Raw genomic sequence first — 139,654 nt, forward strand, 5'->3', positions numbered from 1 at the left:
CGGAGACACCGGACCTCAGCTCTCTGGACTTCCCGGGAACCTGGCTCCCCGCGCGTGGTCCCGGGATTTAGTCGGGCGCTCCCCACCTCTGGCAGCTGCGGCCCCGGACTCCGCCAGCGCTGTCTTCTCTCCCTCAGGTCCAGCCGCCGCAGGGAATGACGCCGGTGCTCCTACAGCCACGGCTCCGGGCGGGGAAGGCGAGCCCCACAGCCGGCCCTGCGACGCCCGCCTGGGCAGCACCGATAAGGAGCTGAAGGCAGGAGCCGCCGCCACGGGCAGCGCCCCCACAGCGCCAGGGACCCCCTGGCAGCGGGAGCCGCGGGTCGAGGTTATGGATCCAGGTTTGTGGGGTTCCTGCTGGGAAGGGCTGTAGGGGGATTCCTGTTCCTCGCCAGGAATGATGGAACGCCCAGCTGGACGAAAGGGGCTGTGGACGATCGGGAGAAACATTATCCCTCACGAGGCCAGAAGCCGGCCGAATCTGAGCCAAGGAAGGGGGTGGCAGGGGCGCCGCGTCCCCACCCCAGGTCTCCCAGCAAAGGCCGCTCTTCTGGCCAGGGTCAATTACCGGGGTGTTGCGGGCACCAAGTTCCCACACTAGTGCCCCATTGTTACCCGTGGCCCCCTAGTGGTCGGTTGCGGACGTGGCCTCTTTGGTTTTGTTTTCTCAGCGGGCGGCCCCCGGGGCGTGCTCCCGCGGCCCTGCCGCGTGCTGGTGCTGCTGAACCCGCGCGGCGGCAAGGGCAAGGCCTTGCAGCTCTTCCGGAGTCACGTGCAGCCCCTTTTGGCTGAGGCTGAAATCTCCTTCACGCTGATGCTCACTGGTGAGTACCTCTCGGAGGGGGTTTCGGGAGCATCCCCTGGCAGGGGACCCCCCAGTCCTGATAGCTGCCGGTCTCCCTGCAGAGCGGCGGAACCACGCGCGGGAGCTGGTGCGGTCGGAGGAGCTGGGCCGCTGGGACGCTCTGGTGGTCATGTCTGGAGACGGGCTGATGCACGAGGTGAGGACCGCACTGCGCGGCTAGGCCTGGGGCTTGGCGCGGTGCGTCCCAGGCTGAGGCCACGTGTGCTTCAACAGGTGGTGAACGGGCTCATGGAGCGGCCTGACTGGGAGACCGCCATCCAGAAGCCCCTGTGTAGCCTCCCAGCAGGCTCTGGCAACGCGCTGGCAGCTTCCTTGAACCATTATGCTGGGTGAGAGCCCAGGGCCAGAGTGGGCCTGTTTCCCGTCTGTGCTCCTCTACCGCGGGGGTTTTCTTGTCTAAGCTCCCACAGGCTGAGATCATTTCCATTTCCCCTTCTCCCTTAGTCCTGGGGCCCTCTCCTGGTGACCCCAGCTGACTGCTTCCATTTGCTCCATCTGCCACCTACCAGTCCTGCCAACTCCCCAGGGACCACATGGCGCTTTGCCAGCTCCCACTCCCCGGGAGGAGGAAGCGGGGGATACATGGGGGCTCCTGTCCTGCCTCATCTGACGGTTTCCCCCTGCAGTTATGAGCAGGTCACCAATGAAGACCTCCTGACCAACTGCACGCTATTGCTGTGCCGCCGGCTGCTGTCGCCCATGAACCTGCTGTCTCTGCACACGGCTTCGGGGCTGCGCCTCTTCTCTGTGCTCAGCCTGGCCTGGGGCTTCATTGCTGATGTGGACCTAGAGAGTGAGAAGTATCGGCGTCTGGGGGAGATGCGCTTCACTCTGGGCACCTTCCTGCGTCTGGCAGCCCTGCGCACCTACCGTGGCCGACTGGCCTACCTCCCTGTAGGAAGAGTCGGTTCCAAGACACCTGCCTCCCCCGTTGTGGTCCAGCAGGGCCCGGTAGATGCACACCTTGTGCCACTGGAGGAGCCAGTGCCCTCTCACTGGACAGTGGTGCCCGACGAGGACTTTGTGCTAGTCCTGGCACTGCTGCACTCGCACCTGGGCAGTGAGATGTTTGCTGCACCCATGGGCCGCTGTGCAGCTGGCGTCATGCATCTGTTCTACGTGCGGGCGGGAGTGTCTCGCGCCATGCTGCTGCGCCTCTTCCTGGCCATGGAGAAGGGCAGGCATATGGAGTATGAATGCCCCTACTTGGTATATGTGCCCGTGGTCGCCTTCCGCTTGGAGCCCAAGGATGGGAAAGGTGTGTTTGCAGTGGATGGGGAATTGATGGTTAGCGAGGCCGTGCAGGGCCAGGTGCACCCAAACTACTTCTGGATGGTCAGTGGTTGCGTGGAGCCCCCGCCCAGCTGGAAGCCCCAGCAGACGCCACCGCCAGAAGAGCCCTTATGACCCCTGGGCCGCGCTGTGCCTTAGTGTCTACTTGTAGGACGCTTCCTCCTTCCCTAGGGCTGCAGGGCCTGTCCACAGCTCCTGTGGGGGTGGAGGAGACTCCTCTGGAGAAGGGAGAGAAAGTGGAGGCTATGTTTTGGGGGGACAGGCCAGAATGAGGTCCTGGGTCAGGAGCCCAGCTGGCTGGGCCCAGCTGCCTATGTAAGGCCTTCTAGTTTGTTCTGAGACCCGCACCCCACGAACCAAATCCAAATAAAGTGACATTCCCAGCCTGCTCGTCCTGTCCTGGTGACTGGGGAGAGAATGGGTTCTTGCTCTGGCCAGGACTATAGAATTTAATGGTAATGATGGCCAATGGTGCCCCCTGGGATGGGCAATGGATTTTACTGGCCCCAGGCATAGTCATTCTGGTGGGGGACTCAGGACCAGAGCTGGTTCAGCCTAATGGTGGGGGGGCCTCTACCACCCTGATAATTATAGCACCTCCAACCTGAAGCAGCCTCAGAGCTCAGCCAGCTGCCTGACCACACACAGGATGCAGCTCAGAGCTGGCATGTCTCAGCTAGGGCCACACAACCAGCTAGTCCCAGCAAATCTCATCAGAGCCCCATGTGGATTTAGCAGGAAAGGGAAAATATCTGAGTTAAGGGCATTAGAAAACTGATGGGCCAGGCGTGGTGGCTCACACCTGTAATCCCAGCACTTTGGGAGGCTGAGGTGGGTGGATCACTTGAGCCCAGAAGTTTGAGACCAGCCTGGGCAACATGGTAAAATCTCATCTCTACAAAATGTGCAAACATTAGCAGGGTGTGGTGGCGGACACCTGTAGTCCCAGCTACTTGGGAGGCTGAGGCAGGAGAATCGCTTGAGCCTGGGAGGTTGAGGCTGCAGTGAGCCGAGATCGTGCCATTGCACCCCAGCCTGGCTGGGTGAGACAGAGTGAGAATGTCTCAAAAACAAAAACAATAAAAACACTGGCCCCCCCCGCCCCCCTCCCCCCAAAATTGGCAAGGAGCAGGAGACTTCAGAAGTAAAAAATGGCAATATCTTTTTTTTTTTTTTTTTTGCTCACTGCAACCTCTACCTCCCGGGTTCAAGTGATTCTTGTGCGCAGCCTCCTGAGTAGCTGGGATTACAGGTGCATGCCACCATGCCCAGCTAATTTTTGTAGTTTTAGTAGAGACGGGGTTTCACCATGTTGGCCAGGCTGATCCCAAACCCCTGACCTCAAGTGATCTGCCCGCCTCTGCCTCCCAAAGTTCTGGGATTACAGTCATGAGCCACCACACCTGGTATCTTACCTTTTTAAAAGGAGTCTGTCATCCCCCACAATGGTCTAGGGGTCTAGGTTCTCCCAACCTCCCTCAGCTGCCTGTCCTTGTGGAGGAGTGCCAGGCAGGAGTGGAAAGAATGTGGCAGGGAAGGATCCATGCAAGTCTAAACTGGGCAACCATTTTGGCTTAGCGTCCAGGAGTTGTGGCACCTGTCCACCGCCAGGTGCTATGACGTCGGCTCTCCCAGAACCTGGAAGGAGCTGAACTGGTCAGTTGTAGGTCTCTGGAGACTACAGCTGCTGGAAGGCTGCTCTAAGCTGGCTCCTGAGGAGCACACCACCGGCCAGGAAGAGGCCAGAGGACTGCTCCAGGACAAGAAGTACAAAAGGCATGCAAGCAGATCTGGCAGGCAGAGGGCAGTGTGGGCGGGTGGGGGGTGCTGTTCACAGCGGCCCCCACCTGGCCAGGAAAGCCAGGACCCACTGCCACATGCCTTCCCTGGCAACAAGGTCTTTCCTTCCCCAGGAAGGGTGTGTGTGAGGGACACAAAGGCAACGGAGCCCAGATGAATGGCAGAGGGAGGTTTAATGGTGTCACCTTGTCTTGTTAATGAGCCAAAAAAAAAAAAAAAAAAAAAAAAAAGCAAGTAAAAAAAAGTTTAATCACACAGCACTTTATACAGATATTGTAAGCAGTAGGCATTCACATCTCCACATGTACAATGCACTGGGAAGCACAGCCCCACCAGTCACTCCGGGTGTTTCTCAAACAAGATACCGACTCGGTTCCAAATGCCACGGTGTGTGGTCCGGCTCCGTCCTCCCGCAGCTCTGCTGGCTGGGCGGTCACAGCACAGCACAGGTGTGGAGCCCACTTAAGGCTGACAAGACGCATCATGCTTTGGCTTTTTTTTGTCTTTTTTTCTAATAAGAGTTAATATCTTTGCTTTTGAGTTTTTTTTCCAACCTTAAATATTACATACATACACCAAAAATTACATAGCTGCAATGTGCTCAACAGCATCCTCTCGGCCTGGAGCTTCACATTATCAAAAGCTTAGAAAACTTGTAAACCTCTGGGCCTGTCTCTGGGCACTAGGAGAGCCCCCGCCGGCCGTCCCCTTCGGATTGAGCCTGCAGTTTGTAAGCGAAGGGCTGACAGTAGGCCTTCTAGTCCAAGAGAGGGCTGGCTCGCTTGGAGTTCAGTGAGCTGCACGCCTGTCCCAGTGTGACCATGTGATGGGGGAGGGGCCCTAGCACTTGCCCTGGCCTTGTGCAGCTGCTCTTGCCCCCAGCAGCCTCCGACAGAAGAGCAAGGCACCTATAGCTGTTGCTTTCCCTGCAGCTCCCTGGTCCTCAACTCCATGTGCATGTGTGAAGGCCACCACCTCTCCTGGGCGTCACCCGGAACCTAGCCTGGTCCCAACCTCTCTTAGAGAGCAAGTTCAACAGGCCTGAGGGCTATAACGTGGTCGACAGGCCATGTATAGCCGGGAGTCAGTGACAGCAGCTACAACTCCCAAGGGATAGTGTTGACGCTGGAGGACTAGGGAGGACCTGGGTGGTGGTGGCAGCAGGAGGGTCTGGGACACAGGGAGGCTTGAGTTGAACTAAACAGGTTGAAAGGGACCAGGGGAATTGTTGGCGCAACTCACACTTCATGCAAGGCACATGTGCTCTCCTGCGGGTCTGCAGGGAACCGGCCCAGAGAGCCCCGCGGCAGGCCCTGGAACACCCGCCTCTGACCTGAGAAGGGACAGCAAGGGAGCAAGTGCCGGACATTCTGCTGGGGTGACAAATGGAAAATCGGCAACAGGGTTCCGATTTTCTTTGCCACAGGGGACCCGCCTGTTGAAAGCTCGCTTCAGAATAGAAACGGCGGCATCTCAACACACTTCTTGCACTTTAGCATCAAACTCACCTTGGGGAGAAGAGGGCAGTGGGTTTGCAGTGGGGACAGAGGGGCATGGGAAGAGGGGTGATTCCGGGGGGGAGTGAGCAGGCGGCGGCTGGCCTCTCCCACGGTGATGCTCTTTCCTCTGCGCCTGGCAGCTACTTGTCCTCTGTGCACTCCGGCATGCCTGCCTCTAGCAGGGCAGCCCGGAACTGCGTCAGGACACCCCGGATGCTCTTGATGAAACCCTTGGAAAGTGGGAAGAGGGGGAAGCCGATGTCAGGGTAGCCACTCTTCTCAGGTAAGAAGCTCCGGTAGCTCTTTCTCCGCTTCTTTGGTTTCACACTGGGTGGCACCGATGCGTCTGGTGCGGTCTCCGAAGTCTGGTCTGTGTGGTCCCTGCTAGCTGAGGCCGGGCCCTGGGCACCGCCCTCTGAGTCTGAGCCCTGGGAGGCCTCTCCTGGGGCTGGCCCTCCATCCTCAGGTTCTTGTTGGCCGGAGTCTGACAGTTCGGCTACAGCTGGGGGCTCTGGCGAGCTGCTGGCCTTGGGCACCCCGTTGGGCAGCGCCTGGGCCTTCTCCAGCAGGGCATGGGTTTCCAGCCAGGACTCGATACGCTTCACCAGCCGCCAGCCACCAGTGCTAAAGTGTTGCCTGATCTCCTGCTCAAAGACCTCGGGGGGCCGCCGCACCAGCTGGGTCATGGACTGCACCACGCGGATCAGCGCCATCTCATTGTAACAGCGACTGTTTTCATAGCCTTCCTGCAGGCCTCGGTCACTGTCGAAGCCGGCTTCGTTGTAGTATGGTTCATTTACCAGGATCAGACCTGTGTGGGCAGGACACCTTCCCTCAGTGGGTGAGAGAGGCCCACAACGCAGGCCTACCCTCCATCTGCCAGGGGGACTATCAGAGTCACTTTCCTCCACCGGCCCTCCCTTGTCCGCACCCCCGCTTCAGCCCAACTGTACCTTGGATGGAGATGAGCACCTGGAGAAGGCTGGACTTGCTTGTCCACCTCTCTGTCCCCTGAAACACACAGGGCACCATCAATTCTGTTCCCCAGGCCCCTATCCACCACTGGCTCTTCCTCCTTCTTGGCTGGGGGCCTGGCCCTATACTCACCTTTCCAATCCAGGTGCCCAGGAGGCTGACACACACCTTCCCATTGTCATACAGGTTGGGGTTCAGGCGGCCACTGCATTGGGAGAGGTAGCAGAAGTGGGGGGGCACGGCTGGGTAGATGTTGGGGAGCTGGATGTCAAACAAGTAGAGGCCATCCTCGTAGGGGGTTCGAGTGGGGCCCTTGATGAGAGCTGAGAAGAGGTCCTAGGTAGGGAGGAAGGGAGGGAGGCCAAGGTTGGCAGGGGTGGAAGGGGGTGTCCTACATGTGGCATCTGCATCTGCACCTGCTCTTTCCCAGGACACTGTGCAGATCACGCAGGAAGAGCAGCACCTGGGACTCCAGATGCCACCAGCAGTGGAGAAGCTAAGGACAAATCTCTCTCTGCAGAACAGCCTGGAATCTTTTTTTTTTGAGACAGGGTCTTGCTGTGTCCCCCAGGCTGGAGTACACTAGTGCAATAATGGCTCACTGCAGCCTCCCAAGTAGCCGGGACTACAGTGTGGGCCACCGTGCCCAGATGATTTTTTTATTTTGTGTAGAGACAGGGTTTCACTATGTTGCCTAGGTTGGTCTCGAACTCCTGGGCTCAAGTGATCCGCCTGCCTCGGCCTCCCAAAGTGCTGGGTTTACAGCCCTGAGCCATCACTGTGCCTGGCCCTTGCCTGGAATCATTGAACCCTGGCTAAGAGAAATACTCGAAGTGAGTTTTTATCTTATCAGGTGTTTTTCCTCATAAATCATTACTTTAAGACTGTATTCCAGCTGGGCGTGGTGGTTCGTGCCTGTAATCCCAGCACTTTGGGAGGCCGAGACGGGTGGATCACTTGAGGTCAGGAGTTCAAGAGCAGTCTGGCCAACGTGGTGAAACCCCGTCTCTACTAAAAATACAAAAATTAGCCAGGCGTGGTGGTGCATGCCTGCAGTCCCAGCTACTCAGGAGGCTGAGGTGGGAGAATTGCTTCAACCCGGAGGCGGAGGTTGCAGTGAGCCGAGATTGTGCCACTGAACTCTAGCCTGGGTGACAGTGAGACGCTATCTCAAAAAAAAAAAAAAAAAGATTGTATTCCTCAGCCAGACGTGATGGCTCACACCTGTAATCCCAGCACTTTTGGGAGGCCAAGGTGGGAGGACTGCTTGAGACCAGGAGGTCAAAACCAACCTGGGCAACATAGTGGGACCCTATCTCTACAAAAAATAAAAAATTAGCTGGGCATGGTGGTGCATACCTATAGTCCCAGCTACTCAAAAAGCTTAGATGGGAGGATCACTTGACTCCAGGAGATTGAGGCTGCAGTGAGCTATGATCACACCACTGCACTCCAGCCTGGGCGACAGAGTGAGACCCTGTCTTTTATTTTTTGGCTTATGTATTTTTTTGAGATGGAGTATAGCTCTGTCACCCAGGATGGAGTGCAATGGTGTGATCTTGGCTCACTGCAACCTCTGCCTCCCAGGTTCAAGCGATTCTCTGCTTCAGCCTCCTCACGCCCGGCTAATTTTTTGTATTTTAATAGAGACGGGGTTTCACCATGTTGCTCAGGCTGGTCTCGAACTCCTGACCTTGTGATCCGCCCACCTTGGCCTCCCAAAGTGCTGGGATTACAGGCGTGAGCCACCACGCCTGGCCAACCCTGTCTTTTAAAAACAAAACAAAACAATTCCTCTAAACACCTGCTCCAGCCCTTATCCCCAACAAGGCAAGTAGTACAAGCAGTTTCAAGCTGAAAGGCAGTTCCAGGCTGGTGAGGCCTGGGGACGGGGGGATGGTCTCACAACCAGAAGCTGACAGTGAGGGTTTGAACTCCACGGGGGAGGTTGGGAGACCACCGCTCCACAGACATCTGGAATCTGTGCATCTGTGCACACACGCGTGTGTGTGGGATCTCAACTGACAGGGCAATGGGCGAGGTCAGTGATGAGCTGAGAAGCAGGGAAGGCAGAGCGCTAGCTGGGGCAAGGGAACCTCTGCACATGCTCTTATCGGTGCCACCCTGGGAGCCTCCAGGGAATGCACTACTTTTCTTCTCCTGAGTGAGATGTGGGGAAAACAGAACAAAACAAAAAATACTGTTTCCATCTTCCCTCAGCAGAGCTGAGACAGGCTAGAATTTTCAAAAGGAATTTTCCTACAACTCAAGAAAAAACCAAAAGCGTTATTAAGAATCTCAAGCAGCACTGGGCCTTAGGACTCTGCCTAGCCCTGTTCCAGGGTTGTGGCTACTCCGGGCCCATCTCAACAGCACCCCACTTGGCTGCTCTCAGGATCGCTTGGCTGCTCTCAGGATCCCTGCTCTTTCTTTTCTTACTCCCTTCCTTCCAGGACAGGGCCAGAACTGGCGCCTCAGACTCAGATTCAGAGTCTAGCATAGTGCTTGGCTCGATGCACAGGCCCAGTAAGGGACTGCGGAGTAAACAAGGTGGCAGGCAAACGGGCTTGCCTGTTCCGGGAGGATGCACTCAGCGCTGCCTCAGTAAACATGACTCAGAGACACTAGGCCCCGTCCACGAACAGAGGAGTGGGAAAATGGAATGTGGTGTGGCCACATGCTGTCATCCTATTTTGCAGGTAAAAAGGAAGAAACTAGATTATGAATCAACACAGGTTGGTCTTAAGCAAATTAGAGATGATGTGTACGACGACATATTCTGTGTGTAAACAAATCATACAAAATACTATGTAATTATGGTGATATATGAAAATGTAAAAATTTTTTTTAGTGTATAAACAATGTAAAAGTATAAAAAAAAGGTCATCCGTTTGGAAGGAGACCCACTAAACTTCCAACAATCCTCTGGGTGTGGGAAGGGGCCTATGATTCGGGGAGAAAGGGAAGTGAGGTCTGGTCAAAGGCAACTTTAGCTCTTCCATTTCCACTCAAAGGATCTGTAATGTTCTCATTTTTCAAAAAGAAAAGTAGGCTTGAGGAGTAATCATAATATAATTAATTTCAAAGTAATTTTTTTTTTTTTGAGATGAAGTCTCGCTCTGTTGCCCAGGCTGGAGTGCAATGGTGCGATCTTGGCTCACTGCAACCTCTGCCTCCCGGGTTCAAGCGATTCTCCTGCCTCAGTCTCCCGAGTAGCTGGGATTACTGGCACCCGCCACCACATCCAGCTAATTTTTGTATTTTTAGTAGAGACAGGGTTTCACCGGGTTGGTCAGGCTGGTCTCAAACTTCTGACCTCAGGTGATCCACCTGCCTCGGCTTCCCGAAGTGCTGGGATTACAGTCGTGAGCCACCGCACCCGGCCTATTTCAAGGTAATTTTTTTTTTTGAGACGGAATCTCGCTCTGTCACCCAGGCTGGAGTGCAGTGGCGTGATCTCGACTCACTGCAAGCTCCACCTCCCAGGTTCACGCCATTCTCCTGCCTCAGCCTCCAGAGTAGCTGGGACTACAGGTGCCCGCCACCATGCCCGGAGAGTTTTTTGTATTTTTTTTTTTTTTTTTTTTAGTGGAGACGGGGTTTCACTGTGTTAGCCAGGATGGTCTCGATCTCCTGACCTCATGATCCACCCACCTCGGCCTCCCAAAGTGCTGGGATTACAGGTGTGAGCCACCGCGCCCAGCCGAGAAAGTAATTTTTTAAAGGAGGGAGGAAAGAAAGAACCATCTGGCCTGGACACACGGCTGAGTCAGCCCTCACCTGACTGAGCCTGTGACCGCCCCTGTAAAAGGTGGGTGGGTGAGTGTCCTCGCAGGTGCCAGTCAGCCCTGGAGGTTTGGGGACCCAAGGTTGGTGGCCTCTTGGGCACTGGGTGCCCACACAGCACATCTGCACCTGCCCATGCCAAGCCTACTTGCCATTCTATCTTCAAAAGTCTTGACCATGATGCCCTCAGGCAGTGAGGTAGCCAGCAGCGCCATCTCCTTCCGCACTGTGCTGAAGAACTTCTTGGCTTCTGGAGGCTGGAACTCAATTTTCTTAAAAGAATGATTTGCTAGAGGGGGGAAGAGAATAGTCAGTCCCTCATGGAGAGGCCCTGGAGCTCCATCTGCCAACCTGGCTGGACAGGTGAGCACACCCACAGACTTCCCACTCGCCGCTGCTGGCCTCAGCACTGTGACCACACAGGGAAATGGTTTGCCCTGGGGCAGTAGCTGGGGTCTGGCGAGGGGACTAACCACCCTGCACCCAGATCTGGTGACACAAACAGGAGCCCCGAGAAGGCGGGGGAAGGCGAAGACCAGGCAAGGGCTGACTCACAGGGTGCAAACTCCAGTACGGAGAAGACCTCGCCCTTGGCGCTGGTGAAGGTGACGCCAGGCTTGCCGCCACACTGCTGGCAGAGCACCGGGGTTTCGCTGGGCCACTCAACCTTCACAGGTGACTGCCCCTCGGGCTTGTCCTCCTTGCGCTCTACGTCGGGCACTGCTTCCATCTTCTCCTCCTCTACAATGGCCACATTGTCCAGGGTCTTCTTGAGGTTTTCCTGTAGCTTCTTGATGTCATCCAGAAACTTCTTCTCCCGAGTTGGCTTCTCAGGCTCCACAGTCGGAGAGGTGGGCGAGCCCGTCAGCAGCTGCTCCACAGTCATGTTCTTGAGGCTCTCCAGGATCTTGATGGCCTCTTTCAACTCCCGGAAGCTCTTGGGTGGCCCGTCCTTGCCAGCCTTCTCCATCAGCCCGGCCATGGGGGCAGCCATGGCCACAGCCCCCTGGACGGCAGCTGTGGCTGCCTCTTCACTGATCACCACTCCCTTGTCCTCCTCAGGGGCCACCGGCTGCTCCAGGGGTGGGATGGGGGGCTCCTCTATCTTGGGGTGTTCGTCCTCCACCAGCCCATTGTCCGTCTCCCAGCTGTCACTATCATCTTCCCATTCATCCGAGGATGCCCCGCTGGTGCTGCCTTCTACCGAATCATAGTCTGACTCCTCAATCTCAGACTCGATGTTGTACAAGTGCTGGGGGCAGAAGGGAAGTGCCAGGGTAAGCAGACAGGAAGTCACCTCCCCACCACTAAGGAGGAGCTCTGGGGATCCCTGATCCGCACAGCTGATGGCGACTGGGCTCATGAGGCCTTGGCAACCTCATTCCACCCTTTCCCTGACCTCTGCTCTGGCTTTTGCAGTCCCTAGGTCTCTGGGAGAGGCCCTTCACCTGTCCCACCCTCCAGCTGGACCCAAAGCCCCAGCCAGTGGTCTGTTCCAGCCTCCCCTCCTGCTCTGTGCACTTGGTCAGCATCTGTCCAAGGTGTTAGGGGACCTTGGCAGGCCCAGTCCCACACCTGAAAAGCGCAGGGTCAGCTAATGATACAGCCAAGGAGGCCTGTGTGGGGAGCTGGGAACATATGACAAGAGGGGACATGTAGAAGGGCCGACATATCCTGCTGCGTTCCCTGGAATGGCCGTTAAGGTGATGGGGCAAGCCATTCCCGCCCCCACTCCTGCCCCCTGTGTGGACCAGGAGAGGAGAGCTGGGCTGTGTGGCTCCAACCAGGAGGCGAGGGAAGGAGAGCCCGTGTAGCCCTTCTGCTCAGTACCCAGCAGGTGGGGCTAGAACTGGGTCAGCTCTCTCCTTTCTCTCCTTCTCTGTTAGAGCTTTCTAGAAAGGGTGGTAGGAAAGTCTCCGTCTCCTTTTAGGAGGGAACTTGCATTCTTCGTAGCATAGTGAGCTGACAATCCAGGAAAATCCTGGAGGTTTGTGAAAGTCTACATGCACCCAGAGATGGACGTGAAGAGACTGCTGGGAGAAGCAAGGCTGGTGGGCCAACTGCAGGCCTGCACCAAGGGCTGTGTGGAATGCCTGCCTTTCCCCTCACGCTTTCGCTGAGATCTCACCAGGAAGACCTGAGAGCCCATCTTCTGGCTACACGCCTGTGGCCCCCGGCCCAAGTTGCCATAGTCACAAGCTCAGCAGGGGGGTCTTGCCAGAGCCTCACCTGGGGCAGGATGATGGTCTTTGAGTTGTCAGCCCACACCACCTCCACCTTGCTGCTGACGTCCACACGGGCCACCTGGCCCACCGATGGCTGCTGGGCAAAGGGGACAAAGTCAGGGGGCCCAGCTCAAGCTCCAGCTCCCCAGCCCCTCCTGTGCTCTGCAGTGACTGACATCATGCCCACCTGGCTTGTGACAAGGAACTTAGCTCCTCTGGTAAATGTAACCAGCGGCAGCTCAAGAAGCCTGACCCCAGAAGGGAGGCAGGGAAACAAGTCCCTCTGCAGCTGCTAGTGCTGAGCGGCAGCTTGACTCTGGGGCAGCTGCCCTTCTGAGGACACTGAGCCCAGAGGACTTTCAGGTCTTGTCTCCTAGAGCCACCTGGTGGCAGCATCAGGGACTGCAGCTGGTGCACAGGGCAGTGAGCAGCCATCCAGAACTGGAATTTGAAGGCGTACCTCATCCTCCTTGTGAGGAGCCCCATCCTCAGTATTGCCGATGCGGATGACGATGTCAGTTGTACGGAACCTAAAGTCAGGGTGGTCAGCAATGTCGTAAACACTCACATCTTCCTCTTCTCCAATCAGCTGTGGCATAGGACAGGTTGTCATGAACTAGGGGTCCTACACCCAACCCCAGAGCCCACCTGAAGCAAGCAGTAGGGGCTGCACACACCTCCACGTCGTCCCCACTCGGCCTCAGCTTGAACCACTTCACCATGCAGGTACGGCCGATGTGGTCCCCAGACTGTACCACACCATAGACAGCAGGGTCTGGACAGCTCTGGACTAGGGAACCGGAGAAAGGGAAGTGACTAGCTAAGGGATCCCGGCTAAGGAGCCCACATCTCAAGCCAGTGCAGAGTGCAGAACCCTGACCTTCCCCCGTCTTGGAAGAGGTGAGACCCCTTCATGAGGGCAGTCCCCTTCTGGACCTCATTTTAGCTCTGACCCCAGATCCACTGCCCATTCTCCACAAGCCCCAACCCGGGCCCTCATTGGCGACCACCCTGCTGGCTGCCCTTCCAGAGCTGGCACTACCTCGTTTATCTACCACGAAGTCTCCGGGGCAGAACTCGTTGTTGTCCAGGTGGTGCACAGGGAAGAGGTCGTTGGAGCGGATGTTGCATTCCACGGAGCCATCCTGCCACATCACGTCGGCTGAGGTCATCGTGGTCACCACCTCCACTGCCACCCTGCGGGTGCAGGCCAGTCAGCAGGCCATGCAAACCCCACCCCCTCCGCGGAAAGGGCAGAGTCTTTCTGTCCCTTCCTGTCCCTGTGGGCTTGGTAACCTGAAACTCTGAATCCCAGGTTGGCAGGATGAGTCTCTGGTGCACGGGAAGCTCACCCAGGGTTCCAAGGCCACGCATTCTCTGAGAACAGGATCCACTTGGGAGAGCTCAGGCAAATGTGGTTCCAGAAGGCGAAGCTTAAGGCCACCACCATCCCACCCTCTGCACCACTCCTCAGTCTCTGCTTTCCACCAGGGCCTACCCCAGGCACCTACGTTGTCTCAGGTGGGCGCCCCTGAGCCACTACAAGGCACGCAGAGGTGTGTGTGCGAGCGCAGGCACGCACACCGAGGGGACACGCACTCTGCCTGGCTTCACGCTGACGCCGTTGGGGAGGGGCACAACTCTGAGTTTACCTGTCCCCTGGCTTGAAGTCTCGAGTGATTTTATTCTTCTTCCTCTTGTGTTTGCGCTTTAAGTTCTTGATGGACAAGGGGATGCTCTTTTTGCGACTCGTGCCGCTGCCACTCTGGGAGGAAGTGGTGGAGCTGGCAGAGGAGGTCACCGAACTGGTGTCGTCCGTGTCGTCAGCAGCCTCATCATCTGCGTCCTGCTCTGCCGAGTGCAGCCTGTCATCTCTGCCTTCTTTTAGCAGGAATGGGGGCAGCTGCTCTCCTGCCTCGTGGGGCTCCTCTGCACCCTCATCCTGCATCTCCACTGGACTGGCAGAGCCATCGGGCGTCTCCTCAGGGCTGGCGGACTCCGCTTCGCTCTTGGTTTTGGATTCCCCCTTCTTGTCTGGGTCTTCCATGGAATGGTCCCGGGAACACTGGGTGTCTGGGGAGCATGACATGATCCGCACAACCTGCTTCTTCAACAGGCGCTTCACCTGCAAGGGCGGAGCAGAGAGGACAGGGCTGTGAGCTGCACCTGGGCAGGCCTGGCCCTAGGCATCTCAGGCTGGGGGGATGACAGCTGTATACACCTGAGTAGCCGGCAAGGGTCATCAGGGCTGCCCCCCAAGGTCTAAAGCACAGACTGTCCTTCTTGGCCATGGAAATGGCTCAAGGCCAGTTCCTCAAATGCCCACCAATCCCCAACCCCAAGGACATACCTTCTTGGCCATAGAGCCCTCCCCCTGGGCGCAGTTTTTTTCTGGACATTCCCAGGCAATCTTGGCTGGCTCTACCTTGGCTGGGAAGACATACAGACAGCGCTCCCCAAGCTGCCGCTGAGCATGGTCAAAGCATCCGAGACGCTTCACCCTGGTTGGGGAAGAAGCGGGGGTGAGCTGGACTGGACTCCTGGGAGGTCAGCAGTGTTCTTAAGCCTCCCCAGGCATGTGACCAGGGCCCAGAGCCCTGTCCCACGGGTGCCCCTGGGTTGCTGGCAGTAAGGGCATGCTTACCTGCCTAGGTTTTCCTGGGTGATGACAGAGGGTGGGGGGCTGACGCTGTCTGTGCCCCCTGGACAGAAACTCTTGGTAATCCATGTAACTTTCAACTCTACAACCTGCACCTGGGGATGGCAGGTGGGACACGCCAGTCAGGGCAGGCTCTGACAGCACTCTCTTTAGCCAGCTGCCCAAAGCCCACTTGACCTCCAGAGCAGGAAACTGATCTTCCTAGTGCAGCACCAAGTACAGACACATCAGAGCAGGCCCCAACTGTAACCACGGCCCCCACCCAATGCCCAGGACCAGTGTTACTGCTCATACCAGCCAGGGGCCACTGGAACTGCCACTTGCCACCCTCCCACCTTGCTCAGCCTGTACAGGCTGGGCTGGGGCACATCTGTCTTTTGGTCACTATGACCAGAGCCTGGGTTCCCTTTATCCTCAAAGCCCTTTGAGATCAACAGGGTCCAGATGCCGAGGAGTGGGGCTCAACCCTCAGAGCAGGCAGGAAAGGGGCAGCAGCTTAGCTCCAGGGTGTGGAGGTCAAGGACTCCGTCTCCTACCCCTGGGCCCGGACCCACCTCTTCCACCACCACTCGGAACTTGCTCTTGGTGCTGAGCACGGGCTTGACACCTGACAGCCACTGGACGCTGGAGAAGATCTTGGCAGGGCCAATGAGCACCTGGCCTGGGTAGAAGCCATAGGAATCATCGAAGAAGAGACCCTGCGGGATGTGGGGCCAGAGGAAAGTCCCCGTGAGCGGTGTCTCCATGGGTGACCGTGCTCTCCACGCCTGTGCCCGCTGGCTGCCCACCTGCAGAAGCCCACTCACACACAGGCCCCACATGCCCTAAAACAAGTCCTGTGGCTCCACATCAGCACTCCCAAACCCTGGGTCCACAGAGGTCATCTGGCGCCCTTGTTCAAACATAGGTGATGCATTCCATGCTCCTTGGTCAAGGGCTCATACTCTGAGGAATAAGACTCCAGAGAGCAGTGGTCCTGAAACCTGTTTGCTCACACGCCCCCTGTATATCTACTTGTTTGCTGTGTGTGTCCATGTACTATTGTAACTAATACATCATCCTGTACTGAGAGAGACAAAGTGGAACCTTAAAGGATGAGAAAAAAAAGCTACCAAAAATGCAAATAAAAGTTCTAATACTGCCGGGGGTGGTGGCTCACGCCTGTAATCCCAGGACTTTGGGAGGCTGTGGGCAGATCACCCGAGGTCAAGAGTTCGAGACCAGCCTGGCCAACATGGTGAAACCTCATCTCCACTAAAAATACAAAAATTAGATGGGTGTGGTGGCACACGCCTGTAATCCCAGCTACTCGGGAGGCTGAGGCCAAAGAATCACTTGAACCCGGGAGGTGGAGGTTGCAGTGAGCCGAGATTGCACCGTTGCACTCCAGCCTGGGCGACAGAGTGAGACTCTGTCTCAAAAAAAAAAAAAAAAAAAAGTTCTAATACTTTCTGCCTATACCCAACCTTTCAGACCCTCTGGCGCACACCCGCCCCTTTTCTAGGAAACTGCTCTGTTTAGCTGGCTCCAGCTACAAGCTCTTTGCTACGAAGTCCTCCTTCCAGAGGACTGAGCAATCAGAGAAGGGTGCCGGCCTGGATGGAGCACACTACCGAGTCGCTGACGTGCGGGCAGACGTCGTAGAGCTTGGCGCCATCTTCCGTGTTCATGGAGCACCTAAAACAGAGAACAGAGGTTTGGTCTCCACCAGGGGACACAGTGAGTACCAAAAAGTTGCGATTCTGAGATGCCAATGCGCCCACGTGCCCTGAATAGCACAATTAGTCTTCTACCATCAACTCAGCCCAAGGTAGTACAAGAAACTCTCCCACAATGAGCAAGACCCCAAGTGCCATTGGAGTGCTTGCTCAGCACCATCACAGTGCCTCAAGTAAACCATCAGCCTCTAGCAGATATCCTCAATGAAAACGTTTCTCCCCATGCCAGGACAGATCAGAAACTGAGCAACAGAATTAGGCCATGGCAGATAAGGAGAACGGTACAGGGTTAGGCCCTGGATGCCTGCAACATCTGTCACTGCCCTTGATCAAACCTGTCATCACTGTCCCCAGGAGGAAACACCCTCCTCCTCCCCTCTTTCCAAGAGGCTGTCCTTCCCAAGCCGATGGCTCTCTGGTGGTGAGACTCTACCTGGCGCCGTTGGATAGCTTCAGGATGATCTGGTTCTTCAAGTCGTAGACCTTCCCCAGCCAGCAGTCATAGGCAATGTAGTCCCCATACATGAAGGGCTGCAGACCAAGGAGGCAGGGGCAGTGAGACACAGCAGACAACGTTCATGTCCAGGGCACAGATTCCTCTATGCCCCACCGAAGACAGGACGGGGGAGGATCTAGACAGCTCATTGACTGGACCGGTTGGCTACTAGCCCTAAACAGCTGCTGCAGCAGGCCCTCCCTACAAGTTCTAGGCTGCATCCCAGCTGCTCTTCCCAGTGAGGAGGAAGTGGTGGTGGTGGTGGGGCTGCCTGGAGGGAACGGGGTGGGTGATGCAGGGGCAGAGAGGCCTGATGGCATCCATGGACATGGGACATCCATGGACACAGGACACCTGGCAAGTAGGCTGCGGAGGTGGCAGGCAGAGGAGGCAGCCACACCATTGGGGGGTGGCTACATAGACAGTGCTCTGAGTGAATACGTTAACACATCAAGGATATCGAGAGCCAAGTCCCTCATTGTTGGAGAAGGTGCCCAGGTGTTTACTAACAGAAAGGGAGCAGGAAGGAGGAGAAGTCTGAGGAAGAGGAGTCTGAGGTGTTTAGGTGGAAGTGGATCTATCAGGATGAACTCATATATTTTATTTTACTTTATTATTATCTTTTTTAGAGACAGGGTCTTGCTCTATTGCCCAGGCTGGAGTGCAATGGTGTGATCTTGGCTTAATGCAACCTCCATCTTTGGGCTCAAGCGACTCTCCCACCTCAGTCTTCTGAGTAGCTGGGACTACAGGCATGCATCACCGTGCCTGGCCAATTTTTTCGTATATTTTGGTTGAGATGGGGTTTCGCCATGTTGCCCAAGCTGGTCTTAAACTCTTGAGCTCAAGTGATCCATCTGCCTCAGCCTCTCAAAGTGTTGGGATTACAGGGGTGAACCACTGCGCCCGTGAACTCTGCCTGAACTCATATATTTTAATATACACATAGAGCAGGTGGTGACATATTTAGATGTATGCATACATATAATACATGTGTATTTCCTAGTGTGTCCCAAAAGAGCCAAGTAGCAATTAGCACATCTTGGGTTTTAAAAATACCATTCTCTGAAAACAATGAGGCTTCTTGGAGAAATGGTTGATTCTGGGGCTGGATCACAAAAAGTACAAGATGAGCCTGGCACATCTCATGCCAGAAAGAAAGAAAGTTCTTAAAAAACCAACAGAAAGGGCCATGTGAGAAGGACATGAAAGCCAGCTTGAAGGGGTTCCCACTGGCTAAATCTGGGACCATCTAAGCAACAGAACAGATAATAGTAGTAATTAATTATAACCAATGAATAAAACAAATCTCTAAGTCCATACTGATAAAAAAAAGAATACATAAATAGGGCAGAAGATAAAGCTCTTCTACAGAGCAGAATGCCAGCTAAAAGAAATGAGGGGAACAAGGGAGTCATAGAACCACCATTTAGCAACATTGGAGCAATGGCTGGCGCAGGGGGAACTGTGAATGGAGGCCAAAGCTGGTGGATTTCAGTTTGACAAATGACAGGTTATAGACATAATCTGGGACTACGTTCCCACAAAATACAATCACTTAAAGGGGGTAAATGGTGAGTTTATGGTGGAGAGACCTGGTGGACACCAACATGACCAGGGGTAAAAGTGAACAACCCCAGCACTTTGGCTATGGGGTACCATGAACCAGGGCAGAGCTCTGCGGCGGGCCTGCCAAGAACACGTGGGCATGAGGCAACACCAGGAAGACCCAGGCTGAGGGTCAAATTACTGAATGTATCACTGTTCAGGGCATGGAAGACAAAGAAAGGCTGGGAAATGATTCCAGATTGGAGAGAAAATGAAGAGATGACAACTCAATGCAAGATGTGTTCCTGAACTGGGTCCTGGATCCGCAAAGAAGAAAAGAGTAGTGTTGGGACAACTGCATGTGGTCTGTGGACTGGACAGTAATTATCAACGTTGATTTCCCAATCTGGGGGTTATATGGTGGTTACACAGGAGGCTGTCCTCATTTTTGGAAAACACACAAGAGGTGTGTGTATTCCGGGGTGGGTGACAGGGCATCACATCTGTAGCTTGCTGTCAAATGTTTTGGGAAGAAAAAAGACTGGAGGGGGATGTCGGGGAGAAGGAGGGAGGGAAGGTGATGGAGCAAACGAAGTGAAATCTTAACAGCTGAGGAACCTGGATGAGAGGGACACAGGAATTTACAACTTTTGGTAAGTTTGAAATCATTAAAAAAATAAACTATTTCCAATAATTTATTTTTTTAAAGAAATATTAGAGGAGAAAGGAAAACACTTAAAGATAACCACACCGGCAGCCTATGCTGGGGTTGGGGAAGGGCACGTCCTGACCTCATGTCTAAATGGCTTACTTGAAAGCAGCGAAAACAAGGCTGCAGGAGCCAGCTGGCTGCTGTGCTCCGCCTTCTGACCCAGGAAGGCTGTGCTTGGCAAGAGCACGGAGGAGGCTGTAGCCCAGAGGTCGTGCCGCCGAGAGAACCAGAGGGCCCAGAAAGGATGATGAGAAGACAGGGCCGGCTCACCCAGATGTGCTGCAGGTCCTTGCTGTTGACGGGATAGATGATGCAGTTGGTGCCGATGAGCTTGACGGCACAGTCGATGTTGACGTCGATCACCGTGCCACACTGACTGTCCTGGGGGAGGGAGGAGACATGCAAGTCCCGTGGTGCAGCAGCCCTGGTCACCACGGGAGACCCAGCCCAGGCAACCCCAGCGCACCCCCTGCAGAGCTGGCCAGCTCTCCCACATGCAGAGTGAGAGGTGGGCAGGCTCAAGTCCCTAAGGTGGCTGCCCCCAGGCCCGGGGCTGGGGTGGGGACACAGGACTCACGGTGGATCGCATGTGCCGGACCACATCTCGGGGCACCACAGAACGGTCCTCTAGTTTCAGCTGTAAAAGAAAATACAGGTGTGAGAGAATGGGCTCTGAAGCCACCACAGAATACAGCTTTCTTCCAGCTTCTGAAGGAAAGCGTCACATCCACACTGCTAAGTGCACAAATCCTAAGCGTTTGGCTAGCAGTATCTTCACAGACCGCACACACCTCCGACCAGCACCCAGACCCACAGGCGGAGCGCGTCACGCCCACAGGCCTCCTGGGGCCCCTGTGGTCACTGTCTCGCCCACCAGAGGCACTTGGCTTGCCGGAGGTAGCCTTCCTCACACTGAACAGTGCGGCTCAATGACAGATCACATAAGGCTGCACTTTAACGAAGGATTTAACAGCCCATTCTACAGAGAGCAAAACATTTGCTTTGCGTTCAATCTTTTTTCTGCCCTCTGCAAGTGCCTGCCCTAGCTGATCAGTGCTGAGGGAGAGTGGGCTGGGGGAGAAGTAGGACACTGGGCTGCGGTGGGTCACCCTGAAGCCTGGCTATCACTGGACACCATGTTCTAATCTGGGTTATCCTCCTGACCAGCTGCGGCCTGCACCTTATCTGCTGCGCTTGGAGCCCTGCAGGCTGCTAAGTAACCCTCAGGATGGTTGGCTCTTGGAGCCCGGCCAACTGCACGAGCACCTGATTGTCCCTTTACACACAGCTGGCAGCGGCCACTGCCTCCTGCTGCTCCATCACCCAAAAGCCCAGGCAGGTGATGCTCCCACCAGGCCAGCCTGCGTCTTTTTTAGCTGGTTCCTCAAACCTGGGGCAGCTCCTCTATGGTTCTTCACTGGGTCATAATCATGGATGGGTCTCTGTGTGTGTCTACCTCCGAGACCCCAAACCACATGTCTGGAGAGCTGTTTCCTCAAATAGCCAACCAGACACTCCTCTGTGGTGGCCTCTCTTGACCTGGGGGCACTGAGAGGTCACCACCAAGAAAGGAGAACTGAGTCGCTGAAAAAGGAAGATACTGGCTCAAGGTCACTTAAATGCTGGCAATGACAACTAAAACAAAGTCTGCTAGTAGAAGAACGTGACTCACAAAAAAAAAGGAAAGAAAAGCAATGAACCCCACCACCAACCAGCAGTGCAGAGAGTCCCATGGGAACTCATGAGCCCAAGTTGTTTTTTTTTTTTTTTTTTTTGAGATGGAGTCTCGCTGTGTTGCCCAGACTGGAGTGCAATGGCGCAGTCTCGGCTCACTGCAACCTTCGCCTCCCAGGTTCAAGCAATTCTCCCGTCTCAGCCTCCAGAGTAGGTGGGACTGCAGGCACATGCCACCACGCCCGGCTAATTTTTGTATTTTTAGTAGAGATGGGGCTTCACCATGTTGGCCAGGCTCGTCTCGAACTCCTGACCTCGTGATCTGCCCACCTCAGCCTCCCAAAGTGCTGGGATTACAGGCGTGAGCCACTGCATCCAGGTATGAGCCCGTTTCAAATGACAACGAGCCCAGTCCTTAAACACAGGGTTCTTGAGTCAGACACAGAAACGTCAGGCAAACCACTCCTGCCGACATGTGGAAGGAGAGATGATGGCAGCCGTCTCAGCATGGCTGAGGTGGAGTCACCAAGGCAGCGGACCACAGGTGGCACATGGTGCACGGTACAGAGTAGGTGCTCAGCAAGGTCGGCAGCTGTGATCACTGGCCCTGTGAGCTGCAGGGTGAAGACCCCTGAAAGGTCAGGCTCTCCTTATCTCTGCTCCAAGACCCCAGGAGGCTGGAGAGGCATGCTGGCGTGACGGTGCCACTTTTCTAAATCAAAGAATATTCTGTGCCTGTAACCCTCTGTGCCCAAATCTCCACTCTGAGATACGGTATTTTTTTGTGCTGCTCCACCCTATCTTAATCCCCTGGTCCCATTTTAGACTTCAAAAAGCCACAATTGCTCCCAGAGAAGCCAGAAACTGCAGGACAGGAGAATCCAATGCAAGGGGGGCTGCACCATGTGTGGCGGGAGGGCTGCCTCCACCACTTGGGGGTCCCTGAGAGAGCAGCCAGGAAAGGAGGCGAGAAGAACGCAGACACAGACCTAAATCAGTGCCATCACTGATGAAACACCCTGTTCAGCCTAACAGCACCCTTGGGAGTGCAGGGGAAACTGAGGTGTCAACTCTGAGGCTGAAGCAGAAAAAAACAGCTGGGGAAAGCTGGCATCATGGCAAGGCCAGAGGCTGGCAGGGCAGGCAGTGCCCAGTGCTCCCAGGAGAGGGAGGCTGGCAGCAAATGCCATTCTTCCCGTGGGGTCTCCAGACAACAGCAGCTCCACCCCACCAGGACGCTGCCTCCAGGGGCTCTTCTGACCTTTCTATGACAAGGAGTTACATTTCTCCAAAGACCTGATGGTGCTGGGAGCAGAGTGGGAGCGACAAGGGGCTGGGGGATGGTAACATGGTGGCTACACTCCCTTCCACTGGGAATTAGAACCCAAGACAACGGCATGTGGAAGGACTTAGGATGACTTGGGAGGCTCTTGTGACTTTCCTTCCTAACTTCCTATACCCCACCCATACTGGGCACTGGCTTCTCCAAATAAGCCCATACCCTCCCATCTGTGAGCCACTCCACTGAACAGTTACTTCCAAATGTCCTCCTCTCCCTGCTCCCGTATGCACAACCTGCTTCACAAAGCCTTTCAGTGCCCCCGTCAGGAAGGAACCGCCGTGCTCCTGGCGAATGCAAGAGCTCTGGAGTTTTTCGCCTCATGCTAACCAGGTGCTTCCTACCTGGCAGACAGTTCTCCAAGCGCTTCACTGTCTTCGCCCATGAGGTGCTCCACAACCCATGAAGCACATCACTGCCATGCTCATTTTGCAGATACGCAAACTGAGACCAAGAGAAAATAAGCAACTCATTCAATGTCACAAGTAGTGGAGCTGGGACCTGAACGCAGGCAGTTTGGCTCCAGAGTCCATTCTCTTAACCAAATAAAAAGCTCATCTCTCCCCAGAGCTACAGAGACAGGGAAAGACTTCTGGCAGGTCTACACATTTAAAGACAGTGATTCTTCTGCTTATGAAAGAAAGAAAAACTCTCTTCATTTCTGAGGCAAGTGGAAGGCAGCAGTGGTGGCCACTGACTGCGGATGCCTGCTAGGCACAGTTTGCCCTCCACTTCCCCTTCTACCTCCAAAGAGCAAATGACAGGTGCCAGCCGGCCTGGCAGGTGAACACTAGAGGGCACTGTGCCCACTCTGGGAAAACACCAGATTTGTGAACAAAACTAAACCTTGGAATAAACCCAATCCCTACTGTTAAGGGGTGCCCTGCTTGTAGTTTAAAAAAAAATTGTTACTAGGAGGGGATCTAGGGTCGGGGGTGAAGAGATTTCAACTGTCCTCATGGGCTCTGAAATTCTAAACGACCTCAGAGTTGGTGAGCTATTTATTGTCTAACATTTCTTTTTTTTTTTTTTTGAGATGGAGTCTCACTCTCTGGCCCAGGCTGGAGTGCAGTGGTGCGATCTCGGCTCACTGCAAGCTCCGCCTCCCGGGTTCACGCCATCCTCCTGCCTCAGCCTCCTGAGTAGCTGGGACTACAGGCGCCCGCCACCACGCCCGGCTAATTTTTTGTATTTTCAGTAGAGATGGGGTTTCACCATATTAGCCACGATGCTCTCGATCTCCTGACCTCGTGATCTGCCAGCCTCAGCCTCCCAAAGTGCTGGGATTACAGGCGTGAGCCACCGCGCCCAGCCTATTGTCTATTTCTTAGAGAGTCATAACTATCAGAGGTTTCTGAACAGAAAAAGGACAAGACAAGATGCCAAAATGCTAACAGTGTCTCTAAGCCAGAAGGGGTGGTGGCTGGTTTAAAATGAACACACACTACTTTTTTTTTTTTGAGACAGAGTCTCGCTTTGTCGCCCAGGTTGGAGTGCAGTGGCACGACCTCGGCTCACTGCAACCTCCGCCTCTGGGGTTCAAGTGATTCTCCTGCCTCAGCCTCCTGAGTAGTGGGATTACAGGCATGCACAACCATGCCCGGCTAATTTTTGTATTTCTAGTAGAGATGGAGTTTCACCATGTTGGTCAGGCTGTTCTCCAACTCCTGACCCCATGACCTGCCCTCCTCAGCCTCCCAAAGTGCTGGGATTACAGGCGTGAGCCACCGCCCCTGGCAAACACACACCACTTTGCACACATGTGACACGACAGTGGGGCTGCCCAGTGGAACCCAGGACCGACATCCTCTGTGCCTCCTCTGGAAACAGGAGCAGCAAACAACACAGCTGCCCTCCGAGGAGAGGGATTCTGGCACATGCTAAGCGCCCATTCTCCTGCAGGGGGGACGCAGACAGACAGACACAGAGAAGGTGGTACCAAGTGCCATGAAGAAAAACTAGGCCACATGGGGGCCAGCAGAGGGAGAGCACAGTGAGGAATTTTAAATGTGTGGTCAGGAAAGGCCCCTCCGAGGTGATGCTGAACCAGAGATCGGGATGAGATGGGGAGTGAGCTTACCAAGCAGGGAGGAGTAGCTGTCAAGGTGCTGGGCGGGATGACCGGCACAGGCCAGCAAGGCTTCAAGAAGGCAGAAGGCATGGCGCTGTTATTCAGGCCTTAGAGAGCCACAGGGAGGGCTTGAGATTCTATCCTGAGCAAGATGGAAGCCCCTGAAGGCCTCCACTCAGAGCCCTGCCTGATGGTGATATCCAAAACATTACCTGATTTTTGGGTAGGGAACGTGCTGAGAGAGGGAGCACGGAGGCCAGTTAGCCCAGTGGTTCTCACCTAGGGGTAATTTTGCTCCTCAAAGGACATTTGGCAATGTCTGGAGACACTTTCGGTGGTCATAAAGGGTGGTGGGGGTTCTGGTATCTAATGGGCAGAGGCCAGAATGCTGAGCATCTAACAACGCACAGGACATCCCTCAGCGAAGAATGGCGTGGCCGACGCACCCGCAGTGCCACAGCTGAGAAGCCCTGAAGGTGCTCTGGAGACGCAGGTGCTGAGACCCGAACAATGGCAGAGAAGGTGGGTCTGCGGACCAGCCTCTGGATACATCAAGTAGGAAAGCACTCAAATGGTAAGTGAGAGGTGAGGGACAATGCCAGGGCAGAGGGCAATGTGGCAGGAGGCTGGGCACTTCTGTTGTGCCCCATTTGAGCTCCCCGAAGCTATGCTGGGGGCCACTCAGAGCAGGCATTCAGGAGCCGGGGAAGCTCACTGGGGACCTCTCCTGCCAGGAGCACTCTCCTCCACGGCTGCCTGACTCCCAAGGCACATGCTGCTTCTCTGAGCTGCAATCTTGAGGCTGACCCCCAATAACACAGCAAAAGCAACTAGCTCGTCCTGCAGCTCCTGGTCCAGACTCTCATTCATAACATTGACCTTGACTGACCAGGTGGAATCCAAATTCACTGTATAAAGTGATCCAGGAACAGAAAACACAAACTGAGGCTGATCAACATGTTGAAAATACAAAGAAGCTAAATAAAGAAGCTACTTTTTTTTGGTGTGGTGGGGGAGGGGGTGGGTGGGAAGGACAGAGTTTCACTCTGTCACCCAGGCTGGAGTGCAATCATGGCTCCATCTCCCAGGTAATACTCCCACCTGTCTCCTGAATAGCTGGGACTACAGGCTTACGCCACCATGCTTGGCTAATTTTTGTAATTTTTTGTAGAGAAAGGGTTTTGCCATGTTACCCAGGCTGGTCTCAAATTCCTGGGCTCAAGCAATCCTCCTGCCACCAAAGTGTTGGGATTACAGGTGTGAGCCGCTCCACCTGGCCAAGAAGCTACTTTCAAGTGATTTTGAATGTCATGTCCCTGTAGGAGCGGATGGCTCCTAAAGGCTGGGCTGCTCCTGGAGGCCATGCCCTTGCCCCAAGGGAAAAGGCGGCTTTGTGCCTGGCCACTAGCACCAGCATTTGAACACTAAAGGGGCTCCCAGTTCAAAAAGGGGAGCTGGAAGAAGTCCAAAAGCAGGGGCCTGCATGGAGCCTAAGCACTTACAGCTCAAGGCTGGAAGCCACCAGCCATGCCACAGTCATCTCCAGGTGTCAGACACCAGGGAAGGCCAAACAGGAGGAGACATGGGTGCTCTCTTTTAATCCCGGGGTAAAAGGCAACCCCACCGCTTCTGGAGGTTAGTGATGTAATCAATACCAGATTTTTTCTTTTTTTTCTTGAGACAGGGTCTCACTCTGCCACCCAGGTTGGAGGGCAGTGGCGCAAGCAGGGTTCACTGCAGCCTCAACCACCTGGGCTCAAGTAATCCTTCTGCCTCAGCCTCCTGAGTAGCTGGGACTACAGGCACATGCCACCACCCGGCTAATTTTATTTTTTTGTAGAGACTGGGTTTTATCATGTTGCCCAGGCTGTTCTTAAACTCCTGAGCTCAAGTGATCCTCTTGCCTCAGCCTCCCAAAGTGCTGGGATTACAGGCGCGAGCCACTGTGCCTGGCCCCAATACTAGGTTTTCAGCTCACAGCTTGCAGTAGTCTCAAACAGAAAAGGTCCAGCATCATGCCAAGTGCCCACTGAGGCTTCACAGACAGCCTGGGACCTCAAGGACAAGCGGACAACCAGCCCCACACTAGGTCCCTGGTGAGTGTGTAGACAACAGGTCAGCTTGCAATGGCTCCTGGATTTGTGTTCAAAGAGTGAGGCTTTCCCTTTGTAGGACTAAGCCAGACCCTAGACCTCTGAAGGTCCAGCAGCCACACACAGGACTGAAGCTGTTGACCTAGGCCAGGACTCAAAGACCAGATTCCTAAAAGGAAGATGAGGTTAGACCAGCACTGGAAACTTCTAAATTCCAACTTGATACTTCCCAAAGAGTAAAAACAATCTGAGAAACGCCACTCCTCCACCCTCTCCCTGACCCCCCATCTCTTATTGTCTGAGCTGGGTCTGAGTCCTAGGTGTATAGAAAAAGAGTGAAATTGACAGTGGCCAACTGGTGGTGTGGGAGAGACAGAGCTTCCAATTGTGCTGGGGACCTCAGGGGCTCCTAACCAGTCTCTCTCCCTCCCCTCCTGTCCCAGCTGAGGCCTCTGTGGCTCTTTGGTTGTCCCTGAGCTTGAAGGGTCTAGCTCCACGCTGCCATGTGCCCACTCCACTGCCAGCACAGGTGTGGCGCCACTATAGTTCAAGACAGGGGTCACGCGTGTTAGTGCATATATATTTTTCAAACTAAGAAAACCAACTCGGCCAGGCGCAGTGGCTCAAGCCTGTAATCCCAGTGCTTTGGAAGGCTGAGGCAGACAGATCACAAGGTCAGGAGTTCGAGACCAGCCTGGCCAACATGGTGAAACCCCATCTCTATTAAAAATACAAAAATTACCTGGGCGTGGTGGTGGGCACCTGTAATCCCAGCTACTTGGGAGGCTGAGGCAGGAGAATCGTTTGAACCCGGGAGGCGGAGGTTGCAGTGAGCCGAGATTGCGCCATTGCACTCCAGCCTAGGTGACTGGAAGACAGGGCAAGACTCTGTCTCAAAAACAAAACAAAACAAAACGAAACAAAAAAACCCAACTCAGTTTTGGGGGGGTGGAAGCAGGAAACCTTGCTGAGGCCTAGGATCCCACTTTTTTAGTGATTCCTATATATTCAAGGCTAGACAAGAATACAAACATAAAATAAGGTACACATATAGTCTTTAAAGATTTTGCAAGAATCTGACGTAGGGATGGATGGAGGAAGTAAGGGCCAATGACATTCACCCCCATCCCACAATGTTAATGCAGCTTGATGGCCTGAGAAGCTACTTACACCAGATTGGAAAGTTTATCCCAGTGTGGATTGCTGAAAAAGCTGCGGAAATTGTAGAATGGCATATTCCCCAAAGCAGCACTTTTTTTCAAACCATGTGTTGTGACCCATTAGTGGGTTATAGAACCAATTTAGTGGGTCATGGTCAACACTGGAAAAAAAAAATCTGAGTGCATTAATATACATGTGGTAAGAATAAGTACTATTAGGTTGGCAAAAAGTAACTGCGGTTAAAATATTTTGAAAAAACCTGTTCAGTTGTATATATAACATGTATGTGTCCCGGGTCATGATATACAATGTGTATTTTACTGTGAGTGACTGCTGAGAAGCTGGAGAATCTCCACTCTACTGAATTCTCTGCCCAGCACCTGCGCCGACTCTCGGTCCTTTCTGGCCAGGTTTCAGGGCAGTTACATCAGAGGGAGGACATCCCTCTCATGAGAAGCTGGTCTTGGAACCAAAAAACATGCAAACCAACACAAAACCGAAGACCCACACAGTCACACTCAGGCACTTTTAGGGTGAGGAACTTTAACTTTCTGACCTGACTTAAAATGTTACTAAATTGGCTCAAACAGTAAAACCAGGAGAGGCAGAAAATGGGGCCTCCTGTTGGAGCTGGACTCCTCTTCCAGCTTCTTCCTAAGCCCGAGTTTCCAGTTTGGACTGGATTTGAGGATGTGACTGGTCAGTAATTCCAGCTGGTGCCAGTGTAAGGACTTTCTCAGAGCAGTTGACCATCATGTGGCTGAGCCCTGATAACCCGGCAATCAGCTCACTGCCCACCTGAGGACAGAAGGTTTTACCAGCAAAGCACAAATGGCCAGGGGGCCTCACATGCCTGGGGGAGGGGAGGGAGAACCTCCAGAAATGGCTGGAAGTAAAAGAAATGTTGGTGCCCCTAGCTGGAAAATTCTGTCAATCATGAGCTACGGAAGCCATTCAACAGAGAAGCTGTGCTAAGACTGAGGTCAACTGATTGAATAGTTTTTGAGTGTTTTCTATAGACTTACGACAAGACAAGAATACAAATATATAATTAAGAATGGGAATTAGCTTTCTAGAACTTACACTGAGATGAGGGAGGTAAGATGAAATTACACCTGAAAACAGTTATACACAAGTAAATAGAGCACTAAGCTGGGTGGGGAGACCAGAAACTGAGTCCTGTTTCTGGATGGCAGTGGGGGAAGGCAGGAGGACCGGGGTTGCAGGGGAACTGCACACCAGGGACAGCCCCCACGCCCTCACCCCTGACACCCTCTCTGATCTCACAACGCAGACTCTCAGGCTGGGCAATACAGTGCTGCTGCATCACCGCCTGGAAACTTGGCTGCAGCTCGCCAGCTTGCTGGAATGGCCTGGAGGCACAGCCTGCCCGAGGGACAGAGAAAGGGGACTGAGTCCAACTGCCTGCTAAGTGAGGGGGAAGGACTGCAGAGCTTGGCCTGGCAGGGGGCCAGCGGGCTGGTCTCTGCAGATGCTGCGGTGTTTGATATGCAATATGTGCACTTGGCGGCAGGAGCTGGGAGCCGAGGAGCCCAGCCCTGCACCCCTCTGTCTTGGCTCTGGGCTTGTCAACCTGGCTTAAAAAAAGACAAGAACAGCCCAGGCCTGGCTCCTGCATTTGAAGGGAGGGGACAGATGGGCATCTTTAGGAGAAGGCAGCCTCCTTCCTCAAAAGTATAAGTAAAAGGCAGAAAAGTGATCAGCATGATTTCATGTTCTGTTCTTCTCAGGCCTGACTGGGATATCACTACCTAACCAGTGGCCCTGGACTGCTCCATTTCAGATGTGACAGGCTGCGGTCCTGTGGCTGCCGGGCATCCCTGAGAACAAGAAGGGAGTCGGCCAGCTGGCCAGGCACAGAGCAAGTTCACAGCCTCAACACCCCTCAGTGTCTGATGCCATGTTAGTTCACGGAATGAGGACCCAGGCTGCTAATCACACAAACTGATCCTGACGGAGCCTGCCAGGAAAGAACCCCACGTGCACTGCCTCTCCCAACCCTATGACCCCCATGAAGGAGGCACCACTCTTGCTGTCATTCCACAGGAGACTGGGTGGCTTGGAGAAGTAAGTGAGCTGCCTAAGGTCACCCAAGTGCCAGGACTCCAGAGCCCTTCCTCATTTGACCTGTCTGGTCTCCATGCATGGCCCTTGCTACCCCTGGACCAATTGGAACCATGTTGCCATTCAAGTGTGGCCCTGGGCCTGGCGAGGTGGCTCACACCTGTAATCCCAGCACTTTGAGAGGGCAAGGCGGTTGGATCACTTGAGGTCAGGAGTTGGAGACCAGCCTGGCCAACATGGTGAAACCTGGTTTCTACTAAAAATACAAAAATCAGCTGGGTGTGGTGGTGCGCACCTGTAATCCCAGCTACTTAGGAGGCCGAGGCAGAATTGCTTGGACCCAGGAGGAGGTTGAGTGAGCTGAGATCACGCCACTGCACTCCAGCTTGGGCAACAGAGCGAGACTCTGTGTGTGTGTGTGTGTATACACACATGTGTATATACACATATATGTATATATGTATGTATATACACATGTGTGTATATACATACATATGTGTGTGTATATATATAAAGCGTGGCTTTATATACACATACGTGTGTGTGTGTGTGTGTGTGTGTGTGTGTGTGTGTATATATATATATATACACACACACACACACACACATAAATAAAGCATGGCCCTGGACTGGCAGCCCAGCATCTTCCCTGAGCTTGCTGGAAACGCAGACTCTCAGGCCCCATCCCAGACCTGCTGCCTGGGAATCATTTGAAAAAGTTTCCCAAATGATTCTGATGCACACCCCCCAGAGAAACAGCTAAAAGGGACTGCATCCCTCTGAGCTGCTTCTGGGAAAATTTGGGGGAAACAGCGGTGTTCCCCTGTAGCTATGCTCCCCAGAAGAGGAGCCCCGGAGGGGCTGTGTCCAAGAAGTGGGGCAGGGCCTGCTCTCAGCCATGACAGACCGCACGTGGAAGAGACACAACCTCCCTGAGCCCACACCAACCTCCCAGCACTTCTCAAACACCTGCAGTTACTATTTCAAGGCAGATGAAATGAATACCATCCCGGGATGCTGGCATCACTGGGACACCAGCTGGCCTGGAGAGTGGGAGTTGACCAAAATGTCACTTCTTGGCTGGATCATTAGGTCCTAAGACCCTCAACTGCCCACCTTTGCACCTCCATCTCTCCCAAGGCACAACAGCAACAAGCAGCTCATCTCAGGACAGTGAGCCAGGACTCAAATACTAACTAGAACAGCACCATCATGGAGACTGGGAGGAGTTTCTGCCCAATTCTGCAGGTGCAGTGAGACAAAGCTGCGGCTGGTCACATGGAGGCTACACGCTGCAGGGGACAGAGATGTGGAGTATAAGCTTCAGGGCACAGGGACCAGGTCCTGCAGGGGCCGCAGAGTTGCCACTCCCCAGCTGTGTGTGCTGGAGTCATGTCACCTCTCTGGGCACCAGATGCCTCATCGGGGGGTTGGGCAACACTGAGCTGAATGAGTTCCAGGCCCTTCCGGCTACGGCTCCAGAGCTTGTCCCCTAAACACCTCCTGGGGCCCTGATTTCCACCTGCCTGGCACCTCTCCCTGACTCAGAGGCAGGCTTCTGCTCTTCACATGTGGGCACCCCCATTGACCATCAGAGCAGGCCAGCCGAAAGTCAACGACATCCCTGGGCAGCATGGCCCAAGGAGGCCCCCATGGCTGGGGCACCAGGCCAGGTCCCTAGACGGGGACCTCTTCCCTGGAGAAGACAATAACATTTACAAAGAACAGAACACGATGCAAAATTTCATGTATGGGCACATCAGGATTTAAATGTATTATTAAAGTGAGAGGATTTCAGATACACCAGGAGAGCTATCTGAAGAGAACCAACAGGAAATCTTAAGAGTATTAACCACCTCCTTGTTAATATGGTCAAAATTCTCTACCCCCTCCTTTTTATGAGTGTGGACACACCCACCACCAGTGATAAGAGGACATGGATGGAGGCCAAATGAGAGTGCACTGGGTGGCTGAACTGAGCCGCGTCTTTAGAGGCCATCACTAAAACCACCTGGCAGAGAGCACCACGAAGGGCCTTCGACTGCAGGAGGAAAGAATGCTGAGCATGTCCAGGGGCACGAAACAGCTATTGCAGGCCCAGGCGAGACAGGAGGAAGGGAAGAGGAGCAGGTGTTTGATGCTGCGTGGATGCATCAGACGTCCGCGAAGAGACGTCTGGGTGAAGAGATGAATGTCTCACTGCACCTGCAGAATTGGGCAGAAACTCCTCCCAGTCTCCATGATGGTGCTGTTTCCGTTGGTATTTGAGTCCTGGCTCACTGCATTTAGATGAGCTGCTTGCTGCTGTTGTGCCTTGGGAGAAGTGGAGGTGGAGAAGTGGGCAGATGAGGTTCAATGCTCTTCACCACCTCAGGAGGAAGGCGCAGGGGGAGGTCGCAGAGCTGGGACGCGTGGAGTGGGCCTACACCCAGTCCCACCCTGGGGTCTAGGATAGCTGCCCCACACTTCCCTGGGATGCCCTGAAGAAGCGATAATAGAGAACAGACACCAACATGTGAGACCTGGAACCTCAGCCTTCTGACAATTTTTTCTATACTATTAGGCATAAAACTTCCCTCTTCTAGGAGCCCACAGCCTCCCGGAGGGCTCTCCAGGCCTCACGCAAAAACTCATTTTATCACAGTCCTGAAGGAGGTACACAATTCCTGAAAGTAACAGACTAAACTGTACTTGGACTATAGGACACCCTCTTCCAGGAGCCATGCCTTACAACCAGCAACTGCGAGGCGCCATTTGGCTGTCTGCACCCTGTGCTGGCCTCTGAAGGGCAATGGTGGAAGCCAACAGTTGGAGGAAGTCTAGATATTCAATTCAGCAGTGCTGAAAGCAAAAGACCATGAAGCTGTGGAAAATGGAGCAGCCTCCACAGGTCCCTTGGAAGGAGGAACAGGTTTTTTTTTTTTTTGAGATGGAGTCTCGCTCTGTCACCCAGGCTGGAGTGCAGTGGCGCGATCTCGGCTCACTGCAAGCTCCACCTCCCGGGTTCACGCCACTCTCCTGCCTCAGCCTCCTGAGTAGCTGGGACTACAGGCACCCGCCACCACGCCCGGCTAACTTTTTGTATTTTTAGTAGAGACAGGGTTTCACTGTGTTGGCCAGGATGGTCTCGATCTCCTGACCTCGTGATCCACCCGCGTTGGCCTCCCAAAGTGGCTCACTCCTGGGATTACAGGCGTGAGCCACCGCGCCCGGCCGGAACAGATTTTAAGGCAGTTGTTTATCAGCTTGAAAAACACGGATTTTTCAACCCAAACCCATTGAATGAATTTCTGGGTGGAGAGATTAATGTTCCCTAAGTGAATCTGATAGTTAAAACAGTTCAACTTCTGACTGCCACGGTGACTCGCGCTGTAATACCAGTACTTTGAAAGGCTGAGCTTTGAGAATCACTTAAGCCCAGGAGTTCGAGAACCAGCCCGGGCAACCTAGTGAGACCCTATCTCTACAGAATTTTTTTTTTTTTTTTTAATTAGGCCTGGTGGCTCATGCTCCTGGTCTCAGCTACTTGGGGGGCTCTGGTGAGAGGATCACTTGAGCCCAGGGAGTCAAGGCTGCAGTGAGCCATGATTGCACCACTGCACGCTGGCCTGGGTGACAGAATAAGACCCTATCTCAAAAAAAAAAAAAAAAAAAAAATTCCCTTTCTCCTGAAACAAAATATACTCTGACTACTTAGGAATATTTGTTTTTAATTAAAAAAAATGTTTTTAAGTTTACTGCTGATATGGGGGTGTAATGAAGAAAAAAATAGAAAAAACATTTTAAGTTAAATCCAGGGATCAAGGCGTAAAAGCAAGGTGACTGAAAATAACTAAGAAAGCGAGAGTTGACTGATGCCCACCCTTCAGCACTCCCTGACACACCCTTCCTGTGGTCCAGCCCTTGGGAAAGACACAGAGGCACCAGGTCCTCAAACTGATATGGCCCCAACCTTGACCCACCTCTGCTCAGGTGGTCCAGATCCCAGCCTGGGCCAGTTTCCATGCTGACAAGAACAAGGCCCCGGGCCAGTTGCTGTCACAGTGGCAAAGAGCAGATCCCGCCAGCACGCATCCTTGGGAACCTGGGGGACATGGTTTCGCCACCTTGAAGACTTCCAGGCAGGAAGGCCATGCTGTGGCCCTGAGAACCCGATGCTCAGAGCTGTGACTAGAAGGGAGCGAGCTGGTGTGAAAGCGTGGCTCTACCCACGCGGAAACCTCAGAGTCTGAGAAAGAAGCATGCCGGCAGGAGGAGGCAAGCCTGCTTGGCCCCATTCCTTGGCCATGGCCCTCGGGACCCTGGTGCTCCCTGCCCCTCTTTCATCACCTCCCTGCAACTGCGAATGCACAAAAGCATGACATAACCTTGGGGCAGCAGAAAGCTGCTGCCTCACTCCTGCCACAGCTCATGATCCGGAGCCTCACCCCTACCCAGCGCAGCAGTGGCCCCCTTCGCGCCACACTCCCCCAAATGCCAAGCCTTGGCTGCTAATCAACAGCCACACTCTGAAAATGCACCGTACCTTCCTAGGCAGACTCATGCTGAAAAGGAGCCACTCAGCAGTGCTATTTTTAAAAATGCAAATATGGTAGGAAAAGGCAGTAAAAATAACACACAAGAGCCCTGATCCAAGGCCAGTTGTTTCCCCGGGGGCCAGGTTCCCACTGAAGTGGGAGCAGGGGGCTATGGAAGTGCAGGGGGGCCTATCTTCCCACAGTGGTCCTGGCTTCCTGCATCATTTTGTTTTCCTAATACCTGTGATTTCAGATCAATCCCAGTGGCCAGAAATGTTACAGACTCGCCCACATCTTTACCCAAACACACCACCGAGCAACCCTACCTGCAGGCCAGGAGAACCTACACCAGAGGCACTGGCAGGTTTCATGACCCACCCTGGAATGACTATGTCAAAACAATGCTGATTCTCCACTCCTTACAACTCTGTAACTACATCTTTGCGAGACAAACTGGGCTGGGGCGCTGCAGACATTTCTTTTTCACAGAGAAGCAGGAGCTTGATAAAGGCATGGGAAGCCAAGGAGGAAGAGACACAAGACGTCCTGGGATCGAGTGCAAGCTGGGGTCTTGCACCACCAGGTGTTGGTCCTGCCAGCATTCAAAATTGGCCTGCCACACACTGTTTATGTCTGTTGCCACAGAAAGCCCGAGACAGGCTGACCCCAGTGGGTTGGCAGGGACGGCCTTGTCACTCACCCCCCTAGACTTCCAAATGCTAACCTTGACAGTAGGAGTCCTCCCTTTCTTCAGCCCCCCACATCCCTGCAATTAGGTCAGGACAGGATCAGGTAATCTGCTTTCTAAGCCAAGATTTCCAACAAAAATAAATACAAACACATAGCAGCATGTATTTGGGCTGAGTTCCTGGTAAAAGGCATGGATGGGAAAGTGAACAGGACTCAGCACCACCCATTTGCTAAGTGGGTGCAGTCCATCAGTACTGCAGACTTCGCTCCAAAAGGCCGTTGCTCCTCTGACAGGAAATGGGAAACTCACAGCTACAGTGAGCTCCCTAGAGCTGAGCCCAACCGTAGGGAAATACTGCAGAAAAAAGTGACGGCCTGCTGTCAGCGCTCATGGCTGACACCACATGGTCACCATTCTTCCAGACACTGAAACACTGGAGTCACCCACATTAAAGCCACTGGAGCATGGAACATAATTTGAGTGACTATTTTCTTTTGTCTTTTTTTTTTTTTGAGACGGAGTTTCGCTCTTGTTGCCCAGGCTGGAGTGCAATGGCGTGATCTCGGCTCACCACAGCCTGCTTCCCCGGTTCAAGCGATTGTCCTGCCTCAGCCTCACAAGTAGCTGGGATTACAGGCATGTGCCACCACGCCCAACTAATTTTGTATTTTTAGTAGAGATGGGGTTTCTCCATGTTGGTCAGGCTGGTCTTGAACTTCCGACCTCAGGTGATCCGCCCACCTTGGCCATTAGCACCATTTGAGATCCATTACAACTGGTAACTGATGCCTTGGGACTGCTGGCTGAGAAGGGCTTGTGGCCTTTCTTTCATGGAGTAAATGCCACGTGCTTCCCATTTCTCCCATCCTGGCTGGCTCTATTTCCCTCAGTCCCTGGGTCCCAGGAGGAAGTCAACAAGTCGCTGGCCAGGAGTCTGGAAAAGACAAGAAGACGCCACCAGACTGCATCTGAGGACCCATCCCCTCTCCACTGGATCTGCATCCAGAGTGCTCAAGGACCACAAATCCCAGGTGGAGGAAAATGGGAAGATGGAGATGTCTCAAAGGATCTGCTGTGTCCTTCCTTTAAGGGACAACCAAGCCACAGGAGGGTCAGGCAGGCCTGTGGTGATGTTTTTGAGACCTCTATGTGTGATAAGTAATGGGACGTGTGCTAAGTAAGCCCAAAATGCTAGTTCTCGTGGCCTCTCTCTCCGGCTTTTCCTCAATGGCTCCCAACTATTTCAGTCACTCCACTCATTCACAGCCTGAGTGGTCCTGAAAGGGAAGATGATGTGTGGAAGCACGACCTAAATGAACAACACGGGGAGAGGGCGTGGGCAAAGGGCGGCTCACTTTAACCTGGCTTTTCCCAGGCTGAGCTCAAGTCCCATCTCTCCTCCAGCAAGGGCTTGACACAGACACAACCTGCTCTGTCATAAGGTCTGGGCCCCCAGTGGCCTCTTCCTCCCGTTCATCATATGCTGTAGACCATCCATTCAGTTGTTCCCTCGCCCATTCAGCAAACTGAATAACCACTGGGTGGGCAGACGCTGTGCCAGATGCCAATGAAACATCTGGAACACGAGACAGCCCTGCAGGTGTCCGAGCAGGACAGAGGTTCCATCTGCAATGAAGCCGAGGCACGCCAGGCTTGGGGAGCTGTGGCCACCACGGGGAACAGCCATGGCTCAAATGTTCCCCCAGATAGCTGCACCCAAGTTTCTGTTCAGATGTCACCTCCTCAGAAGGGCTTCTCTGGCCACCCTGTCTGGAACTGCTCCTCCTCATTCTCTATCCACCTGCTTTATTTTTCTTCACAGCACTTACTGTTCCCACACCTGCAGTCTCTGTGCCCCATGGGGGTTAGAATGTGAACCACACAAGGGCAGGCACTGGGCACCAGTGCACCCCAGCAAGTGCCTGGAACACAGAAGGGTGCCTCTGAGGAGTCACTAGAGACAGCTGAAGGAAAGGCCATGGGAATTGGGAAGAAGTGTCAAGAAAGGAGTGGCTAGCAATGCCTGATGCTGCTGAGAGATCCAGTGCCACGGGGAAGTGTCCCTGCTGACCTGGGCTCAGCAGTCCCAATGGGTGGCGTGGGCAGAATCCCCAATTGCGGGGCCTGGAGAACATCTGGCAATGCAGGAAACAGGAATCACAGCGTGGAGCTCATTCAGGAACTACGGATGAAGAGCAGGAAAAGGAGGAAGAGGTAGGTGAGGGGGTGGATGTGGGCTGAGGAAGGGTCTCTTTTCAAGACATTAAAAATGGGGTCAAGCTGGGCATGGTGGTACGCACCTGGAGCCCCAGCTACTCAAGAGGCTGAGGTGGGAGGATTGCTTAAGCCCAGGAATTCGACGCTGCAGTGAGCCCTGATTGTGCCAATGCACTCCAGCCTGGGTGACAGAGTAAGACCCTATCTCTAAAAAATAAATACAGTAAAAATAAAAATGAGGGCCCGGCGTGGTGGCTCATGCCTGCAATCCCAGCACTTTGGGAGGCCGAGGTGGGGGGATCATGAGGTCAGAAGATCAAGACCATCCTGGCTAACATGGTGAAACCCAGTCTCTACTAAAAATACAAAAAATTAGCCAGCCGTGGTGGCACGTACCTATAGTCCCAGCTACTTGGGAGGCTGAGGCAGGAAAATCGCTTGAACCTGGGAGGCGGAGCTTGCAGTAAGCCGAGATCACAACACTGCACTCCAGCCTGGGTGACAGAGGGAGACTCCATCTCAAAATAAATAAATACATACATACATACATACATACATACATACATACAAAATAGGGTCAGGCAGGAAGCTGCCAAGGGAGAGCCTGAAGATTCAGGCCCAGGACATAATTGATAGAGGTGGCCTACGGCACAGTATCTGCAAAGGAACCAGAACACAGGAGAGGAGATCTCCTCTCTTCACATCAGGTGGCTCTCAGCTACTTCCAGGTTGGGTTCTTTTTTTTTTTTTTTTTTTTTTTGAGACGGAGTCTCGCTCTGTCACCCAGGCTGTAGTGCTAGTGCAGCGGCGCGATCTTGGCTCACTGCAAGCTCCACCTCCCAAGTTCACGCCATTCTCCTGCCTCAGCCTCCTGAGTAGCTGGGACTATAGGCCCCTGCCACCATGCCCAGCTAATTTTTTTGTATTTTTAGTAGAGACGGGGTTTCATCATGTTAGCCAGGATGGTCTCGATCTCCTGACCTTGTGATCCGCCCGTCTCGGCCTCCCAAAGTGCTGGGATTACAGGCGTGAGCCACCGCGCCCGGCCTTTTCTTTTTTTTTTTTTTTGAGACAGAATTTCACTCTTGTTGCCCAGGCTGGAGTGCAATGGCACGACCTAGGCTCACTGCAACCTCTGTCTCCCAGGTTCAAGCGATTCTCCTGTCTCAGCCTCCCCAGTAGCTGGGATTACAAGTGTGAGCCACCATACTCTGCTAATTTTTTGTATTTTTGTAGAGACAGGGTTTCACCATATTGGCCAGGCTGGTCTCGAACTCCTGACCTCACGTGATCTGCCCACCTCAGCCTCCCAAAGTGCTGGGATTACAGGCGTGAGCCACCGTGCCCAGCCCACTAGTATTTTTTATATTCGTTACATTCTGAAATGGTATCTTGGATATATACTGAGTTAAATAAAACATTAAAATTAATTTCTGGCTGAGTGAGGTGGCTCATGTCTGTAATTCCAGCACTTTGGGAAGCCAAGGTGGGAGGATTGCTTGAGGCCAGGAGTTCAAGACCAGCCTGGGCAACAGAGTAAGACCCTATCTCTACATAAAAAAATGGCAGCAGGATCCCTTAAGCCAGGTGTTTGAGGTTACAATGAGCTATGATCGAGCCACTGCACTCCAGCCCGGGCAACAGAGCAAGACTCCATCCACCTCCACCTCCAAAATTAATTTCACCTGTTTTTTTTTTTTTAATTTTTTTTTTTTTTTTTGAGACAGAGTCTCGCCCTCGCCCTGTCACCCAGGCTGGAGTGCAGTGGCGCGATCTCAGCTCACTGCAAGCTCCGCCTCCCAGGTTCATGCCATTCTCCTGCCTCAGCCTCCCGAGTAGCTGGGACTACAGGCACCCGCCACCACGCCCGGCTAACTTTTTTGTATTTTTAGTAGCGCCCGGCTAACTTTTTTGTATTTTTAGTAGAGACGGGATTTGACCATGTTAGCCAGGATGGTCTCGATCTCCTGAACTCGTGATCCACCTGTCTAGGCCTCCCGAAGTGCTGGGATTACAGGCGTGAGCCACCGCACCCGGTTCACCTGTTTCTTTTAATGTTTTTAAAATGTGGTCACTTCTCAAGGTCCTTTCGACAAAAAAAAAAAAAAAAAAAGGAAAAGAAAAAAATGTGGTCACTAAAAAATTTTAAAGGACCTACTTGGCTCATATTGTATTTTTTTTTTAATAATAGTTTAGCTTAATTGTATCAAAACAATGCATGCCTAAGTTAAAAAAAAAATAGTACTAAAAGGCTTAACAAAAAAAGGCAGTCCCCCATCTTACCCTCTCAACTGTGCTCTTTTGAAGCAAATACTTTCTAATTTCGTAGCTGTTTGAATATTTACCTCCATACATATAAACAACATGCTTGCACCCTAATTCCTAACTTATTATAGACATTATCTATTGACGTCCTGTTTTGGTACCTGATGACCTAACTCTTACCCTCCCCTCTGAAGCCCTTTACCTGTACTCCATCCTTTCAACAGTTCCACTGCATTAATTGAAAAATCTAAATGTGTTATGATGGAGGGAACAGAGCTCACAGCTGAACCAAGTGGTGTTCCGTGTCCTCACACAACTATGTACATATTGATACTTTTGTCAAATACCTATCCATAACTTTTCTAAATATCTTCAAATTACCTACAAATTATCGATCAGGTATCTTTGGGCTTCGTGTCTTTTTCTTGTCGCTCTCTCTCCCTCCTGCAGAATTCCATCCTGTCTCTCTAACTCAGACTTTCCTCTGCCGCTCACCTGTGTCAGATCCCGTTTCCTGGATCCTGGGAAAAGTCCCTCGTTTTGGTGAAGAACGACTCCTTCTATCTCCTCCCCACAAGAGGTTCACGGGAGGCACTTTTTTTCCAGCCCTTACATACCTAAAAGGAGGGTCTCACTCTGTCACCTAGGCTGGAGTGTAGTGGTGTGATCATGGTTCACTGCAGCCTCAACCTCCTAGGCTCAAATGATCCTCTTACTTCAGCCTCCTGAGTAGCTGGGACTACAGACGCACAACACCACACTTGGCTAATTTTTGTATTTTTTTGTAGATACAGGGTTTTGCCATGTTTCCCAGGCTGGTCTCGAACGGGGCTCAAGCGATCCTCCTGTCTTGGCTTCCCAAAGTGCTGGGATTACAGGCGTGAATCACCATGCCCAGCCAAAGACCTTTTTCTACTCTACTTCACATAGTTGGGCTGGATACAGAATTCTCTCAGAATGTTGCAGGATTTGCTCTGCTGTCTTCCAGTCTGAGTACCTGTCTTAACTGGCACATATAATCGTTTACTTTCATTGTGATCCATGTGGATTTATTTCTACTACCTTTAGGGCTTTCTGGCTACCATATTTTTTCTTTGCTCTCTTTCTTTTAGACAAATGACCTAGTTTTAAAATTCCATATTTTTACCCTCTGTGAGTTTGAAAGCTTTAAACACTATTTCTATTCTTTTGGTGGTTACCCTTAAAATTGGAACATGTCTACTTGACTCAGAAAGTTTGAAGTCAATCAATATCCCTCCTACACTTCCCAAACAGTTCAAAGAACTTAAGAGTGTGTTCATTCAAATCACCCCCTCACTGATTTCCATTTTTTGTTGGGATTTTGGTTTTTAATCCTCTCCAAATTAGTGGCGATCACTTTCATAAGCGAATGCTTATTCAGATTTACCTGCACTTCCCAACGCCTCTGGATACCATTACTGTCCGCATCTCTCCTTTCTCCTTACTTCCTTCTTCCCCAAGTACAGCGAAGGTCTCTTAGTAAATACAACTTTTTTTTTTTTCTGTGAAAATGTCCTTATTTGTTCCCATTATTGAACGATAATTTAAGCTGGTTGCTGAAAACTAAGCCAACAACTGATTTTCCTTAGCACACTGAAGATTTTACTTCCTTATGGCCTCTACTGTTGCTACTTGGCATTTGCTGAGTTTCACTGTCGAACCTGGGGAGTAATCTGCTTTTCTTCTCAAGCTGCCTTTAGGATGCTATTTTTCCCACTGGGCCCTCATACCACCATCCATGTTTGTAATGTCTCTTCCTCACAAGCATCTCTTTTATCTCTGCAGAATTCTAACTAACTTCTGCAGATCTATTTTCCAGTTCCCATAGTTCTCTCTTGAGAATTTATGCTATTTGCTGTTTAACATTTCCACTGGGGTTTTAACTCAATGTTTTCACTCTAGAGGCTTTATTTGATTCTTTAAAAAATAATCCCTTTTAAGATGTATTCTGTCTTATTCTTTCCTTTGACATCTATTTCTTCTTTTAGCCCTTCAATCACTTTAGACATTTCTATTATACTCTCTTCTATTATTTGAATTCTCATGTTGAGAATCTTGTGTTTGTTGTGATCGCTGACTCATGTTCTAATTTCTACATGCTTGGTAATTTCCTAGAACAAGCTCATCATCTGTGGGCATCCTAGGATTCCAAAAGGCCTGTACTGTGCAAGGGTCACTCTAGAAAAGTTCTGCCTTTGTTCTGCAAGCAAGAAGCTTCAGGGGTATCGCCAGTCTGCTGGCTGGTCTGGTGCCAGCTCGGGCATCCCTGCAACATGTAGATGTTATAAACACAGACTTAGAACTTGGATGTTTTCCACTGTTCACAGAAGACTTCCTCCAACACAATCCAGAGTGTGGGGCAAGGATCAGCTCCCTTGACATTTCTCTGATCCCATGGGGGAAATTTTCTCACATCCCTTTTACCTGGGAATGGCTCTTTTGAGGGGATTTCTGTTTCAACTCCATGCTTTACGTATTCATGCAAATCCAAACCTCTATTATTGTTAGGGTCGATTTCAGGGTCCAATGAACCCACCCTGCCCCTCCCCAGAGCTGCCTAGTCTGCTCTGGCTTTATATTCCTGCTTTGCTTTCGGTTCTCTGTTTTTCTTTCTTATTCTGTTGTTATAGCTTATATAGCATTTTAAGTGATTGTAATGGGAGCGGTTCTAACTTTAGCTCGAGCTACCATGTCACTGAAACAGGAAATCCATCCCATTGTCTTCTGGCTTCCAATGAGGTTGAAAAATCCAATCCATCTTCATTTCCAGTCTTTTGTATGTGACCTGTTTTTGCTCTTTGGAAGCTTTATGCCCAGTGCTCTGGAATCACACAATGTGCCACAGGACATTTTCCATTTACCACTTTTTGAAACTTATGACTGTCCATTCTGAAATAATTCTTGTTTCTCTGATACATTATGGTCCTTAATTTTCCCTTTCTCTCTTTATAGACTTCCTAGATGTCAGACGTTTTTAATCTGTTTCCTGGGAGCCTTCGTCAACTTCAAAGAAAAAGTAATGGTTTTAATTTCCGAGAACTCTTTCTTGTTCTGATTTTTATAGTAACTTTTTATTTCATGGATAAAATATTGGCTCTTCTTTCTGAGTATATTCGCCATGTGCGTTAAGGCTTTCTCCTGCCTGAATCAGCTCTGATTCCTCGGAGATACATTTTTCTCTTTGCTTTCTCTGGCCTCCACCTTCCATGCTGGAAGCTTTCTGAATATATCCAGTTATTCTTGGCATCCATTCCTATTTAAAAGTGAGGCAATAAGAGATCTTTGTGGTGATGGAAGAGTTGTGTATCTTGATTGCTGTTACATGTGGTTACATGAATCCACACGTGATAAAGGGTGTGAAACTGTATGCACATATTGTGTACCCATGTCAATTCCCTGATTTTGATATTGTCTGTGATTATATAAGACATGACCATCAAGGGAAACTGCATGAAGGGTAGAGGGGACCCCTCTACTATTTTTATTTTTTTTTTTGAGATGGAGTCTTGCTCTGTCGCCCAGGCTGGAGTGCAGTGGCATGATCTTGGTTCACTGCAACCTCTGCCTCCTGGGTTCAAGCAATTCTCCTGCCTCAGCCTCCCAAGTAGCTGGGATTACGGGCGCATGCCACCATGCCCGGCTAATTTTTGTATTTTTAGTAGAGACGGGGTTTAACCATGTTGGCCCGGCTGGTCTCGAACTCCTGACCTCGTGATCTGCCCGCCTCGGCCTCCCAAAGTGCTGGGATTACAGGCATGAGCCACCGCATCCAGCCAGCCCTCTACTATGTTTGCAACTTCCTATGAATCTAGAATTATTTCAAAATAAAAAGTTAGGCTGGGCATGGTGGCTCATGCCTGTAATCCCAGCACTTTGTGAGGCTGAGGTGGGCAGATCACTTGAGCTCAGGAGTTTGAAACCTGCCTAGGCAACATGGCAAAACCCCATCTTGACAAAAAATACACAAATTAGCCAGGAGTGGTGGCGCATGGCTGTAATCCCAGCTACTTGGGAGGCTGAGGTGGGAGAAGTGCTTCAGCCTGGGAGGCAGAGGTTGCAGTGAGCCAAGATTACGCCACTGTACTCCAGCCTGGGTGACAGAGTGAGACTCTGTCTCAAAAAAAAAAAAAAAAAGTTAAAAAAGTTGAGGCGATAAAAAGATGATAGAAACCTTGTGAACATGAGCAAGGCTCTGGACAGGTGAGGACCACATTAGATGGAGTAGAAAGCTGGCCACTGCTGTGAGGAGCCACTACATACTGGCAATGGCAGGTCTTGTTGCTGACATGCTCATTTTTTCCAGACTGGAATCCAATGCCATGCCTCATGCCTGGCCTCAGCACTCCAGGAGCAGGCAGGGGCATGGCTGGGATTTGCTCTTTTAGTGTGCAGACGTTCATGAATCCCTCTTTCAGTCCAGCGATACCCTGCCCCTTGCTCTGCCCAAGGTACCTCAATCTGGTGCATAAGCCTCTGCTCTCTCACTCACCAGCAAAGGGGATTGAGTATTTTCTGGTTTGCAGAATTCAAAGACATGACTTGGGAAGTTTCATCCCTCCCTATACAGACTGTCAACTAATCATAATCCCTCTGCTTTTAGGCCCAAACCTTATTCCCACCTTGAGTGCCACCAATTGCCTCCAATTCCTGATGCTTTCTAAAGTGCTTTTCCTTGGTGTTTTTCCGCAGGTACCAACATTTCAGCCTCTGCTCTGCTCAGTCTTCTGTTTGCCTTCCACCTTCTAGAAATTGGAGATCTTCTGTCTGTTATTGTTTTCTCTCCCATTCTGTGTCCTTGTGGGTTTATACATTTAAAAACAATTATTTTGCTGTTATTTTAGCAGAGTTTCTAGGGGAAGTAGATGTAAATGAATATGTTCAATCTACCATGTTTACCTAAAGTATGCTAACCGAAGAATTTTTTTTTCAATTTGAGAGCAGGTACTATTTATTAACTGACCAGATTAGAAAAATAATCATGGTAGACACCGCAGTTCATTCTTCTAAGAAGCCTGTGGATTTGGCCCTCCCTGTTGGCAGCAGCTCCATCTTCTACAAAATGGGTGGTCTTTTTCTTCATTCCACTTTGTGGAGAGGATAACTTGAAGGGCCACAGGAAGTTGTTTGCTTCTTTGAAGCATTTTCCAACAGTATAGAGCTCATGAATGAGATCCTCCATGCAGATGATGCCATATTTACCATGAGACTGATCAATCAAAGCGTTATCTGTCAAAGCAATTCGCTTCTTATTGATTTTGCCACAGCCATGCTTGTAGATTAGTTTATTTACTGATTTCAGATTTGGGTTCCCCCTTGTAATACATGGTTTCACAATCCTCAGCATGTTAACTGAAGGTCTGCTGAACTTCACAAAGGTTCCATTAAAGATCTGACAAAGGCAAAGCAGCTGCAACATCTTTTGGCCCTTTGGGCTCACACCACTGATACCTCTGACCCTGATGACAAATGCCAATTAGGGTTCTGCAGGCACAAAGAAGTTGCCAGCTTTTCTTGCCATCCTAGCCTTTCAAATTTCAGTTCTGTACATCTGCCTAGATTCCTTGTGGTAGTGCTTCACTTCTTCATGCATAAGTTTCCTCCCTGCCTTTTGAAGCATCTTTTGGGCAAACTTCTTACTCAGGTGCTTGATCTTTAGTTCTGTGAAATTCCTTTGCTTTTTCTTAAGGGTTTCTGGCACAACAGGAAGCTGCTTCTTCTCTTCGACACCCTCCATGGTTCCAGCCAAAAAAGAGGCAACCAGAGGTTTTTAATCTTTGTTTTGCAAAGTACTTATATACAACTAGATCTGAAGATGAAGGAGAAGTAATAAGTCAACAAAAGCCGGCCACGGCGGCTCATGCCTGTAATCCCAGCACTTTGGGAGGCTGAGGCGGGTAGATCACTTGCAGTCAGGAGCTCAAGAGCAGCCTGGCCAACATGGTGAAATCCCGCCTCTACTAAAGATACAAAAAAAAATTAGCTGGGCATGCTGGTGCATGCCTGTAATCCCAGCTACTTGGGAGGCTGAGGCAGGAGAATTGCTTGAATCCGGGAGGCAGAGGTTGCAGTGAGCCGAGAACGCACTCCAGCCTGGGCGACAGGGCGCTCTGTCTCAAAAAAAAAGTCAACAAAACCCAGGAAATCACAAATTCAAAAATGAGCCATCCTTAGTTCAGACATTCACCTACTCACCAATTCATTTTGATGGACTCTCCTCGTGTTGCTATTCTGAGATGTGAAATAGTGGGTAGGGAAAAGAAAGACTAACTATTAGGGCCAGACACTGTGGCTCACACCTGTAATCCCAGGAGCTGGGAAGCCCAGCGGGGGGGGGGGGGGGGACACTGCTTGAAACCAGGAGTTTGGGACCAGCCTGGGCCAAGACTCCATCTCTATGAAAAAGTAAAATTAAGAATAAAAAATTTTAAAAAGAACAGCTCCATTAGAAACTCCCCCAGACACCTGAAAGGGCCACACATCCACTCCTACAAATGGCTTTTTGTTTCAAATGTTAAAGAAAGTTTAAGTCCCATGGATTGCTGTGATCTAACCAGGACAGTCAGAACTGATCCAGTCTTAGGGTGGAAGACACTCACTGTCAGTGTCACACAGCAGGCATGGATAAATCAACACTTTACAAACTCACAAAATTAGATTAGATTCTTAAAAGGCTAAACTAAAAACAATCACTGAGAAAGTCACCAAACATAAATAGCAGCACATGTGCCCCTCAGCAGACAGCCACACAGCATGGAGAATCTGTGAGGCAGCAGCAGCCAAGAGCCTTTGGAAACTCAAGGCCTCCTATCGCCAGGCACACACACCAGACACTCTCATACACATTTCGGCACAACCATGTCTTAGACCCGTCAAACTGCTACGGAAAGGACTCAGTTATCAAAGTACGTTCCTGTCAATCCACAAATATTTCATCATCCCACTGCATAAGAAGTACTATAATTGTACTATGAGAGAGACTCAAAAGAAATAGATTGTATGGTCTCCGCCTTAGAAAGACTTATACCCAGCATGCCACGGTACATGTGACTGGTAAATATTTGAAAGCTTGCCCACTGTCCAAGAAAACCTATTTAGCAACCCCTTTCTCATCCTAGGATGCTTGTGGAGCCCCAGATTTAAAACAATTACAACTCTGTTCCTGGAAAGACTTAGGACTTAAAGCCCTTTCAGTTTCTAAGGGTCTTAAGCATACTTAAATAGGAAAGGGGGTTAAATCCCAACATAATGCAAAATGGCTAGCACAGATCCCAATGACACTGACAGGCACCTGCCACAAGAGGTGGCCCACCTGCGAGACTCCATTGGAGAGAGGGAAGATCCAAATATAGGGTGTAATAAGCAGACCAACAGAAAACTCAGTTCAAAAATAAGCACAGGACTTATTTGAATAAACATTTATCTAAAGAAGATATACACATGGCCAATAAGCACATGAAAAGATGCTCAGCATCACTCATCGCTAGGAATGCATGCCAAATCACAATGCAATACCCATGCATGCCCACTAGGACGGCTATAAACAAAGTGACAGTCACAAGCATTGGTGAGCATGTGGAGAAACTGGAACCCACCAACATTGCTGGTGGGTATGTAAAATGGTGCAGTCGCTTCAGAAAGCAGTTTGGCAGTTGCTCAAAATGCTAAACATAGATTTACCTACCATACGACCCAACAACTCCTCTCCTGGGTATAATATCCAAGAGAATTGAAAATATACATTCACACAAAAACGTGGACTTGAATGCTTATAGCAGCATTATTCAGAATAGCCAAAAGGTGAAAATGACACAACAACAAATGTCCATCAACTAATGAATGGATACACAAAATGTGATCTATCCATATGATAGAATATTATTCAACAATAAAAACAAATGAAGTACTGATACATGCTACAACATGGATGAACCTTGAAAACATCATGTTAAATAAATCAGTCACGAAGGCCACATCTAGTATGCTTCCATTTATATGAAATGTCCAAAATAGGCAAACCCACAGAGACAGAACATGGCTTCCAGGAGTTGGGAGGGGTGCAGGGAAATATGGTATGACTCCTAATGGGTATGAGGTTTCTTTTTAGGGTGATGAAAATGTTCTAAAATTAGATAGCAGTGATGACCGTACAACTGTTTGAGTATACTAAAAACCACTTGAACTGCACACTTTAAAAGGGTGAATTTTATGGTATGTGAATTGTCTCAATAAACCTTTTTTTTTTTAAGAGATGGGGTCTCGATCGCTTGAACCCAGGAGGTGGAGTGAGTATTGCGCCACTGCATTCCAGCCTGGGTGACAGAGTGAGACTCCATCTCAGAAAAAAAAAAAAAAGACAGAGAGAGAGATGGGGTTTCGGCCAGTGCAGTGGCCTGTAATCCCAGCACTTTGGGAGGCCAAGGTAGGAGGATCGCTTGAGGAAAGGAGTTTGAGACCAGCCTGGGCAACATAGTGAGATGGTGACTCTACAAAAAACTTAAAAAGAAATGAAAATCAGCCAGGTGTGGCGGTGCGCGCCTACAGGCCCAGCTATATTGTTTCCTGTAAATCCTGTGCTATCAATTCTATTTTTCAAGTCAAATACCAGAACTTGTCTCAAACTATACTCACCAGAAGACAAAAACGAGCCCTCCTAACATCTTCTACTCTTAGAAATTAGATGAGTGTCCTCCTATGGACTTTTATTTCCTAAGAAAGAAGTCTGTTTTCTTTGTCTGTGGCTTCCATCAATCTTACTTAACCACTTAAGCCTCTCTGGGCCTGACTATAAAATAAGGGCCTCCAGCGAAATGACCCCGAGGATCCCTTCCAGTCCTACCACTATAGACCTAGACATACATGGAAACCCAGCACACAGTCCTATCTCAGACGTTCAGATGAAGACCCCACCTGCAATAAGCACACGGTGGCTGAAAACTCCTTCTTATTCTGATGTTCCCAGCACAGAAAAGGAAAGTGAGAGGGGCAAGGGTCTATGGGAGAAATGGAGAGGAAGGAAACTCCAACGTGTAGGAAACACAGTCCTACCCTGGAAATCACAGGGCACATTTGTCTTCCTGGAAACAGTAAAGGACACGCCAATAGTCCTGCCATGAACTGTGTTACCTGAGATATGTCTCACAGGAATCACATGAAGAAAAAAGGATTCCAAGCATGAATTAGGGTGACTCCTCGTCCTGGGGAAAGGCAACAGAACCCACCTTATGTGGCCGTGGTTTGCTTTTGGGTTGTGGAGAGTCCTTTTAAGAGTCTTGCCTTGGCTTCTGCAAGGAGCTCAGAGTGGTCCCACACTGCTAACACAAACTAAGCAATTCCGACATGGCAAAGGTCAGGAGTGAAGTCAAAAGGCACCTGGGATGTTCTGGAAATGCTTTTTCACTTAAGCTTTCTTTAAAAACAAACAAAAAAAAAAACTTTGTCTCTGCCCTCACAAAGGTCTTTTGGGTCAAATACCTCTGTTATAGTCCTTCCATCTCCATCGGTGGTACCTCTGGCTACTGAGAAAACCCTGCCCTAATAGAGGGGCTCGGGCGCGCCCATCCAGGGATCATGGATTCCTACACTATCCCCAAAATGGCAGAGCTGGGCTCTCCCTGCAGTGGCACACTAGGCTGGATTTAGCCCAACAGCCTGGCACAAAGGACAACAATGAGGAGAGGAAAGGGGAGGTGACGCACCTGGCAAGGCACTAAGGGATGAGATGCACCAAGCCAGCTGTGAGTCACCAGGAAGCAAACGGGAAGGTCAGGATCCAGATCCAGGTTTGTCTGAATCCAAAGCTCTGACCTGCCAAATACAGAGCAGTTGTACAGAAAGCTACTATTTATGTAAAAAGCTAAAATATAAAAAAGGTATACTCACACACAGAGAGTTTGGTCACAGTGGCTATCCCTGGAGAGTGAAAATGGTAGGAGGGAGACAAACATTTCACTACATATTTGTTTAAACCTTTTGAATGTTGTGATATTTGCATATATTATGTTTAAATATACAGATACACACACACACACACACACACACACACACACACACACACACACACACACACACAAAGATTAAGATTTAGTTTTCAGGTCGGCCTTACGAGGCAGACAAGCTAATTTGCAATATTCCCCCCATGTTTACTGCATGGGCTTCGAAACAACAGGGAAACAGACGCAGAGCTAAACTATCCCCCAGCAGCAGTGACCGCTGGTCAGGTGCTGTGCTGAGCCCTCTTGAAGGTGATCTCGTGCAATCCCCAGTAACTACAAGATTCTGTCTTTTCTAGTCATGGACACTAAGCAATCACAGGTCTACATGCCCTCTCTAAGCCCTGTGTCTGAGGCCTTCTCTGGCTCACCTAACGCCTCTCAGTCCAGCCCTATGCTTGGGAGCCACATTCCCTGAGCTGAAGGCACAACAGACCAGCCTGTCCCGCAAAGCTCAGGGACACCCCGGCACAGAGGGGACAGAAAACAGTTAGCAAAAGGCCCAGTCAGCTGGCCAGAGTTCTAGCCCTCTAGATGCTGCTGACTAGCTGGGGATCCTGCAGATGTCACATCAAATTCTCATCATCGTTAGGCCCCGTGCGGTGGCTCACGCCTGTAATCCTAGCACTTTGGGAGGCTGAGACGGGCGGATCACCTGAGCTCAGGAGTTTGAGACTAGCCTGGGCAACATGGCGAAAGCCTGTCTCTACTAAAATACAAAACATTAGCCAGGCATGGCGGTGTGCACCTGTAATCCCAGCTACTCAGGAGGCTGAGGCAGGAGAATTGCTTGAACCCGGGAGGCGGAGGTTACAGTGAGCCGAGATAGCACCATTGCACTCCAGCCTGGGCAACAAGAGCAAACTCCATCTCAAAAATTAATTAATTAATTAATTAATAAAAGACTACAACAGCCATCCACTGAAATAATAAAGAGAAGTTATCCCTGAGTGGTAGAATTATGGGTGACTTTTTTTAACCCACCTTTCCTATGTCCTTACACTTTTGTATTAAGTATATAAATAACTTAATAGACCAATCAGGAATAAAGCTATAAATCTAAGGCAAATAAGAGGATGACTCCAGCAATTTTTCTTTGGTGCTAGATTGTCAGAGACTGAAGAACAGACTATTAAACCTGGGACTTTCCCTCCTTGCTGGACCCTGAATCCCCGAGAGCCTAGACGATGCCTCCAGGCCCCTGCCCTGCATGCTGTCCCTCGCGTGCTGCTGCTCTGGTGTCCAGCCACCACCTCTCTACTCAAAAGTGCTATCCCAGGTTCCTCACAACTCCCAAACTGCCTCTCTTTACAAAGCATCCTACTTGACCCCTTGCCCTGACATCAAAAGCCACTGGCCAGCACCCTCCTTCTGAACAAAATTCAAAAAAGGTAACGCCTCTTAGGACAGAGTATAAAATGGGGATTAGTGAAAGATCAACGAGGAGCATTTATTTCACCATTTAAAAGGCAATTATGCTAGGCTGGGTGCAGTGGCTCATGCCTTTGGGAGGTCAAGGTGGGCAGATCACTTGAGGTCAGCAGTTCCAGACCAGCCTGGCCAACATGGTGAAACCATTTCTACTAAAAATGCAAAACAAAAAACAACAACAACAAAAAAACAATTAGCTGGCATGGTGGTGGCCACCCATAATCCTAGCTGCTCAGGAGGCTGAGGCAGGAGAATCGCCTGAACCTAGGAGGTAGAGGTTGCAGTGAGCTGAGATCCCACCACTGTACTCCAGCCTGGGCAACAAAGTGAGACTCCATCTTTAAAAAAAAAAAAAAGGTGGCTGGGCACAGTGGCTCACTCCGGTAATCCCAGCACTTTGGGAGGCCAAGGCAGGCAGATCACGAGGTCAGGAGATCGAGACCATCCTGGCTAACACAGGGAAACCCCATCTCTACTAAAAATACACAAAATTAGCCGGGCGTGGTGGCGGGCACCTGTAGTCCCAGCTACTCAGGAGCCTGAGGCAGGAGAATGGCATGAACCTGGGAGGCGGAGCTTGCAGTGAGCCAAGATCATGCCACTGCACTCCAGCCTGGGCGACAGAGCGAGATTCCGTCTCAAAAAAAAAAAAGAAAAGAAAAGAAAGAAAAAAAAGGCAATTATGTTAAATGCAATGTAGTATCCTGGAAGAGAAAACTAATCCAAATAAAAGTGTATGGTTTAGATAACAGTATGTGGCTGATGTTAATATCTTTTTTGCGAGATGCAGTCTCACCACAATGCCCAGGCTGGCCTCGAACTCCTGGACCCAAGCGATCCTCCCTCTGGCCTCAACCTCCTGAGTAGCTTGGATTACAGGCACGTGCCACTGTGCCTGGCTCAATGTCAATTTTTTTACTTTCGACAAATATATATCATGATATGTAAGATGTGAACATTAGGGAAAACTGGGTGAAGGGGATACGAGGACTTTCTGTATGATCTTTGAAACTGTTCTATAAATCTAAAAAATGTTTGTTTAGAAACTGCAATTATGAGGTTATGAAATAGGACAGCAATAAGAATTAAAGGAAGATGGGGGACAGGCTAAATACACGCTTCGAAGGGAGGTGTCTCTCGTTGCCTGGATGCCTCCAGGCATCTAATTCGCAATGTGTTCAAAACGGAATCTCCCTCCCCACTCCTCTGTCCACACTGCTATTACCGGCAGGACCAGCCACCTGGCCATGCTCATGAGAAGCTTGAGTCTCTGCCACGCTTCCCTCTTCTTACTGCCTTTTGGTAGGTGATCACATGTCTACATCCACTGCTTTTAGAAAAGGTTTTTCTAAAAGCTATAAAACTTAATGGTTTGAGGAGTTATTATTTAATTGAGACAGAGTTTCAGTGGGGAATGATGAAAAGTTCTGGGGGTGGATGGTGGGGATGGTTGCACAACAATGGGAATGTACTTAATGGCACTGAACTGTTTATTTAAAAATGGTTAAAATGGTAAATTTTGTTATGCATATTTTACTACAATTAAAAAAGAAAAACTTAAAGGCTCCTTGTCGCTCTTCTGATCACCTCAAAGCCCTGGCACACTAATGTCCCTACTCCTGCTCTGTCTCCCACCTCCCCCAGTACACCCCGGCTCAGCTGTACGTGCAAGGCTGTAAAACACATGCTTTACCTGTTATTCCTCAAACGTCCTTCACACCTTTGCACCCCATCTGAGAAACCTTCTCCCACCACCTCACCTTTCTCTCTACCTCACTACTCTAATAATTGAAAGCTTTATTACTGTTCTCTTAGGTTCGATAGATTTCAGATTTTACTGGGGGGTTAGGTACTAAGTCAAATTGAACATCATTAAAATTATCCTTGAAAAATCCCTTAAATCCATCAGTAAGACCAACATAACCAGTGTTTCCTCTTGCACTGGAACAGATCACTGCTTCTTCCACTGAATACGGAATGAAGATGTTTGTTCACACTTACGGGTCATTTTGTGTGAGAAGTCAGCACCTCTAGCACTCCACGCCATGCATGCATAGGTGACGCCATGCACACCGAGGGCACAGAGGACACAACTCATCTGCCCCATAAAATCCTCCTAACTGGCCTCCAGGCTTCCTAGCTCCCCACATTCCGCCTTGTAAACTGCCGCCAAATCACCCACTGTAAACTCTGATGTAAGTCCTCTTTATGTAAAAAACAAATCCCAACTCCTGAGTCAGTCATCCAAAGACCTGCACACACACAGCAAGCATGACACCAGTGGCCTTTCCAGGGGCAGCTGACGGCGTGGTTTGGAGGCGCTTGCCCGGCTTTAGCCCAAGCCTTTCTGCTCACTGCCTTAACCTCTCCTCCCCTGTGAAGTAAGAACACCTACTTCACGGGGTTCTCCAGTGACTGTGCCTAGAACGCGGCAGGTGCCAACAAACCTTTGTTGTTATCGTTATTTACAGTCCTGTGCAGCCTCGCCTGCCAGCACTCTCTCACCTGACTTCTTCCACCCCACATCTAGCTCAGTGGTCCTCAAAATATGGCCCAGGGATCCCTGAAACCCTTTCAGGAGGTCCAAAGTCAAATATTTTCTATAACAAGACCAAGACGTTATTTGCCTTTTTTCCTCTCATCCTCTCCAAAGTCTGCAGTGGAATTTTCCAGAGGCTACATGATGTGTGATGATGTCACTGCTCTGATGGCCAATAGAATGTATGCCCAGGCATTCTTGGTTTTTAAGTTTGTTTTCTTAAATGGTAGACGTTAATAGAAACAACCCATACAAATAACAGCTCACAAAGCTAAAAAATTATTGGGGTCCTCAATAATTTTAAGTTAAAGGAGTTCTGAGGCCTAAGTCTGAAACCACTGAAATGAACTTCCTGCCTCTCTTGCCTTTATGCGCACTGGACTTCCCGCCCAGGACGCCCTGCCCTCCACTGCTGCTATTCCAAGCTCTTATCTTTCAAGAGTGAACTCAAAAGGCACCTCCATGACAGCATCTCCTAATGCTCCCCACCACATCCTTCAGCATCTCAACTGTGTCCTGCAGGTGGAACTAGGCTCTCGCTCCCTTATGTGCATCAGTCATTCACCCACTAATTCCACTCATTCGCATGTGTGCAATCTGCCATTTCCCAAGTGCTCACTAAACAAATCTCTCCGAGCACCTACTTTGGGCCAGTCACTGAGGATATAGCAGTGACAGAGATGCTTCTGTGCTTCTCTTACCTTCCGGCTGGGGACAGTAAACAGGACATGAAGTAGTATAATCTCAGGTAATGCTAGGTGCTATGAGGGAAAAAAGCTGAGTAGATCAGAGCGATGGTTCTCTCTCCTATCTAAGTCTCTGAAGCAGTGCTACCCAATCCAGTAGCCACTATGGTAAAAAGAACGCACAGTCTCTCATTAGTACTTATCATATGAGTTATATGTTGATATAATATTTTGAATACACTGGGTTAAGTAAAATATATTAAAATTAATTTCATCTGTCTCTTTGTTTTTTTTACTTTGAGACAGGGTCTTGCTCTGTTGCCTAGGCTTAAGGGCAATGGGTCGCACGATCACGGCCCATTGCCACCTCGACCTCCAGGACTCAAGCGATCCTCTCACCTCAGCCTCCTGAGTAGTTGGGACTACAGGCGTAAGCTGCCACGCTAAGATAATTTCTGTACTTTTTGAAGAGATGGGGTTTCACCATGTTGCCCAGGCTGGTCTCGAACTCCTGGCCTCAAGTGATCCGCCTGGCTTGGCCTCCCAAAGTGTTGGGATTATAGCCATGAGCCACCATGCCTGGCCTCTATTTACTTTTTTCAGCTGTGGCTCACATTGTATCTCTATTTTTCAGGATCCTTCCAGAGCAGAGGTGGGAAAACTACAGCCTGCAGGTCATGTCCAGCCTACTGCCTGTTTCTTAAAATTTTATTGGAACATGGCCATGCCCATTCATTTGCTTACTGCCTCTGAATGCTTTTGTGCTATAATGGCAAAGCTGAGTCGTTGTGAAGGAGACAGTATAGCCTGCAACACTAGGACATTTATCATCTGGCCCTTTACAGAAAGTTTGGCTGGCCCCTTATCTAGAGGGCAGGGCCTGTGTGGGGGTATCTCTCTCCCCACAGCACCCAGCACAGTGCAGGGGGCACCCGTGTAGTCAGTGAAGAGAACCTGCACTCGGGCAGCACAAACTGGCCTAAGTTTGAATTTGGGCTGGCCTCTCACTTGCTATGTGGCCTTGGTGAGTTATAAGCTTTCTCTGGGTTTCAGTCTTTCCTTTTCTAAAATGGGGCACTGGCCACTTTAAGGGAAGTGAGATGACACAGGTAAAGTGTGAGTTAACATGCCTGGCTCACAGCAGGAATCCATTGACACGGGCTGGATAAAAGACAGCAATTTCATTAAAATGCTGAATAATCACTCTCCTCTTGGATTGGGTGTGTTATACTCAAAACAACTATCATATTTGCATCCTAAAATGAAATGAAATCAAATGAAACTTCTTAGCAACAGCAGTGCATTAATAATAACCACCAGCAAGCAATGGGGAGGAAGAAAGAGGCAAGCCTTTCTAACACTAAAGCACTGGCGGATGATGAGGCCGCCTCATCCCTTTCCTGCCCCTCCTGCAGCCCACCTTTGGACAATTCCCGGTTCATTAACACTGGCACTAGAAGAATAAGCAGAGGGGAGAGAAAAAGCCTCAAACCAAAGACGTACTAAAACTGAACCCATTGACATCAACGAGGTTTGGAAGGGCCCATATCAGTGCAATTCAAAGGACAGTCCCAGCCAGCAGCATCAATGTCACTGGGAGTTTGTTAGACACGCAGATTCTTCAGCCCAATGGAATTAGGACAATTTGCATTAGGAGACCCTAGGTGATGGCATGCGGCATTCACCTTGGAAAAGTGCTGGATTAGAATCCATTTATTCATGCTCTCTTCACTTCCCCCTCCCCCTCCACTGATAAACAGGGGTGGTTATATCTACTTTCAATAGATGGTTCCTGACTCCTTCAAAGTAATAGGCCTGGCGTAGCCACTGCAACTCCAGGCCCCGCCCCCAAGGGTCTTGGTGCAGGCAGAGTGCATAGCCTAAGCTGCGTTCCTGATTCATTTGCAGTCGGGTGGGGCATTCTTTTTCCAATAGAGAGCCTCGTTCGTACTTAGCCATCCTCCTAAGGTGAGGACTGGGTGCTGATAACCATTCAGGAAACCCACGTGTGTGGAATCTGCCATTTGTCAAGTGCTTTAGGCGGGGTTCTTACAGGGGAAATGCAGCCAGAAGCAGCTTCATTTCGACCACAGGTGACACCAGCTCTAGCTAGCTCTAGCCTAGTCCACAATGCACGTAGTCTGCCTGGGGAGCCCGCGACGGAAGTTGCCAAAGTAGTAACTACAATATGGTGTATTCTGATTAATCTGCTCTTCCTAGTATTAGGATGCCCATATGTCCCAGTCCTGGAGTAATTATTCATAGTACTCTCAAAAGAACCCAACTTGGGCAATAAATTACTGTACATGGTCAACACACCTAGTACGGGGGGTGGGAGACAGAGTGGTCTAGTAAGGGGCCCATACAGCTCCAGCACAGACCACAGGGCATCTGGAAGAAGACTAAGAATACTATTTGTAGTAAGTGGGAGGGAGCAAACTGGTCATTCATGAAGATGTTTCCCAAGAATCTGCATGTGCGTGATAGCACACAAGCTTTAGGATTTGCTGTCTCTGTTTCTCAAGGAGCTTCCCATCCAGGAGAGAATGTGGGTGTGCCATGGGGCATGAGAGGAAGGGAACGGCACAATTGAGTTGGGGAAAAGCAGTCAGATTGGCTGGAATCAACTGAAGAGGCAGGAGATGGAGCAGGAAGTGTAGGTGAGGGGCCCTGAATGACAACCAAGGCATGATCAGAGGCTGGGTCCTGACACAATCCAGGCGATCACTTGGGAGGTCAGCCCTTTGGAGGTCAGTTGGTGGCAGCGCTGTTCACTGGTTGAAGGAGGGACTAGAGGCAGGGAGACCAGGGAGAAGGCTACACAGTGCAGGCATGAGGCAAGCAGAGAGCAAACCAGGGTTATGAAAGGGAAATGCAGGCACAGGATGCAAGAGGCCTCTCAAAGAACTGATGACAAGTTAGAATGAGGGCCAAAGAAGGTAAATTAAAAATGACCCCAAATGCTCTAATTTTGAGAAGATTCAAGCTTAGGTATTTAGGGGTGAAGTGCTATCATGTCTGCCACTAACTTAGCAGGAGTTAGTACCAGACATAATTCAGGAGGAAATATATTTACATAAGCATACAGATAAGGCAAATATGGCAGGATGTTAACAACTGCTGACTCATAATGGTTGGGAGTTAGCAATTACTGGCTTTCAACATTTTGGTATGGTTAATATTTTTTCCTATTAAAAAGTTGGGTCTTGGGTTCAGAACCAAAAACAAAAAAAGTTGGGGAATATATATATATTTTTTTTCCTCGAGAAAGAGTCTCGCTCTGTCGCCCAGGCTGGAGTGCTGGGGCACGATCTCGGCTCACTGCAACCTCTGCCTCCTGGGTTCAAGCAATTCTCCTGCCCCAGCCTCCCGAGTAGCTGGGATCACAGGCACCCACCACCAGGCATGGCTAATTTTTGTATTTTTAGTAGAGATGGGGTTTCGCCATGTTGGCCAGGCTGGTTTCGAACTCCTGACCTCAAGTGATCCACCCACCTCGGCCTCCCAAAATGCTGGGATTACAGGCGTGAGCCACCGTGCCCAGTCAGAACATTTTTTTTTTTTTTTTAAGTCCACAGACTTGGGGATGGGAAGGGCAGTCACAATCACAAGATTTTATACCCACAAAGTCTACATGGCACAATGGAGCTATCAAGTAAGCAGCTGGGCATGTGATGTCATTGTGGAAGTCACCTAAATACAGGTACCAGATGCAGCTACAAGCAGGGAGGTCACTCCAAAAAACTGGGGAGGAAGAGATAAAGAAAAGAGAGGTCTTTGGAAAAGCTGCACATCTACGGGTAAGAGGAAGACAAAAGGCAAAAAAGAGAAACATTTGGTATAGTCTGGTATAACAGAACCCCAAGGAAGGAAATACCGTTAAGAGGGCATGGTCGGCCAGGCGCGGTAGCTCATGCCTGTAATCCCAGCACTTTGGGAAGCTGAGGCGGATGGATCACCTGAGGTCAGGAGTTCGAGACCAGCCTGACCAATATGGTGAAACCCCGTCTCTGCTAAAAAGACAAATATTACTCAGACGTGGTGGCGGGAGCCTGTAATCCCAGCTACTTGGGAGGCTGAGGCAGGAGAATCGCTAGAACCCAGAAGGCAGAGGTTGCAGTGAGCCAAGGTTGCACCACTGCACTCCAGCCTAGGCGACAGACTGAGACTCCATCTCACAAACAAAACAAAACAAAACAAAACAAAGAGGGTGTGGTCAGCTAGGCACCGTGGCTCACGCCTGTAATCCCAACACTTTGGGAAGCTGAAGTGGGAGGATCACTTGGGGTCAGGAGTTCGAGACCAGCCTGGCCAATACCATGGTGAGACCCTGTTTCTACAAAAATATTTTAAAAAGCCGAGTGTGTAGTTCCAGCTGCACAGGAGGCTGAGGTGCGAGCACTGCTTGAGCCCAGGAGGTGGAGGCTGCAGTAAGGTGTGATCACGCCACTGCATTCCAGCCTGGGTGACAGAGCAGAAGGCTGATGGATCAAAACGAGGACAAGGACTGAGAAAATGTCAGCAAATGCAGTGATCAGAAATTCACTAGTCATTTGTGACCTTCAGGGGAGCCGTCACACTCAGTGGTGTGAGAGGTTAGACAGAAAATGACTGAAGGCGAGAGCAGGTCATGAGGAAATGGAGGCAGACATCCATTTCCCCCAGTACAGTGCTGGGATGACCCAAAAGCACACTGGGGGACCAGAGAAATGCTTTCTTCCTTGGCTTGAAGATGATGTCATCAACCTTCAGGGCCCTCAGAATCCCTTAAATAATAAAACAGTCAGAGCACATGAATACCGGGATGCTTTCAGCACTGCATATGTCAAGCCCTGAGGCTCCCAGAATCCCTGGAGACGTATTTGTGTGTCTACACTTCCCAACTGCACTAGCAGTGACCACACACACAGTCTGCTGAATCTGCCGGTCAAGGTATCTATCTTCAACTGCCCTCTTCCAGAGGGAGCTCCCACAAAAAGGACCAGAATTAAAAGGAGGAGGAAGAACATCATCGGAGCTGCTGAGTGTGAAAAGACCAGCTCTCTTGCAGGATGCAAATGAAGGCCTCTCTTTTTAAGGGTGCCTGCAGGAAATCTCTCTGTCAGTGCTAGCTGGGAATATTCATGTCATTGTTGGGTAGGACTGACTGCCTTTTTTTTTTTTTTCTTTTTCCAAGCATGACTCAGTGTTTTAATTTTTTTTTTACTTTCAATTATCATAGTCAGACTGTTTCCCAGGTATAGTTAAACCAAAAGTGACCTGAAAAATGTCTTACTCCTTTGACTTAGCTGCAGAATATTAAATATTGCTGTGGCCTCTCTAAAAATGCAAACCAACTCAAAATCCCCTAACCAAAGAACCAGATTAAACCCAAAAAGGACATTCATTCCAATCCTTATTGCCCACTGAATACTTCTGAGTGGTATGTCAACTGACTGCAATGTTTAAACCATAAAAATGTGCTTTTCACAATACTGCTTCAGGAGAACACAGCCTACCTGTGTCTAGGGGTGACCTGGACAAAGCTGACCCAAGGATCCATCCAATACAGTCAGCCTGGATTGAAGGACATTAAATCCTCAACCACAGAGTATAGCTAACGAATAAAACAAAGGCAAATAACTTGGAGTAGATAAATCCAGAGAGTTATCCAGTAACACAATTCAATTTTATTCTCAACTACAGCAAATTCCAATAAGCATTTTGCTCTTCCCTGGCTATAACTGCACACGTCAAGTGGCTCCTGACAGAGTCCCCCCGCGGCTGGCTGGAATGTCAGAAGATGAAGCAATTCCGAACGGGCACTCTTGCTCAGTAAGAGCTGCAAATGTGGATGGGCAGCATTTAGACCATGACCTTCTCCAGGACTGGCACCCATTCATGGGCAAGTGGAGCCTCAGGAAGGAGCTACAGTTAAAAATACCGAGATCCTATTAAGTGAGATAAGTGATAGCCTCTTGTAAACTGGAAAGCACATTATAGACGTTCCTGATTGTAACTTGCCCCTTTTGATTGTCATTTTAAATCAGCAACTCCCCATCGCCATCCAGAAGCAGGCTAAGCCTTGGGCAAGGAAACTCCAAAAGCTTCCATCAGAATAGGAGCACAGACCATGTCCTCCTGGGTGAAAACCCACGTCACAGAAAACTACCCTGACTCCAACTCTGAGGGGACCGACCACCAGGGGCAGCTGACACTGATCACGTGCCCAGGACTGTTGTGCTGGCAATTCATGTTATACACGACAATTGCACCCTTTTAAAAAGTGCTGGCCCCGAACAGGTTCCATTGGATTCCATGAGCCCCAGTGGTGGGTTAAGTAGTAAAAAACAGAAAAAGTTCCTCTTAGTATAACAGGAAAATGAAAAAAAAAAAAAAAAAAAACCAAACAAACAAAACAGAGAGAAACAGGGATAAAAGTGAAGTAGAGATGGGGAAGGTGCAAAGAGGCCTCTAATGTCCTAAAGCAAAAACACACGGAAACCGAAGGGAACAGAAACTGAAATTGAGGTGGAACTCAGCCTCTCCAAGGAATCCTTCCTGAACCTGTCTCATGACTCAGCATTCCCAGCCGGAGGATGACAGCAGCAGAGCGGACAGGAGGTCAAGTTGGAGCTCCTAATGGAGCTGACCACTTCTGAGGCAACACAGAAACGCCAGTTACGTGGAGTGTCTGCACACTTGTTTTGCTCTAGGAGGTGGAGTTGGGGAATAAAACTGAACTGCAGTTCAGTGTTGGAATGAATCAGACTACAGAGGTTGCTTCATTCAACACTGAGGGGCAGTCAAAGGTTCTCTAGAAATGCAATGTGTTTTTGACAGTTATTTTGAGAATGACTGAGGGGTCAGGGAATGAAAAGAGTGGAATCTGCAGAAGCACACCGCCAGTGCGAATGCAGCGTTCCTCCCATCCTGCTCCCTACCCATCATCTCCCTCCCTCCTGCCTGCCCACTGGCACAACTTCCACCCATCCCAACATCCTGCGCCTCTCTCCCTCCTCACTTGTAGTACCTCCTATTACACTAAGACTTTCAACTGTTTAAAGAAGGGATGATTAATGCCAACCACAAGGCTTGTGATTCATGTTGGATCAGGGCACTCGGTCACATATAGTAATGATCTCTGAATCCTGAACTTAAGTATTCTCAGGTGAGAACAAAGTACATTTAGTTCAATTTGTATTCAGATTCCTCCACTTAGAAGTGTGACACTGGGCAATTTACTCAACCTCTCTGTTCCTCAGCTTCCTTCTCTGGAATATGGGGCTAATAATAGCACCACAGGGTTGTTGTGAGCGTGAAGTAAAACGTCTAAAGCACTAAGAGTGCCTGGCACACAGTAACAGTATCCTGGATCATGACTGCTCTTATTACCTTAAAATATAAAGCAATACTCTATCATCTTTGTAATTTATAATCTCATTACCAGTCTTGAGAATTTCAAGAGACCTTTCAGACTCTGGAAACATACATACATACATACAGATTCATTCCATCCCCCTCCTGGAGGATGGCCGGGGTTACTTTAAATGTGCATTACTGAATTTCTCACAAAGTAACAGAGGTAGGAAGTTCATGAGTATTTCTAGAAGAGGTTTAATAAAGTCAAACCTAGAATCCATCTGGTCACTAGCAACACGAGCCATTAGGAATTCCTATGCCCCTGAAACAACCACCTTCCCCACAACCCGCCTCGTGCACCTTTTGCTTCCCAAGGTGCCTCTTTGGTGCAGCATCACCCTCTTTCTCATGGAAGTGATCTTCTGAAGGCACAGGGCTGGCTCTCTCTGACAGACATCAGAATGCTGTCTGCTAATAACCAAGTGGCCATCCTAGGCTCGACCCAGCTACACTTCTGGTTATTCCATCCGAGCAGGATCATATCGGGGTTAGGAAGATAGACCTCTTATTTCATTGCAGAGGCAGAAAATGAGGCAGTGACTTGGTCAAGGTCATTCAGAGTAGGTGACAGCCAGGAAGAGCACCCAAGGGTTTTGGCTTCCAATCACAGTACAAAACACACACCCTTCATCTGGGGAAAGTACCCTTGAGTCAGGCAGCAGCCAGACAGAAGCACCATCAGGGCATTGAGGCCCGAGGGCTAGAAGGGGAAAAATCAAGGGACAAAGAATAAAATCACAGAACAGCTATTAAGAGTCTACAAGTGCTGTGATCCTATCTGAATAAAATGCAATTTAGATTCACTTAGTCCTGCATCTTGGTTAACCTTATATAACTTCTTCATATTACATCACTAAGAACAATTGCTTTTAATGGGCCCAGCACCCAGACAAGTGAGACAAACTTCACGTGCCATGATGCTACACCTAAATAGCTTTCCCCATGGAAATGCTGGCCAGCGTAGGAGCCAAAAATAAACTGCAAAGCCAATTCCCAAGGGACCTGTCATCAGGGATGTTTCACACACACAGCTTCATAAAAGCAGGGTGATCACAGACAGCCCTAATTTAGAGGCACTGTATCTCAAACCTGGTGAAACCCTGAATGTCATGGCAACTTAAAACAAAAGACAATGCAAAAGAGATGAAAAAGCACAAGAAAGCTAAAGCATAAACGCTTTGCCTCCAAAACGAAGGCTGAACTTGAACTGACAGACAGCAGTCCTGGTCCCTTACCTCGCAGGGGGCTGTTGTGCCCAACCATGACAGGTGGAGACCAGAAGGACCCACCACGTCTAGCCAGTGCTCATGAAGGTTTAAGTGGCTGCTGGCATTTGGCTTTATTACAAAATTTTATTCCAAGGATGACTGGTGATGGGGAAGGGGCAAGCCTCCTCTAAGGAGATCCATGGCCAGATGGACAGTTTCAAGTGGCTACCTCGCTGAACAGGTCAGAAGACTGGAGAAAGGAAGAAGCATATAAGAGACACTGGCCACTAGCTCCTTTTGAGTCCTTAAGAGGCTTAATTTTGGTGGCTGGAAGCCTCAGGAACACGACAATAAATTCCATAGCTTCATGGAAGAACTTACTTTGTTTCTGTTGCCATTTTCATGAAGGCAGCAGGGAAAGGACATGACTTGCTGCCCAGTCTCTTCATCTCTCTTTGTAAATTTGTTCACTAAAAACTTGAGACTAAGATTAAGCCTTTACTCATTGCCCTCCAATTTACAGAGAAAACTACAAAAATACGCCACACCCTATGAAACACTCCACATTAAATAGATACTACTAAAAAATTTCAATGGGGCAAGGCACTGTGGCTTATGCCTGTAATTCCAGCACTTGGGGAGGCCAAGGCCGGTGAATCACTTGAGGCCAGAAGTGCAAGACCAGCCTGGCCAAAATGGCAAACTGCCGTCTCTACTAAAAATACAAAAATTAGCTGGGTGTGATGGCGCATGCCCATAATCCCAGCTATGCGGGAGGCTGAGGCACAAGAATCACTTGAACCCGGGAAGTTGAGGTTGTAATGAGCTGAGATCGTGCCACTGCACTCCAGCCTGGGTGACAGAGAGAGACTCTGTTTAAAAAAGAAACTCACACACAAAAATTTTCAATAGGTAGCAGCTTATTAAAAAAAAAAAGTTTCGAGCGGGTGCGGTGGCTCCTGCCTGTAATCCCAGCACTTTGGGAGGCCGAGGCGGGCAGATCACCTGAGGTCGGGAGTTCAAGAACAGCCTGGCCACCACGGAGAAACCCCGTCTCTACTAAAAATACAAAAAATTAGCCGGGCGTGATGGCGTATGCCTGTAATCCCAGCTACTCGGGAGGCTGAGGTAGGAGAATCGCTTGAACCCGGGAGGCAGAGGTTGCGGTGAGCCGAGATGGCGCCATTGCACTCCAGCCTGGGCAGCAAGAGCAAAACTCCGTCTCAAAAACATAAATAAATAAAAAATAAGTTTCTCAAAACCATCACTACTGTAGTCCCAGCTACCTGGGAGGCTGAGGCAGGAGGATTGTGTGAGACCAGGAATTCAAGGCCACCTGAGTAACAGTGAGACCCCATCCCAAAAATAATAAACAAACCAGTAACTCAAAAAAAAAAAAATCTGCCACTACATTATTTTGTCAATAATTGGGTTCTCAAATCTCATAACTAGATTAGTCAATCTTGGTCTAATGGTCTTTCCTTTACGGCATACTATCACCTTGATGGAATTCATAAGGAGCAGGAGGTGAGAAGAAAAATCATCCTAAGCCACAGTTCTGCAAGGTCCCAGGACCCACCCTACCACCCTGCTTGGTGGTCAGTAACAGACCAGGAGACATTCAGCTAATCAGTCACCTGTATCTATAGCTCATGGTAACAGAGCTACCTATCAGGTATAAACTCTACCCTCCAAAACAAACCTATTCTAAATCCTAAAAGAACTATATCTTGCCACCCATAAATGGGCATCCCATTCCACCACCTCCTTGGAATTTCTGCGTCCCTTGGCTTTTGCTAAACCCAGATGCTACAATGACAAAATACCACCACCGAGCCACAAAACGGATTTCAACAAATTCAAAGCAAGTCACAGGAGGCCAGCTGCAAAATCTATCCAAAGTGGTGCCTCAAAGTTGTTGTTTTTTTTTCTTTTCTTTTGAGACAGAGTTTAACTCTTGCTGCCCAGGTTGGAGTGCAATGGTGCCATCTCAGCTCACCACAACCTCCGCCTCCCTGGTTCAAGCAATTCTCCTGCCTCAGCCTCCCGAGTAGCTCAGGTTACAGGCGTGCGCCACCAAGCCCAGCTAATTTTGTATTTTTAGTAGAGACGGGGTTTCTCCATGTTGGTCAGGCTGGTCTCGAACTCCTGACCTCAGGTGATCCGCCCGCCTCGGCCTCCCAAAGTGCTGGGATTACAGGCATGAGCTACCACGCCCGGCCGTTGTTTTCAATTTAACTCCAAAATAGGTATTTTAAGTCAAACTCTGTATAATTACACATAGTGCAGGAGGCAGACGGAGCATAACTGTAAACAAAGTTAACCACCAAAGTCAAGACGCACGGGAACAACAACTGATAAACATGGCGGCTCCCAGTAGCGAGCTGGGCCTACCTCCCTGAGTCCTAGGGCAGGAGGCCACAACACAGAGGATGCTGCAGTCAAATGAGTTGCGTTCCAAAAATCACGAATCTCTCAAATAGATGGGTGGTGAAAAACATTCTTAAAAACTCACAGAAAGACACCAGCAATCATCTGGTGTCACACAGTATACAGCAATAATCCTCTTTTCCTGACACAATACTGGGTAATTTTTAACAAGCATTCTGTTGCACAAAAGTAATATTTTCCAAATACTCTTGTAAATGGACTGATAATTTTCCTTCCAAGTCTCAGAGCTGTTGCCTGATTCACATTTCTCTGAGGGGAAGCAGGGTCCTGTGTGTGGATTTGTGTCTGTGGATGTATGTGCATCCCCAACAAAAAGACCCCGCTGGTATCAGCAGTCACTTCTGCCTCTAGGAAATGGATCATGGGCTCTTCTCTGGAGTGGGGCCTTTTTCCTTCTCAAGCCGTTGTCACAGACCCCCCTTTGTAGTTTGACATGAAACCCCGTTCCTCTATAGTCTTTGTCTCCCACTGTGTGAGAAACCCAGATCAACTTCCAAAGTGCCCTCCCCTGAAATCAGACCTCTCAACCTCCCAAGGACCTAAAACAGCGTAGGCCTGATTCCTGCTTAGAAATGTTTTCTTGAAGGGGAGGGGAAGTAGGAGAGGAAGAAGGGGTGTGAGATACAGGGGTGTGTGTGTGTGTGTGTGTGTGTCAATTACTGATAGGAATTCACATTCTGGAAAACAAGCCACCAAACCAACCCGGGTTCAAGGTTTCGGGTTTATGATGACAAGCCTCTTTGTTTTGTAAAACTGCTATACTCACTAGCATCACCCCAAAAACCATACGGGAGTCAGATGTCTGCTTAACAGCTTCAGGTCAAGAAAAACCCTTCGGGTTTCCAAATTGGTGACTCCCCTCTACCCAGGGTTCTGGAATATTTTTTTCAAGGAGTCCATATGCACTTAGGAGTCATCAATCCCGGTCGCAGCTGTCAGAATCCTCCCCCCCAAGTACTACTCATACCGGGGCTCTGATTGCTAATGATTTTACTCACAAAGTTCCCTGCAGCAATTAAAAGGAGGCAGCAGGGTAAAACAAAAAGAGGCTGGGTGGCTTCACCATAATGCAGCCTGTAAGCTAGTGAACTTCTTGGGTTCGGCTGGGATTTTCACCTCTATCTCTGTTTTGGAATGCCCACAACCCCTCCCTGCACGGACCCGGCACGGCCTTCATTTCTGGATGCACAATGCAGTACCGAGCTCCTTGGGGGTCAGCAAAACGCCGCACTGGTGTAACGCCGAACGCGCCCCAGAACCTGAGTCCCCACGGGAGTCGGTCCACGTCTCTAAATCTCGAGGCCGACACCACAGCATAACATGTCTTAGAAGTCCCCTCAAGTCGGGAAGCCCAGGGCCCGCCCGGTCCCGGGCCAGCAGTGCCTGGCTGGCGTGTGCGCCCAGGGCTGCTGCAATGACTTTGCATGGAGTGTACCCTCCACTGGGGCTGTCCTCCCGCCTCGGCCACTGCAGTGGCACCGCTCCGGGCAGGGCCCTCCACGCCGTCCTTCCCTGGCCTCGGCCCGGCCGCCGACCCCCTGCCGCCCGCGCCGCCCAGCCCCCGCCCGCCGCACCTTGGTCTCCTTCACATGCTGCTTGACGCCCTCCGGGTACCACTGGACGCGCACGTAGCCGCGGCGCAGCGGGCTGGCCCGGCCCTCCTCGTGGCCCGCGCCCCCGGCCTCGGAGCACCCCGAGCTCCCGCGGCCCTCCTCCTCGCCCTCCGAGTCCGAGTCCTCGCCGTGGATGAGGCGCACCAGCCCGAAGTGCACGGAGCCACGGTAACGGCCCGACACCAGGTCGTGAGAAAACAGCAGGCGCTGCGAGCCGGCTTCTGGGCCGGAGTCCGAGGACGGCCCGGAGGCCGAGTCCGAGGCGGGCGCCGGCGCCGGGACGGGGGCTGCGGCTGGGGCCGGGACTGCCTCCGGGGCTGGAGCCGGGGCCTGGGCGGGAGCGGGAGCTGCGGGCGTGGGGGCTGCTGGATCCGCCATAACTGCTCTGCGCGAGTCTCGGGCGGCGGCGGCGGCGACAGCGGCGGCGAACGAGGCGCGGGGAGGCGGGACCAGCGGGCGCCGGGGGCGGGGCCATGGCGCGCTGACGTGTCCCTGCGTGGCGCCGTCGTCAGGGAGCCGGGATGCAGTTGCTAGGAGCCACCGCCTCGTCGCTAGGGGACGCTGAAGATGCCGCGGGGGGCGGGGGCAGGATGGAATCCACTAAGAAGGGGCGAGACCAGTGAGGATTCAACTAAAGGGAGCGAGAAGGGGCGGGGACCCGGGAGGAGGAAGTGGAGTGGCCACCGAGGAAGAGGGGAGTGGTCGGGGTGGGGCACAGGATGGTGGAGAGACTGTCAACAACTTTTAATGAGCTCCCTTGGCGTCCTAGCCTAGCCCCCAGGCACTGGGAGCATTGCAGAAAGAGAAAGATACTGTCCCTGTCCCCTAGGTGTTTCCAGTCTAGTTGGGGAGACAAAACAAATACACATTAAATAGATAACAAACAACTCCAACTTGTAAGGCTATAATAGATATGTGTAGAGCACATGTATAATGCACTGTATTCAGGAATTCCAAGCAGTTCGGAACGTCATGACCCCTCAGAAGTTGACCCAGAAGCTGGTGAAGGAGGCCCAGAGAAAGGTAACAAAAGGATCAGTGGTCCCAATGGTTTGGCTATAAATCCATGCAGATAAATTCAAAGCTCCCTGAAGCCAAGAATGAATGGCAAGAGGTAGTATAGTAAGGTAGCTAAGAGTGGGGACCACGGATTCCAATTTTTGGCACTGCCACTTACTAATCTATAAAAATAGGCACACTGATTAACTTATTTTCATCTTAATTTGCTCATCTGTGAAATAGGGATAATAGCAATACTCATCTCATTGGGCAATTGGAGGATTAAATGAAGTAGAACAGTGCCTGGCATTTAGCTCCTTCGATAAGCTTAATCATTGTTGTACTATTTCCAAACTCCCTGCCTAGACTAAATTCCAGACTGGCAGAACTGTTATGGTCTGCTCCATATTGTCATTTTAAAATATAAAAAGTAGGCCGGGCACGGCAGCTCACACCTGTCATCCCAGTACTTTGGGAGGCTGAGGTGGGCGGATCACGAGGTCAAGAGATTGAGACCATCCTGGCCAACATGGCGAAACCCCATCTCTACTAAAAATACGAAAAAAAAAAAAAAAAATAGCTGGGCGTGGTGGCACATGGCTGTAGTCCCAGCTACTCAGGAGGCTGAGGCAGGCAAATCGCTTGAACCTGGGAGGCTGAGGTTGCAGTGAGCCCAGATCGTGCCACTGCACTCCACCCTGGGCAACAGAGCGAGACTCTGTCTCAAAAAAATAAATAAAAAATATATAAAAAGTAACTCTAGGGCCGGGCGCGGTGGCTCATGCCTGTAATCCCAGCACTTTGGGAGGCAGAAGCAGATGAATCACCTGATCACCTGAGGTCAGGAGTTCAAGACCGCCCTGGCCAACATGGCGAAATCCCTTCTCTACTAAAAGTACAAAAATTAGCTGGGCGTGGTGGCGTGCACCTGTAGTCCCAGCTACTTGGGAGGCTGAGGCAGGAGAATTGCTTGAATCTGGGAGGCAGAAGTTGCAGTGAGCCGAGATCATGCCACTACACTCCAGCCTAGGCGACAGAGCAGGACTCTGTCTCAAAAAAAAAAAAAAAAGTCTGGATGCGGTGGCTCTTGCCTGTAATCCCAGCACTTTGGGAGACCGAGGCGGGTGGGAGACCCGAGGTCAGGAGTTCAAGACCAGCCTGGCCAAGATGGTGAAACCCTGTCTCTACTAAAAATACAAAAATTAGCCGGGCGCAGTGGCAGCCGCCTGTAATCCCAGCTACTCGGAAGGCTGAGGCAGGAGAATCACTTGAACCTGGGGAGCGGAGGTTGTAGTGAGCCTAGATCGCGCCGCTGCACTCCAGCCTGGGCGACAGAGTGAGATTCCGTCTCAAAAAAAAGTAACTCTAGGCCGGGCACAGTGGCTCACGCCTGAAATCCCAACACTTTGACTGCGCCTGAAATCCCAACACTTTGGGATGCCGAGGTGGGTGGATCAGTTGAGGTCAGGAGTTCAAAACTAGCCTGGCCAACATGGCAAAACCCCGTGTCTACTAAAAATCCAAAATTAGCTGGGCAAGGTGGCAGGCGCCTGTAATTCCAGCTACTTGGGAGGCTGAGACATGAGAACCACTTGAACCTGGGGGTTGGAGGTTGCAGTGAGCCTAGATCACACCACTGCACTCCGGCCTGGGTGACAGAGTGAGACTCTATCTCAAAAGAAAAAAACTAACTCTAATTTAATGTGTCACCTAAGTTTCAAAGGGTTTAGATACATTCTCAGAGGACAGATTTAAATAGATTGTTAAGGAAAACAAGATCTGGCCCTAACCTTTCTCAGTCAACATCATTTTTTCCACATTTTTCTACACGATCATCAACGAAAGACTAGTAAGTTGGATTGATATTACAGTATTTAGGTTCTTCAAAGAAGGCAGAATCCCAGCTCTTTGTGTTGTTTACAGGATCCTGAAGATACAGAACTATGTTCATAGAAAAGTTGGTTGGGTGTGGTGGCTCACATCTGTAATCCCAGCACTTTGGGAAGCCAAGGCAGATGGATCATTTGAGGTCAGGAGTTCAAGAGCACCCTGGCCAACATGGTGAAACCCCGTCTCTGCTAAAAACACAAAATTAGCCAGGCGTAGTGGCGCATGCTTGTAGTCCCAGCTACTCGGGAGGCTGAGGCAGGAGAATCGCTTGAACCCAGGAGCAGGAGGTTACAGTGAGCCAAGAACACATCACTGCACTCCAGCCTGGGCGACAGAGCGAGACTGCGTCTCAAAAAAAAAAGAGAGAAAAGTTAAAAGAACATGCACAAGGTCGGGCACGGTGGCTCACGCCTGTAATCCCAGCACTTTGGGAGGCTGAGGCAGGCGGATCACTTGAGGTGAGGAGTTCAAGACCAGCCTAACCAACATGGAGAAACCCCATCTCTACTAAAAATACAAAATTAGCCAGCCATGGTAGCCCATGCCTGTAATCCCAGCTACTCAGGAGGCTGAGGCAGGAGAATCACTTGAACCCGGGAGGCGGAGGTTGTGGTGAGCCAAGATCGAGCCATTGAACTCCAGCATGGGCAACAAGAGCAAAACTCCATCTCAGGAAAAAAAAAAAAAGAACATGCACAAAACAGATGGCAGCCTAAGTACTTAAGATGTCTTAGGCCAAGTACTAATAGAGTATTGATGTAATATTGGGATCAGGGTGGTTGTCAATGGACCCAAATCTTAGAAAATTTATGTACTAAGATATAGAACAAATGGGCTGAATCAGCTGAAGGGGAGTTAGGATATGATTTTGGGGCAAGGCTGGGTTCTCAAACCATGGCCTTCCCATCCCAGAACACAATGCCAAATGACCATCTGGAATCACTGCTGTAAGGACGCAGGTCCCTACTCCCTCTCCTGTAGAGACCTGGGAGATTAAACAGCAGTAACATAGTAGCTTCTGTTCTGCCTCCCATGACCCTTTCAGCCCCGTTTTCTTGCCCCCTGATAACACAGCATTTATTAAGCACATATTATTGACCAGGCATTGTACCAGGTACTTCCAAGCACATTTTCTTGTCTGTTATCACAATCTTGGATATAGAGAGTTTTTAACCTCATTTTACCAATGAAGAAATAGGGCCCAAGGAATTTGGCGCCTAAGGTAACAGGTAGTAACCTGAGGAGTTTCCCCACTCTAAGGGCAGGGGCTTTTCTAGTTATGCTGTTTCTTTAGGCTTCCCTCAGAAGAACTCCTGATTGCACAGGGGAGTCCATGTGTCTATGTGTCCCACGGCGGGATAAGGCAGTGCAGACCTCAAGTCTGCTTTTTGTTTCATGTCAGGGTCTCACTCTGTCGCCCATGCTGGAGTGCAGTAGCGTGATCTTGACTCACTGCAACCTCCGTCTCCCAGGTTCCAGCGATTCTCCTGCCTCAGCCTCCTGAGTAGCTGGGGTTACAGGCGCCCGCCACCATGCCTGGCTAATTTTTGTATTTTTAGTAGGGACGGGGTTTACCATGTTGGCCAGGCTGGTCTCGAACTCCTGACCTCAAATGATCCACCCGCCTTGCCCTCCCAAAGTGTTGGGATTACAGGCGTAAGCCACCGCACCCGGCCTCAAATCTGCTTTTGTTGTCAAAAAATCAAGTGAGTTTTGCATTGTACTCCAGAGTATGCCTATGTTTGTTGTTTTAATGTAAAAACTAATGCCCTTTCCTCCCTAATCATTGAGTAATATTGGCACTCCTGGGAGACGTGTTGTGTTTATTGCTTCTTGTAATAATGGCTAATAATAGCTATCACTTATTGAGCTGTAACTTCATGCCAGATACTCTACTAAGTGCTTTACATAGGTTATCAGGAAACTGCCAGGTTGGAGGTAAGACTCCTTGATTTTACATGCTGATCTCTCCCTCACTAGACTAAACCCTTAAGCATGTGGACCATGTCGTATTTGTGTGTGTAACCCTGGTGCCTAGGACAGTACCTGGCATAGGGATGGAGCTCAATAATGTGTCGTATTAGGCTAGGCCCATACAGTGGCTCACGCCTGTAATCCCAGCATTTTGGGAGGCCAAGGTGGGTGGATCACCTGAGGTCAGGAGCTTGAGACCTGGCCAACATGGCAAAACCATATCTCTACTAAATATACAAAAATTAGCCAGGCTTGGTGGCAGGCGCCTGAAATCCCAGCTACTCAGGAGGCTGAGGCTGGAGAATCGCTTGAACCCGGGAGGGGAGGCTGCAGTGAGCTGAGATTGTGCCACTGCACTTCAGCCTGGGAGATAGAGCAAGACTCCGTCTTGAAAAAGAAAAAAAGAAAATTATCATGTTAGTGGATGTCAAAGGACTGAGAACCTGTACCTCCATTCTGTCAGTTTCCTATCCTTTTTCCAACACCCAAAAGTTGAAGAAGCTGGGACAGAGCTGCCCTCTTTGGCTGCTCCAAATCCTTTCAAGTGCCCCCAGTTTCAACTGCATCTGAGCTGCTTTAGAGAATGAGACTCAGTAAATTCCTACCCATCCAATGGTGTCTTTCATTGACCTCACTCAGACCCAAGATGCTCTGGATAAGGTTTGAGGCTTGACTCCTTCCCAGACCCTGAGCCCCCAGCCACAGTCTCCATACACTCAGGCTGGCTAGCAGGGTAAGTGTGGATGGAAGCCGCTGCTTAGTTTTTATTTTTGTCATTGTTGAGGTGTAGGAAGGAGGAAAAAAACTTGATTCCCTAATGAAGAAACCCTCTCTTATCATGGCCCCATCTCCCAGCCTTTCGTAGGGAATAGAGCTATTTCTTGGGAGGATTTCACTTATTTATAAATGTGCTTCCAGAAACTGAGCTGGTCTGGCCTCTCCCCTTGCTAAGTGGGGTGGGTGGTGTGCAGGAGGCGGCAGAGCCGGCAGCAGAGTGAACTGATCTCAGGGAAGCAGGCCCTGTCTCGTCCCTATCTTAACCAGCCACTGGAGCACCTCTCTGGACCCACAAAGTATGCTCAGGCCCAACACTGCCCTCTGTGGGAGCCTGCTTGGCCTCTCCATTGCTGTGCAAGCGATTTCAGCCTGGCCCAAAGAGCTCCTTCCACCCTGGAGCAGGTGTTTGGGAAGGCTAGGGTGCCTTAGGCACTGGGGACTTCAGCTGGGGGGTGGGGTGGGAGGTGAGCTGCCTTGGGAAGCCCCCCACACCCTCATGTGGCTGGCTGAAGAAATGCCTCCGAGGCTCCAGCTGAATGCCGCTCAAGGCTTTTGGAGTTAAAACAGCCCTTCTCATTCCTGGAGCCTCACCTGCTCCTTGCACAGGTGCCCTGTGAAAACTGTGGGACTTGCCCAAGGTCACTCTGCAGTACAGTCAGGATCAGGACCCAGCCCAGCTGGCCCTTGGCCATTCTGACTCCTGCTGTGAGGGTGGGTTGCAATCCACTGGGCAAAACACTTTATGCTGGGGCAACAGTGAAAAGTTTGAGCAATAGTGACAGCACAGGATCACCAGGTTCGTCCTGTTTCCCTCCTTCCTGAAGATACAGGGTGAGGCACAGTGAATCTGCTGGACCAGCTTCAAGAACAATATGTCAGCCTATCCACTGCCACCTCCCACAGCTCCAGACTCGTGGGTGCTTCCTGGATGTGACCAGCCATAGGTACAAAGTAGACTCATCATCTTTTCCTCAAATAGTTTCTTCTCCCAGAGTTCTCATCCTGATTGATGGCAGTATCACTTACCTGGGTACTGAGCTGGCCACCTGAGGGTCAGCCCTCACTCTTAAGCTCCACATGCAATCAAAGCCTGGGTCTTGGCCCCTCACTGCCTTTTCACACCCTTCCTGTCCAGAGCTGCCCCACCAGGGGGGCAGATCCATGGAGATGTGGGGAGGTGGGAGGTACAGTGGCTGAGTGTGAGCTTCCGGAGTCACAGGGACCTGGGTTTGAAGCTTGTGCTGCTGCTGGTCACTATGTGACGTTGGGCAAGTTATTTTACTCTCTAAGCCTCAGTTTCCTTTCTGTAAGGTGGGAATAATAATAATACCTACTTCATAGGACTGTGGAGACTGTAACTGACCAACTGAATATAACGTGCTTTGCCCAGTGAGTGCATGATGGCAGGCCTGATAACGTTAGCTTTTGTTAGGAATTCATTTCCATCTCTTGCCTAGACCTCGGCTGTAGGCCCCTCACCAGGCCCCAGGCCGTCTAATCTGTCTGCTGCCTTGTTCCCAGGGTGACTGAAAATGCAAGCACGGTCATTGGACTCTTGGCTTTATATCTTTCTGTGGCTCCCCAGGGTCCACCCAAGAAGGTGCATGTGGCCTTTCATAAACTGATCTGATCCTTCCAACCCCCCTTCCCCCTCTGCATCCAGCATGGAGTGCTCTGTGCTCCAGCCTCAGTCACCTACTTCAGGAATTTTTTTTTTTTTTTTTTTTTTTGAGACAGAGTCTCTCTCTGTTGCTCAGGCTGGAGTGTCCTGGCAGGACCTCAACTCACTGCAACCTCCGCATCCCGGGTTCAAGAGATTCTTGTGCCTCAGCCTTCTGAGTAGCTGGGATTACAAATGCCCACCACCACACCTAGGTAATTTTTTTGTATTTTTAGTAGAGATGGGCTTTTGCCATGTTGGCCAGGCTGGTCTCAAACTCCTGACCTCAGGTGATCCACCTGCCTCGGCCTCCCAAAGTGCTGGGATTACAGGCATGAGCCACCAAGCCTGGCCTGTTTTTTATTTTTTTATTAAAAAAAAATAGAGAGAAGGTCTCACTATATTGGCCGGACTGGTCTTGAACTCCTTGGGCTCAAGCGATCCTCCTGCCTTGGCCTCCCAAAGTGCCAGGATTATAGGCGTGAGCCACTGTGCCCAGCCTCTTTTGGCTTTTTAAAATGTGGCTAGTAGAACATTTAAAATCACATGTGGGGCTCACACAATCTTACTATTGGGCAGTTTGGCTCCATTACTTGGGGAGCCGTAGGTCCCTTCTTTGTCCAGGAGGTGGCAATCCCTCCCTGCCTTTGATGCTTCCATTCCAGAATGGTCTGGAAGGTTCCTGAGGTAAGTGCCTATCTAATACGGCGATATTGAGCCCCAAATAAGGCAGGGTCCCACTCAGCCCTGCCTTTGAGTCACCCACCTCAACGGAAGACTCTGGGCCAGGCGTGGTGGCTCATGCGTATAATCCCAGCAATTTGGGAGGCTGAGGGGGGCAGATTGTTTGAGGTCAGGAGTTTGAGACCGGCCTGGCCAACATGGTGAAACCCCGTCTCTACTAAAAATACAAAAAATAGCCAGGTGTGGTGGCATGCGCCTGTAATCCCAGCTACTCAGGAGGCTGAGGCAGGAGAATTGCTTGAACCCGGGAGGCGGGGGTTTCAGTGAGCCGAAATCGCGCCACTGCACTCCAGCCTGGGCGACAGAGTGAGATTCCGTCTTAAAAAAAAAAAACAAAAACAAAAACAAAAAAACAGAAGACTGTGCCTCTAGCTGATAGGCACCTGCCCTGTGGGTGGCACGATGCCACACTCTCAACCCAGCCTCTGTTTTCCAGGAGTGCATCAGCCTCTTGGGGGGACAGGTGTGTAGTGGATGCTGTGGTGCACCTCCCCATCACATCCCTCTCCAAACACTGCCCTTGGCTAAAAGAAGATGCCTCCCCCAACCACTGACTGTCTGTAAGGGGCACAAAGCCTGGCCAACATGGTGAAACCCCATCTCTATTACAAATGCAAAATTTGCCGGGTATGGTGGTGGGCACCTGTAATCCCAGCTACTTGGGAGGCTGAGGCAGGAGAATTACTTGAACCTGGGAAGTGGAGGTTGGTGAACTGAGATTGTGCCACTGCACTCCAGCCTGGGTGACAGAGTGAGCCTCCACCAAAAAAAAAAAAAAAAAGAAGGAAGGAAGAAATCAATCAATCAATCAATCAGTCAGTGGTGGGTGCAACATCTCAGGTGTCTGAGAGGTACAGGGATGGAGTAAGTGTAAGGACTGTGGGGCTGGATGGCTGTTGGGGCAGTCAGTGCAGGGGAGAAAGGCAGTCAGAGGCTGGGGGTGAAGAATCACTGCTTGAAGGCAAAGTGGAAAAGCCAGAGGGCCTCCTTGGCAGCATGTAAAGAAACTCGCCTCCTGAAGTTAAGGAACAGAGAGAAGTCAGCATGGCAGAGCCTGAGAGCAGGTTGAATTCCCAACCTTAATGAGTCAGCGATACAGAGGAGGCCCCTGGGGAGAAGCGGGAGACATCCAGGGACAGAGGTTAGTGCCCCTCCTTCCTTGGGGACAATGCCTCTTCCTTAGGAGACATGTACTACCCCCTCCCCAACCCTGAGTATATACTGCACCTCCTCTTCTTGCACTGGGCCAGTAACTAGGGCTAAATTGCAACCTCACCTACTGGTGAAGTGCTGGGTTGGCTAAGGGAGGAAGGAGGCTCTGTCCTTAAGGAGCTGCAGGTCCCAGCCAGAGCCAGGAGAGTGGGGACTGGAATCAGAGGATGCTGGCTGGGCCAAGGGGGTCAGAGCATAAAGTTGGATAAGGAACATGTGTTGGTATGGGAGCTCTTTTCCCTGTTACAGAATTTATCACCCTGGCAAGGACCCTGGTACTTGGAAGCTTGGAGAAAGTGATTCAGGGCTCTTACCTGCAGTGGGCAGGACTGCTGACGGCTCCCAGCTGGATTTTCCTGCAACTGCCCTCAATGAAGCAAGCTGTTCCACCCAAGGTTGATGCAGGACAAAGAGGTGGGTCCAGAAGGGCTTCCCAAGTCTGAAGCTCCTCGGGGGATGCGCCAAGGCCTCGGTTACAGCTGCACCATCACGGCTCAGCTTCCACTGTCCAGCCCTCTGCCCTGCTCCATGGTAGGGGTCGCTCATGAGACCTCTCCCCAATAAACTTGCCGCACACAGTTCTCCATCTCTCATCCCCCGGGGAGCCTGCCACGTGGTAGTACTCAGGCTGGAAAGGTAAAGACGATAACGCGAGGTGTGCTCAGTGCCAGGTCTGTGGGGCAGACCTTAAGTGCAGGGGAGGAGTTGAGAGAGAAAGTGACCATCGAAACCACCAAAAAAATGCAGCCATTGCACAAGAGCCTGAAGAGAGGGCTATGCTTCCTGCACGCCGGGCCTCTCAACTGCTCTGCATGGAAAACCGGCATCTGAGAGGCATCGTCAAGGTGTCCCTGGGACATGGCCATGGGGCCCACTCCTTGGACTGCCCCAAATGCGCTCCCTTCAGTCTGGGTGTGAAACTGGGCAGCTGACACACGGAGGGGAGGGGGTGTGTCCCCATGCGGGAAGCTCCCAGATTCCAGGTCCAGGGCTTCTGCACTGGGCCCGGCGGGGATGCTCACTGCCCCTGCACCAGGCTCTCCGGGTGTATCAGCAGCTGCGGCAGGCTCGTTGCCCGGGATGGGGTGGGGGCCGTGGGGAGGTCTTCTCCAACCCCCGGCCGTGGCAGCGGGTCAGTGTGCCTTTAATCAACGGCCTCTGCACTCCACCTCTCACTGTCACCATTAAGGCCATTCCTCTGCATCTGGCCTCTCCACCCATTTCTCCCTTCTGGAAGGATTCCTTTTTTTTTTTTTTTTTTTTTTTTTGAGATACAGTCTTGCTCTGTGGCCCAGGTTGGAGTGCAGTGGTGCAATCTTGGCTCACTGCAACCTCTGCCTCCTGGGTTCCAGCAATTCTCCTGCCTCAGCCTCCCGAGTAGCTGGGATTACAGGCACCCACCACCACGCCCAGATCATTTTTGTATTTTTAGTAGAGACGGGGTTTCACCATGTTAGCCAGACTGGTATTGAACTCCTGACCTCGAGCTATCCACCCACCTCAGCCTCCTAAAGTGCTGGGATTACAGGTGTGAGCCACCGTGCCCGGCCTTTTCTGGAAGGATTCTTAAAGGTCATCGGAGCCTCCCTGTTGGCAGAATCTGAGATCTGTTCTCCATTCTTTGTGGCATTTCAGGCTCTATCTGCCCCATTTCTTGGACATTCTCCCGTGGGTTCTTCCCTTCTTGTGGCTTCACCTGTGTTCCTGTTAATAACTCCTTTCCCTGCTAACAGTGGACATCCCGAAAGCTTGGTTCTCAGCTTTCGTGTGGTGATACACATCCTCTCAGAACCTTTTTTACTGTCATGACATCAGTTATCCGCTCAATAACTGTCGTCGTCATCATCCTCACCACATCTGATTAACAGTGGGATGGGGGCTCTGATGGGTCAGAGGTGAGGCTCTACCAGGGCAGGTGGGGAGTTAGGTAGCATGGTCCCTGGCAGTTCTGTGTGCCCTGGACAACCCCTCTCCAAACTGCTGTAGAATATTCTGGAGTCCTGCCTGGGCGCGGTGGCTCATGCCTGTAATCCCAACACTTTAGGAGGCTGAGGCAGGTGGATCACCTGAGGTCAGGAGTTTGAGACCAGCCTGACCAATATGGCGAAAGCCCATCTCTAGGAAAAATAAAAAAAATTAGCCAGGCATGGTGGTGTGTGCCCGTAATCCTAGCTACTTGGGAGGCTAAGGCAGAATTGCTTGAACCTGGGAGGTGGAGGTTGCAGTGAGCCGAGATTGTGCCATTGCACTCCAGCCTGGGCCACAGAGCAAGACTCTGTCTTAAAAAAAAAAAAAAAAGAATATTCTGGAGTCTCGAAGTGGAAGCCCAGTCACAGACCATGATTTTCATGGGACCGAAGAGCCTTTTGGGAGAAAACTGAACCCCATCTGGCATTTGAAATGTGTAAATCTGTCTGGGAGATTGAAAGAGGCCAGGCTGGGCGGAGAGACAGAGGGACCCCTGAGGGGAGCCATCATGGGTGAGGCAGGGTGGCATGGTACACACTGGGCAGGGAGTCGCGGTGGGTGAGTTGTGGATACAGGACTTTCAAGGGAGCTGCTGCTGGAGGGAGAGGCTGGGAACAAAGAGCCTCAGCCTCCCAAAGTGCTGGGATTACAGGCATGAGCCACGACGTCAAGCCATTTTTGTGGTTTACAGTCATCCAGTTTGTGTATCATCTGTTACAGCACCCCTGGGAAACATAGAGATGCCATCTTCTCCCTGTCTGTATCTACATTTTTTTTTTTGAGATAGCAGTTTCACTCTTTTTGCTCAGGCTGGAGTGCAATGGCACGATCTTGGCTCACTGCAACCTCTGCTTCCCGGGTTCAAGCAATTCTCCTGCCTCAGCCTCCCAAGTGGCTGGGATTACAAGTGCCCACCACCACACCTAGCTGATTTTTTGTATTTTTAGTAGAGACGGAGTTTCACCATATTGGCCAGGCTGGTCTCGAACTCTTGACCTCAGGTGATCCACCCGCCTCAGCCTCCCAAAGTGCTGGGATTACAGGCATGAGCCACCGTGCCCGGCCTTGCCCATCAGGTTAGGTGTTTATCAGCTGTCTAGAGTGACTGAACAGGTACGACTTGGGGGGCAAAGGACACATTCTCCCCCTGATCCCCAAGATCCACCTGAGAGGCAGTCACCAGAGGCATTGCCAGCACTCTTAACTGCAATACCAGGACAAGACTGGGCATCTGATAAACAGTGCAATCGGTGTCCCTGGCGTGAGGATGATCTCGGAGGTGCTTCTTTTTTAGAGCCCACCTGAGGTCAGGATTTTTTTTTTTTTTTTTTTTTTTTTGAGACAACATCTTGCTCAGTTACCCAGGCTGGAGTGCAGTGGCTCATCACTGCAGCCTGAACCACCTAGGCTCAAGTGATCTTCCCACCTCAGCCTCCCAAGTAGCTGGGGCTACAGGTGTGTGCCACCATGCATGGCTGATTTTTAAATTTTTTGTAGAGACAGGGGTCTTGCTATGTTGCCCAGGCTGGTCCCAAACTCCTGGGCTCAAGTGATCCTCCTGCCTTGGCCTCCCAAAGTGCTGGGATTACAGGTGTGAGCCACTATGCCCAGCCCCAGGGATCTCCTTCTCTCTGTACCCATCACCCTGTTGGGCCCCTCACCCTCCTTATTTTCCTTCTCATTGGTGGTGGTGTGTGGTTTTCTTCCTGTTGACCAGGACAAAGGTCCCAGCGATCACCCTGCCCTCCCCTGTCTCCTCTCCTGTCCCACAAGGGTTTGAACTTCCCAGTTTCACCATGTTTAACATACCGCCTCATCTTTAAAAAAAATTTATTTTTATTTGTATTTTTTTGAGACAGGGTCTCGCTCTGTCGCCCAGGCTGCAGTGCAGTGGCGCAGTCTTGGCTCACTACAGCCTCGACCTCTCCAGCTCAAGCCATCCTCCCGCCTCTGTCTCCCAAAGTGCTGGGATTACAGGGGTGAGCCACTGTGCCTGGCTTACTGCCTCATCCTGTTCCCTGAGGTTCTAGACCTCTCGGGTGTTGTCCGGAAAGAACAGGGCCATGTGGATGTCAGCAAAGAGAGAGGCCGATTGAATAGCAGGCTCTCCTCAGGCATCGCCAAGTGACTGATTAGGATTGGCCACCAGGGGGTGCCATGGAGCCACAGAGTCTATGAAGGGACAGAAGAGGCCTTTTGGGGGACCCTGGAGGTTGAAGGTGGGGATGCCCAGCTGAGGTCTTGGACATGACCACCCCGCCAACCAAGCCCAAGGAGGTCTCTGGTCCGTCCTGAGAGGTCTGTTGAGGGTCCCTTCTAGCAGGCAGGTGGGCCTCAGAGTGCAGAGGGGCCCTGGGAGAAGGGGACCCAGAGACAGGAGGAATGCATGTGGTGGGTGGGCGGGGTCATCGGGACGGGGTCACTCCACGGTCAGGGGCTGTGTCCCAAACCGTATGGGTAGGAACAGGAGCTTCCTCTGGCGGGGGTCGAAAGAGTGCACCTGTGAGGACACTGAAAACCAGCAGGAGAATCATGAAGACAGGAACCAGGAGTCTCATTGTGAGATGAGTGGGTCCCACCAGCGCAGCCGTGGCAGTGCATGTCAGGAGGCTGACCCGGCTTTGCCCCTCCCCCTTCACTTGTTGGATGGCTCTGAGCAGGTTACTGAACCTGTCTGTGCCTCAGTTTCCTTCTCTATAACGTGGTTAATACTCATTTGGCCGGGCTTCCGTGTGGATTAAAGGAGACGCGTATCCAGGGCCCGGCACATAGCAAGTGCTGTAAGCAGTGGCACTCACAGGCTGCCAGGACAGGAAGGACCCTCAGAGGTCCGTCCCAAGCTGTGTGGGTAGGAGCAGAAGCTTCCTCTGCAGGGGGTCAAAAGAGTGCACCTGTGAAACCCAACCTCCAGGACCCCCAGGAGCCCGAGAGGGACACAGGATCTGCACTGCTGGGTGGGGCGGAGAGGCAGGTGCTGGCGAGAGAAGAGCTAAGGGGTGCAGGATGGGGTGTGAGCTGGAGGGCAGGGGGTAGTCAGAGCCAACAGGGAGAGGGGCCTGCATCCCGAGGGAATGCCAGCACCAAGTGCCAAGGCCTGGGCAGCCCTGGGAATGGGTGGAGCCAAGGTCAATAGCAGTCAGAGAGCTTTGTAGTTGAGATGTTTGGTAGGGCAACCTCCTGAATATTTAAATATTTAATTAAATTAAATATTTAAATAAACTTGAAGTAGAACGTACTTAAAGTGCACAAATTGGTAGCTTGAATTCCCACCCCCTCCCCCACATAAGAGGTGGGCTTGTCCAAGACTCCGAGGGACAGAGGGAGAATCGCTGGTGCCCAGCCAGTTGGTGACAGAGCAGGGATTAGAGATGGACTCCTGAGGCTTAGCCCCATGCTCTCTTCCCCAAACCCTGGGGCCTCAGTCAGCCTCTGGTAATCCCCTCTGTGCCCAGGGCACCAGAGCTGACGTTTCCCTTCAGCAAGGCAGGGGCCGAGGCTGCCAGAGCCCTGCTGGCGTCATCCTGCCTGGGATAGCTCGAGAGGTGGGGTGGGGGGATTACAAACCTCTAACGGCACCACAGGCTGCCCGGGGAACATCTGCTACTACAGCCTTGCAGCCCGGAGTCCCGGATTTTACTGGTTCCCGTGCCTGCGGACAGGCCCCCAGGGCTAGCGGCTTTGTGGAGGGAACACTGGGTATCCTCTCCACAGTCCAGGTAGGTGGGACCCCCACTCCTGGCTCTCAGCCTTTAGGAACAGGAGCTTCTCTACTTGAAGCTTCTAGACACGGAGGGAAACATGGAAGCCATGGAGTTTATTAAGTGTCTTGGAAGGTGGAGGGAGGGATGGCCTCCTGTAAGAACTGCAGATCTGCAGGGTGTCTTGGGAGACAGGAGTGCCCAGAGGGGAATGTCCGATGAGCTGGATGTGTGGGGCAGGGGGTGTCCTATGCACTCTCCTTGCCTGCTCCTCCCCATCCCCCAGGCCCTCTGCAGCCCCTGGCTCCCTCTAACCTCCCCACCCCCCACCACAAATCCTGCATGTGTGTGGCCCAGTCTGAGGCCATCTGGATAGAAGTAGAGGCTCCCTAAGGGCCCACTTTGATTAAGGGGCTCTCTAGGACCAAGGGCTGAGGCTACCTAAAAAGCTCTCCGCCACAGGATCTTGCACCCAAAGGACCAGAAGCCTCCCTCTGGGGAGGTAAGATAAACCACATGAATGGTGGTGTGGGGGAACCGGGCGCCCACCCACTGCACAGTTGCATTAGACGTGGTCAGTGGAGGGTCACGAGTCCTGTCTCCCCTCCCACCGTGGGCAGCAGGGTTGGGGTGCCCCAGGCTCCACTGAGCCCTGCTCATCCCTGCCACCATCTCTGGGGCTCAGAAGCACCCAGACGGCACCCTGAGACCAATGTCTGCAGGTCTGCAAGGTGGCAAACCTCCAGGGATCCTTCTGGCTGAGAGGGAAAGGTGGGGAGACAGTGCCAATGTTTGCAATGCCTGGTAACAGCCTCGGGGACCAGGTACCTGGGGAATGTGCCCATTGATTTAGGGGCTGTCTCCACCCCAGTTCCTGCTACAAAAGAGGCCAGATACATACTCTGGGGCCTGCCTCCCTGGAGATGAGGATGAGACCCCTGTCCCTTGCTGTTCTCCAACAGGTGCTGGGAGGCCCTCCTTGGCTTAGGAGGACACTTCCAAAGCTGGGGCACCCCAAGGAGGCACCAGTGGCCAGAATGTCCACGCAGAGCACCCACCCCCCGAAACCTGAGGCCCCACGTCTGCCACCTGGGATCCCCGAGTCCCCAAGCTGTCAGCGGCGCCACACACTCCCCGCCAGCGAGTTTCGCTGCCTCACCCCAGAGGACGCTGTCAGCGCCTTTGAGATCGAGCGTGAAGGTGAGTGGCCCCGCACAGGGTCAGAGGGATGCTCCACTCTGGTCCAGTTATCCTGTGGGGAGGAGACCCTTAGTCTCCTGTCCTTGGAGGCCGGGTCCCAGAGTATCAGACCATGTGTGCGCTCAAGAAAGTGGGGGAAACAGCAGCCCTAAACCCCATTTTCCTGTGGGGAACGGGGCATCTGAGTGGACACTCGGGGTGCAGCAGACAGTGGACGCGAGGCACAGCGACTACCAGTCACCCACCTGAGCCTCCTGCCACAGCCTTCATCTCCGTCTTGGGCGTCTGCCCCCTGGACCTGGATGAGATCCGGGACTTCCTGACCCTATGTCCAGAGCTGTCCCTGGGCTGGTTCGAGGAGGGCTGTCTTGTGGCCTTCATCATCGGCTCGCTCTGGGACAAGGAGAGACTCATGCAGGTGAGGACAGGGCTGCGACGCCCAGCTCCAGGGAGGCCTCTGAAGACAGAGGTCAGCCAGATGGCGGGGAGGGGAGCCCAGGGGCTGGGATTTCTTCCTCCAAAACTGGAGAGATGAGTACAGGCCACAGGCCCCTCCCAGAGCAAGACCTTCTGGGTCTTCAAGTTTTCTCCACGGGGTTGGGGGTATGGCTCCCAATTTGGGGCCCTCCTTGGCTGGGGTGGGAGCCCTGACCATAGGCACCCAGGGGACACCTGCTCCCTGCCTGGGTTGGTGGTTGGCGGGGAGCACGTGTCAGCAGAAGTGACCTGGGATCTCATCCCTTGCTCGCTCCCAGGAGTCACTGACGCTGCACAGGTCTGGGGGCCACATAGCCCACCTGCATGTGCTGGCCGTGCACCGCGCCTTCCGGCAGCAGGGCAGGGGCCCCATCCTGCTGTGGCGCTACCTGCACCACCTGGGCAGCCAGCCGGCCGTGCGCCGGGCCGCGCTCATGTGCGAGGACGCGCTGGTACCCTTCTATGAGAGGTTCAGCTTCCACGCCGTGGGCCCCTGCGCCATCACCGTGGGCTCCCTCACCTTCACGGAGCTCCACTGCTCCCTGCGGGACCACCCCTTCCTGCGCAGGAACAGCGGCTGCTGAACTGGGCTGCCCACCTGGCTGCCAACGTGATCCCCATCTCTGCCCTGGGCTCCTCTTAGCTCAGCTGAGCATGGAGTCAGCAGTTTCCAGAGAGTGGAGAGAGCAGGGCTAAATAAAGAGGAGATAAGGTGGCTTCTCACGGCCTGAGCTGGAGTGGTGTGTCTTGTCTGTCCCCACGAGGCCTCTGGACCTCCTGTGTTCTGAACTCTGTACCTGAGACCGGGCTGGGTTGGTAAGCGGGGACAATGGGAGGTGTTGTGGGGTTCCTGGCTCCTTTCCTCCTGGCAGGTGGGCAAAGGCACCAAGGCGGCATCCTCACAGTAGCCCATTGCTCGGTGGGGCGGGGGGGTGTCCTTATTCTCCCCAGCCTCATGGATGCCGCTTCCCACCCTTAGCCCCTAGGGTGGGGGATAGTGGGGATCAGCAGGATGGGGCAGAGGGGGGAGGCCTGTGCTGTAGAGGCAGCTTGGGGCAGGGAAGCTGGTGCAGGGCCCTCTGCCCATGGTAATCAAGTGGTCATACCCAGTGCCTCACTGGCCATCCTCAGTGTGGTGGGTGAGGCAACGGCATAGGGAGTGGACTCGTCCCCGGGTGGGGTGACAGGTCCCCTCAGTGCCATCCCCATCAGGGCAGGCCACCCTGGGCCCAGGCAGCCACTTCCCTGCTCTGGAGCCAAGGCAGAACAGGTAGGGGTGGGAACCCCAGGGCCCTAAGGATTCAACCCAGCCCTCCCAGGTGGACCCCTGGGGTCTCCCACGTGACCCCAATCTGCTTTCTGGCCCAACTAATTCCCCAAGATGCTCCACAAGTTTTCTGCTGTCCACCGGGCCAAACTGCTGTGTCTGAGTGGCTGATGGCTGACCCCTCACCTCACCCCCAAATCCCAGTTTCATGCTACCTGAGGTCTCTGTTAAAGACAATGTACTGCCATAAAGAATATTATTTAATCCATGAGACATCGTCCATACAAAGTTAGCGTTACTTTTAAAAATGAAGACCGTGATATAAACTGGTAAAAAACGGGCCTGATGCGCCTCGAGCACCCCGTGGGAGCAGGCCCTGGGGTAGCTCTGCCCAGTCCCGTTCTACCTGAGGTCTACTTATGTCTCCCCCCTTGTCCTCTGCCCCCAGACCATGGCCAAAGCCTTTCCCACAATGTCCCATCTGAGAGCCTTATGGATGGGCTCACAGGGCAGAGGTAGGAGGAGAAAGAGGAAGGGGCATGGTGGGCACTCAGCCCTGGGGGCAACAGAGGGCACAGCCACGTCCCCAGCAAGGGCACGCTCCAGTAGTAGTGGGGGAGAAGGCACCAGCAGAGGCAGCGCTGAGGACCCTGGGAAGAAAAGGACCCTGCCCCAGGAGATGGTCTCAGCAAGGAGCGGGATATTAGGAACTGAGACCCAAGGCTCAGAGAGGCAGGTGCCTTGGGTGTGCCTGAGCTTGGGTCAGGATCACACAGGCCTCACGCCCCAGAAAAACCCCGCCTTAACCAACCATCTCACGTGGAGTCAGCCTCGCCTGGCAGCGGGGGACCCAGGTCCAGAGCCCGGGCCCTGTCTTGGGTCTCTGGCTCTCTGGCACACAGAGAGCGCTCTGCAGAGGGCAGCCCTCGCAGGCAGACCCTGTTCCAGCAGGGCTGAGGGGCAGCCGCGTGGCCCGGCGGTCAGTGCAGCACCTGGTCCAGCTCATACTTCTCGCAGAAGCGGCTGGTGAAGGGGAAGCAGGTGAGGTGCTCGATCCAGGGCCAGTTAATGGGGTAGATGTACAGCCACAGCACGAGGGCGGCAAAGAGGCCGGCAAAGGCCAGCAGTGACACCAGGATGAGTGCCCGCTTGCGGTACTTGTCGCTGGTGCCGAAGGTGATGTAGGGCAGGAAGGCGAAGGCCAGCAGCAGGCCACTGAGGAAGCCGAAGATGTGGGCGATGTTGTCGATCCAGGGCAGGAGGCCGCAGATGAACAGGAAGAGCACGATGGCTGAGAGGTTGAGGAAGGCCTTCCAGGGCCTCTCCAGCAGCGGCCAGCTCTGGAAGAGCTCCACGAAGAGGCAGGCAAGGAGGCCGAACTGTGAGCCGGCCGGGCCCACCTGGGGCGGGGCAGGGGAGACGTGGCTTCAGGCATCAGGTGGGTGGCCTGGGCTGGGCCTGCACCCTGGGTCATCCCATCGATCAGCTCCTCCCTGGCAGGCATGGGGACCCCTGAGGCTGAGGGGCAGGGGGTCGGCTGGAGCTGCTGGACCAAAGCTGGGCCTGCTCCGCCCATTCTTTCAGCAAACACTGAGCGCCTACTGTGTACGTGCCTGGTGTGGGTCCGTAGCAATAAGCAAGACAGACAAGCCTGTTCCAGGCTGCACACGGTGGGGAGAGGACGGACACTGAACAAACTAGATCAGTCAGGTGGAACTGATCAGACTGCCGACGGCGCACGGAGGCCATTTCCTACCGCTGGACCTGCAGATACCTAGCATACTGTCAGGCAGTGGGCACAGTTAGGAAGATAAATGAGGCGGGGGAGGGACAGGATGACTCAAGAGCATCACTGTTCCCTCTCACTGGGATTAAGAGACCAGCCAGTAAGCCCCCAGATTAGCTGTCCCTCCGCTGTGGAGCCCAGTACAGGAGGGGCCCCGTATCCGTCTGGCAGATCCCAGGTGGGTGGAATAGGAGCAGCAGGGCTGGCCCCCTATGTGCAGAAGGGGTCCCATCCTCCACATCCTTACCTCTGCCCGGTATGGGAGAAAGATGGCACTGGCGAGGTTGCCTGTGATGCCACTGAGGATGAAGATGATGGCGATACGGTGCCAGCCGGCCAGCTTCTCCAGGTCCCTCAGGATGGTCATTTGAAAGACCACAGACACGAGGCAGTGCACCACGCTGGGGGAGGGACACACCAGGCAGCGGCCTTCAGCCAGGCACTTCAGGAGCAGTAGGCTTCAGCAGGTTGGGCCGGCCATGCCCTGGCCCAGGAACCTTTCCCCAGGGGTCCGGCTGGGTGGCCATCACAGGGGTCGGGTTCGGGGGCAGTGAGGAGCCTCTTACCCAGCGTGTAGGAAGAGAGACAGCCAGAGCCTGTAGAACTGATCTGGGACCTCAGGGTTGAGGAAGGGCAGCAGCCCACACACCTTGTCCAAGCAGTGCACCTGGGAGTGGGCGTATGGTGCTCAGCGCCCCAGAAGCAGGCTGAGTCTGAGGCTCCGACATGGGAGGGAGTGTGTGAGCCCCGGCCCCAGCAGGCTGCCATGCCCAGCGTCCTCTCCTCCACTACCCCAGGCCTGCCTCGCCTCACCTGGGAGCAGAGTGTTGCTTCCTCATGGAAATAGCCGTGCATGAACTCACAGTATTCCCGGGTGGTGATCTCACAGCTAAGGGGGTGGTGAGGCAAGAGGGGACATCAGGGCGCTGAATAACCACTGCCCACCTTTGCCCAGAGCCCAGCACCTGGCTACAGGAGGCATCGCTGGCAGGAAGAGGGATGCCGCATCCAGAGCCTTCGACTCTGGAGCAAGCTTCCTTCCTCCAGCTCACACCATGGGTAGCCCCAGAGCAGGGGAGCAAAGGACAGTTATTGGAGGGCATCGGCCCAGCGGCTGTGGGTGGTGACGGTGGAGGAGCAGAGGGCCCACAGGAAGCCGCAGCTCGGGGGGGCAGTGGGATGGCTGAGGCCAGGGCCCAGGTCGCTCACCTGCCCTTGGTGCCGATGCAGCAGGGGCGGCCCTTGATCTCGCAGTCCATGTGCAGGAAGCCTGTGTGGTTGCTCCTGGCCTGCTCTGTGCAGATCTGCCAGGAGGGGGCACCGGCAGGGAAGTGGGCTGTGCAGCAGGCAGGTCCCCCATCCCTGACCTTCCCAGACCACTCCCCGCCGGGGACACTCACCGGCCACTTAGTGATGTCATCGGGCCAGATGTGGGCACCGCTGGAGGCTGGCTCCTCGCAGGTCCTGGAGACAGGGTTCAGATTGGGCTGTGGCACACCCAGCCTGCCACGTCCACCTACCCACATCCCTGTGGGTGGCTCAGATGGCATGGCTATGCCTGACCCTGAGGCCCAGCAGAGGCTCCGGGCCCTACCTGGGGTCCTGGTGGCAGACAGCCCCCGAAGTCCGCTTCTGGCCCAGATCAGACTTGTCCATGGGGGGCCCAGTGTCATCCTGCCACTTGACAAAAGTGGCCAAAGTCTCCTGGAGGGCAGAAGAAGGCTGGTGGGTCATGCCGGGGCCAGGTCACCCCCACTGGAGTGGGCAAGGACAGAGGCTTTTCCCATCTCCCCAGGGCTCAGTCTCATCTACGGGGGTCTGGGAAGGGTGGGGCGGGGAGGAAGGAACGTGGTCACTGCCCTTGAAGGACAGGGCAAGTGGAGCTAGTCCGGGACCAGGGTCTGGCAGGGGTAGGAGGGAGGGCCTGCCCTCACCGAGCAGTCCTTCCGCTGGGTCTGGATGCATCCGGAGTGGTCATTCTGGACACAGCAGCCTGAGTCCCGCTCCAGGTCTCGCTCCCGCAGCACCAGCTGCTCGATCTGCCGGTCCTTCCGGATGCAGGGTGAGAACTTGGCCCCCAGGTGGATCAGGTCAATCTGGGGAAGGGAAAGGGAGGGGAGAGAGTGAGTTTGAGCCCCAGACCTGGGAGGGGTCCATCACTCCACCTCTGCCCCGCAGAGTCTCCCCTGATGAGGGGCCTGCAGGTGGGTGAGGAGCCCACCTGCCCAGCTGGGAGTGACAGGGCACAGGGACTCCTGGCTCAGATGATGTTCCCCAGCCTGGGCCCTCACCGAGCTGGGGCCAACCCAGAAGTTCTCCTGCTGGATGTACTTCACGCTCTCGTATACACCTTTGTTCCGCAGCACCTGTCGTGGAGGTAGCGCAGAGGAGGGCATCAGAACAGTGTGGGCCCTGGGCATGGGGGGCTGGGGCAGCTGTCCCCAGGATAGAGCCTCCAGCAAGGGGCGAGGCTATGGTGAGCACCACCCTGCTGGGGCCAGATTGTTGCGGTGGGAGGGATTAGGTACCCATGACGCTGAGGCCTCCTAGGGGAGGCTGGGACCCCCAGCATGGAGCCTGACCCGACTCACCAGCTGGGTGGTGACGTGCTGGGCAAAGCCCACGGGTGCGATGCCATACGTGCAAATCACCAGCAGCGTGATGATGACATGGACGAAGGTCAGCCAGTAGGTGAAGTAGGGCCTGTGCAGAGACACCTTGGGTCAGCTGAGCCGAGGTCCTATCCCAACCCCCAGTCCCGGCCACAGGGCCACCCTGGCCTGGTCACGTGGCTCGCCTGGGCTCCCTGCTCTGCCCCGTCAACTCATCTCAAACCAGAGGAACTTTTAAGATGAGCCTCCAAGCATCTCTCTCCTAGCTTAAAACCCTTTGATAGCTTTCCACTGGCCTTGGGACAAATTCCAGAATCACCCCCTCTTGCTGGCTGCAAAGCTTTGCCTGACCGACCACCTCTCTGGCCTCTTTGCCTGCATTTCCTGGGATGTACTTTGCCCTTCCAGCCCCAGGGCCTTTGCACATGATATCACAGCTTGTCCTGACTGCACCCCTCCCCACCAGCTTTCACTCTCCCTTTCTATCCTCCTCCGGGACACCCACCACACCTATCATTGCTTGTTCTTTTCTTTTCTTTTTTTTTTTTTTTTTGAGACAGAGTCTCGCTCTGTCACCTAGGCTGGAATGCAGTTGTGTGATCTCAGCTCACTGCAACCTTCACCCCCAGGTTCAAGCGATTCTCCTGCCTCAGCCTCCCTCGTAGCTGGGATTACAAGCACCCACCATACCTGCCTAATTTTGTGTGTCTTTTTAGTAGAGACCAGTTTTCACTGTGTTGGCCAGGCTGGTCTCGAACTCCTGACCTCAGGTGATCTGCCCACCTAGGCCTCCCAAAGTGCTGGGATTACAGGTGTGAGCCACCGGGCCTGGCCATTGCTTGTTATTTTCTTTTTCTTTTCTTTCTTTTTTTTTTTTTTTTGAGATGGAATTTCGCTCTTGTTGCCCAGGCTGGAGTACAATGGTGCGATCCTGGCTCACTGCAACCTCTGCCTCCCAGGTTCAAGTGATTCTCCTGCCTCAAGCCTCCTGAGTAGCTGGGATTACAGGCATGCACCACCACGCCCGACTGATTTTTTGTATTTTTAGTAGAGATGGGGTTTCACCATGTTGGCCAGGCTGGTCTTGAACTCCTGACCTCAGGTGATCCGCCTGCCTCAGCCTCAGAAAGTGCTGGAATTACAGGCGTGAGCCACCGCGCCCTGCCTGCTTGTTATTTTCTAATTTGGGCCCAGTGTTTATTGGGCTGCTGCAAATCAGATGCCCTGTTCTTCCCCAAGGGCTCTGCATAGCCTCTCCCAGAGTCCCCTCCCTCCCAGCCCCAGCTTCTTCTTTTAAAGTAGAGGTAGGGTCTCACTATGTTGCCCAGGCTGGTCTCAAACTCCTAGGCTCAAGCAATCCTTCTGACTCAGCCTCCCAAAGTGCTATAATTACAAGTGTGAGCCACGGCGCCCAGCCCTGGCCCCAGCTTCTAACTGTCCTCTGACCGACCCTGCCCTCCCTGCTCCACCCTCTGGGGGTTCCATTTTAGGGCCTGCAGGCAGTGACACTCAATGAACATTTGTTGACTGACTGCTGTCTGGGAGCAAGGCTGGGGACCAGGTTCAGAAAGCATGGGTGGAAGAGAGGCAGCAAGCACCCCTGGCCCTTCCCAGGTCATGTGCACAACCCTTGGGACAGGGTGCGCCTTCGAGCTTGTCACTACACTCCTGATCCGCAGAAGATGCTCATGAAACACTTGCTGAATGAGTAAGGGGGTGCTTCAGGAGGGCCCAGAGGAATTTGGAACCTTCCAGGCTCTCCTGGGGGCTCCAGGGCGACACCTCACCGGTGGCTGTCGAAGCTCTCCAGCTGCCGCTGCACAGTGCTGCTGATGCTGCGGCGGTAGCTGCGGTTCAGCCAGTTGCCCACCACGCCGAGGCCGTAGTGCCGCTTCTTCCGATCAAAGGCAAAGTGCTTCACCTTGGAGGCGATGCGCTTGCCGCGCCGGGGCCCGGGGACTGGGGCTCGGCCATACTCCTTCCTGGTGGGGATGGTGGCTTTCAGCCTGAATCCCCCACCAAAATACTCCCAGACCCCACCAGGGTGCTCAGAAGGGGCTTGGGGGCCAGGGTGAGGTCTGGGGATGCCCCCAGGCTGGTGGCTGGCCTGGAGGAGGGACTCTGCCCCAGCACTCACAGAGGGATTTGCACCCCATCGGGGGAGACAGGGGAGGCTGAGTGTGGGATCCCTCGGAAGTAGCTGGCAGAGAGTGGGGGGGACTCAAAGACATCATCAGGCATGGAGCTCATTTCTTCCTGGGGTGGGGGACACGAAAATACAGTGTAAGGAGTCTGTCCCAAACACTGCCCCCCGGAACCTCAATTCAAGGGCAGGACACAGCTGAACAGACGGGCTCTTCACAATGAATTGGGAAGCCACATGCCCGTCAGCCCCAGTGGTGACTTTCCCGGGTGGCACTGTGCCCCACCGCAGGTCTTCACCCTACCCAACAGAAAGATGGGGGCCCAGCAGCTCCACATAGGACCATGCCACATCCCAGCAGTGGGCCTCTGGGTCCCTCAGGGGTTCCTGAACATGATCAATGCCAAGGTCACCTCACCCAGCTCCCAGGCCACCCCACCCAACTCCTGCTGTCCCACACCCCATGCTTGCCTTACTAAAAAACGAGGAGTCAAACGTGTCTGCCCCATCGACCACATCCTCCTCCAGGAAGCTCGGGAAGGCAAAGCTGCGCTTGACCACCCGGCACCGCTGTCCGGTGGCATCCAGCACCGAGCGCCCCTGTGCACGGGCAGAGGCACAGCCATCAGGACCAGAGCCTGGCCACCTAGGCCCCCAGCCCCAACACCGAAGGAATCATCAAGCCCATCCGCCTGCAGGCAGCGCCTTGGGAGGAGGGATCCTGCCCAAAGTGTGGAGATTCTGCAAGCTGAACGGGCAAGAGGAGCTCCTGAGACTGGAAGGCCAGGAAATGAGGCACCAGCTTCCGTTGGCACACCACTCTTGGCACAGTTTGGAGTCACCTTTCCCTTGGTCCCTGCTGCCCCTCTGCCTTGGGCTGCTGGTACCCTAACACTCAAAGCAACCCACATTCTATACCCTCACTCCCGAGGCTTGGGCCATGTCTCCCTGTCCCTGTTTCTTGGCACGGAATACCAGATCCCTGCCCACCTTTCTGACCTCATCTCCTGCCACAGCTCCTATAACCACCCCTCACTAAAACCACATCAAACCGCCTGCTGCTCCCTCAAAGCACTGTACTTCCTCTGGGCTCCTGGCCCTTGCATAGGCCATTCCCTCTGCTGAGAATGCTGTTCCCTTCCTTCCCTAGTGAACGTCTCCTTGTGTCTTCTGGGCTTAACTCAATGTCTTCCCTGATACCAGCCGCTCTCCTAAACTGACCACCCTGAATGGTGACCCTCACCCTGGGCTGCGAGCTCAGCCAGGATGGCGATGGCTCTGCACGCGGTGCCCAGCACGTAATAGGGACTCGGAAAACCCGGGTGGATGAGGAGCAAGTATGCATCTCACTTCCCACTTCCCCAGCTTAAGAGTCAGTGCAGAGACCAGGTTCCAAAACTTGGCAGGGGGTCACACGAGATTTAAGACAGAAGGATGGACGCCTGGGTGCTGGGCTTCGGGGTCCCTCTTTGCCCAGGGATCCCAGCACATCCACTGTCCTTGGCACCGTAGGCAGATGCCCAGGTGAGCTTTAGGGGATGCTACTATGAGGAGTGGAAGGGAGGGGCAAGGAAGGGAGGCCGGGCAGAGGTGGGGGCCCTGCAGGAGGGAGCCCCGCACCTTGAGGAGGGCAGCGGCAGCTTGCAAGCTCATGTGGGCCACAGACATTCTCTTGCGGCGTGGCAGGTGGGAGTAGCCAGAACGGACACTGGTGAAGGAGGTGAGGGACAGGACTCCGGGGGTCAGCGGTGGGTGCGGGGCGTGGGGCCTGTCCATCTCCTCCGGGTGGCGGAAGGCCCGGCCCCGGGCCAGCGGATCCACAATCTGGAAGGGAGGGGGGCGGTAAGCAGAGCCATTAGGGTCCCCACCCCTGCCTCCTTTCCCCATGGATCCCACCTTGGGCATCTTGCAGGGCTTTGGGGACTCAGTGCCCTGGAAGGACAGTGCCTCCTGGCTAGGGAGCTCCAGGTCACGCTGGCACGAGGCCTTCAGGCGGCCGTAGCGCACGCTGCAGTGGTGCAGGCTGCGGCGCTGCCAGTGCTGCCGCTGCCCCTCCCAGTCGCCGCTGACTCCAAACCACTGGGCTGCGCCCCTGCGGAAGCAGACAAGGGACAGGTGGGCATATGCTTGTCTACGCCTGTGCACCTGAGTGTGTGGAAGGGGTGATGGCACGTGTGTGCCCGCGTGCCTGCAGGGAGGTGGGGGGCGGATCTGCCTGTGAGGCCCCTGGCTGGAGCCCAGTGACCAGATGAGCAGAAGCAGGGGATGACGGGAGCGTGAGGAGCCAGGCTAGGGCCCCAGGCACCCCCACACTGATCCACCCAGCTCCTCGAAGCCCCCCAGCCTCCACACCGTGATATTCCGCAAAGCACATACCCGTTTCCCCATCTATACCATGATAATAGGCCACAGGGAGACATTGCTCATTAATGCCGGCCTCCTCCTTCCAGAGAGGGGACGCAGGGACCAGGCCCAGTCATGTCCAGGCCCCGAGAATCCACACGTTGCTGGGTGGGGGGTGCTGGGCTTGGGTGTAGGGGGGCTCACTTGCGGATGCTCTGGGACAGTGAGGCCTGGCGGCGGAAGCCGGGGCGCTTCTCTGAACTCTCCTGCCATCGGCTGCGTGGCTCCTGGAGGCTGACGCTCTTCAAGTAGGCTGGGTTCTTCCTCTTGGGGAGGAAGGAGGGAGGGCAGGCGGTGGTGTGCGCAGCCCAGGTCCTGGGCTGGCTTTTCTTTAGCCTCCTATTCTGAAAACCCTGAGAACAAACCTCAACCCTGATTTATGCCCCAATTTGCTTTCATTTGGAAATATATATATATAATGTGTGTGTGTGTGTGTGTGTGTGTTTGTATATGTATATATATATATATATATATATATTTTTTTTTTTTTTTTGAGATGGAGTCTCACTGTATTGTCCAGGCTGGAGTGCAGTGGTGTGGTCTCGACTCACTGACACCTCTACCTCCCAGGTTCAAGCGATTCTTCTGCCTCAGCCTCCTGAGTAGCTGGGACTATAGGCATGTGCCACCACACCTGGCTAATTTTTGTATTTTTAGTAGAGACGGGGTTTCACCATGTTGGGCAGGCTGGTCTCGAATTCCTGCCTGACCTCAAGTGATCTGGCCGCCTAGGCCTCCCAAAGTGCTGGGATTACAGGCATGAGCTACCATGCCCGGCCTATATATATATTTTTTGGGACAGAGTCTTGCTCTGTTGCCCAGGTTGGAGGGCAGTGGCACCATCATAGCTCACTGGAGCCTCAACCTCCCAGGCTCAAGCAAGCCTTCTACCTCAGTGTCCTAAGTAGCTGGGATTACAGGCATGTGCCACCACACCCAGCTCTTTTTTAATTTTTTTTGCAGAGACAGAGTCTTGCTATGTTGTCTAGTCTGGTCTCAAACTCCTGGGCTCAAGTGATCTGGCTGCCTCAGCCTCCCAAAGTGATGAGATTACAGGCATGAGGCGACCGCGCCCAGCCTCATTCTGAATTTAAAATCGCCATTGTCTAACTTTTCTCCGTCAAGGCCAGCGTGTGTTTTCCTAACTCCTCATCCAGTCCCTCCCCTCTGCACCATGACGCTCCTGCCTGCTGCTGTGTCTTCTGCAGAGCTCTCGGGTGAACGGGGGGTGTTAACATCGCTTCCCTTTATACTCCAGACTGTGCAGGAAGCCCACGCTGCCACAAGCCGGTTTTCAATGAGCTCTTTATGGGGCACTAGACCAGACTGTCAGAAACACTGATTCGTTCTCGTCCTCCCAAAGGAAGCGGACACTGCCTAGGCGGGCTGCTGATGCCAGGGAGACACTGTCCCCTGCTCACCCATGTCAAAGAAAGCCCCCAGCCCTCAGAAGAGAGACTGAGAGTCCAGGCCTAGGGGGTGCAATGAAAACAGCCAGGGCCCCAGGGTTACCAGCAAGCACTTTCTTGGGGCTGGCCCTTCCTGTGTGCCCCTGACCACGATGAGAGTGAGCCCGGTTCCTGGCTTTACTCCCTGTGATATTTCGGGCCCAGGAAGGAGGGGGTAGGGCCCGAGTCAAGGGCTGCACAGGCAGCAGCTGTGGCTCAGGAAGGAGCCCCTCTGGGAAGTGAAACTGACCAGAAAGTGTCACGTGGGTACATCTGTTACCTACGGCAGAACAGTGAGCCCCCAGGCCAGCCCCCTTACCTCAGGCAGCATGCTGTCCTGCTCGCCAGGGGCCTGGGTCTCTTTCTCGGGTGGCGGGATGGTGATGGAGAGGTTGGGTGGCTTCCGGCTCTGCAGGCGGCTGCTGGACACAGAGGACACGCTCCCGCCATTCTTGTCAGCAGAGGCCATTGTGGGCAGGAGGCGGGAGGGCTGGAATGGAGACCGGGAGAGCAGCGGTGGGCGGTGCGGGGTGGCGCAGTGTCAGGACCCTGACGCCAGGGAACGCAGCCCAGACCAAGAACCAACTTGCCTAAAGTTGGTTCAAACATCTCTGGGCGGCTGGGCGCGGTGGCTCACGCCTTGTAATCCCAGCACTTTGGGAGGCCGAGGTGGGGGGATCACGAGGTCAGGAGATCGAGACCATCCTGGCCAACATGGTGAAACCCCGTCTCTACTAAAAATACAAAAAATTAGCTAGGCGTGGTGGCACATGCCTGTAATCCCAGCTACTCAGGAGGCTGAGGCAGGATAGGATGGCTTGAACCCGGGAGGCAGCGGTTATAGTAAGCCGAGATCGCGCCACTGCACTCCAGCCTGGCGACAGAGCAAGACTCTGTCTGAAAACACACACACACACACACACACACACACACAACCAAAAACAAACCATCCCTGGGGACTAAACCCAGCCTGAACCAGGCTGAACCTCAGGCCCAGTGGTTGGAGTGAGGTCTATTTCTGACCGTCATTTGCATCCCGGACCATATGGGTCTGGGAGGTCCTCAGCTTACTACCTCATTCAATTTCTGATCTCTCCGCTTGAGGCAAGAACCAAACCCTGAAAAGAGCATGAAGATGCAGGCCAGGGACGGTGGCTCACACCTGTAATATCAGCACTTTGGGAGGCCGAAGTGGGCCAAGAGATGAGAAACCTACTGTGCTGGTCCCTGTCCCCCAAGGCCACCCAGTTTATTTTTCTTGTCTTTTTTCTGTAGAGGTGGGGGTCTTTCCATGTTAGCCAGGCTGGTCTGGAACTCCTGGGCTTAGGCCATCTGCCTGCCTTGGCCTCCCAAGTGCTGGGATTACAGGTGCAAGCTCACTGTGCCCAGCCCCAGTTCATTTTTCAAAGATAACTGAAACTGGCTGGGTGCGTGGCCCATGCCTGTAATCCCAGCACTTTGGGAGGCCGAGGTAGGTGGATCACCTGAGGTCAGGAGTTTGAGACCAGCCTGGCCAACGTGGTAAAACCCTGTCTCTACTAAAAATACAAAATTAGCCAGGTGTGGTGGCGCATGCCTATAATCCCAGCTACTTGGGAGGCTGAGGCACGAGAATTGCTTGAACCCAGGAGGCAGAGGTTGCAGTGAGCCAAGATCATGCCACTGCGCTCCAGCCTGGGCGACAGAGTGAGAAAATGTCTCAAAAAAAAAAAAAAAAAAGATAACTGAAACTGCCACCTGTCTGGCACTTTTTTCCCCCATAGTGAGAACACTGTTTAACAATAAAAGTGGCATATGCTCATTGAAAAAAAAAAAAAAATCACACAGCCGTGTGTGGTGGCTTACACCTACAATCCCAACACTTTGGGAGACCAAGGTGGATGGATCACTTGAGGTCAGGAGTTCGAGACTAGCCTGGCCAACACAGTGAAACACCATCTCTACTAAAATACAAAAATTAGCCAGGCATAGTGCCTCATTCCTGTAGTTCCAGCTACTCGGGAGGCTGAGGCAGGAGAATCACTTGAACCCGAGAGGAAGAGATTGCTGTGAGCCAATCTCATTGCACCCTCCACCTCCCAGGTTCAAGCAATTCTTTTGCCTCAGCCTCCCAAGTAGCTGGGGTTACGGGCATGAGCCACCAAGCCCGGCCCACACTCTATCATTTTACCTGCATTGTAGACATCTTTCCCTGTCAACACATACAGACAGACCTACTTTTTTTCTTTTTTTTTTTTTTTTTGAGATGGGGTCTCATTCTGTCACCCAGACTGGAGTGCAGTGGCGCGATCTCAGCTCACCGCAACCTCCACCTCCCAGGTTCAAGTGATTCTCCTGCCTCAGCCTCCCGAGAAGCTCGGATTACGGGCATGTGCCACCACGCCCAGCTAATTTTGTATTTTTAGTAGAGATGGGGTTTCTCCATGTTGGTCAGGCTGGTCTTGAACTCCTGACCTCAGGTGATCCACCTGCCTCGGCCTCCCAAAGGGCTGGGATTACAGGTGTCAGCCACCACGCCTGGCCCTAGGCCTCTTGTCTTTTTTTGATGAATGCAAAGATTTTGTAAGTGGAATGCACCAAGATTTACTTAAGTCCAGATTGCTGGTTATTTAGGATGTTTCCGGAATTTGAGACATGGGTCTGATGTTGCAACTAACACCCTTGCATACACCGCGTGTGCTTGTTTAACTATTACAAGACCAAGTTCTGGAAGCAGAATGGCTGGGTTGAAGAGTAAGTACATCCCGAATTTCAGTGGCTGTTGCCCAGTACCCCATCTGGGGCTTTCCTGTGCGTGTGCCACCAGTCCCCAGTTCCCCTCTGACTCCACCAGAATTAACACCCTCTGCCTGTTTCATTCTCTTCGTTTCATCTCTTGCTCTGCCCCATGACCGTCTTCTTGTTAAAACCCCCAGCTGTGGCTGGGCGCGGTGGCTCATGCCTGTACTCCCAGCACTTTGGGAGGCCAAGGTGGGCAGATCACCTGAGGTCAGGAGTTTGAGACCAGCCTGACCAACATGGAGAAACCCCGTCTCTACTAAAAATACAAAAAATTAGCTGGGTGTGGTGGCACATGCCTGTAATCTCAGCTACTCGGGAGGCTGAGGTAGAAGAATTGCTTGAACCCGGGAGGCAGAGGTTGCAGTGAGCCGAGATTGCACCATTGCACTCCAGCCTGGGCAACAAGAGTGAAACTTCGTCTCAAAAATAAAAATAAAAATAAAAATAAACCCCCCCAGCTGTTTCCTCTCCTTCACATCCCAAGGTTCCTGGGCAAGTTTTGTTTTTCCTCTCCTTGTACGAAGCCAGGGACTCCATACCCATCTCCCTGGGAGCCCTTCAGCCAAGGGCGTGTGTGGGCTGAGGCGTGGCATGCACGGGTCGGCGAGACAGCAGCCATCTGAACCTGTCCTCCTCCTCCATCTCTACCTCACCTCTGCCATCTCCTCACCTGCAGGCTCACTCCACTCTCTCAATTCCTCTACCTGCTGCCTCAAGCCCCCTGAGACTGATCATTCTCCGCACCACAGCTGGGGTCACCTCCCAGAAGCACAGATCACACCTGTCGCTTCCCTGCTCAACTCTCTCCCAGGATTTCCTGTTCTCACCCAAAGTTCAAACGTCTCACTGGGACTTCCAGGCCCTCTCTTCGTCTCTTCCTGTGCCCTTGCTTACCCCTGACCCAGCCTTTCTGGGCCCCTCATTGTCTCAAACTCGCCAAGCTCTGCCGGGGGTGGGGTTCATGATCAAAAGCAATGGAGCCGGCAGCACATACTGGGCCCATGGTCTTGCATTTGCTGTCGGGTGAGTCACCTGACAACTCATCACCCAAGTCCTGACCTGCACAAGGGGGAGAGTAACGGTTCCTCCCCAGAGAAGCGTCTGGAGGAGCAAATGAGTGGATGATGTCACCGGGCACAGTGGCTCACGCCTGGAATCTCAGCATTTTGGGAGGCTGAGGTGGGCGGATCACCTAAGGCCAGGAGTTCAAGACCAGCCTGGCCAACATGATGAAACCCCATCTCTACTAAAAATACAAAAATTAGGCTGGGCGTGGTGGCTCATGCCTGTAATCCCAGCACTTTGGGAGGCCGAGGCGGGTGGATCACCTGAGGTCGGGAGTTCGAGACCAGCCTGACCAACACGGAGAAAGCCTATCTCTACTAAAAATACAAAAAACATTAGCCAGGCATGGTGGTGCATCCCTGTAATCCCAGCTACTCGGGAGGCTGAGGCAGGAGAATCGCTTGAACCTGGAAGGTGGAGTTAGCGGTGAGCCGAAATCTCGCCATTGCACTCCAGCCTGGGCAACAACAGCAAAACTCTGTCTCAAAAAAAAAAAAAAAAAAAAGAGCTGGATGTGGTGGTGGGCACCTGTAGTCCCAGCTATTTGGGAGACTGAGGCGGGAGAATCACTTGAACCCAGGACGGGGGGTGTGGTTACAGTGAGCCGAGATCTCGCCACTGCACTCCAGCCTGGGCGACAGAGTGAGACTCCGTCTCAAACAACAACAAAAAATGAGCAGATGGCTTCACACACTGAAGCACTGTGTCCACACAGAAACCTGGACAGGAAGTGCCCGGCAGCACGGCTGTGCAGAGCCGGAGCAGGAAAACAGCACAAGCGCCCGTCAGCAGATGAAGGCACAAATATAAAATGTGGTTGAGCCACACAATGGAGCATCCTTCAGCCACAAAAGGAAGGAAGTCCTAACAAAGCTACAACGTGGACGAGCTTTGAGAACATTGTGTCCAGGGACAGGAGCCAGTCACGATGGCCACCTCTGCATGAGTCCATTCATATGAAAGCTGGGAATAGAAGAGGGAAATCTATAGACAGAAGCAGGGTAGTGGTTCTTAGGACTGGGAAGGTGGGGACTGGGCGGGGGGTGACACCTAAAGGGTGCCGGCTTTCTTTAGGGGGTGATGAAAGCAATCCGAAACTGTGGTGATGGTGGCACAATTCTGTGAATATGTATATATATGTACACACACACACACATATAGTTTTTGAGACAGAGTCTTGCTCTGTCACCCAGGCTAGAGTGCAGTGGTGCGATTTTGGCTCACTGCCAACCTCCGCTTCCCAGGTTCAAGCGATTCTCCTGCCTCAGTCTCCCGAGTAGCTGGGGCTACAGGCGCAAGCCACCATGCCTGGGTAATGTTTGTATCTTTAGTAGAGATGGGGTTTCACCATGTTGGCCAGGCTAGTCTCGAACTCCTGACCTCAAGTTTGCTTCGGCCTCTCAGAAAGTGCTGAGATTACAGGTGTGAGCCACCGTGCCCAGCCTCTGTGAATATATCAAAACCACTGAATGTTGGGAGCGGTGGTTCATGCCTGTAATCCCAGCAATTTGAGAGATTGAGGCAGGAAGATCACTTGAGCCCAGGAGTTCAAGAAAAGCCTGAGCAACATAGTGAGATCCCATCTGTATAAAAAAATTAAAAAATTAGCCAGATGTGGTGGTGCGTGCGTATAGTCCCAGCTACTCAGGAGGCTGAGGCAGAAGGATGGCTTGAGCTAGGAAGGTCGAGGCTGCAGTGAACCGTGATCGCGCCACTGCACTCCAGCCTGGGTAACAGAGTGAGACCCTGTCTCAAAATATAAATAAATAAATAAATAAATAAAAACACTGATGGTACACTTTAAATGGGTGAATTGACTGGTGTGTGAATTCTCTCTCAACGAAGCAGGTGCTCCATAATGTTGGGCCTCTGTCCGAGCCAGTCACTCTGTCCCAGACCATCACACAGAGGAGGGGCTGGCTCTTCTCAGCCTCCTGGTTGCGGTTCAAGTGCCCTCCTGCCCCACCTTGAGCAGTGCCGGTCCCACCTCGCTTCCTGCCTTTTTTTTTTTTTTTTTTTTGAGACTGAGTTTCGTTCTTGTTGCCCAGGCTGGAGTGCAGTGGCACGATCTCAGCTCACTGCAGCCTCCGCCTCCTGGGTTCAAGCAATTCTCCTGCCTCAGCCTCCCGAGTAGTTGGGATTACAGGCATGCACCACCATGCCCAGCTAATTTTGTATTTTTTAGTAGAGACTGGGTTTCTCCATGTTGGTCAGGCTGGTCTCAAACTCCTGACCTCCACCTGCCTTGGCCTCCCAAAGTGCTTGGATTACAGGCGTGAGCCAGCATGCCTGGCAAAATTTTTTTTTTTTTGAGATGTAGTCTCACTCTGCAGCCCAGGCTGGAGTGCAGTGGCATGATCTTGGCTCACTGCAACCTCTGCCTCCCAGGTTCGAGCGATTCTCCTGCCTCAACCTCCCAAGTAGCTGGGATTACAGGCGCACACCACCACGCCCAGCTAAATTTTTTGTATTTTTAGTAGAGATGGGGTTTTGCCATGTTGGCCAGGCCAGTCTCGAACTCCTGACCTCAGGTGATCCACTCACCTCGGCCTCCCAAAATGCTGGGATTACAGGCGTGAGCCACCGCGCCCGTCCCTTCCCTGCCCTTATTCCTCCCTCTCGCTCCCTGAATTGACTTTCTTCATTCACTGTCCACCGCTGTTGAGACAGAGAGCGTGGGCCCCGCAGGAGGTATCTGGATGTGGGCACAGCAGCCAGCACCCTGGGTCCAGCCACCCGGCCGCCCAGCTTCCTACCTTCGAGTCTGAGTTTGCCCGCGGCTTCCTGGGTCTTGCTGTGAAGGGCTTTAGAGCATGTTCTTGTCTTCTCCTTGCTCTGTACAGATGCTCCGGCGTCAAGCCTCAGTCTGTGGAAGGGTGGCTGGACAGACAGGTGGCTGGAAGGACAGATAGACGGCTCCAGGCCACACGGTGCAGCTTCCTGGGTACTCACAGCTGGAAGAAAGGAGGGCCGGCTCCAGGGGGCATGCCCACCACTGAGTGCTTTAACCTTCCCCACCTCAGTCTCCCCATCTGTAAAATGGGGCCAATTCCACCTGCCTCACTGGTAAGGGATTAAAGGTGCTAATCAGGCATCTCCAAGTGCCAAGCAGCGAGGGGCACTGGCCTCAGGGCATTCACAGCCGATCACCTAACAACAGTCCTCTGGTCTGGGAACCTGATTGGAGCAGAACATTAGAGTCAAGATGGCCCCTGTTATTTTTCTCAATATTACTTGAACAGAACAGAAATATTTAACTTTCGGCCAGGGGCAGTAGCTCACACCTGTAATCCCAGCACTTTGGGAGGCTGAGGCAGGTGGATCACCTGAGGTCAGGAGTTCGAGATCGGCCTGGCCAACATGGTAAAAACCCATCTCTACTAAAAATACAAAAGTTAGCTGGGTATGGTGGTGCACGCCTTTAGTCCCAGCTACTCGGGAGGTTGAGGCAGGAGAATTGCTTAAACCTGGGAGGCGGAGGTTGCAGTGAGCTGAGATTGTGCCATTACACTCCAGCCTGGGCGACAGAGGGAGACTCTGTCTCAAAAAACAAACAAACAAAACCACATATTTTTGGGCCGGGTGCAGGGGCTCATGCCTGTAATCCCAGCACTTTGGGAGGCTGAGGAGGGTGGATCACGAGGTCAGGAGTTCGAGACCAGTCTGGCTAACATAGTGAAACCCCATCTCTATTAAAAATACAAAAAAGTAGCCGGGTGTGGTGGCGGGCACCTGTAATCCCAGCTACTCAGGAGGCTGAGGCAGGAGAATCACTTAAACATGGGAGGCGGAAGTTGCAGTGAGCCGAGATTGTGCCATTACACTCCAGCCTGGGCAACAGAGGGAGACTCTGTCTCAAAAAACAAACAAACAAAACCACATATTTTTGGGACGGGTGCAGGGGCTCACGCCTGTAATCCCAGCACTTTGGGAGGCCAAGGTGGGGGAATCATGAGGTCAAGAGTTCGAGACCAGCCTGGCCAACATAGTGAAACCCCATCTCTACTAAGAATACAAAAATTATCCGGGGCTGGGTGCAGTGGCTCACGCCTGTAATCCCAGCACTTTGGGAGGCTGAGGAGGGTGGATCACGAGGTCAGGAGTTCGAGACCAGTCTGGCCAACATAGTGAAACCCCATCTCTACTAAAAATACAAAAAAGTAGCCGGGTGTGGTGGCGGGCGCCTGTAATCCCAGCTACTCAGGAGGCTGAGGCAGGAGAATCACTTAAACATGGGAGGCGGAGGTTGCAGTGAGCCGAGATCGCGCCATTGTACTCCAGCCCAGATGACAGTGTGAGACTCTGTCTCAAAACCAAAACCAAAAACAACAAAATAATTAGCTGGGTGTGGTGGCACATGCCTGTAATCCCAGCTACTTGGGAGGCTGAGGCAGGAGAATTACTTGAACCCGGGAGATGGAGGTTGCAGTGAGCTGAGATCGCGCCACTGCACTCTAGCCTGGGTGACAGAGCAAGACTCCGTCTCGAAACAAAACAAAACAAAACAAAAGAACCCCACATATTTAACGTTCAAGGTCCAGGAATTACTAGCTGCCTTCTGATACTTAAGGCAAAGTTCAAATGATCTGGAAGTGTTTTGTTGCTTTGATTGGTAATTTATTGAACTTAAAAGCCACACAACATAAAATCAACCATTTTAAAGCACGAAACCCGGGGCATTCCTGTTTTTTTGAGATGGAGTCTTGCTCTGTAGCCCAGGCTGGAGTGCAGTGGCATGATCTCAGCTCACTTCAAGCACCGCCTCCCGGGTTCACGCCATTCTCCTGCCTCAGCCTCCGGAGGAGCTGGGACTACAGGCGCCCGCCACCACGCCCGGCTAATTTTTTATACTTTTAGTAGAGACGGGGTTTCACCATGTTAGCCAGGATGGTCTCGATCCCCTGACCTCGTGATCCGCCTGCCTCGGCCTCCCAAAGTGCTGGGATTACAGGCGTGAGCCACCGCGCCCAGCCGCCTGTTTGTTTTTAAGAAGTCCTGCCCAGGCCCTCCTTTGAGGGGAACCCCAAGATGCCGGAAGCCCTCCCGAGGCCGGGCAGGATGAAGTCCTTAACTGTGCCGGGCCTTGTTTGGCCCTTTACACACATTACCCTTCAAAACACCTTCCAGCGTGACATTAGTGTCTCTTCCATTCTGTAGATGGTGAATGGAGGCTCAGAGGGGTTCGGTAACTTGCCCAAGCTCACATAGCCAGGAAAGGGTGTAGCTAGGACGCCCGATGTCTGGCTCCAGGGCCTGGGGGCTCCTAGGGGATGGGCTCCCTCTTGCCCTAAGACTGGGGCTAGAAGACCCTCCTCTCAGGGAGCCAGAGAGGGAACTTGGTCCAGCATTCCAGCGCTTTCCAAACCAAGCTCCTCAGAGGCCTGGGGGTCCCCAGAGGTGCCCAAGGGGCTGCTATGGGGCAAACCAGAGGCTGGGGAGTAGCCCACGCTCCTCATTGATTCCACTGAGCAATGTTCCTTGACCCCCTGCATATTTGGGACATTTGGGGAGCAGAATGCTGGGTGCAGAAGAGAAATCTTGAGGCGGAGCTAGGATGTCTCCCGCTTCTTTAAGGCTAGTCCAGCAGCGCTGGCTTCGCCTCCTTCCATCCCGAAGTGCTGGGGAGTCCTGACCCCACCCCCCAGGGCAGACTGCCCGGCTGAGTATGACGAGGTCCTCAGAGATCAACCCACTGGGCTGGGTTGGTGCCAAGGAGCCCTGGCAGCCACACCGGGACCGCACTCGGTTGAAGCTGTGGCTAGGTCCCCTCGTCCTAAGCCTGCTCTGGGGACAGCTCCAGGACAACAGCCTCACCTGGGACCTTTGCAAGAAAAGTTCATAGCTTGGCGTCATTTGGGACCAGGGTACACCAAGAGGGCATGGGGAGGGCACTGCCCTGGGGAACTGGCACTGGGGGATGGGAGGCAAGCAGTGGAAGCAGCTGGGTGCAAGGGTGGGGCCTCCAGACTCCAGCTCAGTTAAGGTCGCCAAGCAGGTAGGATCTTTCTGGAACCCAGATCTGATCACACCTCCCTGGAGGTCCCTTCAGGCCTGCCCTCCCTGCCACACCCTCACCAGACAAAACACTTCCCTGTGCCATCCCCAAGCTCTCACCTCCTCTCATCTGAAGCGCTGCGCCTGGCACACCAGGCTCCACCTTGCCTGCCTGGCCAAGCCCTACTAGGAAAGTAAAATGTCACCTCCAGAGAGAATCAACCACTTTATTGCCTGCTCTCTCCAGCATCTCGTGGATTTACCTACATGTAGGAGTCCCCTACCCAACCCCGGGCAGCCCAGGATCCTGCACCCAGTGAGCCCTCATCAACGGCTAACTGAATGGGAAACTAGTGAGAGGGTGGGGCTGGCGGTGGTCAGCCCATGTCAGCCCTGGACAGAAGTGGTCTCCCCCATCCTGCAGCTGGTCCAGGAAGCAGCCCCCTTTGGAGGGCTCCACTGAGAGCTCCTGCCCTGCTGGCTGCGCACCCCCAGCAGGGCCAGGATGGAGGACGCTGCATGCTGCGCCAGGACGAGTGTCCAGTGGACCTCCCCGCTAGACTCCCCACTAGACTCCCCACCTAGCTCCCTAGCCCACCACAGGCACCGCTTTTGGTGCTAGGGTTCTGCCCAGCCAGCCTCCCTGTCCCAAGGCCAGGCCATCCCAGCTGAGACCCCCGCCCAGGATCTGCTGCATGGCTGGCATCTGTGCCAACCTCCTGATGAGAGAGGCTCCCAAAACCCAACACTGAGGGAGAGGAGAGCCTGGTCAGCCCCAGGGCAATCAGTTGGGGGGGGGGTCCCGAAGAGAGGTGGCCTGACACCAGACAGCAGAGACAGGGCCAGGGCAGGTGGGCATGTCTTCCTGGGCAGGAGCCTGGCATCGGGAGTGCCGTCTGAACCGCAGAGCACAAGAGGCCTGGGCAGCGGCCTGAGAGCAGCTCCACCCTCTGGCCTTGGTTCCCTTCTCTGAGGGAATGGGACAAGGTCACGGCCCAGCTTTGCCACCCATGAAGCCTAAACATGGAGTATGGAAGCATGACTTTGCACCAGCCACTTTCCACCATTGAGATCAACTGCCTCCAACTCGCGCAGAAGTTGGGGTGGGGGTGCAAAGGCCCAGCCCCTTCCTTGGGGCTCAGCGGGGAAAGGAGTGGGGACTGTCAGACCCACTCTGGCCTTCCTCATGGCTCAAGTCCAGATGGCAGGAACCAGACAGAAAAAAGCGCTGGAGAGCTGGAGCTACCCCACCCAGCACTTATCTCCGAGCCCTAGAAATGCTTGCTCACTGCAGGGGAAATGGTGACATCCTGGGACCAGGCTTCCTCCTGGCCCGCAGTCACATCCGCCGCTCTCTCTCTAAGACCCCCAGGCCCGCCTCCGCACCCAGCCCACAGGCGGAACACTGCCACCTGCCCAGCCAGATCCTGGCCTCACTGTGGCCAACCCCAGAGAAGGGCCTTCAACCCCAGCCCAGCTGGGAGATGCCAAAGAGACCTGGGGAGAGGGACTGGGGCTTAGGGTGGGACAGACTCTATTTCCTCCTCCTTTAGGGTGGGGCGGGGGAAATCCTGAAAAAAAGTGAAGTGCAGAGTTCAGATCACCCCCAGGTCCCATGGGTTGAGGCCTCTGTACCCTCCCCTGCCCAGGCTCAGGGCCTCCCCCACTGCAGATAGCTTTGGAGACAGCATAACCCAGCTAGCAGCAGCAGACCTCAGACACATCCAACGAAACGCAGACTCAGACACCATTTACCACTGCTGCCCAGAGAATCTGGTTTCCCCACAAAGGGTGGGGCCAGGCACTCCCAACCAAGCCTGTTCCGCACAGCTGGGTAAGAAGGCCACCCCCAGGGAGGTCCCCAACAGAGCTCTACCAGCCAGTCCAGGCAGGGTACAAGGGTACCCCCACCAAGCGGACTGTACAAGCCACACTCCTCCACGCGGGCCCAGCCCACTGCCCCTCCCAACTCCCCCAGGTGCAGTTCCCTCTCTCCACCTGGTGCCACCAATCTCCCTGCACTCCCCACCCCCACACAAGTGGGTTTCTAGAAGCTCTGAGTCTTGCTAATGAAGGCTGCAGTCCCCACAAGCCCTGGGCTCTATGGGCTTTATGGGGCAGGGCAGGGAGAGCGTGACAGGTGCAGCCCAGAGGGAAACAGGCAGAGGCTTGATGCAAGGGCTGAGCCTGCGTGTGGCCAGAAATGGGGACACAGGGGTGGGACGGGACAGGCCCTTGGATAAGAAGTAAGCAGCCCCCTCCCCTCCAGACAGGAAAGAGGGAGACTATTATTATCCACTGGATATGACCAGGAAGTTTAGGGGGCTCAAGCCATCTGAAGACAGGATGTGGGGAAACCACCCCCTGGGCGGGAAGCTGCTTCCAGCCTGGCTCCGGAGCCGCGGGTGGGTGAGGCGTCACCTGGTGTCCCTGGGAGTGGGCAGTCAGGACAGAAGGAGGGCGGTGGGAGGCTTGGGGCCACGTCTTCGCGGCTGAATCACAGGATGCTAGGGTGAGGGCTGGGGACAAGGAAACTGCTTCTCTCCCCAGCTTCCTTGCCACAGAAACTGAAACTCATTTTCCCTGCCTGTGGCCCTGCTGGGAACCAGGGCATTTTTAGAAAGCTGCAAAGAGGAAGCTGGGCCTCACCCACTGTGCAATCCCCAGCAAAACCCGTGGTACTGCTGACCCCGGGGTTTCTCCAGCCCCAGAGGCCCGGAAGGACAGCTCATGGCACAGCTGTTCTTACACCTCCCCATGCATCCCCAAGCTGGGCCTCACGTAGCCAGTGACGCTGCCCTGGCAAGAGGTAGAAGGGGCAAGAGTAAAGGGCAGGAAAGTGGCAAGAAGGCTGGCTGGGGGCCTGGGGGCAGAATTTGGGGAGAGTCATGAGAGGCAAAACAGAAGGGCAGGGTTGGCATGAGCTGCGGCGTGAGCTCCACCGGCAGAGTTAGCAGAGGGGAGAGGGGGCTGGGGACTCTGAGGGTGGGACACCCAGCTGTCTGTCTCCAGGAGCCAAACAGGAGCCACTCTCCCTCCCTCTCAGCACCACCTCCCCAGAGGCCGGAGCTGGTGGCAAGTGGGCGCAGACACGATCTCAACCCACTCCGCCGGTACACGCTTCAGCCCACAGCCGCTGATGGAGAGAAACAAAACGGCCTGTGGGTTCACACAGCTCCCCAGACATCCCACGAACAGCGGGTCCTGGCCCAGAGAGCTGTTTCTTTCTCCTCCTCGCCCCTCCAGGGCTTGCCTCAAACTCAGTTCAGAAGATCAAGAACCCCCAGGGGCAGCTTCAGGGGACTGACCATCCCCTGACTTCTCTGGGCTTTTTCCTATCAGGCCCCAGGCTCTGGGCTCCCCTTAACCCGGTTAGAGTGGCTGGGGCGTCATAAGCCAACCACAGACACGGGAAGCGGGCGCTGTGCTCCAGGGAGCCACCAAGATCAGGGGTGTGAGGTGTGAACCTGTGTGTGTGTGTTGCGGGGGGCTGGGGGGTGACATGTCATGTTCTTAGGGTGGTGCAGCCCCTGACGCCCCCTCTGCACCAACCATCTGGGCTTTCTCAGAACCAGTTGCCAGCAGGGATGGCAGAGATACAAATGCCCCCTCCTCGGCTGGGGTTCCTGGTCCAGGAAGCAGGCTGAGCTGGGGGTGCTGGAGTCCCCGAAGCCCAAGATGCAGCAGCTGCTGGCAAGACACAGGGGTGGGCACCAAAGGAGGTGGCAGTGCAGCCAGGCCTCGAGCTGGACACAGTGCTGGGCCCCACCCACCACAGTGCCCTCCCCTGGAAATTTCTGGATTTCAAAAGCTGCTGGTGGAGGCTGGGCACAGTGGCTCACACCTGTAATCCCAGCACTTTGGGAGGCTGAGGCGGGCAGATCACCTGAGGTCAGGAGTTCTAGACTAGCCTGGCCAACATGGTGAAACCCCATCTCTACTAAAAATACAAAAATTAGCCAGGCATGGTGGCGGGTGCCTGTAATCCCAGCTACTGAGGAGGCTGAGGCAGAAGAATCGCTTGAACCTGGGAGGTGGAGGTTGAAGTGAGCCGAGATCACGCCACTGCACTCCAGCCTGGGCGACAGAGCAAGACTCCATCTCAAAAAACACACAAACAAAATAAAACAAAGCTGCTGATGGAGGCAGGCAAGTGGCAGCAGCTGGGCGGGGATGCAGGTGCCTTCCACATCCCAGGGAAGAGGCAGCAGCTCCCGAGCCTGGGGCTGGACTGCAGGCTTTGGGGCAATGAAGGGAAGGGGGCACGCACAGCAGCCGGGCCCCAGTTCTCCTGCTCCCTCAGCATCGTTGTGAAGGGGAGGAGTCAGAAGTGGCCCCTGGGGGCCAAAAGGCCCTGTCCATTTGGGGTCAGACACCAGGACACTGGAGGGTTTCCGGGGTGGGGTGTGCACCACACAGTGCCACAGCAACACAGGCTCGGTGGGAACTGCCCTTTGCTGCAAACGTTCATGAAAGTCTGCCTCTCTGCGTCCCGGCAGCCGGGTTTTCACGGGTCCTTGGAAGCAGTGGTGGTCCAGCACAAGCCCAGCGGTTGGGGCAGGATGAGATGCAGCCTGGGGTCTGTGTGAGAGGTCCGTTTCACTCCTGCTGGAGGCTCCTTGACACTAAGGTGTGACCAGGCCATTTCCGTTTGTGACTGTCCCATGTACACAGACAGGGCACTGTCCTGTGCTTACAAAGTAGGAGCCCACCCGGTTTCCACCTGCCTCCAGACAGTGAAAATCTGTCCCGATGGCAGAAGACAGGGTCATAGGCCCATCTCTAACCACTGTGAGATCTTGGGCAAGCCACTTAACATCTCTGAGCCTCAGTTTGTGTATGCATAAGATGCTAGTATCCTCCCAGGGTCTAAGATCTATGTGACTTTGTCACCATGAACAAGGGCTCACCCCAGGAACAGCTCAGCTGAGGTACAAGGTCTCACCTATTGTACAGAGAGGTAAGCACCTTGCCCAGTGCCACCCAGCCAGAAATAGGCCTGGACTGGCTGGGTGTGAGCATGCAGAGCCCAGGGAGCTGACGGCATCCCTGGGCCCTCACCTCGACACACTCAGAGCGCTTCTGGAGGCCCAGTTCTGCCTCTGGCTGCATGGAGCCCCTCAGCAGGGAGGGAAAATGCCAGGTAGACACTTCTGAGCTTGTAAACAGTCATTAAGGAACTAATAAACCTGATTTCCCAGAACTTTGCCCTGGGGCTCCCTGCTTCCCAGGGAAGAGGCTGGCCCTAGCCCCAGTGGCTGCCAGGGTTTCAGGACACTTGGACACCAGCCCACCAGGTTGCTTGTCCCAAGCAGGCCTGCAAAGCCACCTGCTTATGGCCCACACCTTGCTTCGGGGCAGCGTGGAGCTCTCTTGCTGAGGAATGAGGAGGAATAAAGGGCCAGAGATGGGACTCAAACCTGCCTGGGCCACCTACCTGCTGGGAGACTTTGGGCAAGTGGGTGCTGCAGAGCCTGCCTCCTCTGCTGTGAGATGGGGTGATGCCCCACCACGGAGGGAGCCAGGGAAGATGACAGCAGATATGAATGTACAGTGCCTGGCACACACCCAACGCCCAGTTGGAAGTTTCTTTTATTCCTGGCTGAGCTCTGCCACCATCGCTCACTTAGTCTCTATCTGAGCCAAGAGCCCCATAGGGGACAGATCTCTATTCGACAGGTGGGGAAACTGAGGCTTAGAGAGATGAAGTCACCTGTCCAAGGTCCCACAGTTAGGGAGTGGTGGGGCTACAACCCCAGCCAGAGTCCCGCGCTCTTAACCTCCACACTCTGCAGCCTCCTGCCACCCTGGAACTGGTGAGGGGCAGGGGAAAAAGAACGGGTGAGGACTCTGAGTGTTTGGGGTGCTGGAGTGAGTCCCGCATGCAAAGGCCTTTGATTCATGAAGAAGGGACAGCACCTAACTGCCTGGGCAGCACTGCTCAGCTTGCAAAGGACTTTTACAGACATGATCTCATTTAGTTGAGGCTGAGGGTGAGAGGCGGCTGTCATCATCCTCACGGGCTGGCAAGGTCAAAAGGGGCTTAGGCCAGGGTTCAAAGTCCTGTTCCCACTCCAAACCCCACAGCAGATCCTCAACCCTCCTCTTCCAGATCTCTTTTTTTTTTCTTTTTTTTTTGAGACGGAGTCTCGCTCTGCTGCCCAGGCTGGAGTGCAGTAGGGTGATCTCGGCTCACTGTAAGCTCTGCCTTCTGGGTTCAAGCGATTCTCCTGCCTCAGCCTCCTGAGTAGCTGGGACTACAGGTGCATGCCACCACACCTGGCTAATTTTTTTGTATTTTTAGTAGAGACGGGGTTTCACCGTATTAGCCAGGATGGTCCCGATCTCCTGACCTTGTGACCGCCTGCTTCAGCCTCCCAAAGTGCTGGGATTACAGGCGTAAGCCACCGCGCCTGGCCCCAGATCTTCTTATGGCTACATGGAGCTGACAACCTGGGGAGACCCACTGGGAGAGGGAAAAGGGTTTCTTGCCAGAGACCGGGGCAGGAAGCCATCCCCGCACCACCTGCTGGCAAAGGGTTGGGGGTCACATGGGGGAGGCAGAGGAGAAAACCAAGACTTGAGGCAGCTTTACCCTGCTCCCAGCCCCAGGAACCTACGCCAGGGAAAGCACAGCTGAGGGGCACCAACTCCATGAGCTGCCCCCCACCCCACTGTCAGTGACACACACACACTGGCAGGCCAGGAAAACCCCTGGGCAGAGGTCAGCAGTTCATGCCCAGATGGAAACCCACCCTCACTTCCCTTGGCCACCAAGGCACTGAGGTCCCCCTACCCCAGACACAGCCACTCCTACACAATAACAATAACAACAGCGCCACTGCTCCATATGCGTGTTCCCATCTAGTCCTTGACAGCCCACGAGGCAGGGCCTCCGCCATCTCCCAAGTCTGTGCCATGGACTGGCAGCCACGCCCCTACCTGAAGCCACCCTAACACCGTTATCACGATGGCTCCCCTCACTGCTCCTGCCATGGCCGGGCACTGCACTGAAGGCTGCACACCTTCACCACGGGAGTCCTCACCTCACACAACCCTCCAGGTAGATTACTGTTAGTGACCCCACTGTGCAGCTGGGGAAACTGAGGCACAGACTAATTAAGTGAACTCATCCTACTGAGCACACACATGGACGACTGTGCCCGGCAGCCCCTGGACCTTGGCCCAGCTCCTGAAGTTTGGAATCCTCCTCCATCCTTTTCTGCTGGTCACAAGGTTCCCCTCACTCCAAACAGTGTCTCTGGCCCACCTCCTGCACTGCCCACTTGGCTGAAACCACTTTCCTGCAGGAGCCGGGCACTGGGGCTGGAACTGCCTTCCAGTAGCTTTTGGACCACAAACAACTCCCAGCTGGGCGCCCGGATACATTTGCTGAAGGAGGGGCCGTGGACACGGTGGCGCTTTGGACTTCCTGGAAGATGTGTTTTTCCTTACACCCATCCTAGGTCTCCTGGGAGGCAAAACGACGTTCCGGGCAGGCTTGGTGTCCCTGTGAAGCCGCCCGTGCCCTGAGAGCTGTCCCTACCTAGCCACCACCACCGCCGAGGTCAGCCTGTACTTGGGCAGGCGCAGACATCCCCGCCACTCCTCCCCCAGCCTGGCTCAGCTGGATAGGAAACTGGGAGCCGCTTCCGACAGCCAGCGCTTCCACAGCCGGTGCAGATGCCTGAGCTCACTCTGGAAATCCCCTGGGGCAGACCGGGCAGCGCCGAGGCCTGCTCCAGAGTGCGAGGCACAGAGATCTGAGGAGAGTGTGGAGGGGGAGAGGCAGCCAGGAGGGCACACGTCTTCCCTGTGCTGTGCCAGCGGCAGGCGGGGGCCAGGCCCAAAGGGAAGCACCAGGCAGCTGAGCCATGCCACTCGCACACTCACGGGCAGGCGTGCGCAGCTCCTTGACTTCTGCTGTCATCTGTCACCTTGTCTGGGGCAGAGTTTACACAGCAAGGACAGAAACCTTGGTGGAGAGGCCACCACAGTATCCAGAGCTGAGGCCACAGGAAAAACAGCACCACTGACCCCAGAGCAGGACTCGGACCCCAAGTGCGTCACCCAAAGCATTTGTAGTGTGATTTATTCCTCCTCTTACAGGAACAAAAGTCCCCCTCCTGGGCTGGAGAGAAAGAGAGAGTGTGTGTGTGTGTGTGTGTGTGTGTGTGTGTGTGTGAGTCTGTGTGTGTCTGTGTGTTTGTGTGTGTCTGTGTGTGTGTTTGTGTGTGTCTGTGTGTCTGTGGCTATGTGTGTCTGTGTGTGTGTGTGGTTACACCAGGTATAGACAGGTAGGAGTCACTGAGGGTTTGTTCGTGGGGCTCTTGGGCGGGGCCTGAGGGTGGGCAACTGGGTTCACACCCGAGCTCCACTGCCGACTTCCTGAACAACTTTGTACAAGCCTGGGTGCTCAGCCCTGTCCCTTGAGAGGCTCACAGCAATGGCGGCCACTTTTGTTTTTTGCGCAAATGAAAAGGTGGGAGTTTCACTTCGGCCTTTTACAGTCAAGAGACCAAAAAAACAAAAACAAAAACAAAACAAAACAAAAAAAAAACAAAAGCCACCAACACCAACAAAAAGAACCCAAGCTCGAAACCTCCACCAGGGTTCCCAGGCAAGAAGGCTGGGTCCAGAAGTGAACAGGATGGGTATAATGGCTACTGCAAGAAAACAGGGAGGGAGGGCAGCGAGGTGGCCCCAGCTCCTGGGCACGGACGTGGCTGCTTCATCCGATCCTCTCCCACCGTGCCAGCCACCCCTCCTAGTTGCCAGAAAACTGGAAGTACATTCCTCCAGCCCAATACAAACAACTCTGAGTCATCCCTACTGGGGGGCCACCTGGCCTGTGCTTTGATGTCTCCCATCTCTCACCTCTGCTCAGCTAACACCATGGGCAGGGGTGCCTCCACCCCGTCAGCAGCTGGGCCCACTCCAGGGCTCGTCAGCTAACCCAGGGTGCCCTCTTTATTGCAGGACAAAAGCAGCCTGGGGAGCCCCCAGGAATTAGGAGCCCTGATACTCCTTGGATGTCACTTTCAAAAGGTGTACATAATTGGAGGAGTTAGGTGTGAGTTCAGAAGGGAAAATTCCAGCAGGTCATATGGTATCAGGCAACCATGCCAGCTTCAGCAATCCAGCTTTGGGAAAATCTATGGGAAGAGAGCTCGCCCTCTGCCCACCCTCCCAGCCCAGGGATATTTGAGCTCAAGGGCTGCCTCGGCCCAGCCTTCCTGGGAGATTGCCCTGGGGTTAAGCACCCCAGGCCTGGGCTGCAAGGGGGTCCTCTGTTCCCAACCTCTCCCCCACAGCACCTAGACCAGCTTCCTGCAGGGCCAGTGGAGACTGGGAAAGGCGGTGTCTCATGGCACCGAAGGAAGACTCTTGTGAGGGGAATAAGTGCCCTCACACTGCCTTACCTCTCATCTCATTCAGGTTTATTCCAAGTTCCTCCCCTAACCACTCTGGAAAACTGAGGTAGTTTCCCCAGTGAGGGAGCATCATTGAGAAGGAACCTGATGGACCAGCTGCTGCGCAGGGTTTCTCAGCCTCAGCACAGCCCAACACCTTGGGCTGGATAATTCCTCGTTATGTGGGCTGTTCTGTGCCCTGAAGATGTCTGGTAGCGTCCCTGGCCTCTACCCACTACCTGCCAGTAACAACAACACTCACTTCCCCTCCCAAGTGCGTGACACCCAAAATGACTCCAACATTGCCAAATATCCCATGGCAGGCAAAGTCGCCCCTGGTTGAGAACCACAGCTCTAAAACACGTCTCCCTTTCCACTGCCTGCCCTACGGACAGTGAGGGTCGAATAAGGCAGATGCTGGTCTCATTATATTACCAGCAAATGGCACACACTGGGGGCCTGATGCCAGCCGCCCAGGCAACAGCAGCCTCTCCCCATGTGGGGTCAGCTCCCCCCCGCCTTCTGCTCCTCAGACACACCCGCTGCCACCCTCTCAGTAGCTCCAACCCTAGAGCCCCCTCCGTTAATCTTTCATGGAATGGGGCAGGGCCAAAACCTAGGCTTCCTTTGCGCCCTGGCGTGGGAGTGGGGCGGGGTCTGTACCCTAGGGAACTTATCCGTCTCTATCTCAATGCCCTGGGGGAACATCCGAGGGGCCAAATAGGTAAAAGGCAAGCCCAGGGCCAACCTTCCCCAGCCCCTCCATCCAGAAGTCAGGACTCCTGGGTCCAATTTCTGAGCTCCGGTCCAGCCCTGCTGTGTGAGTCCGGCTCCCTCATCCCCACCCCCGCACCTGTTTCCACCTTGGCTGGCTCAACCAACAAACTTCGGCCCCGGTCCGCCCGGTGCTCACCCGGGAGAAAGTGGAGGGGAGAGAAGGGTCTGAACTGCAGGCACTTCTGGGACGCAGGCGGGACTGCCCTGCGCAGTCTCCTCTCTTCCTCCGGAGGTTTAAATCTCTGCCCAATCGTCTTGCCCCTACATCTGCCGCCCCGTCGCCCAGGGACCCCTTAGGCGTCCTGTCCGAGCCGAGCCCTAGGGGCCAGCAGACCGGGTCCAGCGGCCCCGCCGGCGCCGTCCGAGCCAGCCCGGGCCTCCAGCCGAGCCCACGTGGGACCCAGGCGCTCCGCAGGGCGGGCACCGGGCACTGGGCACCCTTCCTGGCCGCGCACCACCGCTCCAGGGCAGGCTCAGGCACAACCTCGGGACCCTTCCGGCGCCTGCGGCTGGGCGGCCGTGAGCCCTGCCCCGCTCGTCGCCTCGCGCTCACCTCCCTGCGGCCCCAAGTCCCCGGGACGCAACTCCGTGCGGCGCCTGCGAGCGGCTGGGCGGTGGCTCCTCGGGGGCGGGGCGGCGGCGCTCCGCCTCTTCCCTACCTGCGCGCGGGCGGTCGGGAGGCGGGGCTAGGCTCCGGGGGGCGTGACCGGGCTCAGGGGGCGGGGCCTGGACGCAGCCTTTGCTCAGTCGGCTTCCTGGGTTCCTGCCTCCGCCCTACACCCAGCTGGGTCCCCGCCTGGGCAGAGCCCTGTTTTCGCCTGAGCTGGTCTCTTCAGGGCGCCGTCCTTTCCCTCTTGGCGTCCTCACTCCACCCCAGACCAAACACGTCATCTAGGTCTTGATTGCCATCTTCAAGTCGCCCCTCCCCATCAAGAAAAAGCACCCAATCTCCCATCCCCTTCTTCCAGCGCCCTCATCCTCAGGCCAAGTGGGCCTGTTCCCTTGACTCTTTTAGTCTGTAGTCACACTCTCTCCGGGAAGCTGGGCCTGAACACCTCCTCTCCCTCCTGGACCCTGAGGCCTCTCTCCTAGCTCTGCTGTGCCCTTGGGTTGGGAACAGGCACTCTGTGGAGGTCCTATCTGCATTTGCCCTGCAGCTAAGGCCAACATTTGTGACTCCTGCCACCCCCCTACACACCCCGTAGAAGCATTGACAGAACTCACCCAGCTCTGGCCCTTCCAGCTGCCATGCGGGCCAGAGCCAGACTGGAGATTGGGGACGCTGGCGACACCTGGCCCCTTGGCTTGGGTCTGTCTGCCCAGGTAGTTCCTTCTCTCTTCCCTGGACTCCAAGGGGCTGCCTCTTGGGACTAGACAAACAAAACCTTGGCCAGGGCAGCTAGGACCGAACTCCAAGGTCTGGTTGCCCCGTTCTCAGCCCCAGCGCTTATCATCTCGCCGTCCCTCTCCAGGAGGCCTGGCTAGGCCAGGAGGAGCAGAGTTTGAAGAGACTCAGGCTTGGAGGGGTGGGGGTGGGGTTGTCAGGGCCAAGGCAAAACCTCTGGCCCTTAAAGAGCTCCTGAGCCACCCTGCCCCCCAACCCAAGGACTCTGGTGTTTATTGCTGACCTGGGTGGAGGTGGGGAGCACCTGGCTGCTGGAGATTATCCTGAGAGATGCATCTCTCCTCCCCAGCTCTGGGGCCATGAGGAGGGCACAGGCTGGAAGGAGGGGGAGTGGGCCAAAGCTGGGGTGGGGGTTGCTCCTAGTAACAAATGTAAGGGACCATTTATTGTGCAACCAGCACATCCTGGGGTTATGTGCAGAGAGGAACAAAACCAGGGCCTGCCCACAAAGTGCCAGCATTCTACAGGGAGACGTTGGAACTCAATACTGTAACAGGAAGGGTGAGAGCAGCTAGCCATTCCAAAGTGCTTTAGTCTGTATAATCCGCAGTACAGGTCTATGAAGTGGGTACCATTATGATCATCCCCATTTTAGGGATGAGAAAACTGAGACAGAGGGAGATGTGAGGGGAGCAGCTGGGGTTTAAGCTCGGTCATGATCTGACTTTAGACTCTAACAAACACTTCTGCAAATGCCTGAGCTGGGTTCTCTCTCCTGGAGCTCTACTGGAAGCTCTTCAGGAGTCCCCAGGAGGGGAGGGATTCATGGTGGTGCTTAAGCTGGTGTCAGGGATTTGTCCCATGCAAACATGGCGTGCTGCCCGGCCACATAGGTGCAGGGAGGCTGATTACAGCCTTGGCTGCAGCAACACGCACCTGTGAGGCCAGAGAGGGAAGAATGTTAAATAGGCCAGGGGTATAATTTGTGATAATGTCACACAGCTGTTAAAAGCAACGAGGCAGCTATCCACGTACTGATAAAGGAATTATCTCCAACTTACAGTAAGTTAAAAAAAAAAAGCAAGCTGCATGTTTAGTATAATCCTATTTATCTAAATTTAAATAGAACAGACATATATATGTTGGTAGATCCATACAAACTTTCTGGAAGGATATTTGTGGAGTAACCCTGCAGGGGTTTAGGGGGAGAGAGGCACTTGCTTTTCATTTTGTATCATGTGCATATATTACTTACATAACTTAAAGAGAAACACTGTCTAAACTCTTTGTTTTTGTTTTGAGACAGGGTTTTGGTGTCACCCAGGCTGGAGTACAGTATACTCATGGCTTATTGCAGCCTCGACCTCTGGGGCTGAAGTGATCCTCCCACTTCAGCCTCCTAAGTAGCTGGGACTATAGGTGCACGCCATCCTTTCTGGCTAATTAAATTTTTTTTTGTAGAGATGGTGGTGGGCGGGGGCGGGGGGGCCTCACTACGTTGCTCAGGCTGGCCTCAAACTCCTGGATTCAAGTGATCCTGCTTTGGCCTCCCAAATTGGTGGGATTACACTTTACATATTTCACTTTTATAACTTAAAGAAAAACACTGTTGGCCGGGCGCAGTGGCTCACTCCTGTAATACCAGCATTTTGGGAGGCCGAGGCGGGCAGATCACCTGAGGTCAGGAGTTCGAGACCAGCCTGGCCAACATGGAGAAACCCCATCTCTACTAAAAATACAAAATTAGCCAGGCGTGGTGGCGCATGCCTGTAATCCCAGCTACTCGGGAGGCTGAGGCAGGAGAATCGCTTGAACCTGGGAGGCAGAGGTTGCAGTGAGCTGAGATTGCACCATTGCACTCCAGCCTAAGCAACAAGAGGGAAACTCTGTCTCAAAAAAAAAAAAAAAAAAAAAGGAAAAGAAAAAGAAAGAATAAATGAAAAACACCGTCTAAGCTTTTTTATTTTTATGGACCTACAGGTGTAGGGAAGATCTTTACAGATTGGGATAAGGAAAGGGATTTCTAGTGGGAAGAACAAGAACGAAGACACAGCCGGGAAACTGGCTGTGGTGGGGAAGCTTCTGGTGCTACGGCTTGGCTACATCGCAGGCTGTGTGAGGAGGAGGACAGGAGAAGCCTGGGGAGGCAGGGGGGCCTCAGGGTGGAGGCTGCTGTGTGTCTGGATAAGGGTTTTTACTTTATTCTGTAAGCAAGGGGGAGCCATGAGGCATTCTTCAACTAGGAAATTGCACCCTCATATTTTCTGCTTGTGTCGCCTCCTTTAAAACATGCTTTCACAGACACTATTTCATTTATTATTATTATTTATTTATTTTTAAACCGGAGTCTCACTCTGTCGCCAGGCTGGAGTGCAGTGGCGCAATCTCCACTCACTGCAACCTCGGCCTTCTGGGTTCAAGTGATTCTCGTGTCTCAGTTTCCCGAGCAGCTGGGATTACAGGCATGCGCCACCACACCCAGCTAATTTTTTTTTTTTTTTGAGACAGAGTTTCTCTCTTGTTGCCCAGGCTGGAGTGCAATGGCGCAATCTCGGCTCACCACAACCTCCACCTCTCGGGTTCAAGCGATTCTCCTGCCTCAGCCTCCCAAGTAGCTGGGATTACAGGCATGTGCCACCACACCTGGCTAATTTTGTGTATTTTTAGTAGAGATGGGGTTTCTCCATGTTGGTCAGGCTGGTCTCGAACTCTCAACCTCAGGTGATCCTCCTGCCTCTGTCTCCCAAAGTGCTGGGATTACAAGTGTGAGCCACTGTGCCTGGCCTTTTTTTTTTTTGTATTTTTAGTAGAGATGGGGTTTCACCATATTGGCCAGGATGGTCTCGATCTCCTGACCTCGTGATCTGCCCACTTCAGCCTCCCAAAGCGCTGGGATTACAGGTGTGAGCCACTGTGCCCGGCGTATTATTATTTTTTGAGGCAGTTATCTTGCTCTGTCATCCAGGCTGGAGTGCAGTGGTACAATGGGAATCACTGCAGCCTCAACCTCCTGGGCTCAAGTGATCCTCCCACCTCAACCTCCTGAGTAGCTGGGACTACAGGCCACCACACTCAGCTAATTTTGCTTTATTGTTTGTAGAGATGGAGGTCTCACTATGTTGCCCAGGCTGGTCTTGAACTCCTGGACTCAAGCGATCTTCCTGCCTCGGCCTCCCACAGTGCTGGGTTTACAGGCATGAGCCACTGCGCCCAGCCTATTTTATTTTTTAAATCTTGACAACAATTCTGCAGATAGGCAGGTCAGGCTTTACAGATGAGGACACTGAGGCTGCTGTGGAATTAAGACCAGCGACAGAGTTTGACATTGAGAAGCGTTGGTCCTCAGTGAGTACTGCCTTAGAGGAAGGCAGGAGAACGTGCCCCAGAGAGGGACCCACCCTGGGAACTGCACACCCTGAGACCCCCTCAAGACTCACTTTGTGATCCTCGGAAGAAAAGGGCAGAGGGTCTTGAAGCCATGAGTTAGCAAACTCAGAAAAGCTCTGACAACACACCTTTGAAGGACGCCCTGGTATTTGTCCATGGGAGTAAAATATTAGGGGTCTATGTTTAGCTTTTTTCATTTTTAGAACGTGAGCGGCCAGGTGTGGTGGCTCACACCTGTAATCCCAGCACTTTCAGAGGCCAAGCCGGTGGATCACTTGAGGTCAGGAATTCGAGACCCACCTGGACAACATGATGGAACCCCCATCTCTACTAAAAATACAAAAATTAGCCAGGCATGATCGCACATGCCTGTAATCCCAGCTACTTGGGAGGCTGAGGCAGGAGAATCGCTTGAACCTGGGAGGTGGAGGCTGCAGTGAGCTGAGATCGCGCCTCTGCACTCCACCCTGGGCGACAGAGTGAGACTCCATCTCAAAAAAAAAAAAAAAAAAAAAAAGGAACAGTGAATCTTTTGAATGAGAGGATGCTGGATACTGACTTCCTTGTCAAGGTTCACAGAAGTGCAGGACTGTGCCCAAGAACGCACAGGTGGTGAGAGAGAGCAGGGCTGGGTGCTGGGCCCCACACTCATACTCTTTCCAGCCATTCCGGTGGACCATTCCTATCTTTTGGAAGGGCCATTCTGACTGTGCTTAGGACAGATGGGTTTGGGCAAAGGTGGGGAGGCCAGGTGAGAGGGAGCAGGGGAGTGGCTGGGGGAGCAGAGTAGAGGGAGGGATGAGAAGGGCATCCCCTCTCTTCGGAATTTAGCTGACACAAGCCCCCAGACTTCCTCTCCATATATGCTCTGGATTTACCTCCCCTTACCCCCAGGCCTCCAGCAGGGAGAGTCGGCAGCGGGAGTGGGCCCAGGTGGGAGCCCCAGAGAAAGCAACCACAGGATCTTGCCCGCCTGGCCGCAGAGATTGGTGATGCAGGATCGCCATCTGGTGGCGAGAAGAGGTACCGCGCCAAGGAATCCACGTGGTCAGGGGAACCCGGGGAAGCCGCAGTCTTAGTGCTCCCCGCCACCTGCTTTCTCACCAGATACCCTGGCAGTCCAGCCTGAAGGTTAAGGGCACAGAGGCACAGGCTCGCTCTCAACAGGACTCGTCAGTGGTTAGCAAGATGCCAAAGCCTCTGTAACGCCTCTCCTTGCCACCCTGCCTGCCTTTACGACATGCCGGGGAGGGCACCAGTGAGTGACCTCTCTCCAGGGGTTCATGGGCCACCAGACCCTTAGGCACCTTGCGAGCTGCCTGCCACCAGGGGAGAAGCCAGGGTGCCTGGCATTCCCGGGTGCTGGGGAGGAGGCGGATGTGGTCAGACTCCTTAGGCCCAGAGATACTTTTCAGCTATCTCCTCCTGGTGCTATTCCTTCCCCCATGGTGCCCTTGAAATCCATCTCCACCTCCCTCCCAGCAGGCTGCTCCTCACCAGTGTTCTCACCCCACTGTCAGCCCTCCACTGGGTCATCCTAGTCTCAGCCAGGGCTTGGCCATGGTCATTCCCATTAGCCCTTGGGAATGGACTTTGAAAGCTATTCCAGAGCCCCTGTCACCTGCTCAGCCCAGCTGTGCTCATTTTTCAGGCGCCCATCACTGCTGTATCTTCCCTCCCCAACCTTGGAGGCCTCAGTCACCCTGGGAGGAGAGTGAGGCCCGGGGGAAGGGCGCTGGCCTCGGGGGCACGCAAATGTTCAGGTACACCCAACTCATCACTAATTAGCTTGTGAGGTTTAGCAAGTTACTTAACTTTGGAATACTGAGGCCGCCCTAGAAAGACATGCCACCCAGAAGCCATAAACCAGAAGATTGACAGATTGACATAATTGCCACCAATTTCCATGCCACAAAAGGCACTGCAGACAAAGTTAAAAGCCAAACAGCTGGGCAAGGTGGCCCACATCTATAATCCCAGCATTTTGGGAGGCTGAGGCGGGAGGATCACTTGAGTCCAGGAGTTTGAGCTCAGCCTGGGCAACGTGGCCAGATGCCATCTCTACAAAAAAATAAAACCCGTCTAATTTTTATATTTTTGTAGAGATGGGGTTTTGCTATGTTGCCCAGGCTGGTCTTGAACTATTAGGCTCAAGTGATCCACCTGCCTTGGCCTCCCAAAGTGCTGGGATTACAGGTGTGAGCCACTGCGTCTGACAGTTTTAACTTCTTGATCACAGGTCCTCTCTGCCCCTGCCCCACAGCAACCAGCTACAGTCCTACTGGCCCATCCACACATCTCCTTCCGTTTCTTCCGCTGCCCTGGTTGCTTCAGGCCTAAGCCCGGGGTGGCCTCCATGCCTTCCCCAGTCTACCCTGCACAGGCCACCAGCTCTGTGGCCACCACTGCTCCTGTTCCAGGATCTCCAGTGGCTCTAGGTCACCTCCCAAAGACAGTCTGAGCTCCTCAGCCATCGAGGGCCCCACGACCTGGTGCCAACATACTTCCCTGGTCTTACCTGGCATGTTCTCCATCACAGATTTGGCTTTCTGTAGCTCTCAGTCTCTGCTCACTCGCCTCCAGGGTCTCCACCGCTGACATGGTCTCCCTTCCTCACGGAGCCTTGAGCTGCTCTGCGCCTCTTTCCCAGAACTTTCCTTGACGCCCCTTCTGGACAAGCCCCCTCCTCTGTGGTGTCCACGCCCATGTACACAACCTCCCTCTTCTCTCATGGAGAGATTTGAGAGGAGAAACAGGACCTCATTTAGTCTCTTTTTTTTTTTTTTGAGACAGAGTCTTGCTGTGTTGTCCAGCCTGGAGTGCAATGGCACGATCTCGGTTCACTGCAAGCTCTGCCTCCCCAGTTCACACCATTCTCCTGCCCCAGCCTCCTGAGTATCTGGGGCTACAGGTACCCACCACCACGCCCGGCTAATTTTTTGTATTTTTAGTAGAGATGGGATTTCATTGTGTCAGCCAGGATGGTCTCTATCTCCTGACCTCGTGATCCGTCTTCCTCAGCCTCCTAAAGTGCTGGGATTACAGGCGTGAGCCACCGTGCCTGGCCCTAGTCTCTTTTAAAAAAAGTAATAGTGATGAGGTCTCACTATGTTGCCCAGGCTGGCCTCAAACTCCTGGGCTTAAACAATCCTCCTGCCTCCACCTCTCTAGCAGCTGGGAATACAAGCTCGAGCCATCGCGCCCTGTTTAACGTGATTTACTGATGGATGGGATGTGAGGGGTGAAAGAGAGGACAGTTGAGGAGGACTCCAGGGCTTCTTGCCTGTTTAAATTGGCAAACAGAGCCTCCACTTTCGAGGGGAAATAGCCAGGGAAGAGGAGGCTTTGGCAGGCGTTCCGCTTCGTCCACACGAAGCGTGAGGGGTCCAGGAAGCAGCCGGAGGCTCCAGCCTGAATCAGGATAGAGATGTCAGGGCTGGGATTTAAATTTGGGATTGGATGAGCTCACTGAGAAAAGAGTGTGGGAAGAAAAGAGGGGCAAGGACAGAGCCCTGGAGCCATCAGCCCTGAGTCCGGAATAAAGGGACCAGGGAGAGGGAGGATCGGGAGAGGGAGGATTAGGAACGGGGAGGTGGCATTGAGCTGAGATCGAGCCACTGCATTCCAGCCTGGGCTACTAAGCAAGACCGTGTCTCAAAAAATAAAATAAAATAAAATAAATTACAAAATAAGGCCGGGTGTGGTGGCTCACGCCTATAATCCCAGCACTTTGGGAGGCCGAGACAGGTGGATCACCTGAGGTCAGGAGTTCAAGACCAGCCTAGCCAACATGGTGAAATCCTGTCTCTACTAAAAATACCAAAAAAAAATAGCCGAGTGTGGTGGTGGGTGCCTGTAATCCCAGCTACTCAGGAGGCTGAGGCAGGAGAATCGCTTGAACCCAGGAGGCAGAGGTTGCAGTGAGCCGAGATCACACCATTGCATTTAGCCTGGGCAATAAGAGCGAAACTCCATCTCAAAAAAAAAAAATTACAAAAAAATCTAATAGAAATTTGGTAGAAAGGATAAGAACAATTCACAGAAGAATAAGTAAAAATGGTCAATGAATATAGAAGATATCCAACCTCACTAGTAATTTGGGAGATGTAAATCAAATCTGTGATGATCCCTAGCAACCAGATCTCCATGTCTGAATGGCAGGTGCCACTCAAGGAACTCTGGGGAAGTGGCTGGCTCCAGGGCCAGGGCCAGGGCCAGGGCCGGGCAAGAGCATGAGGAGCCTGGCACATGTTGTTCGCAGCAGAAAGCAAGGAAGCTTTAAAAGATTAATGGGGCCATGTCAAAAGGACACAGGAGCCAGCTGGAAGGGACTCCTATTGGCCAAGTTGTAACAATTTGAACATCAGAAAGAAAAATGATTGGCCGGGTGCGGTGGCTCACGCCTGTAATCCCAGCACTTTGGGATTCCGAGGCGGGTGGATCACGAGGTCAGGAGATCAAGACCCTCCTGGCTAACATGGTGAAACCCCGCCTCTACTAAAAATACAAAAAAATTAGCTGGGCATGGTGGCGGGTGCCTGTAGTCCCAGCTACTCAGGAGGCTGAGGCAGGAGAATGGCGTGAACCTAGGAGGCGGAGCTTGCAGTGAGCCAAGATTGCGCCACTGCACTCCAGCCTGGGCGACAGAGGGAGACTCCGTCTGAAAAAAAAAAAAAAGTCATTTGTTCATTAGACACTCAAACTGGGGAAATCCAGAGAAACTCTTGGGACCCCACCAAAGCATTTATTCAACCAAACTCTTGGCCAGGCCCAGTGGCAGGTAATTTCAGCACTTAGGGAGGCTGAGGTGGGAGGATCACTTGTGCTCAGGAGTTCGAGACCAGCCTGGGCAACATAGCAAGACTCAGTTTCTAAAAAAGAAAGAAAGAAAGAAAGAAAAATAAATTAGCCGAAGGTGGCGGCATGCACCCGTTGTCCTAAGCTACTCAGGAGGCTGAGGCAGGAGGATCGCTTGAGCCCAGGAGTTTGAGGCTGCAGCGAGCCATGATTGTGCCACTGCATTCTAGCCCAAGCCAGAGAGCAAGATCCTACCTCTTAAAAAAAAAATATATATATATATGTGTATATATATGTGTATATATATCTGTGTATATATATGTGTGTGTGTGTATATATATGTGTGTGTGTGTGTATATATATATATATGTGTGTGTGTGTGTGTGTATATATATATATCAGGCCCAGAGAGGCAAAAAAATCAAGCATCTATCCTGCCTTTCCAGTAGAAACTGTATTTCAAAGCAGCCAAATACTTGTCCGGTTTGAGGAAGGAATGCTTTGCTTTACAGAAGAATGCCAGCTGTATTAGGTATTTCTGGCTGCAAAACAATTTATCCCAAAACTTAGCTGCTTGAAACAGCACACGTTTATTATCACTCAGTTCCTGTGGGTCCAGGAATCTGGGCGTGGCTTAGCTGGTTCCTTGGGCTCAGGGTCTCTCATAGGTTGTCAACGAGAAGCTACAGTCATCTCGAGACTTGACTGGGGGACAATCCACTTCGAAGCTCACTCCCACGGTGACAGGATTCAATGTCCGTCTGGCTGTTGGATTGAGGCTTTCTTTCCCCACTGGCAGTTGTCCAGAGACAGGGACGCTGCACAGGAGTGTCAGCTGGGCAGTAGCACAGGACTCCGGGCTCAGAAGCCTCTGTGCTTGGTTTAACGCTCTGCTGTCCCCACATTGGAACGCGTAATCATTTTTTCTTTGAACTTGTGTCTTATAGTGAAGTCCAGCTGGACAGTGGAGCATGCACCCTATCCACAGCCGACATCCACTGGACTCACATACAACGTTCTCCATGTCCATGGCACAGTGGTCTGGCGGATCCATGTTGGGTGGGAGTCTAGCAAGATTCAATGTGAATACAAGGTAAGTGAGTTAAGGAAGCCACTGGCTTCCCTGGAGTGTTGGGAGAATCAAGAAGTGAAATAAAGGTGGGGTGCGGTGGCTCATGCCTGTAATCCCAGCACTTTGGGAGGCCAAGGTGGGCAGATCACCTGAGGTCAGGAGTTCGAGACCAGCCTGGCCAACATGGCGATACCCTGTCTCCACTAAAAATACAAAAACTAGCCAGGTGTGGTGGTGGGCACCTGTGGCCCCAGCTACTCGGGAGGCTCAGGCAGGAGAATCGCTTGAACTCGGGAGGTGGAGGTTACGGTGAGCCGAGATTGTGTCACTGCACTCCAGCCTAGGCGATAGAGTGAGACTCCGTCTCAAAAACAAAAACAAAAGTGAAATAAAAACAGGTGAGTTAGTTTTGTGCAGTGTTTCCACTGCTGTGGTAAGAACAACACACACCACAGACGCATGTAGGAACTATGAAATACCAATTGTGTAATTCTGCTGATTCTGCATTATGAATTCAATGCTCTTCTATTTGTGTGCAAAAACTGGCATTGCACAATATAAAGATGGACAGTAAAATTCATGCTGACAATTTAAATTTGTATTTTAAAATAAATGACATTGTCATCCCAGCTACTCGGAAAGCTGAGGCAGGAGGATTACTTGAACCCAGGAGTTCAAGACCAGCCTAGGCAACAGCCTGGGTGGGGGCTGCTGGCCCCCCTGGGCTTTCTGTTCCCTGGGACTCTCATCCTAACTCCTAGGGAGTCGTGCATGGGGCCACTGGGTTCAGCAGAAGGAACAGCAGGTAACCCAAAGCCAGCAGGTAACCAAGCTTTCACAGAGAGGGTGAGAGGCTGGCTCGTGGTTGCACAGCAAGTCCAGGGAGATTGGAGACCGTCTGGGTCTCTTGGGACCAATCTAAAACCAAGCAGCCTGAGACACTGCTTTGCTGGCTCCACGGTCACCAAGGAGAAATAGAAGAGGCTCTTCCAAGGAGCTCTTCTCTCCCAAGGCCCCCAGAGGGTAGGAGAGGCAGAGGCTGGGTCCCATCTCACCTCCCGAGCTGCCACCGACGCCTGGGCCCTCCCTTTCTCCCTTGGCCCAGATGTTACTCCAGGGTAAGAAGCTGGGAGCAAAAGTCTCTGGTCACTGGTCCCCCTAGATCACACCCCTGTGCTCTTCCAGCCTCAAATCCCAGCTGCCCTCACCACCCTCATCATCCTTCCCCGTCAGCTGCTGCTGGTGTGGGGCCATCAGAAGGTTTGAGCAGGGGCCGACGAGGTCAATTTTCCTGAAGAGAGCTTTGCTGGATGGAGCCTGGACTGTAGGAGGTGACCTTGGAGACCACCGGGGAGGCCGTGGGGAGCCCGGGCCAGGGCGATGTCTTCCTGTCCTGCTGTGTCCTCTCTGCTTCTCTCTAATGGTGGGGACTGTGGGAGAGGCTGGGACTTTGGGGTCAGCCTGTGGCTCCTGCTTTGCCCCGTAGCCGTGGGCGGCTTGTTGATGAGCCCAGCTCTTTGGCTGTAAGATGGGGTCATGAGGTGCACCTCTGAGGGTGATGGAGGGGAACAGATGAGGCCCGTCCAGAAGAGAACCTCCCTACCTCGGGGACCCCGTCCTTGCTCATCTGAACTCACCCCGCTGTTCACATGTTTGCTTACTATGCTCTTCGTCCTTGGGGATGGATGCTTCCTCGGGCAGGCCCTGCCTGTCTGCTCTGGCACCCAGATCAGAAGGGCCCAGCTCCCAAAGGGCTCAAGAGGAGGAGGAGGAAGGGACTCTGGGCGGCAGATCCCTGCCTCTTCCCTGGCTCCTTCCTCCTGGTCCACGAGGGTAGTGGGCTAAATGGTGGCCCCCAGAGATATGAGTCCCAGGAACCTGTGCATGTGAACTTTTTGGAAAAGGGTTGTTGCAGATGTCACTAAGCTGAGGATCTCAAGATGAGATCATCCCAGATTTAGAGTGAGCCCTAAATCCAGTGACACGTGTCCTTAGAAGAGAAACACAGAGAGAGACTTGAGACAAGAGCAACACAGAGAGAAGGCCACGTGACCGCAGAGGCAGAGGCTAGAGTGACGCTGGCCTGGCCCAAGAACTCCTGGGGCCACCAAAGGCTGACAGAGGTGAGGAAGGATCCTTCCCAGAGGCTTCAGAGGGAGTGTGGCCCTGGCCCCCACCTTGACTTGAGACCTGTGGCCTCCAGCACCCTAAGAGAATCGATTTCTGCTGTTTTTTGTTTTTTGCTTTTTTTTTTTTTTTTTTTGAGATGGAGTCTTGCTCTGTCGCCCAGGCTGCAGTGCAGTGGCATAATCTCAGCTCACTGCAACCTCTGCCTCTCGGGTTCAAGCAATTCTCCTGCCTCAGCCTCCCCAGTAGCTGAGATTACAGGCACCCATCACCACACACAGCTAATTTTTATATTTTTAGTAGAGATGGGGTTTTGCCATGTTGGGCAGGCTGGTCTCAAACGCCTGACCTCAGGTGATCCACCTGCCTCAGCCACCCAAAGGCTGGGATTACAGTCGTGAGCCACTGCGCCTGGCCGATTTCTGCTGTTTTAAGCCACCCAGTTCGTGGCCATTTGTTACAGCAGCCAGGGAAACCAACATTATGGGTGATTCCCTTTCCCTAATGGGCTTTTCTGGCCTGCACTCCTGGCTCTCCTGGAGGCAGAACCCCCAGGTCCCTGCCCTGTCATGGGGCTCCCAGCTGGTCTCTTCCTTCACTGCTTCCAGGACCTGCTAGCCAGGCAGGGGAAGGGGGCTCCTCAGCACCCCAGCCTGGCCCCCAGGTAGGAGGTCTCATCGAGCTGTCTCTGTGAGCCACCCCACTTGCTTCTTGCTCTTTGCCTCTGCCCGACTAATGTTCAGTTTCTTCCCCTGCTCTTCTAATTCATTCAGCCATATTTCCCAAGTGTGGGTTGTGGGCAGGAGGGCCGGACAGTGAGGATAGAGGGACCGGGAAAAGGGATCCTCATTGTATTTAAAATTTTGGCATTTTCTTCATCATGGATTTGGGGAGGGGGGAGGTATTTTTTGTTGTTGTTTGTTTTGTTTTTTGAGAGAGAGTCTTGCTATGTTGCCCAGGCTGGTCTCAAATTCCTGAGTTCAAGTGATCCTCCCACCTCGGCCTCCCAAGTAGCTGGGGCTATGCGTGTGAGCCACTGTACCCGGCTAATTTTGATTTTAAGAGCTACTGTTGCTGGGCGTGGTGGCTCACATCTGTAATCCCAGCACTTTGGGAGGCCAAGGCGGGTGGATCACTTGAGGTCAGGAGTTCAAGACCAGCCTGGCCAACACAGTGAAACCCCGTCTCTACTGAAAATACAAAAATTAGCTGGGCATGGTGGCGGGTGCCTGTAATCCCAGCTACTTGGGCAGCTGAGGCAGGAGAATTGCTTGAGCCTGGGAGGTGGAGGTTGCAATGAGCCAAGATCATACCACTGCACACCAGCCTGGGTGACAGAGCAAGACTTGTCTCAAAAAAAAAAAAAAAAAAAAAGAGAGAGAGAGAGATGGCCGGGCGCGGTGGCTCACACCTGTAATCCCAGCACTTTGGGAGGCCGAGGTGGGCGGATCACCTGAGGTCAGGAGTTTGAGACCAGCCTGACCAACATGAAGAAACCCCGTCTCTACTAAAAATGCAAAAAAAGTTAGCCAGGCGTGGTGGCACATGCCTGTAATCCCAGCTACTCGGGAAGCTGAGGCAGGAGAATTGCTTGAACCTGGGAGGCGGAGGTTGTGGTGAGCCGAGATCGCGCCATTGCACTCCAGCCTGGGCAACAAGAACAAAAATTCCGTCTCAAAAAAAAAAAAAAAAGAGAGAGAGAGAGATACTGCATTAGGCTGGGCATAGTGGCTCACACCTGTAATCCCAGCATTTTGGGAGGCTGAGGTGGGTGGATCACTGGAGGTCAGGAGTTCAAGACCAGCCTGACCAACATGGTGAAACCCCGTTTCTACTATAAATACAAAAATCAGCTGGGTGTGGTGGCTCGCCCTGTAGTCCCAGCTACTCAGGAGGCTGAGGTAGGAGAATCACTTGAACCTGGGAGGCAGAGTGCAGTGAGCTGAGATCATGCCACTGCACTCCAGCCTGGGCTATAGAGTGAGACTCTGTCTCACACACACACACACAAAAAGAAGGCGAGAAGGGGAGCCGGGGGAGAAATGAGCCTGGAAAGGTGGCCCGGGCCAAATCAGGCGGTCTGGGGAGCCAGGCCAGGACTCTGCTTTCTGTTTGGCTGTGACTTCAGTAAGCTAGGGCAGGGTTTTGATGGGCCAGGGAGGAGTCCACGCGATCTGATTCACACGATAAAAGCATTTCCTGGGCCCTGAGTGGAGACCACAACGTGGGAGGGCAGAGCGGAGGCCGACGACTGGGAGGAGGATTTGCAGTCGCCGGGCGAGGCGATGGCTTTCTTTCCTGGCTCATGTCACACTAAACTGGGGACCAGCCAGAAAGCCTTGGGAACTTGTCAGACCCACATGCGCTGCCACTGAGTCAACTGCTACTATCATCCCTGTGTGACCTGAACCGAAACCCACTCACTTGCGAAACTGTTGGAGGCTTCTTCACTAAAACCAATATGCATGCTAAGATCCTGGCGTAACATAAAATGTCATGTGCGTGTGCCGCGTAAAATGTGCGCGTGCACAGGAAAACCACTGCCAGTATTTACAGCAAAACACTCACAGTGACTCTCGGGTGGAGGGACCACAGGGGACTTTTATTGTCACAGCCCTGACTTCTGTCCTGCTTCAGACCAGACTCTCCAACCACTTCCTGGACACCTCCCTTTGTGCTTTTCTTTCCCCCTCAAATTTCCTGCAATGTTTTTTTTTTTTTTTTTTCGAGACAGAGTCTTGCTCTGTCACCCAGGCTGGAGTGCAGTGGTGTGATCTCGGCTCACTGCAACCTTCGCCCCTGGGTTTTTAAGTAATTCTCCTATCTCAGTCTCCTGAGTAGCTGGGATTACTGGCGCCTGCCACCACGCCCAGCTAATTTTTGTATTTTCAGTAGAGATGGGGTTTCACCATGTTGGCCAGGCTAGTCTCGAACTCCTGACCTTGTGATCCGCCCACCTTGCCCTCCTGAAGTGCTGGGATTACAGGCCTGAGCCACCGTGCCCGGCTGCCTTTGTTTTTGTTTATGTTGTTGTTGTTGTTTGAGTCGGAGTCTCGCTCTGTTACCCAGGCCGGAGTGCATGGTGCGATCTCGGCTCACTGCAACCTCCGCCTCCTGGGTTCAAGCGATTCTCCTGCCTCAGCCTCCTGAGTAGCTGGGACTATAGCCACTTGCCACCACACCCAGCTAATTTTTGTATTTTTAGTAGAGACAGGGTTTCACCATATTGGCCAGGCTGGTCTCGAACCCCCGACCTCAGGTGATCCGCCCGCCTCGGCCTCCCAAAGTGCTGGGATTACAGGCGTGAGCCACTGCACCTGGTCTGTTGGTTTTTTTTTTTTAATTTTCTTTTTTTCACTCTCGCTGTCATCTTATACATATTGCCTTTGTAATCATATAGAATCCCCAGGAATGCTACTTCAAAAACTATGTATAAGGCCAGGTACCGTGGTGTATGTACGCCTGTAGTCTCAGCTACTCAGGAGGCTGAGGTGGGAGGATGGCTGAGCCCTGGAGGTCAAGGCTGCAGTGAGCCCTGATTGCACCACTGCACTCCAGCCTGGGCGACAGAGTGAGAACCTGTCTCTAAAACAAAAACAAAAACAAAAACAAAAACAAAAACAAAAACAAAAACAAAAACAAAAACAAAAAACTTTGTTAAAGAATTTTTTGGCCAGGCGTGGTGGCTTATGCCTGTAATCCCAGCACTTCGGGAAGTTAAGTCGGGCAGATCACAAGGTCAGGAGTTCGAGACCAGCCAGGCCAACATGGTGAAACCCCATCTCTACTAAAAATACAAAAATTAGCCGGGCGTGGTGGCTGGTGCCTGTAATCCCAGCTACTCGGGAGGCTGAGGCAGGAGAATCGCTTGAACCTGGGAGGCGGAGGTTGCAGTGAGCCTAAATTGTGCCACTGTACTCCAGCCTAGGCTACAGAGCCAGACTCTGTCTCGGGAAAAAAAAAGGTTTTTGTTTGTTTGTTTTTTGTTTTTTTAAGATGGGGTCTCTCTGTGTCGCCCAAGCTGGACAGCAGTGTTTAAATTTTTTTCTTTTTTTTTAGATGGGGTCTTGCTCTGTCACCCAGGCTGGAGTAGAGTGGCACGATCATGACTCACTGTAGCCTTGACCTCTTGGGCTCAGGAGATCCTCCCACCTCAGCCTCCTGAGTAGCTGAGACTACCGGTACACACTAACATGCCCAGCTAATTTTTGTAAAAGAAAAATTTTTTAAAGAGAAAATTACTGTTATTGTTTTGGACAATGAACAGTATTTACTTTCTGTTTTTGGACTTAGACAAAGTCAAAGACTCACTTATCTCCCCTCCACCCCCACCCCTCCTACCCCTACTACAGAAAAGGCTCAGGGGAGGCAGGGATGGGTGTGGGTCCTTCAGGTCCCTGTTTGGGATTGGGCCTGTTTTCCCCCAGAGGAATGGCCACTGAAGTTGGGCAAGGAGACTGATGCACTCATAGTAGCTGGATGGCGCTGTGGGTGGTGAGTGTATCATCCCACCCACGTGACCTATGCACTCACCCACCTTGTGAGGCCCAGTAATTCAGGACACCCCGGTCTTGCAGGAACTTTCTGTGCTCTGAAGGAGAAAGTCACCCGGCAGGGGCTGCTCTTGCTTCCAGTTCATGGTGCACGGCTCAGTAATCACATGCCATTCCCTGGCCAGTCCACCACTGTCCACAGCAAACCCAGTCCTGCCTGCTCTTGGACCGCTGGTGTGCCCTTCTCTCCTCAGACCTCCCTAGGTACCCCACAGCCCCGGCCTCTCAGGTCAGGAGCTGTCTCACAGCATTGAGAAGCACCAGCTGGGGTGGCCACCATCGTCCCTCGTCCCTTGTTGCATGTCTTCCAGCTGTGGCAGAGCCCACCTCCCCCTTTCCAGGCAGGCCCTTTAAGGTCATCCCCCTGCTAGAGTCTGAAGTCTGTGTCTCCCAGAAATTCACATGTTGCAATTAACCCCCAGGTGATGGTGTTAGGAGGTGGGATCTTTGGAAGGGAGTTAGGTCATTAGGGTGTCCTCATGAATGGGATTAGTGCCCTTACAAAAGAGGCCCTCTCAGAGAGACCCTTGCCCTTCCACCAGGTGAGGAGAGTGAGAAGGTGCCCTCTGTGGACAAGCAAGTGGGTCCTCACCAGACACCGACTAGAAGCCTCCTTGGTCTCGGACCTTCCAGCCTCCAGAACCATATGAAATACATTTCTATTGTTTATAAGCAGTCCAGGCACCTGGTTTATGGAACATTGTTAGGGAAGCTCAGATGGATGAAGACATCCCCTCTTTTTTTTTTTTTTTTTTTTTGAGATGGAGTCTTGCTGTGTCACAGAGGCTGGAGAACAATGGTGCCATCTCAGCTCACTGCAACCTCCACCTCCCCGGTTCAAGTGATTCTCCTGCCTCAGCCTCCTGAGTAGCTGGGATTACAGACGTTTGCCACCACACCCAGCTGATTTTGGTATTTTTAGTAGAGAGGAGGTTTCACCATATTGGCCAGGCTGGTCTCGAACTCCTGACCTCTCGACCTTCCCACCTTGGCCTCCCAAAGTGCTGGGATTACAGGTGTGAGCCATCACACCCGGCCAATATCCCCTCCTTTTCTTTTTTGAGGACTTCCCTCCAGCAGTCTTGCCCCCGCCTCCTGGCCCCCTGCATTGCCATCTCTCTCTCTCTCTCTCTGTCAGGGATCAGGCTACACAGAGGGGCTGTCATCTCTCTCTCCTGACCCCATGTCCTCCTGCACCTCAGCCTCCTATCTCTCCCTGACCACCATCGTTTAACCATACTTCCCACCCAGACCTCTCCCCTCCAGTCTCTGAACCAGCCAGGTCACGGTCCTGGGAACCACCCTGCCATCTGTCCTCACTGCTCTGGACCTAAGCAGAGTGCCCACACAGCTGCCCACTGGCCCAAAATGCTGTCCTTGCAGCCTCCTGGTTTTCCTCCCCCTCCCTGGCCCCTATTCTCCATGATGCCCCCTCCCCCATCCTCCCTCCCACTGACCTTCTCCTTCTGATCCCCTATCCCCCTGGCTTCCCCCCCACATCCTTCCTCCACCTGGCGTCCCCTCCCCCTGCTTCCCTCTCTCCCTGGTCCTCCCTCTCCTTGCCCTCTCCCTAGTCCCCCTTCTCCCTCAGCTGCCCCTCCCTGGTGCCCCCTCTGCCTGATCCTTCCTATCCCCCCATCTCCCTGATCCTCCTCCTTCCTAATCCTCCCTCTCCCGATCCACCCTCTCCCTGGTCCCTTTATTCCGGACTCAGGGCTGATGGCTCCAGGGCTCTGTCCTCGCCCCTCTTTTCTTCCCACACTCTTTTCTCAGTGAGCTCATCCAATCCCAAATTTAAATCCCAGCCCTGACGTCTCTGTCCTGATTCAGGCTGGAGCCTCCAGTTGCTTCCTGGACCCTCATGCTTCGTGTGGACGAAGCGGAACCTCTGCCAGAGCCTCCTCTCCCCTGGCTATTTCCCCTCGAAAGTGGAGACTCTGTTTGCCAAGTTAAACAGGCCAGAAGCCCTGGAGTCCTCCTCAACTGTCCTCTCTTTCACCCCTCACATCCCATCCATCAGTAAATCACATTAAACCGGGCGTGGTGGCTCCTGTCTGTATTCCCAGCTACTTGAGAGGCAGAGGCGGGAGGATCGTTTAAGCCCGGGAGCTCCAGGCCGGCTTGGGCAACATAGTGAGACCCCATGACCATTATTTAAAAAGAGACTGGCCGGGCGAGGTGGCTCATGCCTGTAGTCCCAGCACTTTGGGAGGGCGAAGTGGGAGGATCCTGACCTATGAGGTCAGGAGTTTGAGACCAGCCTGGCCAACATGGTAAAACCCTGTTTCTACTAAAACTACAAAAACTAGCTAGGTACAGTGGCATGCGCCTGTAATTCCAGCTATGTGAGAGGCTGAGGTGGAAGAATTGCTTGAACCCAGTGGGCGGAGGTTGCAGTGAGCCGAGATCGCACCACTGCACTCAAGGCTGGACAACAGAGTGAGACTCAGTCTCCAAAAAAAAAAAAAAAAAAAAAAAAAGACTAAATGAGGTCCTGTTTCTCCTCACAAACCCCTCCATGAGAGAAGAGGGAGGTTGTGTACATGGACGTGGACACCACAGAGGAGGGGGCTTGTCCAGAAGGGGAGTCAAGGAAGGTTCTGGGAAAGAGGCGCAGAGCGGCTCAAGGCTCCGTGAGGAAGGGAGACCATGTCAGCAGTGGAGACCCTGGGGGCGAGTGAGCAGAGACCGGGAGCTAGAGAAAGCCAAATCTGTGATGAAGAACATGCCAGGTAAGACCAGGCAAGTGTGTTGGCGCCAGGTCGTGGGGCCCTCGATGGCTAAGGAACTCGGACTGTCTTTGGGAGGTGACCTAGAGCCACTGGAGATCCTGGAACAGGAGCAGTGGTGGCCACAGAGCTGGCGGCCTGTGCAGGATGGACTGGGGAAGGCAGGGAGGCCACCCCGGGCTTAGGCCTGAAGCAACCAGGGCAGTGGAAGGAACAAATAAAGACGGGCGGACAGGCTGGTAGGACTGCAACTGGTTGCTGTGGGGTGGGGGCAGAGAGGACCTATGATCAAGAAGTTAAAACTGCCGGGCACAGTGGCTCACATCTGTAGTCCCAGCACTTTGGGAGGCCGAGGAGGGTGGATTGCTTGAGCCCAGTAGTTCAAGACCAGCCTGGGCAACACAGCAAAAACCCATCTCAACAAAAAAACACAAAAATGAGCCGGGCATGGTGCCGCGTGCCTGTAGTCCCAGCTACTTGGGAGACTGAGGTGGGAGGATTGCTTGAGCCCAGGAAGTGGAGGTTACAGTGAGCCGAGATTTCGCCACTTTACTCCAGCCTGGGCGACAGAGTGAGACCCCGGGGATGATGTCTCCGTTCTTCCCCCAGGAAATAGTGAAATGGGACCTCGGTACTGGTGCGGTAGTAGGGGGCAGTTTCTGGACCACATGGCCAGGGCTGATCAGACCCCAGGTGGGCCCCAGGCAGGCTTACAGGGTGGCCTCCAATGAGAGCTTTGTCCACCCCAGCCGCTGAGAAAGGCTGGATCCAACAGTGTTTCTACAGCGTTTTTTCACAGAGGAGATTGAGAGCTGGTCACTCTGTGATGGTAGGAAGGGAAAGTGGAGAAGCCCGCCCAACATGAGTGGTGTCCCAGGGACTTAAGGCTGCAGTGGGGGTGCGCAAAAGACAATGGGGGCCCTGATAATTATCAGAGGGTCAGGAGATGGTTGGGCCGGGAGCTGCCTTCCCCTAGTCTGCTGTTCAGTTCCCAGGCTCCTGGGCAGCTGCGCCGGTCTCTCCTTCCAGCAAGGCTGGGTCATATGGCTTTCCCTGATCCCCAGAGACTGGACTCCCTTATTTCCAAGTATGTCTTTACTGTGCACTCCCCACCCTCACTTTGTTTTTTGTTTTTGTTTTTTTTGTTTTTTGAGACAGTCTCACTCTGTCGCCCAAGTTGGAGTGCCCTGGTGCCATCTCGGCTCACTGCAACCTCTGTCTCCTGGGTTCAAGTGATTCTCGTGCCTCAGCCTCCTGAGTAGCTGGAATTACAGGCGCTCACCACCACGCCTGGCTAATTTTTTTGTATTTTTAGTAGAGACGGGTTTCACCATATTGGGCAGGCTGGTCTCGAACTCCTGACCTCGGGTTTCACAATGTTGGTCAGGCTGGTTTCAAAATGCTGACCTCAGGTGATCCTCCCGCCTAGGCCTCCCAAAGTGCCGGAATTACAGGCGTGAGCCGCCATGCCCAGCCTCCCCACCCTCACTCTGGGAGCCCAAATAGGCCTTTGCTCCTTGCCACCAAAAGCTCCTGCCCCAGTGTCTTCAGCCCTAAGGGCCAAGTCCAAACTCATACTCTGCTGCAATCAATTCTTTTACCAAAGGCATCCAATGAGCAACTATGAAACCTGCTGCCCTGTGGGTGGGTGGGGGCGACTCTCTGGAGGTCAAGAGGAGTGTGTGCTGGGCACGGTGGCTCATGTCTATAATATCAGCACTTTGGGAGGCTGAGGAGGGAGGATCGGTTGAACCCAGGAGTTTGAGGTTGCAGTGAGCTGTGATCGCGACACTGCACTCCAGCCTGGGCAACAGAGCCAGACAGTGTCTCAAATAAATAAATAAATAAGATTTAAAAATGAGTGTTCTTTGGCTGAGGTCCCATGAACATGCTACAATAAGACACTACAATAAGACAGAACCTGGAATAGGGTGCGGCGAGTGAGGCGCTGGCCTGGGGCCCCAAATTTAAGGGGCCTAGTAATCAAGAGAAATAATATAGAAATACAATACTTAAAAAAATCAATGTTAAAACAAAAATATCAATGATGAAGAAAAATTGATTTTACTTTTTTGTTTTTGAGATGGAGTCTCACTCTGTCGCCCAGGCTGGAGTGCAGTGTCATGATCTCAGCTCACTGCAACCTCCCCTTCCCGGGTTCAAGCGATTCTCCTGCCTCAGCCTCCCCAGTAGCTGAGACTACAGGCTTGTGCCACCACACCTGGCTAATTTTTGTATTTTTAGTCGAGACAGGGTTTCGCCGTGTTAGCCAGGATGGTCTTGATCTGCTGACCTCATGATTTTCCTGCCTAGGCCTCCCAAAGTGCTGGGATTACAGGGGCGAGCCACTGCGCCCGGCCCAGATAAAATCATTTTACTTTATTTTATGTTTTGAGATGGGGTCTTGTTCTATTGCCCAGGCTAGAGTGCAGTAGCACGATCACAGCTCACTGTAGCCTGGACCTCCTGTGCTCAGGCAATTCTCCCACCTCGGCCTCCCAAAGTGCTGGGATTACAGGCGTTCTTTAAAAAAAAAATTGACCATTTATTAACTTTTCCCACTTGGTTCCAACTATGGGGGTGACATTTTCCTGAGTGTGTACAAGGCTGCACAGAGAATCCCCCACTTCCTTCTCCTGCAAATAAACTGGGAAGGGATTCCTCCAGCTTCCTTGGTCTCAGGCTGCAGCGCGGCTGCAGCTCCCGAAAGTGAGGGAGCAAGTGGTCACCCCAGGAAGGTAACGGGATCCGCGGCGCAGGAGGCGGCTCCCGGGTGAGGATCCCTCCGCGGCCAGCAGGGGACGCTGTGGGGCTGCGCCGCCAGGACCGTTTTGCCAGGGAAGAAGCCATCGCGCACCTGGGTTCGTGACACCCACGTCGCTCACAGCCCCAGCTCGCCCGGGGAGCTGACCCACTTGCTCAGCTCCTGGGCGAGATAGCTAACTCTGGGTGTAGAGAACAAAACCAAAGCCGAGACGTTGCTCCTTACCCACTAGTCCCCTGCACCCAGGCATAGCCCACCCAGAATACCACAACTTCCCCCAGCAAGGCCTCTGGGGTATCCTGTTTGTCCCAGGTCCAAGTAGCATCCCCAGCCCGGGTCTGGCTGATTCGCTAATTGCCAGTGTCCTCTCTATTGGGAATGGAGAGCAGGAAGAACCTTCCAGAAGGGCCACGTTCTCGAAGGATTCCAGTTTTGATGAGTTCAGAAGCCCCTTCACCATTCTCAAGCCAAGTGGTATGAAATGAGGAGGGGGGCCTTTCTTCCCTGATGGTCTCCCTCATCCCCGACCTCAGATGCCCCTTTTCCTCTGATAGTCCCTACGGCCCATGGCTCTGTGATCCCCATTGGCTCCGGTTCCAGCTCTGGCTTGCCTGGGTCCACCAGGGGCCCTGGGCCCAGGACTTAGAAGCTCTCCTGGGTTCCTTCTATTTCTTTTCTTTTCTTTCTTTCTTTTTTTTTTTTTTTGAGACAGAGTCTTGCTCTTGTTGCCCAGGCTGGAGTGCAATGGCACAATCTCGGCTCACTGCAACCTCCGCCTCCTGAGTTCAAGTGATTCTCCTGCCTCAGCCTCCCAAGTAGCTGGGATTACAGGTGCCTGCCACCACGCCCGGCTAATTTTTGTATTTTTAGTAGAGACGGGGTTTCGTCATGTTGGCCAGGCTGGTCTCGAACTCCTGACTTCGTGATCCTCCTGCCTCAGCCTCCCAAAGTGCTGAGATTACAGGCGTGAGCCACCATGCCCAGCCTCTTTTATTTTCCTTTTTCTTTTCTTTCTTTTCTTTTTTTTTTTTTTTTTGAGACGGAGTCTCATTCTGTCGCCCAGGCTGGAGTGCAATGGCGTGATCTCGGCTCACTGCAACCTCCGCCTCCTGAGTTCAAGTGTTCTCCTCCCTCAGCCTCCTGAGTAGCTGGGATTACAGGCGCCCGCCATCACACCTGGCTAATTTTTGTATTTTTAGTAGAGACAGGGTTTCAGTAGAGACACGGTTTCACCATGTTGGCAAGGCTGGTCTGGAACTCCTGACCTCAAGTGATCCACCTGCCTCGGCCTCCCAAAGTGCTGGTATTACAGGCATGAGCCACCGCGCCCAGCTGGTTCCTTCTATTTCTTTTGCTTTGCCTTCCGACGTGGCCCTGATGGCCTGACAGTCACTGTCCCCTGCACCATGGCATCCATCCTCCTCCTCCTCGTACCTGCCTTGCAAGGCAGGCTTCATGTTCACTCCTGCAGTGAACATGAGGCAGGAAGAGACCGCATAAGTTAGAGGTGACTGTGGCTCAGAAAGGCTGCGTGACTTGCCCAAGGTCACATAGCAGTGAGAGA

The 139,654-nt window shown here is 52.9% G+C and overlaps 4 protein-coding genes across 16 annotated transcripts in view; 2 read left to right on the forward strand and 2 right to left on the reverse strand.

Annotated features, from left to right (window-relative positions):
- Positions 1–2,541, forward strand: part of SPHK1 (sphingosine kinase 1) — a 6,606-nt gene extending 4,065 nt beyond the window's left edge. For both annotated transcript variants that reach the window (XM_034942938.4, XM_003813239.5), the window contains exons 2-6: positions 138–341; positions 672–824; positions 907–1,001; positions 1,079–1,194; positions 1,492–2,541. In XM_034942938.4, the coding sequence (XP_034798829.1) occupies positions 332–341; positions 672–824; positions 907–1,001; positions 1,079–1,194; positions 1,492–2,272 (1,155 nt within the window). In that variant the 5' untranslated portion in view covers positions 138–331 and the 3' untranslated portion in view covers positions 2,273–2,541. The remainder of the gene's footprint in view (positions 1–137; positions 342–671; positions 825–906; positions 1,002–1,078; positions 1,195–1,491) is intronic.
- A 1,647-nt stretch (positions 2,542–4,188) lies between these two features.
- Positions 4,189–67,473, reverse strand: UBE2O (ubiquitin conjugating enzyme E2 O). 4 transcript variants are annotated; one of them, XM_008965799.4, is made up of 18 exons: positions 66,990–67,473; positions 20,154–20,213; positions 19,847–19,957; positions 17,254–17,351; positions 16,716–16,779; positions 15,657–15,800; positions 15,088–15,197; positions 14,869–14,944; positions 14,096–14,568; positions 13,486–13,640; positions 13,121–13,233; positions 12,904–13,032; positions 12,448–12,540; positions 10,774–11,470; positions 10,371–10,507; positions 6,565–6,768; positions 6,411–6,468; positions 4,189–6,268 (listed from the first exon to the last, which is right to left on the reverse strand). In XM_008965799.4, the coding sequence occupies exons 1-18, from the start codon at positions 67,404–67,406 to the stop codon at positions 5,598–5,600; spliced, it is 3,810 nt and encodes a 1,269-aa protein (XP_008964047.2). In that variant the 5' UTR covers positions 67,407–67,473; the 3' UTR covers positions 4,189–5,597. The 4 variants fall into 4 exon arrangements, with proteins under 4 accessions (XP_008964047.2, XP_003813281.2, XP_054957535.1 ...); XM_003813233.4 differs by having other exon boundaries at positions 14,794–14,944; XM_055101560.2 differs by having other exon boundaries at positions 12,448–12,537; positions 66,990–67,472.
- Positions 67,075–85,058, forward strand: AANAT (aralkylamine N-acetyltransferase). Of its 5 annotated transcripts, XM_055101562.2 has the most exons (7): positions 67,576–67,647; positions 67,977–68,051; positions 73,493–73,612; positions 76,534–76,698; positions 82,913–83,150; positions 83,414–83,568; positions 83,906–85,058. In XM_055101562.2, the coding sequence occupies exons 4-7, from the start codon at positions 76,684–76,686 to the stop codon at positions 84,209–84,211; spliced, it is 714 nt and encodes a 237-aa protein (XP_054957537.1). In that variant the 5' UTR covers positions 67,576–67,647; positions 67,977–68,051; positions 73,493–73,612; positions 76,534–76,683; the 3' UTR covers positions 84,212–85,058. The 5 variants fall into 5 exon arrangements, with proteins under 5 accessions (XP_063455491.1, XP_054957537.1, XP_063455490.1 ...); XM_063599420.1 differs by having other exon boundaries at positions 67,582–68,051; XM_063599421.1 differs by lacking the exons at positions 67,576–67,647; positions 67,977–68,051; positions 73,493–73,612; positions 76,534–76,698 and adding an exon at positions 67,075–67,196.
- A 78-nt stretch (positions 85,059–85,136) lies between these two features.
- Positions 85,137–116,172, reverse strand: RHBDF2 (rhomboid 5 homolog 2). 5 transcript variants are annotated; one of them, XM_024926212.4, is made up of 19 exons: positions 115,870–116,172; positions 101,889–102,086; positions 95,606–95,776; positions 93,983–94,104; positions 93,332–93,527; positions 93,056–93,259; positions 91,907–92,035; positions 91,430–91,548; positions 91,080–91,274; positions 89,272–89,383; positions 88,972–89,046; positions 88,615–88,776; positions 88,275–88,384; positions 88,081–88,144; positions 87,890–87,984; positions 87,494–87,569; positions 87,247–87,347; positions 86,928–87,081; positions 85,137–86,294 (listed from the first exon to the last, which is right to left on the reverse strand). In XM_024926212.4, exons 3-19 carry the CDS (start codon positions 95,753–95,755, stop codon positions 85,875–85,877), a joined length of 2,484 nt encoding a protein of 827 aa, XP_024781980.2. In that variant the 5' UTR covers positions 95,756–95,776; positions 101,889–102,086; positions 115,870–116,172; the 3' UTR covers positions 85,137–85,874. The 5 variants fall into 5 exon arrangements, with proteins under 5 accessions (XP_024781980.2, XP_034798832.1, XP_024781982.2 ...); XM_034942941.3 differs by having other exon boundaries at positions 115,976–116,150; XM_024926214.5 differs by having other exon boundaries at positions 115,453–115,940.
- Between the last annotated feature and the right edge of the window lie 23,482 nt (positions 116,173–139,654).

Source organism: Pan paniscus, chromosome 19 (assembly GCF_029289425.2).
Source record: "Pan paniscus chromosome 19, NHGRI_mPanPan1-v2.0_pri, whole genome shotgun sequence".
Taxonomy (NCBI): domain Eukaryota; kingdom Metazoa; phylum Chordata; class Mammalia; order Primates; family Hominidae; genus Pan; species Pan paniscus.

Bases quoted from the DNA above. Each gene is read 5' to 3' on its own strand.
- AANAT (XM_055101562.2), top strand. The intron at 83,151-83,413 runs GTGAGTGGCCCC...CTCCTGCCACAG, and splicing joins CTTTGAGATCGAGCGTGAAG to CCTTCATCTCCGTCTTGGGC. The intron at 83,569-83,905 runs GTGAGGACAGGG...GCTCGCTCCCAG, and splicing joins ACAAGGAGAGACTCATGCAG to GAGTCACTGACGCTGCACAG.
- UBE2O (XM_003813233.4), bottom strand. From the start codon at position 67,406: ATGGCGGATCCAGCAGCCCCCACGCCCGCAGCTCCCGCTCCCGCCCAG. The intron at 20,214-66,989 runs GTGCGGCGGGCG...TTTCTTTTACAG, and splicing joins AGCATGTGAAGGAGACCAAG to CTGAAACTAGAGGACCGTTC. The intron at 15,198-15,656 runs GTGGGTCCGGGC...TGCCATCCCCAG, and splicing joins TCCGAGTGGTGGTGGAAGAG to GTGCAGGTTGTAGAGTTGAA.
- RHBDF2 (XM_024926212.4), bottom strand. From the start codon at position 95,755: ATGGCCTCTGCTGACAAGAATGGCGGGAGCGTGTCCTCTGTGTCCAGC. The intron at 94,105-95,605 runs GTAAGGGGGCTG...TTCCTCCCCAAG, and splicing joins AGGACAGCATGCTGCCTGAG to AGGAAGAACCCAGCCTACTT. The intron at 89,047-89,271 runs GTGAGTCGGGTC...CCTCCACGACAG, and splicing joins AGCACGTCACCACCCAGCTG to GTGCTGCGGAACAAAGGTGT.